Source organism: Micromys minutus (assembly GCF_963924665.1).
Source record: "Micromys minutus genome assembly, chromosome: 8".
NCBI lineage: Eukaryota > Metazoa > Chordata > Mammalia > Rodentia > Muridae > Micromys > Micromys minutus.
In genome coordinates, this window is record NC_137977.1 from 25,963,450 (window position 1) to 26,107,628 (window position 144,179).

The following is a 144,179-nucleotide window of genomic DNA, read 5'->3' on the forward strand; positions in this document are numbered from 1 at the left end:
AGATTATCACCCGTGTGGTATACAAGAGCCCACAGCTCTGTTCTCTGGCTTCATATTTCTGCCTTTCCCCCTGGCTCCTTGGGGGTTCCCCCGTTTCTATGTCATTTAATGGTTAGCCAAGGAGATCAGTAGCGAGAGAGAAGTCACTCTTCAATTTTCTTCCTTTTAAGATGCCCCACCCCCAGCTTTTTGGACCGTTTTTGAACTCTATTTTTGATATTTTAAAACCTAAATGATTAATTTTTTTTTTCAGTGCTGAGGAAGCAGCTCAGTTGGTAAAGTTCTGCCAGACATGTGTATGTGTGAGTTTGGATCTTCAGAACCCAAGAAAGAGCTGGATGAGGTCGAGCATCTGTAACCCCAGTGCTGGGCGTGGTGGTGGGCGGAGACATGAGGTTATCCAGATCTCATTGGTCAGCCAGTCTATCCAATCAGTGAATGACCGGTTCAGTGTGTGCCCTCAGCTCAAAAGATGTGGAGGGCTGCGAAATGGTTCAGTATGCAAAGGTGCTTGCTGCCAAGTCTATCAGATTGAGATCGATCCCTGGGACTCCGACAACTTATTTCTTGACCCCGCCCCCACACACATACACACACACACTTAAATAAATAAATGATGTAAAAATTTAAAGATAGAAATTGATAGAAGACATTCAGTATCAACCTTTGGCCCCCACAGGCATGTGCACACATGAAAATACATATATACACATAAATTAACAATAATACAAATAAAGGGTTTTTTTTTTTGTTTTTTTATGGGTATAGTGGAACTTTATTGACAGTATTCAAGAGAGTAGGGATCTAGGCCCCTTCTATTATTATGAGGGTCTAGGATGGAAATTGCCAGGGAGATGCTCATGTTGGGGCGAGTTGGGACAGGGACTCCTCAGCAACTGAGGGCCTCTCTCTTGCTCTCAGTGTCCTTGCTGGGGGGTGGGTGGACCAGGGTTTCTTAGAAGCCATGTAGGCCATGAGGTCCACCACCCTGTTGCTGTAGCTGTATTCATTGTCATACCAGGAAATGAGCTTCACAAAGTTGTCACTGAGAGCAATGCCAGCTCTAGCATCAAAGGTAGAAGAGTGGGAGTTGCTGTTGAAGTCACAGGAGACAACCTGGTGCTTGGTGTAGCCCAGGATGCCCTTTAGTGGGCCCTTGGCTGCCTACTTCACCACCTTCTTGATGTCATCATACTTTGCAGGCTTCTACAGGTGACATGTCAGATCCACAACAGATACGTTGGGGGTAGGAACACGGAAGGCCATGCCAGTGAGCTTTCTGTTCAGTTCTGATAGTGAAGGATGCATTTGTGACAATCTTCAGTGAGTTGTCACATTTCTCATGGTTCATACCCATCACAAACATGGGGGCATTTGCTGAAAGGGTGGAAATGATGACCCTTTTGGCCCCACCCTTCAAGTGTGCATGGGCCTTCTCCATGGTGGTGAAGACACCAGTAGACTCCATGACATACTCAGCACCAGCATTACCCCATTTGATGTTAGCGGGATCTCGCTCCTAGAAGATGGTGATGGGCTTCCCATTGATGACCAGCTTCCCATTCTCAGCCTTGACTGTGCCATTGAATTTGCCATGGGTGGAGTCATACTGGAACATGTAGACCATGTAGTTGAGGTCAATGAAGGGGTCGTTGATGGCATCAATCTCCACTTGGCCAAAGCCAGAGCAGAAGGTAGCCTTGGTAACCAGGCACCCAGTACGGCCAAATCCGTTCACACCGACCTTCACCATCTTGTATACGGGACGAGGCTGGCACTGCATGGGAAGATGCGGCTGTCTCTGGAACAGGAGGAGCAGAGCCCAAATAAAGTTTTATAAGATTCCATTTCCTCCACCTGACTTGTTCATAGATGGGCCTGTACTTGGTTTAGGATGGATAGTGTATGTCATCCAGGTCTGTCTACCTTCTCCTTAGGTTCTTTAGGGTCCGTCACTTCTACATGCTTTAGTTTCTGGTGAGGGATCTGGGCAGTTTATGCTCACAGTTTTAGAATTCTTCCATGATTTTCACTTCTGTCAGTGTTTTTCCTGCAGATTCTATTGTTTTCAGCCTTTTCCCTGGCACCGCCAGCTGCTAAGGCCCCATCTCTCTTCCCGAAGCCATGTCTGAGGATTGGCCATTGCTGGCTGGCCAGGAAGACAGCAACTCAAAGTCTTATTCCTCACTCTGTTTTTATTTTTAGATTAATTTTTTTCTCATGTTTCTGCTTGACTTTAGGTTCAGAGTCTTCGTCCACTTCATTGCTGTTACTATGTTTTATTTGTTAGTTTTTCTGTGTTTTATTGTTATGTCTTTCATGACCACTTGAGTCATCTGCCATTTCTAGAAACCCTGCCCCCTAGGCTCACAATCCTACTGTTTCTGTTTTTCCTTTGAAGCTTGGTTTAGTTCCTTTCTGAGTTAAATCTGTCTTGTGCTTATGATAGCCTTTGCGGTCTTCAAAATTGTATCTTTCTTGAAACATGTATTTGATGCCTGTAAAGGTGGTTATGTTGCGTGTGGGGTGATGGCTCATGCCTGTGACCTTTGGACTTGGGTGGCCGAGGGAGAAGAGTCAGGAGTTCACAGGCAGTGTAGGCTGCACAGTCAGTTTGGGGTCAGCTTGGAATATAGTATGACACTCTATTTCAAAGGAATAAAAAGAAGGACGGAAGGGATGGGGAGGGAGAAAGAGAGGAGAAACAGCACTCTGGACAAGACTTGTGTGTATCTAGCTATTTTGACTCCTGAAGCTCTTGGGCATTTCGTGCCCATTTGTCTCAATTATTTATCTCTCCTAAGTAGTTTTTGGATTGTGAACTTCTGATTAGACAGGCAGTAAACAGCGAGCCTCGATTGGAGTCTGCAGGGAATTTTCTGTCTGCCTTTGCTTGGTGTTCTATGAATACCACAAACAAACTTCTATGTTCATCTCTAAGGCTAAGAGTCCATGTATCCCAAGTCTTCTTAAGGACAGGCTGGTGATGACAACCCTTAGGAGAGCTTGCTTTTTCCTGATACAGTGATCTCTGGCCTGGTCAGTCATTTCTCTGGCCTTTACTATCACTGACTGCAGTGTAGCTCTTTAAGATTTTGTCATGTCATTTCCTGAGGCCAGGGTTCTCTTGTCATATAGGCATCGATCCAATTGATGAGGTCAGTGCCCTGACAACCTGGTCATGTCTTGACACTATAACACTGGTGTGGAGGCTTCAGTGTAGGACATTTTGGAGGGCACACATTGTCAATAGTCAGTAGTCAATTTGACAACAGTCAAACCATTGTCTCCATTCACCTCTTCAGACTCAGTCCCAGTTGCTCCCCTGGGCAGGATTCTTCTTCCCACCTGTGTTCCTGTAGCATCCAGCACGTGTTTCTTCCAGGGTTCCCATGCTGTGTTCCAGTGACATGGTTTATATCACGCCATTCAGTAATGTGAACACCTCCGTGGCGTTTTCCGCTCAATTCTTCAGGGTCTGTTAATATCCCTCCTCCCTTTCAGGGCTATTTTGTTGTTTCATAGTGAAGCAGGATGGTCTTCATTCTTTTACTAAAAGGAACAAGATAAATTCAGAGTGGTTCCAATAAAGAAGCTTAACGAAACCAGAGAATCAAAGCTCACTTACTTCCTCACAGGTTCCTCTGTCCTCCCTGGGGCTCCCATTGTGACACAGAGACCTTAAGGAGAGAGTTTTTCCATGTGTTTCAAGCTGTTGGGTTTTTCCTCCTTTGATCTACACAATTCTGTTTTCATACCTGGATGAAGATGTCCCCATGCAGCCGGTTCCTTTCAAAACCAAGCTGCCGTCATCTCTAAAGGGTTTCCCAGCGGCCCCTCTTGCCGGGAATGTGGGTTTCTGTGTGATTCTTCTCAAGCGCCTCCGTTTCTTTTCAGACTGATAGCGCTCGCCAAACTTGGACAAAAACACTGAATCCCACAGGGTTACAGCAGTAAAAAGCTAACTATGGCATGTTTTCTCTTACACATCTTCCCTGTTCCAACCCTCACCCACGGTGAGTGGTGCAAACCTTGTCTTGCTTTTGTGTGTAAGGAAATTTGTTATGAACAGGAAGCATTTTCCTGTAGGCCACCTGCTGCATATGAGGAACAAAAGCCTCAGCGGAAAAGCTAAATGTTTAACAAATGTAATATCAGCCTCCGAACTTTCAAGCCTGGAATGTATTTCACAGGCTCTCGGATTTGAACCCGGGCCAGATACATGCATCCAGATCCTGATTATTTGTGTTCTTTGGCAGAAAGTCGAGAGATGTGTTATAATTCAGCCGAGTGCACAGTTATTTGCAGATGTTGCTAGTGGAGTGCCCCCAAATTCCTTCTTTCTGTTACTGGTCTCCATCTCTCTGGACAGTCTGGTTCATTCCATGGGCCCCATCCGTGGTTTTTATGCTTGAGTCTTGCTGCTAATGTGTTCTCTCTGGCCATAGGGACTTGATCTGACTGCTACCTCTGTCTAGAATGTTCTTCTTGCTCATACCTCTTCATCTGGTTAATTCCTGCTCTGCCTTCAGTGTCAGCCTACTTCCTCGAGACATCTCTTGAGTAAGTTAAACCCCCCTTTTGTATGGCCTGAGGATGCTGGGTATATTTCTCTGTGTGAGTCTTTATATAAAGTACATCCTGAAGCAGAGTGTCTATGTGGGACACATGATACACAGATGTTCATTTTATTATAAGTTATATATTTACTTTAGCGTATACTTTTATTTTATGTTATAATTTTATAATACATAAAGTATATTTCAGTTGAAATAGAATTCATCATTTTGCCTTGTTCATTCCATTCTCTTACCCCTCCTTTGATCCCCCCTCCCACACACACACGTGCACTCACAGATATATAAATATACCTGTTGAATTAGTTTTGGTTGCTGGTGTGAATATGGCTTCAAGGCTGACCACTCTGCATCGGACAACCAATCAGGAGACTCATCCTGGGAGAGGCTAATTCATCTTCCTCCAGCAGTCATTAGTTGCCTACAGTTCTTTATTTAGGATAGGACCCTGTGGAAATTACCCCCATCCATGTTAGCATGTGCGTTGGTGTTGCTACAGTCTTGTTTTTGCAGTCATTTCTAGGAGATGCTGTTTGACAGCAGGCTTCCTGGTCCTCTAGTTCTTACAGCCGTTCTGTCCCCTCTTCCTCGATGTTCCCTGAACCTTCAATGCGGAGCTGCGATGCAGATGTATCTGTTGGGAATGGACTCCCTATGATCCGTTGAGATCTGTATTGTGTCCAGTTGTGGTTTTTGATAATGGTCTTCATTTGCTGTAAGGGGAAGCTTTTTTGCTGAGGTTCAGTACTTACACTTATCCCGTAAAGGTGGTTCATTGACAAGGAGAGCTTATGGGCTGTGGGTCTCTTAAGGAATGCTTTAACAATGCACACAGTCCCCTGGTTTTTAACAGTCCCTTGTGAGCACTGTAGACCATCTCACTATAGACCGGCAGTAGATATAACTCAGTCTATCTTAAATAATAAATCTACAATAAATAATTAAATAAATTGCCTGAGTTAGAAGTACCATCATCAGGTAATGGACTAATGTGGCGAACAAGCCTTCCAGGGGCCGCGTGGAAATGGCTGAGACTGGGGGAACGATGCACTCACCAATAAACTCTAGCCAAGAGCTTTATCCTGCACCACTGTCATATCCAGGCTTGATATATAATTAATTGTCGTTAAGAAGTAAGGTACTGCATGTCTGCATTCCCAGTGCTTGAGAAGTTAAAGGAGGAGGGAGGGTAAAGACTAGTCTGGACTACAATAACAAGAGCCTGTCTCAAAAAAAAAAAAAAAAAAAGTTGAAAGACTGCACAAGCAATCGAATGAGCAATGTAAGCAATGTCCTTCTTGGAATGATGTCAACTCAGTGACAGGTCAGGGAGTCAGAAGGGTGAGGCTGCTCTTGCAGATCATCGTATGGACAACACACAGAGGAGGCAGGGTGGAACCTAGAAAACTTAGAGCCTGCATCTTCAACACCCAAAGTCTGGGAGAGTCACAGGGCTGTAGGTATGTCTGGCCTTACCTGGTTGTGGACAGTTACTGCTATACACTCCAGATGGACCTACCCTGAGATGAAGATAAGTGTGTGACAGGTTAGAGAGTCCCCTGGTCCCCCAAAGATGGGAGAGCAATAGGTAGGATGGAAAGAAAGTTGATGTCATCGCAACAGAGTCCACCTTTGACCTTATGGGAAGTTCTGGAACCAAAATGATCTTTTAGGGTTATTGGTAAAAGTATGACCCTGGGGATAAATCTCATAAGGTCCATCCCTGGGCTTCCTTGTGTGTTGCTTCCAACAGCCAGAGGGTGGCTCCTGACAGAGATGGGAATGCATGTGCCTGTTGTTGTGAGCGTCTCGTGGAATGGCACATGTCCATCACGCTCTGTTGGTATGTCTTTAATGGGCTTAGACCCTCTTTACTGCTTTTAAAGTTTTTCCTTCACATTCTTAAATAAAAGCCAAGCCAAGCCAGAGTTGGTACACACTTCAGTAATGCCAACACTTGGGAAGCTGAAGCAAGAGTGTTGCTGTGAGTTCAAAGCCAGTCTGAGCTGTACATAGTGGAGATAAAAGGGCAACCTGGGCTACACAGCAAGACCCTGTCTTAAAAAAATTGTGTTTTAAATTATGTACTTATTTATTTATCTTATGCATGTTTCTGTTTTGCCCGAATGTGTTTGTATGAGGGTGTCAGATCCCCTGGAACTTGAGTTACAGACAATTATAAGCTACCACGTGGGTGCTGGGAATTGAACCTAGGTCCTCTGGAAGACCAGTCAGTGCTCTTAACCACTGAGTCATCTCTCCAACCCCTGTTGATTTATTTTATTATTATTATTTAAAAATTTATTTTATTTAATGTATGCAAGTACACTGTAGCTGTCTTCAGACACACCAGAAGAGGGTGTCAGACTCCATTACAGATAGTTGTGAGCCACCATGTGGTTGCTGGGAATTGAACTCAGGTCCTTTGGAAGTGCTCTTAACCACTGAACCATCTCTCCAACCCCTCCCCCAAATTTATTTTTTAAAAAGCAGATTTTATATTAAGTCAAAGCCATTTCCTTGCTAATTACCATTTAAAGTACCAGATGAGATAAACCACAAGGTGCCTGGACTATCTGAAGATAGCTGTATTTCCTTTTATAGTCTTTCTTGGCTAAGCAAACCTGATTTTATTTGTCTGCTTTTATGTTTTTCTTAAGCTTGAGATCAACTAAGATTCTCATGGTCTTTTTTTCCTCACATGGACTGCAGCCCAACATTTTCTTCTAAACATTTTTTTTCAAAGATTTATTTATTTATTTAGTGCACATGAGTATACTGTACCTGTTTTCAGACACACCAGAAGAAGGCACCAAGATCCCACTGCAGATGACTGTGAGCTACCACGTGGTTGCTGGGAATTGAACTCATGATCTCTGGAAGAACAGTCAGTGCTTTTAACTGCTGAGCCATCTCTCCAGCCCAGCCCAAATGTGGGACTCATGAAATTTGCCAACAAAATCTCTAAACAAAGAATGTGCATGGTCCCTTTTAGTCTCATTTTAGAATTGTGCGTGCATGTGCACACACACACACACACACACATACACACACACAAAATCTTCAAACATTCAAACACTCCTGGGGCATGGGAGCTGTGGATCTATGGGGAGCTGGCCTGGAACAAGAGTGGGGTCTAGCCCTGGTCAAACCTGGGATATTGGAAATGTCATCCTGAGGTCAGCAGGAGTAGGATTCCTCCCTACCTCCCTACCCATGGTCTGCATTTCCCAACCCTCACAGTCCTGTGCTCTCACCTTTGCCCCTCAGAGGAGATGATGTAGCCTGGTGTGGTGGTTTGAATACATTTGGCCCAAGGAGTTACACTATTAGAAGGTGGGCCTTGTTGGAGTGGGTGTGTCTTTATTGAAGTGGGTGTGGCTTTGCTGGAAGAAGTGTGTTACTCTGGGTGTGGGAGACCTTCCTCCTAACCATAAGGAAGCCAATCTTCTTTAGCAGCTTTCAGATGAACAAGTAGAACTCTCAGCTCCTCCTGCACCATGCCTGCCTGGATGCTGCCATACTCCTACCTTGATGGTTAAGGACCGAGCCTCTGAAGCTGTAGGTAAACCCCAATTAAGTGTTCTTTATAAGAGTTGCCTTGGTCATGGTGTCTGTTCAGAGCAGTAAAATGCTAACTAAGATACCTGGCAACTAGGCTGGACTCCCTCTCCTCATAATGTTATGTCTAGCAATATCTGAAATTCCTCTGTATGCATATGAGGCATTCTCAGTACCTTGGGCCCAACTAATGATGTCCACTTTCCAAAAACCCTTACTTGCTCCCCAAAGGTTTAAATAGCCTTTGTTCTCTTAATTAAATGAGCTATCTCACTGAAGCTTGTCTCCTGAGAGTCTGTTCTTGTTCTGATCACTGGTGGCCTGAGGTCTCTATTCGTCCCCCCCCATACTGCCTTGCTTCCCCATTCAGGATCAACTGGTTGTGACCACAGGCTGGTCATGTGTCTTCCGGCAGGGGAAGCTGAGCTTGAACAACAAATATTCAGTCAAGCATAGTGTATAACAATGGTTCTCAATCTTCTTAATGCTGTGACTTTTTAATATGGTTTCTCATGTTGTGGTGATACCCCCCCTACACACACACACACCATAAAATTATTTCATTGATACTTCATAACTGTAAGTTTGCTACTGTTAATGAACCGCTATGTAAAAATCTGATATGCGGGATGTCTGGTGTGCAACCCCCATGGAGGTCAAGGCCCACTGGAGTCTAAGCTATGCTTATGCATATGTTTGACCATTTATTGCCTTTCTGCTCCTAAGCCACACTTTTTCTTTCATTGCTTTGTGACACTGGAGCAGGGCTCTGCGGAATTTCTCCTCCACCAGTGCTGTAAGGTTTGCCAGTAGGGGGCGCTGGAGGGACACTGTAAGACACATTAAGAGAAGGGCTTTTCTTTTGGGTTCAGAGCGTCCCTTCTTGCTGGAAGGGGCAGTACCCATGGAGACCTGGTGATGCTAACCTATTATCCTGGTAAGTTATTATCCTGCGGACATTTGCATCTGCAGAGTTTCTCCAGCACTGCTGTCGGCCGTTTCCTAAAGCACTATCCAGTGGGCTAGAGACACATCTTCCAGTACCTAGGAGGAACAGGAAGGCTGTCTTTGCAATACATGCTGGAGGCCGTGCAACCTCAAAGGCATCTCCTGCAGGAGGACCTAATTGAGGACTGCCTCAGTGACCAAGGATTGCTGGTGCAGACAATGCCAGCCAATTGAGAACTGTTTAGAAGAGATACCTTCTTGGGATCAATGGTGCCTGGGTAGAGGGTATTAAAGGAGCTCGATGCAGCATTTCTTACCTGCTCCCAGAGTCTGTGCCACTGATTTCTCACCACCTCACCTCCAACCCCTAAGGGCAAGTAGTGTCAGGCAGTGTGTGACCCAGGGCACAAACGGCATCTGCACAGCCCTTATCTCTTGAGAGGACACCAGCTTCAAGCTCTTTCTTTGAGTTCTTTAGTAGTAGTTCTTTAATAGTAGCTGCTCCTTGCACCTGCCCGTCTGGTATTCCCTAGAGGTCTCTTCACCTCCCTTAGCCATCACAATCTCCCTGTTCCTATTATTGATACGGATAGCATCTCCTGCTTGCGCACTGACTCCTCTGAGGGTAGAGGGTAAATGATTAATAAGTTGATGAGTTAGTGTACCATTAAGGGTAGATGCTTTGGAGGATGGTACTGGGTGTCCTCTTACCTCTCTGGTTTGTGCCCAAGGTCCAGGTGTCATGCAAATTTTCAAACAATCCTAAACCTCATCTCTCTTTTCCATTCAGTGGAATGTCGAATGACAGTCTGGTAGCACCTCAAGTCCACTGTGTGTATCCTCTCTTCCCAGCCTTCCTGGAGCCCCAAAGCCTGGACCATTGTCCAGGTCTTAACGCAGGTGTTCTATTTTCAAAGCATCATAGGTTTTCCTATTAATTTTCACAGCAAATGTTAATCTGGATGCTTAACACAGTTGGTCATCCCAAGGCTCCCAAAATCCTGTCTTTCTACCTCACACAGAAGTTGGTCTACGCAAACATTCCTTTCACCTGCTTTAGAGAAGAAAGTGCTTTTGTTTTTATTTTTTCAGCCCCCTGTAAGGTTCATGGGTAAGAGCATCTTAGCATCTTACACCTATGTATTGCTGGTCTAGATTCTACGTGTTGTTTTTCCTGATAGGAAACCATGAGACATGAAAAATCACAGCGCAGTCTATTTCTGTATAAATTGCCTTTTTCCATTCACATCCTCCAACACTTGGACTAAGCAGATCAGTTTCTTAAACAGAACCAAGTTCCCAGCGGGAAGGACCCAACCCTTCATTAAGGCTGAAGGAAAGGCACAGCTAGGTCTGAGTGAGGTTTTGCCTGTTTATGTAATAAGACGGATATGAGTGTTTAGCTGCTGTGTGTGTAAATTTAGCCTGTGTGGCGTGATGGGGTAGGAGGTGGAAGCAAATTGGGAAATACCTCCTCCCCACATCACAAACATTTGTAACCCATCAGAAGACCCCCAAATTATGTGGTCATATCCTATAGTACGTGATTGGATGAGCTAAACTCCTTCACTGCTTTGGGCAGTGTGTGACCTCATTTCTTGTTTTAATAACTGTAGAACTAATAGTGATATGCCGTGGTCACTATGTCAGTCACAAAGTGGGACTGATATTTCAGGGAAACTCCAGCTGTTCTCTAGCACAGCTCCCCAAAGCATGAGGAAATGTTAGTAGGGTTTGTATGCCTGCCTGATGTCACACCCCCATGCCTTCAGCTCTGGCTGAAACAGAGTAAGTCTTATGTGCAATAGCAAAAGGAGGTTCCTCTTAGGGAGTAGAGGATGGGTTTGGGAGGAGGCTTGCGCTATTTTAATGATTGTGAAAGAATTTACCACTGGTGCTTTTGAAATGGAGAATACAAAGATTTCACGGCTCATTTGGCCTTTAGTCTCCCCACAGTGTCATAATTGCCCCTGACAACTTCGTGGGCTAGGGAGATAGCTCCGTGGTTAATGTGTTCACAGTGAATGTGTAGGGATGGAGTTTGAATCCCTAGACCATACATAGACCCCAGATGAATGGGATGGTTTGCTTGTACTAATTCTAGCATTAGAAGGTAGAGAGGCAGGGTCCCCAGATAAGCCTGCTGGCAAGACTAGCTGGATCAGTGAACTCTGGATTGATTGAGAAACCTTATCTCAATGACTAAGGTGGAACAGTGATGGAGGAGGATTTCTATCAACAACCTTGGACCCTTACATACATGCCCATACACATATGAAGGCATATCCTTCCAAGTATGCCCACATACATCCAAAACATGCATCCACACATGTACACTACTGATACACAAATGAAAATGGAAAAAGAAAAAAAAACTGTTAGTTTATGAAAACTTCAGTGAAAGACACCTTTTTTGCTATGGTATCTAATACAAAAGAATCTCCCTGTGCTTCGGACCTAGGTCTCCTCTCCCCAACCGTTCAACAAACAGGAAATTTACCATCTAAGCATCAAGCTTTCATTTCTATTTGGCTCTTTGTAGTCAACTGTACCCCTAAGAGGCAGAATCTCAGCTGTCCTGTCCCCTCAAACATGTGAAAGGCACAGAGTTACCTTCTAAAAGTTGGCTCATGAAGAGTGGGAATTCTAAACTCCGCATCCAGGTTACATTGTAGCAGAAAGGGTGTTTGCCTCATGACTACGCCATGTTGGTAAGGTAAGCGGTGAGGAGGTCATCTCCAGAAATGGATACTCAAAAGCCCAGGTTGATAGCCTTTTCCTGGCTCAGCCTAGTCACAAATTTCATAGAAATGAGAACGAAGTGGGACTCCTCTGGGGACCAAAAAAGATTAGAGAGATAAAGACTGTGGGAGCCATCGAGGGGATAATCTTAAGATCCAAACTGTGAGAATTCTCAAGGAGAAGTAAGAGGCCTTGAGTCTCTGGGACTCTCACAGCAGAAATGTGCAGGCCTGTCTTGGAGGCTGCCATGATGCTTGAACATCTTACAGTCTTGCTCACTTTGCATCATTCAGGGCTTGGAGAACACATGGAGCTTTAGAACAGATGGTTCTTGTACCACAGGAAGTCCCCTTGTTCTATTTACTCGAGAATGAGCCACATCTTTGTAAACACCACAGTCATAGAGCAGGATCATAATTGGGCCTCTTCATCTTTGGAAAGGAGAATGACTGCTTTAGGCTAGCATTTTTTTTTTTTTTTTTTTTTTTCAAACTGTGGTTGTGACCCATTGAAGTTGTATTTTGGAACTGAGCTTTGCTTGAGCAGCACCTTTGAGTTCGCAGAAAGAATGCAATGTAGCCCATACATTTTGTAAAATTGTGTTTCAGCTGTGTGTATGTGTAAAGGCTTTCATAGTCTGAGTTCTGGCAGGGGGTGGGAGAGCTTCAAAAACTCTAAAGTTCTTTTTCTTCTTTACCTTTTTCTCCTTCCTTTTCCTCCTCTTCCTTCTCCTCTTCCTCATTTCCCTTCTTCTTCCTACTACTGCTATTAGTGAGCGCATTTGCCATGATACACAAGGACAGCCCTGTGAAGTAGATTCTCTCCTTCCATCTTTACGTGGGCTCTAGGGATCAAACTTGGGTTGTTAGGCAAGCACCATTAACTGTGGAGTCCTCTTGCTAGCACTTAATCCAATGTTAGAAGGAAGGTCTGATTGTAACTACAGAGTGAGTGTGGGATGGTTTATATATACTTGTCCTAGGGCATGGCACCATTAAGAGGTGTGGACTTGTAGGAGTAGGTGTGGGCCCCTCCTAGCTGCCTGGAAGCTGGTCTTCTAGCAGCCTTCAGATGAAGCTGTAGATCTCAGCTGCTTTTGCACCATACCTGCCTGGATGCTGCCATGTTCCCACCTTGATGATACTGGACTGAACCATTTAACTTGTAAGCCAGACCGAGTTAAATGTTGTCCTTATAAGCCTTGCCTTGGTCATGGTGTCTGTTCATAGCAGTAAAACCCTAAACTAAGACAGAGTGCATGTTGCATCTTTTTTTTTTTTTTTTCTTTTGTGGTCTTGGAGGTTGAACCCAGGGCCTCAAGTTTGCTGGAGAAGTTCTCTCACTCAGGTCTACACCAACCCTGTCCATTTAGTGGTCCATGATTGTATGTGTGCATGAATGATGAAAGACAGGTAGACAGACAGATACACACACACGCAGATAATTTGAAGAACATTAACATATATGCTAGGGAATAGAGTACTTGATCCTAAGTCTCACATCAGAGGTCTTAAAGGTATGTAGTTTTTTGACATTGGACCTAAAATTATGAATAAATCCTTAAATTTTTCTGTTCATAATATCTTTGCCTAAGCAGAAGCATGTTACTATAACAAGAGCAGTATGATCTCACATACTGTGTACAAGGGAGAAAAAGCCAAAGTCATGAGGAGTACCTGCAAGTTTTCAGATTATTTTCCTTCCAGAGACTTAGAAAATCCCTCCTATTACCTTGTTTCCAAACAATGTAAAACTTTTTGTGCCTTAGCTTTTCACATTAGCCTTTAGCACCTCCTATCTAATAGCAAGACAGCAGAAGAACACAAAGCAGCTGACTCCTCTGGACACCCGATGCCATCTCAGGATGCCATCACCCCCAGGGATGCCCCTTGTCCTTCCACAGAGAGATGCTTAGAAACCTGGAGACAAGTCACCCATTAATACAATGTTTATTAGTATCGATAGGGTGCAGAGTGTAATACAGTGTAGGTGCAGAGTGAACGTCAGGCATCATTCCATCAGAACCTGATTTGCAGCCAGGGACCGTGATTGCTTTAGGCAGTATTTTCTGCAGAGCTGAGGGCTTGGGCTTGCCTTCGATGTAAAGCAGGGGTCACATCTTCAATGTACCTGATGTACCAGTTACACTTTGCTATGGACACAGCTGGCCCTCAGGGGAAACACCCAACTCCATCTCTGGCATGTCACTAACTGTCAGAAGCCCATATTCTCCTCACAGTTCATCCGGAGAGCTGGACACAATGTTGCAGTCAGCTTGGAATTGATTGCATGGGGGAGACATGCAGACGGCCTTGGGACTTAGTTATGAAAGAGAGTACACAACCAAATGTTCCCAACAGCCCAGGGACAGGCTCTCTGCTCCCTTTCTGCAAGATCTGACAGCTTTTTGTTTTCTTTTCCTGATTAGAAACTTGTTCATTCCTCAGAGAGTACTAACATTGACAGTCCTGGGCTCACTTTGCAAAGCTTGTCTCTGTCCCTTTGTTGGGGGTAGGGTGGGTGTTGTCTACTCTAGGGGGATTCACATACTGTTCATTCAGTAGGGACCTATGACGTCCATGTTTTGACTTGACTGAAAGAAATGAATCCACAGCGTCTCCCTTTACAAATATATGCCCAGGGAGAAGACACCTGGAAGGCATTGTCCCTAGGGGCCATATGCAGTGCCTGACACACGTTGGGTCTGCAGTATATGTTGAGCAAATGCCCGGATCATAACTAGGTTGATGGTTGAGGCTACAGTGTACATTATCAGTGCTTTCTCGTCTCTTAGGGCTCAGACGCCATCTCATCCCTGTGCAGTGGTCTTTAAGATGTACTGGTCAATGTAACTCTTGTGTTTGGTTTGTTTGATAAAAACTACTCACTATCTAAATATCATAGATTTCATCTCTGTATACTTTTCTGGGCCAAATCTTCATACAAAGAGATGAGAAACCATACTATATTATTCCCAGTGTGCCTAAGATGTTCTGAAACAAAACAGAATCACATTATTTAAGTTATAGACTTTAAGAAGTCATGAATCATCTTGTGAAAAAGCAAAACATTATTATACTTTTAAATTTATTTTTTAAATACAGGGCCTTTCTATATACCCTTGGCTGCCCAGGAACTCACTGTGTAGACCAGGTTGGCCTCCATCTTACAGAGATTCACCTGCCTCTGCCTCTTGAGTTCTGGGACTAAAGGTATACATCATCACATCTGGAATTATGTTATTATTAACCATGTTGGGAAATAACTCAGTTTAGTTCCTCCATTAGCACCCAGAACTCTCGTGCTAAAATATGACAGTGTTGTTATAAATTGTTTTCAGCAAATAGTTACTTTAGATCCCTGCCAAACAAATGAACACCATCTTTAGTTTTAAGCCACAGCCACCATACCATTGGTGTATATTTTTAAAAAGTGTGTATGCATGCACGGCTGAGTGTGGGTTTGTACAAGTGCATGCAGTACCCCTGGAGGCTGGAAGAGGGCATCGTGTCTCTGGAGTTGGAGTTAGAACTGGGTCTGAGCATCATGATGTGTGTGCTGGGAACTGAGCTCCTGTCATTTTCAAGACTCCCAGCCCTAGATTCCCATCCTTAAAGCACAGTAGAAGACAAAGAGGAAAGGTCTCACGAATGAATGTAGTGTGTTAGAGAACTAAGTAGCTTTCACACCCTATGCTATTACTATTCTCTGTGGCTGGTTGTGAATCTATTTAATGCCTCCAAGCTATATAAAATGTGATGGAAACACAAGCCTCACAGTGTATTGAATTGGCGTATGAAAGGCCTTCTCATGGTGTTTGTGTTCTATGTCAGAGATGAATAGTGTTTCTAATTTGCTGGTCACTTGGGCCAAGTTTACTTTAAGGAGGAAGGCAGTTTGGAGATTAACGGTCTCTTGGGAAAAGCTATTGGTGAGGCTTAACACTTTTTGAAGTATGGTTTCAATGACTTCTAAGTGGGCATTTTATAGGCACTGGGCCAAGGTGCCTTGAAACCATGCTTAACCACTATAGACATATACAATATTACTGCTTGAATATTCAGAGAAACCCAGGCAGTGGAGGCAGAAGAGGGTGAAGTATGAGCAACCTTCATTTGAATAGCATTCTCTGGGGCTGCTCTTGAAAGCATGGTGGGGAAGCCAGTAACATCTATGGGACCTGGGAGCCTTTCAAAACACAGAACTACCCCACACCAGCCCCACCAAATCAGGTTTTATATTCATATAAAACCGTCAGAGAATATGAATAGATGTGCAATTTAGGGCCGTTGTACTGGAACCCCACGGCCCTGGTTTTGTGGTAGCCAATCACACGGTGACAGGGTCTCTTTTTCTCCCCTCCTCCTCCTCCTGTCTAACATATTCCCTTTTAGATGCTAACATCCACAGCTAAAGACATCCTTCCTGTCTCCTGTGCTCCTACACCCACTCTTCAGACCCCAGATATCTGCGCTGGCCATTACTAAGAAACCATTTCCGGGGCTCTTTCCCTGACTGTGGATGTTTCCTTGGTAACTTGTAATAACTGCTGGGCTGTGGGTTCACCCCGACTCCCTGTGGCTCTGCTCTGAGATTCTGTGCTTCTCTCCATGGAAACAGCACACCCCCTTTTGGTTTTATGTCCTGTTTGTACATGAGTGCAGGTTGAGATGGGGTGGGGTGGGGTGGGGTGATTTTTGCCTCTATCATGAAATTCCTTCAGCCTCACTATCAGTTTCTTTACTGATATTTGTGAGGTGCTGGCAGGGAGAAGGGTAGTCATGCTAAGTGCCTGGGGTACTCAAAACCAGGGATTACTCAGAAGGGGAAAGAGCATGCAGCTACTAAAACAACCCACTTCTTAGACACTTGCGAATGCTACACATGGTCCCCATCTTCGCTTCATGAGGTCCAGCTTGTAGCAGGTGCCCTGAAGTATCTGGATATCGAAACCCAGACTGAGACTGGCCAGCCAGTTGTCCCTTAGAAGCAATTTGGTCCCTGTGTTCCAAACTGTGCTGGGGTGGTGGGGAAGGGCTCAGCAGAAAAAAAAACAGACTGGCTATTTAGAAGCACTGTTTACGGGTTCAGGCTCTGTGGGCTGAGGGTTAGCGCAGCCAATGGTCAAGGAAACATTTTAGGGTCAACCAAAATAGGGAACACCCAGAACAGACTCCTCTAGTCAGAAGATACTGGGAGGGGGAGAAACAAGATGGCTTTCTGGCCATAGTGAGTCCGAGGACCGCGCTTACAGCTCCCGTTCTTCTTGAGGCCCACGAACCAGTTCTTCTCCGCATGCTTCTTGGATGTGTAAGTGTTATAATGGTTTTCTTCCAGCCTTTCCAGGAACAGGCATTCTTCATTTGGTGTCTGCTAAAAGGGTAGAAACGGGGGGCGGGGGGAGGGCACAATTAGTGAGTGCTGTTCACCAACTGTATGAAAGCCTGAAATTTCTTTCATACTGGTGATTTTTCACTAAAGGGCTGGGATTTTTGTATCTTATGAACACGTATACTTATGTAAAATTCACCCTGAGCATAAAAACATACACAGGAACTTCATTTCATTTCTGTTGTAGTTTTGAGACATGCCTTAAAGTCCTGATTCTCTTCCATGTGCCTGGCACAGGCATGTGCCCATCATGCCTGGCGACTTAGAAAAAGAGAAAATACCTTTAATTATTTTAGTTGTTTTTACAACTATTTCTGAAGAGAACTATACTGTTTTTTTATTGCATATTGTATATATGTATGTCTGTGTGCCTTCATATTTTTGTACGTGTGTGCATTCGTATATGTGTGTGTTCATGTACATGCATGTACATGAGTGTGCATGCACACAAGCACACTCACATATCCACTCATCCGTGGAGGTCAGAAGACAGTTGGTGTACGTCAGTTCTACAGGTGGGACCTGGGAATATAACTCAAGTTGTCAGACTTAACGGGGTCTTTCTTCACCCACCGAGCCATGTAGCCCGTTCATGCACTGTACTCTGAAGAATTCACAAGGAACCCAAGGGATGACGGCTCAGCAGGTAAAAGCACCTGCCACAAAACCTAACAGTCAGAGTTTGATTCCGAGGACCCACATGGTGGAACTTCCACAAATTGTACCTTGTGCCATGGTACATATCTCCCTTCCCTGCCTCCTGCTCCACTACACAATCAATCAATCAATCAATCAATGTTTTAAAAACCACAACTTATTTAAAAAGGAAAAACCCCAAAGCTCAGTACCTACATACTAAGTACCCGTGGGTATTTGTTGGTTGCCTGCTTGGTACAGAGACAGAAATAAAATGGAGGACTTTGTACATGCCAGGCAAGTGCTCTCCCACAGAACTCTGTTCCCAGCTCTTGACAACTGTTAACAACAGTTCATGAGTACCGCCCCCTATTTCTTCAAACATATAGAATGTATAAGGACCTATGGATATACATTTGTAATTTATAAAGGTCATATTCTACTTGTCTGCCGTGTTTTAATTGTTACTGTTTTGTTTTTTTCCCAGGGTTTCTCTGAAACTCGTTTTGTAGACCAGGATGGACTCACAGAAATTCATCTGCCTCTGTCTCCTGAGTGCTGCAATTAAAGACATGTACCCACATGCCCAAGCCTTAGCTACTGTTTTAGTACTGGGCAGTAAACTTATGAAAATTTGTTCAATATCCCTACCAAGAAAAAGTGAAGTTAAAATATTAATCAGGAGTGGTGGTGTACACCTTTAATTCCACTATTCAGGAGGCAGAGGCAGGGGAATCTCTGTGAGTTTGAGGCCAGCCTGGTCTACAGATTGAGTTCCAAGACAACCAGGGCTGATTAAGTTCCAGGACAGCCAGGGCTGTTACACAGAGAAACCCTGTCTCTAAGAAAAACAAACAAATCAAAAATTTAATCTGTTACATCTTTCTGAATATGGCTCAAAGATAAGTATCACATCTGAAACCCCTCTCTCCGTCTCTCTACCCTGCTCTCCTTCTTCCCCCATCCCTTCTACAGTACTGTGAATTGAACTTAAATCTCCCTACATACTGGGCAAGTATTCTACACTAGGCTATATTCCAACCGTACAGCATGCACTATCAGTGATCCAACAATTTCTCTTCTAGGACTTTATCATTAGGGGGAAGTTGGATGAATGTAAAGGCCTATTTTTGAGGGTGGGTTTTGGAGTACTGGCCATTGTGTCTACAAATACCTAGGGCAAGGTGACCAGTATAGAGGATACAGTTCCCTCCTCACAGTAGAATTCCATGCAGCCATAGGCTGATTGACATAGCCCAAGCATATTAATAATATGGTTAGTTGAAAAATGTCTATCTGCAGATAGTTTACCTACAGTATATAGGTGGGACCCAATGTTTCAGTTATTTTACTGCACCAGATTTTGATGCACACTTCAATTTGGATTTAAGTTAACAATGTTGGACACTGTCCTTTGCATGACCTTCCATATCTGACAGTGCCTTCTTCAAGTCACATGATCCTTGTGGACTCTTTACCCACAGTTTATTTGTGATTCCCTTTCTCATGGCCTATGATCAGATCATTCATTGTTCTTTATGTGTGGGCATGTTTGTTTTATTAGGGTATAAGGCCTACCAAGCAGAGAGGTGGAACTTCATTAGCCTTTATGGTCTTGTATCTTCCTTTATACACAGAGCTATTCAGATGCCTCCTCATTACCTAGGAGTAAGTTAACGGAATTCTTTCTTTTTTCCTGCTTGGGTAGGAGCCAGATTCCTGCTAAGCAAACAGCTTACCACTAAGCTACATCAGCCCGAGTTAGCTTTTATTAGCAAGGAGCTATGCAACAGGAAGTGTTCAGCTTCTTATTCATTTATGGTCTAGGGAAATGACACCTGGGTGAGACATTGTGGACCCTTCTGGAACAAAATAGGAGACAAATATAGTATTTAATTGAATGACTTGGCCTCTGGAGGAACTTGGTCCAGACACTAGTACTGGGGCACATGGTTGAGACAGAAGGAAGGAGGAGGCAGTTTTAGACTGTGTGGGTTGTCATGACCCTGTAAGAGGATCACCCTGTGATGGCCCTAGGTGGGTGTCAAGCCTGTGTTCAGGGAAGAAGATGGGGATGCTCACGTTCTGCACCTCCTGTTCTCTGTCACATCCGTGCAGACAACAGGCAGAGTGACTGAGTCATGGCTGAGCTGGCAGCCATGTCAGAGGTGCTAACTACATCCTCCAGCCAGGCCCTGTGGCTTCTTGCTCTACACTTGGCACAGTGCTGCGGACGTGCTCCTCAGTTCCTGACTCAGGCCTCTTGCTGTGATTGTTCCTATTTTTATATTTTAGCACACTTTCCCCCAATTACTTAGGTGACATGCACTCATTGTAGAAAATTTGGAAAATGCAGGAAGCCATTAGTGTATGATAAACCCAACTACTTACCACCCCTGTAGATAACTATATTACTGTTCTGTTATACAGTGTTTCAAACTAGACGCTTTCAAAATAAAAATAACCCTCTATACAGACCACAAATCTGAATTAGAAGGGACGCATGCCTAAAATTTGTTCAGAGTATTCAGTAGAGCCTTTAGCTATGTTAGAATGTTTCTTTTTCAATTTGGTATATGTGAAGCCTCTTAGGTATGATATGCTAAGATCATATTTAGGTGACTTAACAATGGCCACACAGTTGATGTAGGAGAAGAGGGTCTCCCCACCTCCGGAGTCTACAAGACACTGATTTTAGGTAATTCTCCCTCAACATTTGTATTTAAGTGTAAAATATTAGAATCAATGTCAAAATTAATTTCAATTATAAAAAGCCTAAAGCTGTGCCATAATCTCTAAGACATAGTGAGTATGTGGGGCACACAAGCTGCTTGTTTGTCTTAGAGGTGTTGCCAGTGCAGTGTCTTCCAAGTGCCAGAAGCTAGCGAGCAAGTCCCGTGCACTGTCTCCTTGGACATTCTATGTGAGGTTGGTACTGTCGGTATAGACAGGGTTCACAGTGGACAAACAACTTGTCAGAGTAGGAAAGGTATGGGCTTCATTTGTGAGTGGAAGAGGGAATGGTTGACCAGTTGACTGATTTGATGACTGGCTGGAAGAACTGATTTAAAGTCTATTTCCTGTGCAGCAGCTGTCATTGCCCAACTCCAACCACCTGGCATCATCTTCTCCTGTGACAGGATTCCATCTCCTGCCCTCTAGTGGGTTATGGGAGAACTGCACTGTGTCTGCACTGGAAGGCTTCTTGTGTGGATGCTGGTTTGGCAGTTTGACATCTTTGAAGGCCAGACTAAATCTGCCCTAGAGACTGCCTTTTGTAGGCAGCATTTTCTGGAAAGGGAAGGATTGGGTCACAAATTACAGGCAGTATTCTTATAAGTGTTCGGATACAGAGAAGGGAACACTGAATCCCAATGCTTTGAAAGTTGGTTTGACCTCTTTGCATAATTCTTGGAGCAGAGATACCCAAAGTGGTCAGTCAGATGACCTCTATTTCTGTCATTTCCCCACTGAGGGAAGGCTTACTCGGTCAGACTATCATCAAACTCTGACTCCAAGAAGGAAGGAACAGATAGAGAGCCTTAGCTACCAAAATACAATTAGATGCTATTTTCCCACGTGGCTCATTCATCCTTATGGTCTGTTCAGCACCTATTGATGAGTGTCAGATCGAATTCCTAAAATTTGTCTAACATTTTAGGTGATCCTGGAATGGAAGACATTATCTTCAAATTTTAACACAATTGAATTTTTGTTTGTAACTTTAATTTTTATTGTTTTTTAAAAAGGTATTATGTGGCTTGGGAGATAATACACACAGTAAACCTAGTCTCAGTGTCTGGTACCTAAATTAAAAAAAGGAGTCAGGCACAGTGGTGTGTTTGTCCCAGCACTGGTAAGAAGACAGGTGCACCCTGGGGTTTTCTGACAAGCTAGCCTAGTCTACCTGGCAAGTTCTAGGCTAGTGAGGGACCCTGGCTTTCTTTTTCTTTCTTTAAAGGTAGACATCATCTGAGGACTGATACCCAAGGTTGTTCTCTGGCCCTTGGGTGCACATGTGCAAATAGTTGTAACCCCCACCTCCCAGGCAAAACATTAAGAGACACATAGAGCCCTCACTTGACTCAAGAGACAATGGATAAGGTAGGATTGGGCATTCTGAAATAAGCTCCTGAAAAGTTACTAAATTACCAGTATCCTTCCTTTCCCTGTGATAGTCCTGAGTATTTTGAGAGGATACCACAAGAAACTCTTTTATGTCTGTGCCTAAAAATAAGGCAAGGTAGAGGGGTAGGAATCATACTGGAAAAAACAACAAACAAAGACTAATTGATGGTTTCTCATTTGCACCACTCTGTGTAACAAGGCTTCTGGAAACCTCAAGCCTTGGCTGAGTCTGGAGGCGTCAGCCTCATACTTACTGAGCCGTATAAAAGCCCGTCGGTGTCCATGGCCAAGAACTGGCCGCTCTCCGTACCCTGAATATACACTTCGCCCGCGCTTTCCGCACTGAGCTGCAGTTGAACTAGAATGAAAACAACACAAGCAAAAGTCAACAAACACAACACTCTTGCCAATAGCCCTCCAGCCAGAACGGCCGGCCATGGAAAATTCTGCTTCTCCGCTTTGTAGAGCTCTGAGGATGAGCCCTCAGTGAGTCAAGACAGTAGTTTCCTCTCCTTTCTGCTCCAGGGAGGGCTGTCCAAGGGGATTACATTCCCGAGAAAAAGACAGACAAGGGCTGGCTTGCCACCCATCTACCCTGTGTGTACCTGCTCAGTGCCTCTGTGTTCAGCCTCTGTCACCGAGGGAAATAATTACAGGGAGAACTGATACTGGTCTCCCTGGTTCTGCTGCCCCAGAGTTCTTGGAGTACAGAAGTTCTTGTACAACTGTTCCCCTGCTGGGTAGAACCAGACCTCGAGGCAGAGAGGGACAGGATGGGAGATTGGTTTAAACCTGGAGACAGTTCATTTCCTAGAGAGGAGAGTTCCTGGGAGTCAGGATTCACTGCCTCCTATGAAAGGACTCGCCCACTCTGAAGTTCAGTGAACCCCTCAACCTCCAGGCCATCCCAAATGAAGCCTGGAAGAGAGGAAGTGCTCAGGAGAGGGTGCTGGGAATCAAATCCAGATCCTCTGGGAGAGCAGCCAGTGCTCTTGACAGCTGAGCCATCTCTCCAGCCTCTAGCTTGTTCTTTTTGCTACTTGGCTCATGCTCCATTCTGTATCTGTAGCCTAACAGTTGGCTACATCCCGATGGGTGAGCTGGTGTTTCCCCTTCCCCATTGCTCTCCTCATCCTCCAATTCACGTACAAGTGACAAATAATTATGTCACCCCTAAAGGATACACCTCTCTGTCCTCGGAAGTCTGCTTTAGAGACTTAAGACTTCATCTAACTTCCTGTGGTGAATAGAGTTTACTGAAATTATAGGAAGGAAGCTGGGAGCTGCTGGCTTCCATTCCTACTGGTCTCTCTAGCTTTGGTCATCCCTGAGAATACGGTCATGAGACCAAAGGGCAAAGTCACCCAGGAGCTGCTCTCTCCAGCCTCAAATCACTCAGTTGCTCTCTCTGCTCTACCTATGGAACTTAAGAAAGTTTTTTTCTATGAAACTTTTAAGTGCACACACACACACACACACACACACACACACACACGCACGCACGCGCGCGCATATGTGAATGTGAGGATAAGAACAATCATGAATGTTACCCCTCAGGATCTGTCCACCTTGTTTTTTGAGATAGAGTCATTTGGTCTGGAATTCTGATTAGGTTGGGCTGTAGCCAGTGAGCCCAGGGGCCTGCCCGCTGCTGTCTTCCCCAGTAGGATTACAAGCGTATACCACGGCACTCAGCTTTTCCACATGTGTTCTGGCAGCTGATCTTGTATCCTCATCCTGGTGTGGCAAGTATTTTTCTGACTGAGTTGTCTCCCCATCCCTCACCAAACTCTTTTTTATCCAAGGATTCTTGCACATCCTATGCCTCTGTCTGGCACCTTCTTCCTCCAGATGTTTACGAGGCTGGCTCTCCTCCTCCTTCAGGCCTCTGCCTAAATATCTTCCCAGAGAAGCCAGTCAGGTGGCTGTGACTCTCTGCCAGTGGGTCCTGTGGTCCCATGCTTCCTAGTGCATACCCAGCATGCAGTTGTTTCATTATCTCAAGCTTTATCCAGGAAGCAGAAAGCAAGGAAGGAAAGGAATCTCGTCTGCTTTTCTTGACTCCTTGGATACCTGTGAGTTTACTGTCACACTGTACAACACATGGTGTCTAGCTGTTCTCTGTTGAGTGAATGTCATCAGGCTAATGTTGACAGAGACAATTCTTCTGCCAAGCCATCCTCAACAAGCTGTGGTCTTTGAATTGCATTTCCAACACATTCTCTGGGATCAAGATGAGAGGCCCCCAACTAGCCCAGAATAAGAAAATCTATAAGTATAATGAATTAATTAGTGGAGCCCAAGACTTGGACAGGGGATGAGGTGGAAGTAGAAGAGAGTAAGAGCCTTGGAAATTCCTTTCTTTGAAAATCAAAAAATAGTAGAGATGTTTGTACAACTTTGTGAAGAAAAATTGTAAAGGACCAATAAGATGGCTCAGTGGAGTAAAAGCCACTGTTATACAAACCTAGTGACCTGGATCCTATAGTACATTAGGGTTTTTGTTGTTGTTTGTGATAGGGTTTTATGTAGCTCAGACGGGCCCCAAGTTTGCTACATAGACAAGGATAACCTTAAGCTGTCAATTCTCGCCTCTATTGCCCAAGTACCAGGCTTGCGTCTCCCTGCTCAGTGAGGAAGGTTTTGTTTGCTTGTTTGAACAGCCCTTAATTTCCTAGTTCTGTCTCTTGCTACAGGGCTAGGTGAGAATAAGTTCTTTCCCTCTGTGAAATCTCGGGGCCTTAGGAAGGTCTCACAGAGAGGTAAACAAGAGCTGGGGGCCTGCCTAGCACATGACCTCAGCCCTCAGCCAGGGATGGTCTGCTGCTGAGAGCCGGCTCAAGAGTTTCCTCTGGAAATAGGATTTCTCCAGGATGTCCAAGTTTCTTAGCTCATTTTCACTGGGTTTCTTTCTGGCTGAGTGTCTGCACATATATTTCTGTGAGCAGGGCCGGCAGGAAAGCATAACACCCAGTCTACAGTGCTCACATTGGTGACTGGGTATTCAAACCTTTGGTGGGGACTCCATTCTAGTTCTGTAGACCTACTCCCCCCCCCCCCAGCTGCTGGCTGCTGAGGACCATCAAGGGAAGAGGAAGTATGGCCTCAGAAAGATGCAGGGTCTGGCCACACAGCACGTTCCTTCCTCCTGTAGGGGCAGAGTAGGGGTAAGGATCAAAAGCCTTCCCATACCCTCACATGAACACAGGCGTGTTCACTAAAGTTTGTGCACAGTGCCAGATATGGTTCCTGCTTCCAGGACTTACACAGGACTAGGGAGACAGAGACATAAACCTGTGACTTGGCGGCTTAATAACAAAAGCAGATAAAAGGACAACTAATGTTACCCCTCCTGTCCCACGCTGTTACGCTGTCCCTGTTTCTGTCATCTCTCCCATTTTTGTTGATGTAGAGAAAAGCTGGCGATGACATACAGTGAAGAGAGGGAAATAAGAAATCCCTCATGAAAATTTCCTAAGAAGTATGAGCTAGTGAGCTCATGGACCAATGTGTGCAAAGTGGAAAGCTCACTAGATACCAGACAGGTGTGTCTAGCACACTTGGGAAAGGCTGAAAAGGTGGACAGAGAACTGGGGACCCATAGCAGGTGTGTGTGTGTGTGTGTGTGTGTGTGTGTGTATGTGTGTGTGTGTGTGTGTATGTGTATATGTGTGAGTGAGTGTGTGTGTGTATGTGTGTATGTATGTGTGTATGTGTGTGTGTATGTGTGTATGTGTGTGTGTATGTGTGTATGTGTGTGTATGTGTGTATGTGTGTGTATCTGATTCATCCACATGTTCTCTCTAGTTCTAGAGAGTCAGTTCTGCAGGGCATCTCTGGGTCCTGGATTAATGGATGGTCTTTGGTATGTATCTAGAGTATGTTTTTGTGTTATAATACATACACATGAGATATTATGAAGTTTTTTAAAATCAAAGATTCACCATCTCCCACAATTCTTCCTGCCTTTCAGGGGTAGAAATGTTTTAAAGGTCTGTTCCTAGTGAATAACAGACCCTTAGACTCTTTTCCTTCCTTCCTTCCTTGCTCTTTTTAACCCCCCCCTAAAAGATTTATTTTAGATGAGTACACCATTGCTGTCTTCAGACACATCAGAAGGGGGCATAGTTGTGAGCCACCATGTGGTTTCTGGGATTTGAACTCAGGACCTCTGGAAGAGCAGTCAGTGCTTTTAACCACTGAGACATCTCTTTAGTCCTCCTTGTCTGTGTGCAGGTGTGTGTGTGTGTGTGTGTGTGTGTGTGTGTGTGTGTGTATGAAGTGTGTGTGGAAGGAGCCATGCATGCCGTGATGCAGGTATGGAAGTCAGAAGACAACTTTGTGGAGTTAGTTCTTTCTAAAACCTTTACATGGATTATATTAAAAACAAAACAAAACAAACCACATTTAGGTTTTAGATTTGCAAGCAAGAGCTTTATCTACCAAGCTACCTTGCTGGCCCCAAGACTCCATTCTTGCTCCTGGTGATCTCTGAAGTGACCTGAGATCCACCTCAGGCTTGAGTACAGGGAATCCATAAGATGGGAATGTCCTTAGGGCCCAGAAGTACCAGGGGTGGGGTGCGGGATGGGATGGAGGGTCACAGGAGCCCTACTTTCTCTATGTTCAACACCCGCCACCAGGTGAATGGTGTCCTCACTGGGAGAGAGCCTGCTTGCTGTCTGTGCACAGGAAGGACAGCAGCCCTGAGCATTTCAAATTGCTTATTATTGAAGAAAGAAAAAGTCTGCAGCTAGCTGAGTACTTCCTCTATCTCAGTTCTGAGATGGAGACAGCAAATTTTGATTTAGCAGAACAGGAAACAGCTTTCTAAAGACAAACTAGTGGTCGATAGAAAATTCTTTTAGAAATTCAGAGCCTTATAAAAATTGACTTGAAGAGGGCTGGAAAAGGCTTATGTGGTAGATTTTTTTTTTAACTGACAGTATGTTGCTCTGTAGCCCAGGATAACCTGGCAGTTGTAGTGATTCTCCTGCCTCAGACTCCCAAGTGCTGTTATGGCAAACATGAAGTGCCCTCTCCAAGTGTTTGGTGGATCTGTGGCCCTAAGTTTCCTGAAGAGAAGTCAGGCTTGTACCTTTAGGTGTTTTGTTCTATGTATGGTTTTGGGTTTTGGTGCTGGGCACTGAACCTAGGACCTTGTTTGTGCTAAGCATAGATGCTGAAGGGTGTTGGTTTTAGAATAAAAAATAAATATCAGCCCGAAATGCTTCTAAGCTCCATGTTCAGGGTTCCTCACCCTGTGGTCTCTGGGTACTTACAGCTCCTTCCTGAAGAGGGGCTTAGTGCTATCCAGAGACTCCACCAGCCTCTACCTGGGTACTAGAGCTTTATGCCTAAGGAATAGCCGGTGTCAGTTTTCCTATCTGTGACCATAAGCTTCCACGTAGTCGTAACCAAAGCGTGTTCACAGAGAGGCACATGATCCCTTACTTTCTAAGAGCAGAAAGAAGGGAAAAGAATCCAAGGTAGCTAGTGCCAAGATCTGTGAGCTCTGGGGCCACACCCCATGTTCACTCCTGTCCTGCGCTAGGGACCTTTACTGCTAAGGTGACAGCTGGTATCTTGGGCTGGGAAGTCAGAGAGGAGGGCCTGGCTCCTGTGTGGCATGGCCTGCCTTTTATGCCTGCTGCCCAGGGAGAGGCCACAGAGATTACGAGCCCAGTTTATTCTGGGTTGGAGACTTCCCGTCCTTGGCTGTGTTTACTCAGAGTGAGGTCAGCCTCATTCAGAACTCAGCCAGGTTGTTTTATGTCAGTGGAGTTTATAATTAAAGTGTAACCACAAACCAGGCTTTGCAAAACATTAAAGACAGAGAAGAGGAAAAATGGACTTGGAGGGAGGGGGGAAATTCCAGTGGTTTTCAGTGTGTGTGTGTGTGTGTGTGTGTGTGTGTGTGTGTAGTGTACATATGGAAAAGAGTTTTTGCTAACATTTGTGAAGGTGTCTTTTATATCTGGAAAAAAGTCAAGGAATTTTTTTTATTTAGTCCAGAGATTGACACATTAGTGTGTGTTCATATGCATAATAGATTTTCTAGAAGAATTCTCCTATAATCAAATAAGGGGTCTCGGGTTAGACTCAGGGACATGGGAGGCTGATGTACCACATATGGTGGGCTGGGCGTATCGTGTTGGGGGGACATTCCTTCCTGTAGGCCTACCCCTCTCTGGCTACAGCGTCAGGGCTCAGACCTCCCCAATGTGGTTATTTGGAAAACTGTTCTGACTTGCAGCCTAAGCTGGTGGGGAATAGAATGCCTTTACCATTAAATGTGGATTCCCACCAGACCAGACAATGGAAGTATACAGGGAGGGGTTTCACTAGTGTGTGGCCTGCTTGGATCCAGGGCAATGCAGCAAGATCCTTTGGACCAGCATACTCCCCTGGTGCCTTTAGGATGTGGCTAGGTTTATAAATATTTGATTGGCACACACTCTGCTGAAGAACATTTCCATCTGTGTGGCGAGTGGTGCTGAGGACCCCCCTCTCCTGCTCCCAGTCTCCTTCCTCCATGCTGGGGGAGGACTGGGGGGGTGGGGCTCAGGGATGTTCAAGGGCATGCCATCCCTGTCTCTCCAACTGCTGTTGCAGTTGTTGATCTCATGGAAGAGTAAGTCCTGGCATCCCTTCTCCAGAGGAAAACCACTGGCAGGAAGAACAGACGAACACACATCTCTTTACACTGGTGGCCCCTGTGCCAGGGAAGTTGACTGGGAAGGGCCTGATGGGCTACGGCTTGCGCAGGCTGTGGCTCTGGGCCAGGTTGCAGGAGGCCCAATTGAGACAGTACTAGAGAAGCTGGGTGTAAAGTCACTGGGTGTCCTGTGATCCATTTTAACATTTATTTTAATGGCCAGCTATCCATCCTAGGGAGGAAGACAATGAGAACCATGGAGAATGTCACCGTTTTGAATATTTAGGTGCCTGACAGTGTGCTGGATGCCCTCAGAGACACCACATCTCACATCTCTACTTTCCAGTGACACAGATAACTGTTAGCATGCTTGTTTTCAAAACAAAGAAACTGAGGCACAGAGAGAAAAAGTAACTGCCACAAGGTGGCACAGATCTGGTAAATACGTTAAGAAGGCATCAACCTGCCCTTGCCTATCTGTACCATGTGATAGGATAAGCTCACCCATGTAATTAGTTTGTGGGGTGAAAATGTTAGTATCAGGGTTGTGGGATCCTCGGGGAAAGCAGGGTAGTATTAAGACAGAGAGATAAGCTCTACACACTGTTCCTTTGAGGGGCTGGTCACATCCTGTTAGCTTTTGGGTTTTCAGCACGATGGTGCCTAGTGACCTCGGAGAGCTGTTGTTAGCCGAGGATGACCTGTTCTGGGCCTAGCATGTGTCAGTGCTTGACTGGCATCTCTTGAGATATTGTTGGATTTCAATTTCTCTGCCAACTGTACAAGTCGGTGGCTCATCAAATTAAATGCTTACTGGGCATTGAACCAAGGGACAGTCAATGCACTGGACACAAAAGCTGCAATGTGGAGCATTAAGGGCCAGAGTCCTTGTACTCAGGGGGCCCTGCAGGAGAGAAGTCCAGTAAGTAAGCCGACAAGTGAAAGCAGAAGGGTAGCTGCAATGAGAGGGTGCCAGGCTGCACATCCATCACACACCCATGTTCAAAATGGACACTTAGCTACTTGTCTCTCAGGACCAGCATTCTTCTGTCAAAAGCAGCCTTTCCACAAACTGCATCTCCACAGGCCCCAGACCCCACTTATCGTGGATGCTACAGCAGTGTACCCGTGTTATATTGTGTGTGGATAATTATGTCCCAAGTCTTGGTGAAGCCACAAGCTCAGACCTCCCCCCTCTCTACAGAAGACATTTCACTTCAATCTATTTTAGGATAGTCAATGTACAGCACCCTCCGGAGGCTGATGCCACGGATAAGGTTCCTGGGAGCTGTCCCTCCCAAGGGTATGGCAGACAAATTTGGATCATCTCTTCACCTTGCTCACAGCAGGTCAACTCATTGAGGACAAATAGACGCTGTGAGAGGAATTGGTTGTTTTTGTCTTGCAGGGTTCCAAAGCAAGTTGTATTTTGTGGGGTTTATAATTTGCCTAAGTATCTGACTGGCTTTTAGGGGTGCTCGTCCTTCAGGAAGCTTTAGAGTGTGACTCTGCCTGTTTCCACAGCTTTCCGTTCTGCTGAGACCAACGGTTAAAGAACGGAGCTCCCATTTGGCAGATTGGATGGGTGGGTCATGGCTTTCCAGGGGCTTTCATGTTGGTTCTTGGAGGCCTTAGGGTTCAAACAGCAGTGCCAATGCTAGGCAGAAGAGGGCGACAGATCCACACTCAGGGAGAGCACCCACGCCTGTGATGCCCTCTGTGGCATGCTGATTGGTACTGTGAGGGGCACAGAGTGGGGGTAATACTTCAGTTCCACAGGGGGAGAAATTAAGTCTCAATGAGATTAAAAGACTGCCCCAAATTAGGCATTTGGGGACACTGGGGATTAGATGGCTCATTGGCTGGACAACGTGAAGATTCTCTCCCAGAGTACTTCATGCCAAACAGAGAGAACATTAACTGTCTGGTTAGAAAGTGGCAGGGTAGGGCATGAGCGTCAGCATTCCAGGGCCCTGACTGCGGTGAGTGGGCAGATTGTCCACTGTGTTTTCAGCCAGTACAGGGCAGATTGCTGCCTACTTACTGCAGGATTGACTTCTGTCCCCTTGGCCCTTGCTCATTGTTTAAGAGTCAGCAAACAATAAGCCCATATAAGCCTTTCAAATGTTGGCCGAGAAGTTGTGAGTTAAAGCCTCAACCCAGACTCCAACCCTTTGTTTCACATTGTGTATCTGTGTGATACAGGGGGTCTGTAGGCTATGGATTGTAACAGCAACGTGCTGAACTGCCACCCTGGGCCGGGCAGGCACTGTACCCAAAACAGTTACTATATCATTTCATTTAACTTTCTAAAGAAACCAGTGATCAGTATTCTAACCTTTTTTTTTTTTTTTTTAACTTGAAAATGTGGGCCTCAGGTCACACGACAAATACCCCTGAGCAATGCTGGGTTCCCAAGACTCTTGACAGCTTAAGCCCTGTAGCCAAATCCCACTACAAGCTGTCCCAATGTTATGCACCCAGAGACATCCTATGCTGCTAATGATAGAATGATCATAGTGAAAGCATATGATATTTGCCCAGAAACCCCGTGATTGTAGGCTCTTGTTCCACCAACTAGGCAAACCTTAAGAAGCATGTCACTGTGATCAACCATTGGTTCAGAAAAATCGATGAGACTAAGTATAAACATTTAAAGTCGGAGGAATTAAAGCTTGATCCCCTGAGCTGTGTTATTGTATTGTGTTCTGGAGGAGTAGGGGACAAAGCTGTCACCCATCCCAGTTCCTTGTGCATCTGAGACTGCATGGAGGGTTTCCCTGAAGCCATTGCACTGAGTCTGCGGAGTGTGTCCTTACACCAGGCGTAATTAAACATCAAACACACAAGCTATCCTATCAGCAGTCTGCATCCTGGTTTCAAGCCCGTCCCATAGAACTTTGCTTCCACCTGTGTTCTCCTGCGTCTCCTGATTTCACTCCTTGGTTTCCTCTCTTGGCTTGCACAGCATGTCTGGCTCTTGAGATTGCTGTTCCTTTAAGCAGGGATCAATTCTGACTTTTGGCTTCCCTACAGCATCTAATACCCTAGTGGTACTTAGGGAATCTCTGACTCTTAGTAGAAAGCAGACACCTACTATCATATGTACACACACACACACACACACACATACACACACACACACATACACACACACACACACCAGCACTAGAAGTACTGTCTAGATAGATCTTTCCCCTAAGTCATACCCCCCATTTATCAATGTGGTCTGAAAGCCAGGCTGCTGGGAAAGCCCAGAATTGTCAGCCTCTGGCTCTGTGGCTCCTATCTCTGGCTCCATTAGTGTCTGGAGAATGACTTTACCCCTTCTGCACACCACAGCCACATCTGCACAATGTGCTACAGGAAATCTGCATAGTTTATAATGTGTTAGTCTGTGGTTGGAGACTAGGATTCTTAAATCAAACCCAGTGGAAACATCACCTGGAGACTCTCTTGACTTAAAAATGAACCCATATCTTTGTTCAGGATTTCCCATCTCTGCTTATCAGCTTCTTCCCATTGTGAGGTGTCTAGGCCCTTGTCTGGCTGGGGTGGGGGATGATCTTATATTAGTTTCTAGACCTGGTGGTGGGGTGCAATGATTAAACTCTGGCAAAAGTTCTATCAGGTCAACAGAGAATCCTTCCAAAAGCTTGCAGTAAGATGCAATTAGCTAAGTGATAGCCCATAGTTCCTCGCCTTCCAAAGCCAGCCCCTTGGTATATGTGTGCTGCCTTACTTCAGAGTGCATTCTGCCAACACAGCCTTGGAAAATGGGTACCAGTACCCAGTTCCTGCCCTCCTCCCATGCTGGACTAGGGAAGACAGAAAGGCATGTGTGTAACTCAGACGAATGCTTACTGTGCTGGTCGCTCCTGTCCCTTGTCCCATCCACTGTGCCATCTGGAAGGATCCTCAGGAAGTGGCCCCCGTTGCTGCAGTAGAGCAGTTTGGGCATTTTGTAGTTTCCCATAGGCAGATTGAACCTCTCGGTCAGGGCTGCGAAGGTTGTGATCTCCCCTTCAGCCATGGCTCAGCGGTAACTGGTGGGGGTACGCTCAGGACTGAAAGAAATTAAACACACCTGTAGTCGTTCTTCCAGTGAAGGGGTGATGGGCATATTCAAGAAGGGAAGGCCACAGACTGCTCAGGTGATACCCAAAGTGGATAGGCCTGTGGGGTGGCAGATGGCAGAAGAGGGGATAGATAGTTCCAAGCCTGGGAGAGGTTTTCCAGCCAAATCTCTCTCAAAGAACTTCAAATTTAATCCTTTGGTCAAGAGGAAAAACGTCTTAGTCCCTCCTTCTGGTCTACAAATACCTTCAAATTAAAAACTTAGGTTGCACTGAAATAACACCTGGGATCTGGCTAAAACCCACAGAAGTCATGAGGCCGAGGCTGAAGCTGAGTTTTTGCTTTCCACCCCACACTGTTTTCACTAGGTACTGCCGAGCCGGAGCAGGGCAGAGGGTATCAATGGCCTGGCATTTGGGCACCTGTGAACCAAGAGAACTGCAGGGCCAACAAAGGGTTAATATGTATCCAGACCTTTTGAGTTTGTGGGAGGAAGGGAAAGGAGTCAGAGAGAAAGGCTTGGGGCATTTTAAAAAGCAAGCATTGCCCCCAGGACACTTTCTGAGACAGAACATCTTGAAGGCTGTGCCTGGCCACTGCTTTGTCATAGTCTTCCACAGACCCTCTTATCACGTGGAGAACTCAGATCTGTCCATGGGCCCAGACTATTTTCACCTTAATTGTTTTCTAGTATAAGCTGCACACAGACATAACTAACATAATATACACTATACTATAATATACAGATATACACTAATATAATATTGCAGTCTAATATAAGACATCTTATAGACCTCTAAATTTTGTATTTATATGTATCTACTATATATACATTCATATTGGTATAAAATATATCAATTATTGACACAGGGGATTTGAAAACAAAATAAATCTAGATAACTTATCTTTGTGACCAGAATCAGAGCTTGAATTGGGAGTGTCTGCCTTTTCTCTGCTTTTGGTACATTCTCTGACTCTGCATTCCCACAGGCCACTTAATTGACTTCAGCTTCAGTTACTGTTTGGGGTGCCCTTGAAAAGATACCCCCACCCCAATTTAAATATACATATACTTTCAAAGAGAGATGATCACAAATGGCTCCTCAACAAAATGGTGCATTGTTCCTGCCATATAATACTGTAAGAGGCAGAAAATGTTACTTACATCAGCTGCAGAGGAAGGATTTGCTTTGCATGGCGCATTGTGTTTTCCTTCCAAATTCTCAATATATTTCAAACATTGCCCATTCTCCTCAAGCTTCTGGTCTCTTTGCCTACCTCCCCTTCCTCTCTCAACTGTTTAGCCCACTCCCATTCCTTGCTCTGCTTCTTTCTGAATCACTTTATTTCCTCCCCCCTTGAGAAGTGCTGGGGATAGAGTCTCCAGCACACAACTTATTTATTTATTTTTTTTTGAGACAGGGTTTCTCTGTGTAGCCTTGGCTGCAACTCACTTTGTAGACCAGGGTGGCCTTGAACTCATAGAGATCTGCCTACCTCCTCAGTGCTAGGGTTAAAACCTTGTGCCACCACTGCCCAACTCTGCATATTAATTTAACATGCACTATACCACTGAGCTATATTCCAGCTCCCTGGCTCCCCTATGATAGAAAGCGACATAGCTCTTTCAGATGGGACTAACTTCCCATGCCTCTGCATTAGCTTGCAGATTCCCCTTCCTTACAATGTCACTAAGAGATCATACAACTTTTTCCATTTATTTCTATCCCCAATACTTCTTAAGTTGTGTATTTCGTTTGCCTGTAGAGGAAACAATAGCCACACTGGTATTACTCTTAGTAGAGTAGAACTTTCATGTTGTTTTAGAGTCTCCTCCAATGGTGGTTTCTGACTGTATGTCCTATACTTCCTAAGTTGTATACATAATTTGATATACAGGAAACAGTAACCACACTCTAATGGCTACTTCTGGTATTGTCAATCTCAGGAGACTAGAAGCTTCCTGTTGCCTCAGGCTCTCCTCCAAGGGAAGTTTCTACTTGCATTTCCTCTGATGTGGGCCAACTACATGCCAAGGATAGCCTTCCTTCAGTCCCAGCCACAGTGGCTGTTAGGTTCTTTTCATGGTGCTGGGCATGGATTTGGCTCTCCCTGCCTGTATCCTTGCCTCGATCAGTTGGGGTGAAGATGAACAGTTAGATACACCAGAAGGCTGGATGGGTTGGAGGTACCAACTCTGGCTAAGGATTATATTAATGTTCTCATTTTACATGTGTGTATAAGCCACACAGTCTGAATGTTATCCCCTCAGAACCTTCAACAATGGAGTGACACTGACCAGCACCCAGTAGGTCTTTCTGGTCCTTCTGGAAGGCAGTGAGAACTACAGTATCTACAGTTCTTTATTCTCCGTGGGCTCCTCCTGCAAGCAGGGCAGTCACGGGATGGCTACACAGTTCTGATGCTTTCCTCTACTAACCCTGTAGTTCACACTTGCACACGAATGCTGAAAGCCCCACATCACTTCCTTAGAATAAGCCTGGTATCACTATGGAGCTGTCGCAGGAGGCTTTATGAATCATCTAACACCAGAGGGTGGGGCGTGAAAAACCCCTCATTCTTAATTTCATTTAAAGTTTATCTATGTTTTGAGAATTGGACAGTCAAGAATGCTTTGCATAACCCATTGTTTGCTACAGGATGTGAATAAAAGAAATATATGGTGTGGCAAAACCCATAAGGCAGCAAGGTGAACAGGTCCCTGGGAATTTACACAAGTTGCTTCCATAAATGAATACACCAACTAAGTGAAATCAGGTGTTAAGTAGGACCTGGATTTGCAAGCCCTGCTTTTCATTACTATTGTCTGGTTTAGTGGCTATCCAGAGAGGGGATTTTCTGCGTGGAAGATGGGGAAGATCAAGTCCAGTGAACACCCTCTCATCCTTTTACACCAAGCTGGCTCCTGGATTTGGGACTCTGCTGAGATTTTAGGAGCACATGATGATTTTCTTGGTTTGCCAGTGACAGAAAAGTGAGAGGAACACTAAACCAATTGGAATGTCCATGTTCAAGCTGACAGAGTCAGTCAGCCGCGGCCATTGGATCAGACACATCAAACGGGGAAGTTATACCCTTGCCTGGGAACTCACATCATTTCTTCACGTGGGACACTACGTATCTACTGCACAGCCCTGGGAATGCACAAATGGGCCGTGAGGACATGGCTGTGCCACACACTCAGGAGATGTTTTTCCTGATAATCTCCTTCTCCCTACTGCACAGAATTCTCTAAAGGGTTAAACAAATGCAACATTCAAAAAGCATTCAGAAAAGTATAAAAATGAGACTCAACCTGTTTGATATAAGAGCACGTGGTTTTATCAAACTGGTTGAAGCTGGGTATGATCTGGATCAGCTTTATTTAAGATAGTTTTTTAAATTATCTTTTACATGTGGCATAGGTTAACTGAGCTTTTCCTCTTATTAAATCATAAAGGTGATAACAGAGAATATGGAGACAAAAATGAACTGTTGTGTAAGGGATAATTCAAGTCATTGTTTCAGATTCAGATATGGGCATATAGATAGTTATGAAAGTGATTCTTGGGAATTGGAGAAAGGTTTACAGTTCTGAGAACCAAAGACAGATAAACATTGAAACCTATCGGTATGTTTTAACCCATGTTGCTGTTTACGAAACAGAGACTATCCTTGTAGAAAGGCATTTTGCAAACTGTATAAGGCCACTAAAAATAGCAGGTTTCTATTAAGGTAGTCCTCAACCCTAGCATGTATAAAACATGACTTCAGTTTTATATACTGTTCATGTTTCTATAAATGAAACCACCCATAATCCTCAATCCTACCTCTAGAGATGTTAGCTCACTTTAGATTTTATTAAATCAGATGTGTATGTTAAATGTTAAAAATAAATAAAATGCATTTCAGCTAATAGCTAGTAGGGATGAGAGGAATGAAGCAGAGTAAGTAAAACTGCATTTATACAAATTATCCAAAAAATGTTAAAATAGTGTTCAAAAGTAGGTGAATAAAATCAATCCAAACATACTTAGAGCCACAATAAATATAAATGGACTAAATTATTTAGCTTAGGAGCTCTTTAAAACCCACATAGGCATAAATATTTTGATTATAAGAGACACATTTAAAATATAAGCATACAGAATGGTTAAAGCAAAGGGTAAAAAAATAAACCAGCTTTAGTGGCATGCACACTACAGACAAGTCAGCAAGTGTCAGTCTTATAGAAACCGACAAGTGCAATGAAGAGGGAGCTTATATATGGGAGAAAATCTTAATGGGTTGACAGATAGTTAATATCTAGAATATATAAAAAGCTCAAAAAAGTTAAACAAGAGAAAAATGACCCACTCAAAATATGGGCTAAGGAGCTAGACAGAGTTCTGAAAAGTAGAAATACAGACTGAGCAATCACTTTTAAGAACTGGTTAGCACATTGTGGGTATATTGTTATTCAATAAATCCTGACACTAGGGATGACACATCCACACACAAGAACTGATCACCATTCATAGCTGTTAGGGAGATGAAAGGGAAAACTACTTTGAGATCCATCTCACCCCAGGCAGAAAGGCTGTCATCAAGAACACAAATGGGAACTCTTAGTGACAGTTGATTCTATTGGAAATGCAGCCGATGACAGCGTAAGTAAACTGAAGCAGGACTGTGGAGATCTGTGTGGAGGCTTCTCAAAAAGGTGAAAATACAACTCCCATGTGACCCGACTGCACTGTTCCCGAGCATAGAACCAGAGTGCTCTGTGTCCCGGCTGCACTGTTCCTGAGCAGAGTCACTTACTCAGCCATGTTCACCACTGCTGTATTCACAATAGTCATGAGATGAAGCCAGCCAAGATGTTAATCAGCCAATGAATGGGTATAGAAAATGAACATACATCAGAGGGGATTTTGTGCACCCACAAAGAAAGGAGAAATGAAATTTACAGGAAAAGGGGTGGAACTTGAAAATATCACATGAAGTGTGGTCACTGGGGTTCAACAACATTGTGTTCTCTCTGACATGGAGATCCTATCTTCTATATTTGGTATTATGTATGTTTATGTGAGCACAAGTGTGTGTAGAGGCAAAACAACTAGAAAGAGGGTCATAAAAGGGGACAAACAGGTTTAGGGGAGAGGGAACATATGTAATGTAAGAGTGGAAGAATGGGTGCTGGGGGCGGGAGGGTTAAACAGGTATAAGGGGGAAGGGGATAGAGAGGAAGAGGTTCAGGTAAGGTCAGCCCAACGTAAATACATAGGACAGAGCCATGAGAAGCAGATGGGGGAGGACTCTGTCAGTGAAGTACGTGGTACTCAGCGATGAGGCTGTAAGTTATGTTCCCCAGCATCTATGAAAACATCATGTGATGTAAATCTGTGATTCTGGGGCTGGTGAGGCAGAGACAGGGGCTCAGTGTCCAGCCAGCCATTGAGTGAGCGGCAGGTTCAGTGAGAGCTGCTGTCTCAGAAAACAGAGAGAAGATGGCTGAGGGATGCTGACGTCTAGCCTGTGCACACCCACGCACACACGAATGTGTACCCGAGCCCTGCCCCCACTCTCTCCCTTTCCCTCAAATATGTATTTTACATTTTAAACATGATAGACAAATAATACTAAAAGGTTAAAAGTTGCCCTGGCTACATTGATATGAGATAAAATAATTCCAAAGTAAAAAGAATGGTTAGTAGCGTAAAGAAACCATCTCATGGTGATAAATGGAAAAATTCAACAGATAGATTTGACATTTCCAAGTTCATGCATGTCTGATGACACAGCTTCAGTATGTTCAAGGGTAAAATTGAAAAACAAAAACAAAAACAAAAAAACAAAAACCCAAGAAGTTGATCACCTTGCAGTGATGGTGGGAATCTTTGGCCCACCTTTGCCTTTGCCTTGGGCAGTAGCACCAACAGATAAACCTACGAACCGGGATGCAGATGATGGAATAGCATCACTGTTTAACTGAGTAGCTGTCTGGGAGGATCTTCACTTACCAACGAAGTGAACAAAACACCGTTACTCTCAGGGATCCGTGGGATCTTATTTTCCAAGATGGCAAAAGCAAGACTCAACCCCGATAGAAGCATTTGTTTTCCCAGGCTGTTGTCTGAATAGAAACCACTCACACCCATCAGATGGTGGCAAGGCCCTCTCAACTTTTAAAGTCCCCAAGCAGCTTCCTCTTTTCTCCCCTGCCCATCGCAGACCCCACACAGCTCCCACCTGGAGAGCTGTGGCTTGTGCAGCAATCTGGTCTCTGACAATACTCACTTCACTCCTGCTTTTTCAAGACCTTCCTACCTCGGAAGTCTGAGGATTGCTCCCTCATGAAGATTGCTCCCTCGGGCTTGGCAGACTTCTGCTGCCTTTAGGAATAAGTGCAGATTCCTGCCTCTGGGGCTTTCATGATTGGGTCTCTGCCTAACTCCTAACTCCGTTGCCTTGCCTTGCTGGCCTTTTAAGACCTCCCCCATCCCCTTTATATTCTTCCAGGCCTTATCCCTAACCAGACAATGGCAAGTTCTTTCTCTCCACAGTAGCCCAGCCCACCGTCATATCCACCCTTCAAAAATTCAGCTCTCACAATTCCCCCTCCAGAAAGCTCTGTGTAAACACACTCCCCAACCCTGACCTCCCAACACCCATCTATACAGCACACACCGTACACATACCTTCAGCAGCAGTGAGTGTCACCGGCCTTTGGTGTTCCACGGTCACACCCTTTCAGTGCATTCCTGCCTCTGTGGTAAGCACCCAAACCTTGCTACAGCCTGCTGGAAGCCCAGGCCTTGGTCCGCTGGCCTCCCAGCCCCCACCGCCTCAATGCCTATCCAGTATCCTCTGCAAACCAGCCTTCTAATTCCTAGAGATTCCTGCACTTCCTCCCACTCTGGGCCACTTGTCCATTCCCTTCTCTCTGGAATCCTTTCCCTCTGCCCCACCTACCTGGTTTAACTGTTCATTTGTCTTCAGATCACAGTTCAACCAGGAGTTTTTTCTGAAAGCCTTTCCTGACTTCTCAGAATTGAGCCGGGCTCCTCCTGCCCTCACAGGACCACCTCCCATTCTTTCGGAAACCCTGCATCAGTTTCTAATAACTTCATGCCCCTGATTGTTTAGTTGCTATTTCTTTTCGTGACTGGTCTGCCAGCTCCATGGAGGCAGAAACTGGTCTGTCTTGTTCACCTTGGCATCCCAGAGGCTGGCAAGATGCCTGGCACCTAACGGGCCCTTGACAAATATTTGTAGATTGAGTGAGTGAATGGAGTTTAACCAGCGCTTGACTGCCTGCTTTCTTAGTCTCTGGAGCTCAGAGATGGAAGCCACTTGGCAGATATCTTTGTCTGTTTGTCCCAATGGAAACATGTTATCAGGAGGCCTAATTGGCAGGTGCTGTCCTGAAGTTATTGACAGAGAGGCTGAGCCAAGAGTCTTCCATGATTTTAACTGCAATCACATTAGACAGGAAACCCCTTCCATAGAAGCAGACCCCGGAGTCTGTGCCCACCTGTAATTATTATTTCATTGCCCCTTCAGAACAAATACTGTTAGAATGACTGAGTCCAGAAGAACAAGGGTCAAAACTCTTATCTAGAGGTCAGCCCTCCTTATCTGACCAAGAAAATGTGTTACAGTGCCCGGAAGGAAGAATTCAGGTCTCCTGATTTCTGCCACACAGAGTCCTGAGGCAGGCATACCGTCTGCGAAGGAAAGTTGGCTGTGGGCAGGGAGACAGCGTGTTCCCAGCTCTCTTTGTTTCTCCTCCTGTGTCCTAGGTGCTCTGGGTGGATCTGAGTGTGACCTGGCTGGCTGGCCTGGGCTGGCATATCAGCCATAGTCCCCAAGCCAGGTCTCTTCCATGAACTAAAATCCTTTTATATTTTTTTTTCTATCACTAAAAATACACTGTGTACTCAACTTTGGGGTAAACTTTGACCAGAGTAAAGGAGTTAAACCTGTCAAGTTCCTGAAAGATCATAGCCCAGGCAGAAATCATTGAACGGTCATTAGTAGCTAGAAGTCAGCTTCCGGGAGTACACAACAGAAAGGGTTGCAGAAACAGGAGTGGAGCAAAGGCAGTATCAGTGGGCATGCTAACATGGGGAAGGGGGACATGACATGGGGTCCCACCCTAGACAAAGTCAACTAATGACTGCTGTGAGGAGAGATGCCCTCTCCTAGGGATGAGCCCCTTTACTGGCTGTCCATTGTGGAGTGGCCTCATTTATACAAGCAACAAAACCAGACTCAACAAATCATATTTGTGCAGAAATATACATTCATGTGTATGTAACCATAATAAAGAAAAAAAGGCTGTCCACTTGAGTGGTGGGAAGAAAGAAGGGGTTGAGGGAAGGAACCTGGGATGGGCTGGAGGGAGAAGAAGGGTGGAAAGGTGGGAAAGTGATGAATTCTATTTCAATTAAAAAATATATTTTAAAATATTCTGTTCTTTCTTCTCTTTCTACCCACCACCTTCCTGGTTTACCACTGTACCATTCGACTTGAGCTCAGATCTTATCGGGCATTCATTAGCAGACTATTCTTTCTTGCAGATGCTTATTTCCCCCATAGTGACGGCCACTGCTTCGAGTCACTGTGGGTCTTAACCTACACTGCATCCAAAGTGCTTAGCCTGACCCTAGAGAATGTGGGAGCATTTGGTTGTTGCTAACTTGACTGTCACTGTACACACCCTCGTGCTGTTGATGTAGAATGAGAGTCTCAAGGTGCTCAACATCTAAAGATGCTTAAGCAGTACTTGGGAAGATTCTTTCTGCTAAGTTGGAATGTCCCATTGTCATTTACATGCATTGGCGGAACTGTCTTCTCAGTTGCTTAGAGTAGTGGTTCTCAACCTTCCCAATGCTGCGACCCTTTAATACAGTTCCTCATGCTGTAGTGACCCCAACCATCAAAGTATTTTTTTTAAGATTTATTTTATTTTATATGAGTATACTATAGATATCTTCAGACACACCAGAAGAGGGCACTGGATCCCATCACAGATGGTTGTGAGCCACCATGTGGTTGCTGGGTATTGAACTCAGGACCTCTGGAAGAGCAGTCAGTGCTCTTAACTGCTGAGTCATCTCTCCAGCCCATAAAAGTATTTTTATTGCTACTTCATAACTGTGATTTTGTTACTGTTATGAATCATAACGTAAATGTCTGATAAGCAGGCTATCTGATATACAACCCTTGGAAAGAGCTGTCTGATCCTAAAGGGGTCGTGACCCAGGTTGAGAAACATTGGGTTAGGGGCTGTCATGCACCATTGGTAGTTCTCTGTGATTGTGTGGGTTTGAAGGTTGTGTTGTCCGTGATGACAGGGAGCCTAAGTAATCTTTTTTTTTTTTTTTTTTGACCACAGAGGCTGTTACATTTATTGTGCAGACAGTGATAATCCACCAGAGAAGTATTGCCACAAGCAAGCCATCAAAGTACAATCACAGACCGAGGTTCTACACAAGAAACAGAGAATAAAGTCAGAGCATGCACAAAGGAACGGGAAGAAAGTCGGCTGCAGTTAAGTTTCTCCTGCAAACATACTTAACTTGCAGAAATGGTAAAGAAGTCAGATGTCCAGTCTTACTTAGCTGTGACCAACAACAGTAAAAAACAGTCTTATAAAATTTATCTTCCAAAAAAATAACTATATATATATATGTATATATATATATATATATATATATATTTTATGATGTTCTTACTGTTCTATTGGACACAAGCCTTTTTTTTTCTTTTTTCTTTTTTCAGTATGAAAAATGAAGTATACTGGGATGTAAGAGGTAGTAGTGTGTTTTGATTGTACAACATACAGGAAATAAAGAATAACTTCATCAGAGATGGAAATCGCTCGGTGTGCCGAGTCTGGCCAACTCGAGAAACTGGTTCAGTTTCTGAAAGGCCCATTCAAAGGTATGGAATGGGAATCTGATTTTTACAAGCCACTGTTCGTTTGCTTGTTTACCGCACAGGTAACAGTCAGGTGGAGTTTTATTCTCTCTATAGCTCCTTTGGTGAATCACAACAGTGAGCAATCTGCCAGTTTCAGAGCAGTACGTGGGCTTGGAAATGACCTCCCTGAAAACAGCTGGAAGAGACAGTTGTTTGATTGTTTCATTTGGCTTTAGAATTAAAAGTCATACTGACACAAGCCACTATGAGAGACCACCTCCTGGCCCAGTGGATAACACCATAGAAAAGTCAGCACACTTACTAGGAAAGAAAGGCATCTTCCTCTCTGTTCTTTTCATCGCTGGGGTCTGAACCACTCTCCCCTGCGTACTAGGCAAGTTCTCCACCACTGGCCTCCATTCCACCCTCCTTTCCGGTTCTTTAGGAGCCCTCTGATCCCAAGGAGCTCACAAGTTACTGGACATATACTGTTCCTGGGCTTCCAGAATCAAATATTTGGGGTTCATCAAAATGACAAACTTCAAGTGTGTCAGTAACTTGTATTGGTCACATGCTGTGGAGAGAATGCTGTAGATGTCCTGGGAATTTAGAGAAAGAAAGGAAAAGAGAGCCCCCAAGCCCCTAGTTCCCAACCCGAAATTTGTAAGTACTTTTATAACTCAGTGGCCAAGCTCTCTACAGCCTTTTTCAAGTCCTTGTTTACCCATTTATTGTTAACTTCCATCTGATTGTTTGATCAGGGGACTGTGTCAGATCCCATTGGAGTTGTTCTGTGATGTATGACAGATGAGCTACCCCTACTCTATTAAAAACAGTCTTGCAAGACAGGGTTTCTCTGTGAAGCTCTCTTTAACCTGGAACTTGCTATGTACGCCAGGTTGGCCTTGGGCTCACAGAAATCTGTTTGCCTTTTCCACTTGAATACTGGAATAACTTAGCCTCAGGCTTTGCCCTTATATATCTCCATAGAGACAAAGAGACAGATGCACTCCTTTCCCATGAGGGTCATCTCCAACCTGCTTTATTTCTCCCTCCATTTGAGGCATTTTATCCTCTGAAGTCTGGTTTATTCACCCTCCAACCTCCTCCTCTCCATAAGACCATCATCCAACCGGAGGTCAGGCATTCTTTTAAGTGCCCGTAGAGAACTGATCCACACAGAGAGGAAAAGCAGAGGCTGCCTGGCACAGCAGTGTGCTCTGCTGGCCCTAGTACTGTCTGAATTTTAATGGGACACTCTGGTCCAGAGTGTCCTGTGGACCTGTGCACATCTTAAACAGAAAGATCCTTCCTGTAGACTGATGCATTAAAGCCAGGGCTTAGAGCCAAATGTTAAGTGATTCTGCAGGGGTTCCTGCAGCCCTCAATCTTCTTCCTTCAACCTCCTCTTACTGATGTGTCTCCAAAAAATCTTTTTAATCTCTTGTGCAACTTTACAGTCTCTAGTGCGGGCCCAGCAAGGACATTCCTTTCCTCAAGTCAGCTGACTTCCCTGCCCTTTGGAAGATGGTGCTTGTGAAGTCTTTTCTCCTGTCTGCTTCCCTACCTCCGCCCCACTGCTCCTGACCTGGAAATCTTCACATCTTCAAACTCAGTCAGAAGAATGTGCTTGTTATCTATTTAGAGCAGCCAAAGCCTTGCCCTACCAAAGCATTACCTAATAGCCTACCCTGGCTACAACCATAAACAGTAAAAGTTCTTAAACACGAACAGGGTGCCAGGCATGGTCCTAAACATGCTGAATACATTAATTTTCAAAGAAACTCTGTTAGAGAAGCATTGTCCCACCCCCTTCTTAACAAAGGTGGTAAATGAGTAGAGTTATATTATCAATTCTGAAATGTATCCCGTCCCATTGTAGTACTGAAAGCTTAAGATCTGAACATAAGGTTTCCTGCTTCCAGAGTCTGTTACTGTAATCATGGATTGACTGTGATCAGGAGAAAAAGTGCTCTTTGTACTGGGTAACCCTTCACCTACTCTGCCCCCTGTATCCTACCGGCCTTTGTGACTTGTGTAGCTCAGAGAAGGGATGCTTCCCATGTGCTGCAATGGCCACCTTCAGCTTATTCCTCGTATGCCTCAAGGTGACCCAGGGTCATAGGATATCATTGTCACCCTCATCAGCTGATAAAGAGGTGGGACAGGACCAGAACCCACTTCGGAAAGAGCGGACTTTAGAGGTTTGGAAATGTTCCCACAAAGGGAGCGTTCTCACACCTTGAAACTTGAATGTTGGTTTCTGTGGTGTCATTAACCCCTTTTATGAATGTCAAGTTCCTTGGCCTTTCTGTTCCTCTGTTGGGTTGCCTGGGACTGGGCATATGGCACAGTGGTAAAGGTCATGTTTTAGCAGGTATCCCAAGGTTCCCTCTACAGCAGATCACACTGAAGAAAACCAGGAGTGCCAGTTTTTTGACAGTGTCATAAGGAAACAGAACAAGGCCTGGGCAGGAGTCTGTCACATGACAAGTGTCAGTAGATGCTATTATTACATTGCTCATTGCCACTGTATTTTGGTGGGTTGATTCTTAATTAAACTAGTGGAGTTTCATGGAGCACTTTGATCAAATGAGCTTCTCTCAGAGGCTCATTTTGGGGACTGCTTTCTACTCTTTCTGTGAGCTGTATAATTAGCCCATTTTTTTTTTTTTTTCTCAGCCCTAGACAACTGTGCCATAGAGGGACTGCATGTTTCAGCAAAGTTAACCTGTGTCTTAGCCAAGACATAAAGCCCTCGCCCCCTCAACATTTGTTTATATCACTTTGCTGTTGGGCAGCCTACGTTTCAATAGCCCTGGTTCACTTAAAACAGTATGAAAACGAAGGACAAAACTCATGGTTTGGCTTGACAGATGCTATTCAAGTGTCTCCGGAAGAGTAGGTGGCAGGGCCAGGGGGTGGCTGATGCTTAAGATACTTGGGTACCAAGGAAGGAATGAAAACCCATGGCGCTTGCTTGTCAGTCTTTCTAGACCTTTAAAGAAAGCAATGGAGGCCTCTGCTGAACCCTGAGACTTCCAGGCTGGGAACCAGTGGGAGAGCCAGGCCCAGGGTTTGCAAAGGGACCCTGTAGATATCACAGGCAAAAGGACAGGAACAAAAGAACTAGGAGCTTGGGCACAAGGGTTCCAGACTGGTTTTGTAGGAGCTGCAGTGGAACAGGGGCATACTTGCTCTCTTTGGGATTCTTCTTTTTAAGGACTTTGGTTATTTTTAGATTTCCTTGTATTTACTAATTCTCTCTCTCTGATCTCATATGAATAGTCCCCAAAAGGCTGTTTTCTATTTGCGCTACATTTCAGTGCTCCCTGTGGCTCTGAAGATCCTGTGGCATAGCTTTCCATATACAGGTCCCCACACAGTGGAGCACCCAACTGCATATTATAGAAGGGATGTGGAGCAGGAAAACATTATCACCGCAGGTATGAAGGGATGGCTAGCCTTGGATAAGGGATGAAATCACTTGGAAGTGAGCTGAAATCTCATGCCCAAGAGCTAACCTAAGAGATAAATCTGCCCTTGTATCATTTATCTCCAGGAAGGTACATGTTATGGTCAAGATGCCATTTCTCAGAAAATGCTTAGGGCAGTTAGGTACTGCTAGCTGTGACCGCCCACCCCTCTGTCAGAGAAGGTCACTCTGTGAAGGTTACTCAAGCTTGGCTGGTAGCTCAAAGCACACTGTGCTCACAGCCCTTCAGTTCTCATGGCCTCCTCCTCTGTGTGTGTTTTCTATCTGACCTTCCAAAGTCATTTATCTTCTTCAGCATGCACTACCCTTCTCATGTTTTAGGGATCAAAGAATCCCTATGTCGGGTGCGGCCGTTTGAAAAAAAATGGAGACAGTTAAGTATTGACCTTTGAAAACTATTGGGCAACAAGAAGAAAGGAGAGGCTTCAAAGGGTCTCCTGTCTTCTCTCTGCTGCCATATTTATGTGTATAATTACCCTGGACAGTCAAAGATCTACATTCCCGGATCCTCCTTGGTCTTGTCAAGTTCCAGAGGCTCTTCTAGAGTTCTATAAATCTGCCTTTTGATAGGCTCATAGAGTAGGGTGGAGAGAAGGCATTTCCCAGCATTTTCATCCAATTGCACTAAGCCCCATGGTGGTGTGATATTCCCATAGATCTGGTCTTACAGGAAGTACATACATAGATGAGTGTTGCTGCTTAACGAGCCCTTCCCCAGGGTAGTCCTTAGACTATAGGGTTCCACAGTGTGGAGGATTTGAGAAAACCCTCATTAACACATAGCATTTTGAGGCAGGACTCCTGTCTTCTCAGCATCAAATTTTGTTGTATTACCTTCGTCTGAAGAAGTTTCCCTCACTGCCCTGCTTCATCTCAGTCCTAAATATGTCATGGTAACCTATGATTATTACTGCCATCTGTCTCACTGCTGTACATGCACACCTGTCCATGTGTATAGTCACACACACACACACACACACACACACACACATACACACACACACACACACACACACACACACACACACACACCATACACACACGTCTTTAGGTTTCATGCCCTGTTTGTTTTCTTCACATATTTTCACTGTTCTTACTTAAACTGTCTTTTCATCTTCTTCCTCGTAAGTATTGCTATTATTTCTAATATAAATATTTTCTCCATTACACTAAAGTTTTTAAGTAAAACATTGCATGATTGCTAACTAAGCCTACAACAATGGCTTCATTCATGCTACCCCAGTTCCAGTCTGACAACCCTGCGGTATACCAATCAGACTCTGACCCCAGTGAAGGCCTACCAAATATACACCTCATTCCCAGCCCCTTTGCCAGTTCCTGCACTGGTCTACTACATCTTCAGTTCTGTTTCTTCTTCTTTTCTTTCATTTTCTTTTCTTTCTTTGTTTTTGTTTTTGAGGTAGGGTCTAACTGTGTAGCCTTGGCTGTACCAGAACTCACTATATAGATCAGGCTGGCCTTGAACTCACAAAGTTCCACCTGCCTCTGCTTCTTAAGTAATGGGATTAAAGGTATGTGCCTTCACACCCATCTGAGCCCACTTTCCTTATATAATTTGTTATGTTATTTAATGCATAGTATCAGAGAGAGCTCTAAAAATCGGTCTCAGCCTGATCAGTCCCTGGCTTAAAATTTCCTATAATTTTGCATTTCTATAAAGCAAGATCCAAATCCTGGTATGGCCCTTATGATGCTATGTGGCCCAGCACACCCCCACACTACTTTGTTCCCCCATCCCAGCCTCCTTCTCACCTACTCTTGGATCCTAAGTTCATTGTGGTCATCATACAGCCTTCCAACAAACTGTTCCCTCTTCAGCAGTGCCCTTCCCCAACAGTAGCTATTGGCTGGCTTCCACTTGCCCTTTGGGTGGTAGCTGAGGGGCCACCTCCTTAGAGATGTTCCTTGACCTCCTCATCCAGGTTTATTGTCTGTCTTCCCCTATGTTCTCTTTCTCTCTCTCAAAAATGTATTTATCAATTTTTGAAAGCTTTCTGCATATGAATATTTTGCCTATATGTGGGTATGTGCACCATGATCATGCCTAGTATTCACAGAAGTTAGATGATGGTGTGGGGTCTCCTGGAACTTGAGTTATGGATAATTAGTTGTAAGCCACCGTGTAGGTACTGGGAATCAAATGTGGTACCCCTGCAAGGGTAGCAAGCACTCTAAACCACTGAGCCATCTCTCCAGGTTCTGTGTAGCCTCCTGTTCTTTTCTTCCTTACCACAGCTTGTAATTAATTATTTATCCCTCACTGTGAGCTCCTTTTTGGTGTGTCTCTTTTCTTAGACAGTGAACTCCTAGGGATAGAGCCCATTTTTTCTTCACCTTCTTAGCCCTCAAGGGTTGGCCCCAATGCTTGCTGTGTTATGAGGAAGAGAGAGGGAGAGGGAATGAGCAGGTAAATGAAAATTCAGGCTGCAAATTCTTGACCCAAGGACTCTGCCACACTGAGAGACTTTCACGTACCTCCCTAAGCTCTTTCGTAATGAAGCTTGCACTTTTTAAACAGGTGGCTTTTCCCTAGACTATTTTTATGGGGGAAAAAAAGAGGCAAATATAGAGATAATTACTGATTCTCACTCATCAAGTCCCTGTTCCCTATCACCAACATCCTCTTCAGAGTCTGCTGCAGAATTTCTGGGAACCACAGGAAATAAGTCAACTGACCACTTGAAATGCTCCTACAAAAATAGACCGGATTTGGCCTTCTTCCTGTGAAAGGATGCCTTCCCGCAAGGCAAACATTACAAAGAAATGTTATCTGCTTCAAGGAGCTTCTCTCTTCAGTCATTCTCTCAGCAGAATCTATCTGACCAGACTCAGATTTCCGTTCTGAAATTACCTCCCATGCTGGCTGGGTCATTACTTTAGTCAGTTGCTCATTTATTATTTTGATGCTGTTGTTTGTGCATTAAAAACACAGGAGGAAATCAAGCTGCTAGAATGATCCTCCAGGAGAGGAGGCTCTTCCCTCCCCAGAACTCATGTCTTCTCCCGTTTCCTTCACCACAGGTGTGAGGCTTCCTTTTTCAGTTCCCATACACGGTGCTTACTTCCAACTTGTCAAGTTGAACTTAACTCTCTTTATTGAAGGAAATGGACTCTGTATAGTAATTGCAAAAACTTCCCGTAAGTCCAAGTCAGCCATAAATTCCTTGAAGGCAGAGTGCCCCTGACTCATCCATCTTGTTTTTGGTTGTGTCCTGCCTGTGGGGTACTTAGGTTGCCAACAGAATGGCAGTGCTTCCAGGGAGCTGGGAGCATAAAGATCTCAAACAAGGATGTTTTCAAAACGTATGGAGACTTGGCAGGGGTTTTCATTTGCTATCACAGCATCTCTAAGACACATGTCTTCTCCTGAACCACAGGGGCACCGTGCCCCATACCTGAGGAACAGGTCTAATTTTTAGATTTGTCATATCAATTCAACAAATAATCAGGAGGTGGACAATTCACACAGGTAGGCAAAAATAGGAAAATTAGAATATATACATAATTATGATGAAACTAGTTTAAGGTATATGATTATTTCTGCCAGAATTAATTCCTATTACATTTTCTTTTCTTTTTGACAGTCTTATGTAGTTCAAGCTGACCTCAAACTTTCTGTGTACTAGAGGCTTGCCTTGATCTTCTGATCCTCCTTCCTCTATCTCCTGGGTGCTGCCGAGTTTATAAATTGTGTGCCACGATGCGGGGCTCTTTCGTTAATTTTTATATTAAAAATGTAAACATTTTTATAAAATGAGATTATATGAACGTACACTTATATAAACATATTGTAATGGTTAATATCGATTGTCAACAGGATCTAGAAATGTTTGAAGAGATAGGTCTCTGGGCATATTCTGAGGGATTTTCTCCACTTGGTTGAATGAATTGGGAAGACCCAACCTACAGCATCATGCAGGTTGGTGTTCTAGACTGTATAAAAAGGGAAAAAGTGAGCTAAGAGCTAGTGTCCATCACTGCCTGCTTCCCGAGTGAGGACACAGCAACCTCATGTTCCTGCCACCATGCATTCCCTCAGACTTTACATCAAAATAAACCCCTCCTCCCTTAGGCTGTTTTGTCAGCATTTTTTTTTTTTTTTTACCACAGTAGCATAAAAATTAACAAGTACAGAAGTTGATATAGGAAGTGGGGTTGTCTCTGTGATAAATCTGAGCATGTGGTTTGTAAGCCTTTGGAACTGGCTAGTGGGAAGAATGTGGAAGAGTTCAAAACCTGGGGCTAGGAATGCTAGCACGCTATATACAGAGCTTAGTGGCTCTTTCTAGTACATGTTTGGAAGAGCAGAAGGCTTATCTTCTGATTTCTATTTGATTATAGGCACCAAGAAATCAGGAAGGTGCACTATAACTCCAAATTTTGGGACCTGGCTTCCCATCTATTTCACTGGTAACTCTAAGCAAGTCCCCCAGATTTCCTGAATCTCAACATTCTATCTCATAGACTGATGATGGTAATAATTGTGTGTGAGGTGGCCAGGTGGGAGTAATTGATGTAACTCGCTAAACACACTCCACATGTACAAAGGTCTTGATGGAGATGATGAGCTACTACCAGCCTCTGGCCAATCCCACTGCCAGCATTGCCTTTCTAGTCTAGCTGCCACTGGTCCCTCTTGCTATATATAGGCTGAGTTCAGTGTTAACTTAGTGAATGAGTGGAATCTGCCCCTTCCCTCCCACTTGCACTACAAGAGAGACCAGCAGATTCCGTCTTCCTGCATGCCATAATCTGACATGTGGCATTTTTCTTTGTTCAGCATCTTTGGCACCTGCCTTTGGAGTTCCTGGGAGATAGGAGCTTCCTCCTCAGCTGCCTCTTCCATTATCAGCACGGGACCCATCATGCTGCTCACATCCTGAGCTTTCTTCTGTGTGTGGCCCATCCATCTCTCTGGGAAGTACGACTAAGTTCCTTTTCTTAGTTCTAATGCACTGGGCCAAGTAAGCCTGGCAGTCCCATGTCTTGCAGGTTACCCCAGGGGACTCTGATGAATACCTTGCTGTGTGTGAACCGTGGGCCTCAGTAACTCTCTTTTTGTAAAGTGGTGCCACCTAAGGGGAGCAAACTTGATTATTTTTCTTCCTTTAGCAAAGCTGCTGAAATGTCTTGAAATCTACTGTGTGTGTGTGTGTGTGTGTGTGTGTGTAAGTAGTAGCTAAGGGACACTGCCCATTTCAATGTTTATTTTTTTTCTCTTTCTTTCCATTACCCTTATTTTCTTTACTGAATAATTGTTTTTGCTACTGGGGTGGGGGTGGTGGGTGGAGGAGGAAGCAAAACAGAGCAGGGGCAAGAGGAGGGCAGGCTCCTTGCTCTTGCTCTGTTGTGTAGAAGGAGGCTGGGGCCATGCATAAGTACCTGGACATGGTCTGATGTTTGTGGGTTTTCTCCAAGGCTTTGCTTTGGCATGGCCTACTACAAAGGCACAGACTGTTCTGAGAATTAACTCAGGCCTACCCAAGCACAGAAGCAGGCAAATCCATCCTAGATGAAATGGCAACACTGAAACAAGACAATATGCTGTGTTTTGGTTTCTTTCTTGCCCTGATTTTATTTGGAGAGGTTGCTTCCATGGGTTCAGGAATCTGAATATTATGCCTTCACATAACATGCATTGATGAGCACCTAGCTGTGCCAGGCATGGGGAAAGTAGCAGAGAGGAAGGCATCCACAGTGAGGGACACCTGAAGTTCACTCCAATGGGTTCTCTGAACTAGACTTTAGAGCAGTGACGTAGAAAACCTTCTGGGAGCCATGACAAGCAATCTACAGAGCCTGAGAGATGGCAAGGTGTCCCAGAGAAAGGATTATTCCTATCAGAAGGCAGTAGAGAAAGGCATATGCAAAAGTGCTGAGTCCAGAAAGGAAATACTTCAGTTGAGGAAAGAATCCATCAAGGAGTAGGAGGGAAGGTTGTGGTTAGAGCAGCTGGCAAATTACTTGGAGCTTTGTGGGCCTTTTTGGCAGGACTATGGGGAAAGACCAGACGAGGTAGGCGGGGCAGTGACATCATCAGATTGGCAATTTTTAAAAGGTCACTCTGGCTGCTGAATGACGTGGTGGACAGGTAGAGCAGGGGTGTGCATGCAGAAGCCCACATAGCAGGTCAGGGAGCCTCCCAGGTATAGGTGTGTTTGCCAAGGGCAAAGTCGGTCTTCATAGCTGCCTGACCAGAATACTTTGGGGACACCAGTCCAGGCACCTTCTCTGAGAAGGTGGCAGCATGTCTTGGGAATGTGGGGCTCAGATGTGAAGCAGCTGACTGAGATGAGACATAATTATAGCTCAGGCGATGACACCTAGCAGAGGAGCCAGCACACCGTCTTGTGCCAGGCTGGGCACTGGGACCATTGTCCACTCCTCTTTTGCCCATTTTCCACCTATGGGAGCCTAGACAGATGTCCTGTGCTTCAGCAGATGAGTGTGACATCCAGACCTGCCTTCCAGCCACATGGCTCTGACTATTCTGACAACTGCTGTCATTGCTAGGAGGGGGTAAGGCCAGGGAAGGCAAGCAGTGCTCCAAATCCCTAGCCACTTCTGATTCCTCTGGCACTTGGCAGATGCCAGAGAAGATGGCTGAGACCACCTGCCTGACCTATTTTATTTACTCTCCAAACAGCCATGGAGAATCTGTCCTGTTCAGGCTCCATTCTCGGTTGGTGAGCACATCTGCAGAGTTTATATTCTAGCTGTTTCCTGGTCTTTGTATTGAGAGAAAACAGATGGCCCAGGAGTTCCCTGGCACCATATTCATCAGTGGCTTCCAACAAGAGTGAACTTCTAGTTCCAAAATATGCCAGTGTTGTGTTCACCTTTGATCTTGCTTTCCTGTTGGCCTAGGCCTCTCTGTACCAGTCCTGTCTCCACTCCTACCTGCCCTGGAAAAACAGGACACTTGCCCTCAAACCCAGAGCAAGCCTCATGCTGTCTGTCTGTTTGTCTGTCTGTCTGTCTGTCTGTTTGCATTAGGGATAGAACCCCCATGTGTCTTGCTCAGCTTTTAATTCCCAGTTTCTCACATAGGTCTGGTATATAATGCATGTGTAATAACTTTGTTGGGTCATATAAAAAGACCAACTCAAAGTGGATGAACATCTTATGTATAAAGCCAAAACTATAAAGCACTAAAAGAAAATACATAAGAAAAAACTTCACAATGGCCTGGGATGGGGGATGGGGTAGAAACATGGTTCATCTGTTAAAAGCATTGGTTACTCTTGCAGAGTACCAGGAATCAGTTCCCAGCACCCACACAGTAGCTTACAACCATCTATAACTTCAGTCCTAGACAATTCAACATCCTCTTCTGGCCTACATGGGTACCAGGCATTTATATGATAGGCAGGCATACATGCAGGCAGATACACATATTAAAAATAAAGAAATCATTGGGCCTGAAGAGATATCAAGCAATTCTACTATTGAATATATTGAAATCACTGTATTAAATAGACATCTTTATCCCCCACATCTATTGCAACCAAGATATTTTTATCCTTGCATTTACTGCAGCTAAGGATAGGAATCAGCCTGGATGTCTGTCAACAGTGGAATACCTTTAGCCTTCATCAGAAGAAGAACATATTATCATTTGTACCAGGATGGATGGATCCAGAGGTATTATCTAAGCATATCAGCCAGCTACAGACAGACAGGTGGCACAGATATTGCTTATGTGTTAAATCTAAAACAAGTCCAATTCATAGCAACAGAAAGGAGAGAATATCGAACCCATAGTTGTGGCTAGTCCGAATGAATTAGCCGTGGAGCTCTGCAGTATGGTGTCAATAGTTAGTAATAGAGAGTACATGGGCTAAGGGTATAGTTCAGTGATCCTGGATTCAGTTCTCAGCATCATATAAAGCCTGTGTCCTGGCACACACAACTGTAAGTCTAGCCCTTGGGAGGTGGAAGCTGGAGGATCTTGAGTTCAAAGTCATCCTCAGCCACATGAGACTCTAACAAAGAAACTTTAGTAAGTAAGGAAGATAGAAGTGCATCCTAATCACATCCCTTCCCATAGACCGTGTCCAGTTGCTGTCCACTCATCTGGACAGGGTGGTAGTCATGGTGAGTTCTGCTGAGACTTAGTGGACTTCCAAACTTGTTTACTAAGTGCACACGTCTCCCTTAAGGACAAGATTAAATCAGGCAATAACGATTTCAGATATTAAGAACTGTGATTTCAAAAGGCAATACCACTTAGTATGACCGGAAGGAAAGACTACAAATTACATACATACATTTGCCCCATACATGCATACTATAGAATACATACACCTCTCAAAATATGATCATAGCCAGCACTGAGTGGTAAGATTATAGCTAAGGTGCCTTAAACAGTTTATTTAATATCAATGGTTTTATTTTTTTGTGTTGTATTGTTATTATTATACAATTTACAAGGAATTTTTTTTAGAACCATAGAAATTTTAATTCTGGATATGCCCCTTGCTCATCCAGAAGTTAATGCTTTGAGTTTGTGCTGAAAATTCCTCACTCAAGTCTCCCTCTAGGAAAACAGGGATCCCCCCTCAAATGGAACTTGAACTTTCTCTGTAGCTGATCCTGAGGTTCAAAGGAGAGAAGTGATTAGGCAGGGTCACCTTGCCATGCACTTAGCACAGGGGAAGAGGGTCACCTGACTTCATCTAACCCTCACTTCCTCATGCCTCTGCCAACATACAGCTGTGGTCAGCCACATCTGTGTTATACCCTGGTTCCACAACGCCCACCACAGAACCGGAGCCACCCCGTTAGCCTTTGAGCATCAGTCTTTGACCTGCAAACTAGCAAGTGTACTGAGAAGGGGACAGTAGACAAGTTTGTCAGCCTGTGTCAGCACAGCTTTGCAAGGCTGGCTGCTCTCATGTACTTTGACTTCTCCTCATCTTTACCACCCACCACAGGAGGAACATTGCTCCGAGTTACCTGGCTCACCCGAAGTCATACTACGAGAACCGTGCCCTCCAGAATGGCTCAGGAGCACATAAATAACAAAAAAGGCTTTGAATATAATTTCTCCTTACCTGCTTCATGTGGCAGGCTTTCTGAAGAGGTAGGAGAGCCTTCATAGATTAGAAGATGTCTCTGGCCAGGAATCCCCTAGGAGCCTGGCTGTGTCTGGTGCCTTCTTCCCTCAGGAAGCCTGGGCTCTCTTTAAGCTGGGCCTCCTGGCTTCTCTGACTCAGATGGTCTTAGGTCATCCTGAGCCAGCCTTCTCCTCCCTACCTTCCCCACTTCTACCTGCTTCTCTGGACATTTGTCATCTTTTTTGACTGAACAGCATCTTTAGCCCCACCTGCCTTCATGGTTACCTCCCTACACACACCTCTGTCTCTGTCTCTCTGTCTCTGTCTGTCTTGTCTGTCTGTTTGTCTGTCTGTCTTACACACACACACACACACACACACACACACACACACACAATGGTTTTGTCTGGGTGAAAGATGCCTACATTGTAACTCGGGCTACTATGCTCTCCAGTGACTTAGAATGACCTCAAACTTCTCTCTTTAGCTTGTTTTGTTTGCCTACAATTCTGAAAGCCAGTTCTTTGCCCCCCTTGTCTACTGTGGCATCCAGTCCTGTGGCTGCTGGTCCCCAAACCTCCCTGGACCACCAGATTACATGTTTTATTAATTGATTGGGACAGTTTACTATAATTGCCCACTTATCTTCCCTAGACTGGTAGCTATGAAGCTGCTGGTGGGTTCTCTAGCAGAAAACCAGAATTCCTGGCACATAGTAGGCACTCAGCAGATGCCACTTGGACTTGAAAGTAACACGGCCTTAGTATACACAGGGGGCTCAGAAACAAGCCAACATTTCAGGTGGAGAGCCGGCCAAGCCACCAGCCCCCACACACCCTGGCACCAGGCCAGCCTGACTCTGGGGCATCCAGATTGCCTTCAAGGTTCAGCAGGCAGGCAGGTCTTCCCGCAGTGTCCCGGGTGGGAGGGTGTGTGCCAGCCACATCTTGAAGGGGGTGAGTAACTACCCAGGCAGTACTTAGCTTTAAATCATGGCTTACACTGTGGTCATCTCCTGAAGCTCCCTGCTTAAAATGGAAAGTGGCATAACTCATGGCGAAGGGCAGACAATAAAAAAGTCCTTTAGGTAGGGCCAGACACAATGGTGTGAGTACTCCTGGTGACAGATGAGTAGTACATCGGCTCTGAGACAGTCCAGTCACAGAAGGGTTTGAGTTATGCTCCCAGATTAGCTCATCACTCAGCACCTTGCTCTCTGGGGTGCCAGGAGACATCTCGTTCCTCAGCTATGGCAGGCTCAGTGGGAGCAATGTTCCTGAATCAAGATCAGAAGGTGGGGAGACTAGAGCTGGGACTGAATCTCAGCTTTTGAAGTCCCTAACCCAGTGATCCTGAGTAACTTACCAGCCCCAACCCCACCCCACCCTGTACCCTCAGGCTCCTCATCTGTGAAATGGGTAAAAGAACCTTACCTCCTCCAGGGTTAGTGGGATAACTTAATAATAAAAATGGTAGAAAATGTCTACTGCAGTGTCTGGCATGTGGTTGACATTACATTGGTGGTGGCCACCATTGTTGGCCGTGTCTTCTTGCCATCCTTGTCCTATATCCTTCTCTGCTTCTCTGTCTCCACGCTCTCCTCCGCTTCTCCATCTACATACATGTTTTCCCTCCTCCGTTCATGCTATGTGGCCTCTACCTCTGCCTTTCTGAGCTCAGGCCACAGACAGCCCAGCCTCCCTCCACAGCCATCCCTCCTCGCTTTCAGGTCTCTTGCATAGCAAGACCCCACTACCTGATATCTGACTTCTCAACATTTCTTCCCATTTCCAGAATCCATGACCTAGCACATCATGTACTAAATGGCACGAGAATGGATAAATCTGGTTTTCATTGGGGCTCATGGACAGAGTGGACATAAGGGCAGAAGGCATTGGGGTTCAGCCTCCGATTCCAGGGCCCTAGCAGAATGCTGATACATGCAGGTAGAAATCGAAGTGGGACAATGTCTACTTCTGTAAGAGCTGGGCATGGGGTGGCCTTGTAACAGTAAGGATAAAATAAAATAACAACAGAAAAGCAATTTACAAACCTAATACTTTTATTAGGAAGGAACTTATTTTTCTAACAATAGAATCATCAGTGGGTTCCTTAATTAGATTAATATTTTTCTCAAGAAAAGTGTCATTTGCCCAGAGCAGATGACACACATTTAAGACACATGTGTGTTGAGACTTTTTGCATGGGATAGCCCTAGACACTGATCCAGGAGCACTGCTATCTTAAAGTCTTCTAAGGGTTCGGAGAACTCCCCTTTGACCACCAATGACTACAGTGAACTGACACTCATTCAGGACAGAGCCTCCTCATTTGTGGCTCACTTTCTCGGCACACCGAATGTGGAGTTCTCTCTGTGCTGAGCACATTTCTGTACAGCATGGAAGACAGTGTAAAAATAAATTAAGGAAGTGGTTCTAAACCCCCCACATTTTAGAATTTTCACCACCATGAGAGAGTAACGTGTATATATAATTCTCATAAAGAAAATATGGCACATCACTAAAGATCTAGATGTTTCATTTGTGTATTGAGACAGGATCTTCCTGTGTGTCCTACAGTGGCCTGGAACTCTCAACCCCGCTCCAGCTCCTCAGTGCTCGTATTAGAAGCACCTGCTACCACACTTCTGGCATCTAGATTTTATTTTGTTGTCTGTTTGCTGAGGGTCTCATAACCCAGGCTGGCCTCAAACTTACTGTGTAATTGAGGCTGACCTCCAACTCCTGGTTCTTCTGCCTTTACCTCCTAAGTGCCAAGATTACAGACATGTTCCACCATACCTAGTTTGATGCAGTCCTGGGGATTGAACCCAGAGATTCATGCATGCTAGGCAAATGCTTTAAGGACTGAGCTATCTCATGCTCTCTAGTTTCAATAGGAGTTCCCACAGAATGGTTATTTGAGGAGTAAGGTAGCTAGTATGTTTACATAATTAGTGTTTCAAGATGCTAAGAGTGGCAGGTATATTGGGCAAAGGTCACTAGGTAGTAAGAAAAAGCACCTGGGAAATGGAAAGGAAACTGTCCATTTGGAGGCATTTATGAATCCATGGGGATATGGTAAGTGGGAATGTGCAGAGGGGGTGTGGAGATCATATATAGTCAGACTTTACATTCCATTGCCTGTTTGGCACTTAAGCTTGGAAATGCACTAATTATTTTTATGTTAGGGAACTGTTGGCTCCCCAAACTCTTCTTTGCCCAATATTTCAAATTTTAGTAAATGTTCTCAGTGCCTCAGCCTAAGACACAAAGAGCATTTCACCTCTTCTCATCTAACTCACCAGCACGTTCTGTCTCCAAAGTGCATCATCATTCTGACTTCTTTTATTTTCTCCACGACTGCCACCATATCTGAGGCCATGTGCTTTCAATCACTATGCTCCTGGATCAATTTTCTTGAGATAGTTTTAGGTCCCCTTGCTTGCTCAAAAATGCTCCCATTGAAGCTGAGGGAGTAGCTAAGTGATGGGATGTGTGCTTTGTGAGCTGAGCATCTTATGGGCTCCCCCTGACTCCATCACTCTACTTTCTCTTCTTTGCTCTTCTTTCTCAGTGGTGCTCCAACCATACTGCAGCTTTCCCCAACTTCCCAGCATCCGACAGTTGCTGTTCCCTTTGCTCCAACACTAGTCCTTGAACCCCAGACATGCTTTGTCTCTTGGCTCTTTGTCAACCCACTCATTGCTCAGCTGTCAATTCTGATGCTACTACTACTGAAGAGTCCTCCTTGACTCTCAAGTTCCCAAGATTCCCTACAGGTGACTCATGAGTATATTCAATTTCAGAAGCCCTGGTCCGGCAGAAAGCAGAAGTCCTGAGGAATAAATGCTATGAAGTTGGCAGGCTGTGCTTTCTCTGTCTGTAGGACTGAGGAATGTGGTTCCAAGGCCACAGAGCAGTCAGGAGGCAGCCAGCATCTTCACCATGACACTCTTGATGAAACAACTGTCAGTCAGCAGAGCCTTTTGTGGGTCCATCCTTCCCTGGATTGTTGCTAACTTGGGTACGACTGCCTCCTTGTGTCACATCGCCTGGCTCACTCACATTTACCTCAATAACTTTTCTGGATCTACTTGGAACATTGGCCCATTTAGATGGATTCTTAATATAGCTATCACCAGCCAATCAGACTTCAGGAACCATGTTCTTCCTTGGCTTCTTTAGCCTCTTTCCTACTTGAATAACTCAATATTTCTGTTTTCCACTAAGCACAAACTCTAGGCATAGGGACTCCCCATTTTCCTGCCTTCTCTTGTTTTCGCTTCCTGTCTTGAGGAAGTTTCTCTGTCTAGCCAACAGGTAGGCACTACTCTGGCAAAGTCTTCCCAGGTATTTTGTACAATCCTCTTCATGCCTTCTAATGGCCTTGTCCTTTTTATTGTCTCCACATGGAGCTGTTTATAGCAAAGCTCTGTCTTCAGACCCCTTCAGACTGTTTTCACTTTTTTTTTTTTTTGAATGTTCGTACGCCACTTGATTCTCTCTTTCTCTCACATTTAACCCAAAACTCTTACACAGCCAATGAATTATAATGGTGAAGAGAACCTACAACTGCTTGTTTGTGACAGCCCAGGCTGGCTTCAAACTTTCAACCCTTTTTCACCTCCCAAGTGCTAAGATTACAGGTATGTTCAACACACCTGGTATCCTATAGCTGTTCGTATCTAAACTCTTTCATAGTCAATGTGTGACCATTTTATAATTTGACTTGGACCCCTTTTAAAAGGGAAGTTTCAAGGTCACAACAAAACTGAGCAGAGAGTACAAGTTTCATCCCCCTCCCCCAAAGCCTCTGTCATAGTGACCACTTTCTACTCATTTGTTAATCTATGAACCTACAGTGACAGCACATTGCTACCCCAGGTCCAGAGTTTACAGTGGGTTTTCTCTTGGGGTTATACCTTCTAAAGGTTATAGCAAACATAATGACAGCTGTGTCCCCTCATAGTATCACACAACTGGTCTCCCCCAAAGAAAATGTCCTTGTCCACAGATTTGTCTAACTGTAGGCAGCCATGGACATCTTTGTGTCTCCGTGTTTGAAATTTCTCAGATAATCCTATGGTAGGAATTGGACAGCCTGCAGTCTTTCCAGCTGGCATCTCTCCACTGTTTGTATTTAAAATGCCTTCACACTTTCTTGTAACTTTATAGCTCATGACTTTTTTAGTGCTAAGTAATATTCCACCATGTGGACCTTTAGTATCCATTTCAACTCTGTTTCCAGGACTGGGTAGCAGGGTAATCGGAAGCACAAGCTAAAAGACTCCACACTAATAGCCATTATGAATATTTATTGAATGCTTTATACCGAGCACGCTCTGGAGTGCCCTTCCGCACACCGTTTTTTTAAGCCCATAATGCAGGTGCTATCTGCAGTCTTCCTTTACAGATGAGGACTGAAGCCCAGGGGGTTAAATTATTGCTCAAGGCCACATGTCTAGGAAGGGGTCTTCATGGGACCTCAACCCAGAGACTTTGACCTTAGGTCTTAAGACAGATAGATGTACATTTTTACAACAGGGGCATGATCCAAGAAATGTGTCACAAGGCTGCTCTGTCATACAAGCAACATAAACAATACTTGGACAAGCTAAGACAGTTACAACATCCCTAGACTTTGTCATCTTCTGGGGACCACCCTGGACAGCAGCCCATGCTCATCCCTGTGGAGCTCCTGACTGTGTTTGACATGTCCCACCCAAGAAGGTAAATAGTGTCCTCCTGTCACCAAATGTTGCCTCTTACTAATGTCAATATTTTGACGTATGGCTATTGGAATTATAAGGTGCCTTTCTTTCCTGATGAGAAATTCAGAACACCATGATGCTCAGAAATAACCAGTGCTTCTCTGGTGAGCTGCAGAACTGGAGCTGTCAGCCTGGACTGTGAATGTTCAGTCCTACTGAGAGACAGCAGTAATCAACTACCAATCACTCGCCCAGTGGATCATCCTATCCATGGGAATAAGGATCCTCTTAAAGCAGATGTGCCCCTCAGGCCTCACAGTGCTCCCCCACATGAGCCAGCATATGCAACCCTCGAAGCCTGAGTCTGTATCTGGATGGCAGCCATGTGGTCACTGCCTTTACTATTGCCCTGGCATAGCAAGTGTGCCCCCCGACGTCCACGCCAACTCTAGAGGCGGGTTCAGCCTGACTACATCTGCTCACTCACTGTCCCCTCCACTTCCTTATGCCCTGAATTTCCAGACAGAGTCAAAAATGGGTTCACATCAAACTTGTTTTTCTTCAGTGTAATTTTCCATTTATAGCTGGTCTTCTCTTGAAAGGCTCTGCCTTCCCATTGCTTCCACCTCCCCACTCCTCACCCCCCTTGGGGTATTTGGGATAAACTCTGGCTTTTTTTTTTTTTTTTTTTTTTTTTTTTTTTTTTTTTTAATCTTGTGGTCAGCTGGCTAACCAGTCATTCATTCAGAATGTCTCCAGAAAAACCAGTGGTTACCTTTACAGACATTTACACTAATTTCCATGGCTTCTGAGACCTCTTGGCCTTCTGCCCACAGATTCATGTGAACTGTTGAACAGAAGCATTAGACTAGCCTGCTAGGTCTTTCCTGTAGGCTCAGCCTAGTGAATGGGTAACACCAAGGGGGTAGTAAGGCTTACTCATTCTGCACACTATACCTACAGAGGAAGAAGTCGGCTCAAGGAAGCGAAGACTACTGTTAGCCAAACCCATTGGAGGTTTGATGGCTGACTTTGCTGCCTTATGTTTCAGCCACATCTACCTTCTTCTGACCTTTTAGCTACTGCTGTAGTTTGAATGTGAAATGTCTCCTTTAGGTGTGTATATCTAAACATTTGGTCCACAGGGGGTCACTCTGTTTTGAAAGGTTCTGAATCTTTTGGCGAAGCCTTGCAAGAGGAAATGAATCCTTTGAGGGTGGGCCTTGTGGCTTGTTAGTGATGTTCCACCTCCAGCCAGCTCTTTGCTTCCTGACAGCTGGAAGAAGGTCATCTGCCTCACACTCTGGTCACAGTGATGGACTGTATTCCTTTTTAATCCCCAGGGCAAAGTCAACCCCTCCTCCCTTAAGTGGCTTCTTGTCAGGTATTTGGTCACAGTAATAAGTTACTATACAGCTCTACTCTGTGGCTCGCTGCCACCTTTCCATTCTTCCAGTACCTGGGATGCTCTTTCAGCCAGCTCACCTAAGGCTCCCCTACCCCAGCCAAATTCGGCATCTAAGCTGCGCAGCACCACCCACCTCTCCTCCACGGTGCTGCATGGGCTTCAGATTCTCCTTTTATTTGACCAATTTTTCAATTAAAATCTGGCTACCTCTTCAGACAGTAACTCTATGGAAGTGCTTCCTGGCACGGCAGCCTCTCCTTGCATCTATCCATGCTGTACTAAAATGCCTCATTCTTGGTCTGTGTGCTTCCAGGCCTTTTCCTAACACAGTGCTCAGCTCAATAAATATTTGGTGAGTTGGACTGCATGAGCTGGGATTGATTGAACAATGTGGCTTCAGAAAAGGCACCGGAAATATTGGAACTTTTGATGAAACAACCCTACAAAACAGAGCCCTCTTCCAGATGTCTTGAAAGTGGAATGGTTTTAGAAAGAATGGTAGCTTTCTTCAAAAACCAAGTTTAGGACTGTGAAGAGAGAGAGCTCGCTGAGCCGTGGGCAGGAGACTAGGACACAGTTTTTTCCAAGAAGCTTCAGGATTGTGGTTGTAAATCTATGAGCATCTCTGACCCTCCAAGGTCCAGCTGGATGCTAGAGTAAGTCCAGGCAGAAGTAGCTGATGAGCACTTCTGTACACTGTATTCAAATCTGGCTCCTCAAAGCCCTCAGTATTACATGGGTCACTGTGCATATCTCTCTTTTGCATGATACTTTCTAACTCACCTGCCAGTCCTGTTATCTCCCACTCTACTGTCATCTAGACCATGTATACTGAGGCCTGGCCAGGACAGCCTGGGTCCATCCCTCTGTCGGGCAGATGGGCCTCTGCATGAGAAAGAAAGGAGAAGGAGACTCCATTTTTGCCTGGAGGAAGGGCAGGAGGAGCAGGGCAAGGTGACTAGGCAGAAGCAGAGGGTTACAGGCCTGTGGCTCACCAGCAGGGTTTATGGAGTTACTGCCAGGTAACCACAGCCTCCTGCGTCCAAACAGGTCCCGGCCTCAGCTCTGCTCTTGAAGTGCCAGGGAAAACAGTTATTTGGAAAAATAGCTTTTTTTCATTTTGGCTCCTCTCTTCCATCACAGCCGACCATGAGCCTGGTCCTTGGGGGACTAAATAGCCTCTTTTATGGATGCTATAAAGAAGACGCTTTGGAACTGCAAGAATTAACTTAGCTAAGTTGAACAGTCACAGGATAGGACCGATTAACATCCAGGCTCCAGTAAGCAGTTAGGATGTGCACAGATTTTCAAGTACTTCACAATAAAGCTCCTGCCCAATTAACATACACAGTATAGAAAGTGATGCAGTTCACAGCTTACTGGTGGCAAAGATGGGCTCTGAGCACATTTCCTATCACACAGTAGGTACTCAAAAATTAATTACCAGATGAATACAGGAAGGTTGAGGAGGCCAACTTTGCAAAGTGGTCCGAAAACCTAGTCCCAGGCACACATGATATGTAATGAGGAACACTGTTCCCTTCTGTTTTCATTTCTAGGTCTACATCCTATATATACAAAGCTGTGGATTTCCTTCCTGGCCATTAATAAATGTAAATGGAATTCTGATGGCTCAACTTAGATCTAAGAAGGATACTTAAAAAAAAAAAAAAGTACAGTCTGAGTCACCAAAGACTCAGCCCCGGAGAAGAGGCAGAGTCTTTCCCAAACCAAAAATATAGCACACAAAGAGAACACCTTGGGGTCATAATGGCTTCAGCATAAGAAAATCAAAGGTTCACTGATGTTAGTGTTGGTTGGAGAGCTGGAGCTGCCTCCCAAAAGATGAAACTCAGGATCCTCCTGCCCTTGGTTGGGTTGGACTGGGGTTGGTGCAATGGGGCCTAGGACCAGAAGAGGGCGCTCTCAGACAAGCGTGCTGCCTCCTGCTGTGCGAGACAGGGGTCCTTTGTGCCTGGTATTTGTTCTTTCTCTGAAGGCCTTTGTGTTCTCTTAGGGAGCGAAGAGGGCTTCCCCACTCTGTGCCAAAGATAATCTTGTGAAAACACAATTAAAATGATGACTTCTTGTCTTAAATACCAAATCCTGTGGATATAGTCATGTTCACAAAATATTTTAATAGAGTTGAACCCTGAAATCTGTGAACAACTAACATGCCACACTCTTAACAGTCTAAAAATGCCACAAGGAGGCAGTACCCCCTTCACATATTGCCTGGGTGTAGAAGATAGTCTGACTGAGAAGGTAGACTGTCATCTTCTGTCCTTGAGAGGCATTTCCATCTGGGACATATCACATCAGGTTAATCAGAGTTGCTTTTGCATAAATATATTGCCTACAGCCTAGATCTTGATTAAAAAGAAAACAGTGCAGTCATCAAGTTGGAATACTTTTAAATCCCTGTTTACAGCCAACATATACATGCTTCTGTGTTTTTTCTTCCCTGCACATCTCAGCCCCTGTCCTTCACAGGAGAGGAGACCAACTCTAGGAGCCCTTTTGGGAACCAGCACACTTACATGCAGAAAAATTTCTCCTACAAAACAATTCTCACAGGCGCTCTAAGATACAGTGTGAAACCCACCGCAAAGCTGTGTGCAGGAATAAAAAAAAATACGGAAACCTCGAGGCATCAGCATTGGGATGAGAAACCAAATTATTTAGCCAAGCACATGATAGACACCTGTGAAAGAAATCATCATGGAGGGAATGCTGAAGAAACGAATTCCTCAAGGAAGCAGAATGAACAGGGGAGAACTCAGCTTTAATCTGGTTACTCTCCACATCTGGACCCTCTCCAAATCACCTCCAACCACTAGAAGTTCACTGAGACTTCCTGGTATTCTGATTCTCCCCACATGATCCTCACATGCTCCTATGGAAGGTCCCTGCCACCCAGTGAATCCCCGAGAGTGTCTTGCACTTGCCTCCCTTCAGCTTTTTCTCCCAGCTTCCCAAAAGAAAACAGCATCATGGGCCCAGGATGTTGAATGCGCTACCCCAGAGGATTCTCCCTTTCTCTGGTCTCCCCAATATCTTAGGCTTCTGGCTCTTTCTCTGAAAGCCCAGGTCTAGCACCTGTTTCTTTAGCCATTTCTTGAAGTATGGCATCCTCAAGCACCTGCCTAGGGTGTCTTTACCAATATATATGTTTTCTCTGAGTGTCCTTGCCAACTCCAGAGACAATTGTGCACCCTAGATTCCATCTTGCTCCTCGCCCTAATCCCCCAGAGTCACAGCTCCCAACACCTCTAAGGAGCATCCTCAGGCAGTGTGCAGTCTTAAGATAATCCTGTGGCCACTAAGGACCTATTCCTGAAGAGGAAGCCCCACCCAGCCTGAAAACACCCACCATCCTTCCCTACCCCCTTCTTGTCTCACCCTCTTGATTGATGGCAGTGTAGGGCTTGCAAAGTCGCCCACAGTGCAGATGTGGCCACATTTCCTGTCTCTGACTATTCATAGGCATTTTGTCAGAATCCCACCTGTCAAAATTTCCCTCTCTGCCATCATTGTTGTAAGTCAGGCCAACGAATTCTCAATGTACCAGCAGAAGTTGCTTCTATGCCTTTTCTTTCTCTTGTTCTTTACTTTGTCCACGGTCTTGCCAGCCTTTTCTGTATAAACCACAGATCTGTTCATACCTTACCCTTGATCAAATTTCCACTTTGAGTTTTTATTGCCTGGAGGCTAAGCCCGAATTTTACAGCTCGACTGGGATGAGCAATCTTTATTTATTCAAGCAACAGACTAGGTACTGGAGATGAGTCAGGCCTTAGAGATAGATGCCCTATGTGATTAGCTTTGGTTTTTACACTGGAGGGTGGGGAGGGGGAGATGCCGCAGCAGGGCCACACACACACACACACACACACACACACACACACACTTTATCATCATCATCATCATCATTGTTGTCATCATCAAAGGACAAAAAAAGAAAAACAGCAGATTGCACTTGGAAGATATTCTCTTTACTGTCAAGGGACCAAATAGGAATTAAAAAGTAAGAAGGACGGGCAGGATTCCTTGAAGAGTGATGTGCATGCCTTACACGCCTAGACCAGAAGGAAGAGAAGGAGCAGGGCCATGTTCCTGCTATCCGCATGTAATATCAGTATGCACTGGTTACTGAGGGGTGGAAGACCTTTTGTTTTGTTTTTGTTCTTTACTGTGCTCCTCAGGGGGGACTCTCCTGGACATTTGTGTTGCCGATGCCTGGCACAGAGTAAGTTAAAAACCTGTGAGGTGAGAAACTGGATGGATATGCGGATGGGGGGGTGGACACATGTCTGCCTGAAAAGAAGAATGTGGGCTGAGCTCAGTATGGGTCTCTTAGGGAAGTTACAAAACCAACAGTACTGAAGCCTCGAGGCACAAAGTATTATACTAACTTGTGTGTGTGGAAGATGGCTGAAATAAGCTCTCAGGCTCTCTACCACTTTGGTTAACTATGTGTGTGTGTCTGTGTGAAATGAATATGCATTTTACAAATGGAAGTATTTTTGTATTTGTCTTCAAGGAACAACCCTTTTTAGAGCCCTATGGGTAGCTTTTATTCCTCTTAGCTGAACAGGGCAGCTTAGCACTCCGCCTCTTCAGTTAAATCATATGCTGGCCCAGTCTTTTACCCAGGTCATGGGATGCCTTACCAAGGCTTCTGTTTCTTATGTCCATGAAGTCTGCGTGGCTACATCTGCTTGCAGTGGACTCTCTGGAGGACTTAGAGTACATGGGGTGAGCTGGCCTAGCATTTGCAACAAGGTAAGGTCGTATAAGCCTGTAAGCATGTGTCTTTAAGCACAGCCCCTCCAAGTGGCTTTCTGAAAGATTGGCCACCAGAGGCAACAGAGACACATCAAGCTGGTTTTGATAATCAGAGAGGAGAGCCTTTTCATTTTTCTTTCTTTTTCCGGGGGTCTAGGAGAGTTATAGTCTCCATTGACTCCAGCTGTCCCTGGAAGTGACTGAGGTTATTTTTATTAATTAGACATGTCATTTCTTCAGCATGGTATACAAGGGACTTGATGCTGAGCTGACTGGTGGAATTCAGATCCCTGGGCTCCCTGTAACATGGCTGTTGATTCTTGTACTCAGAATCACTTTGCCTATTATACATCTTCTTAGGCCACATATTGTCCCTCAGACTTCTCCAGCTTCACCCCCTCCCCCGCCCTCAGAAGTGATAGGAAAGAGGAGTCAGGGTCCCTTTGCCTCACCAAAAGAGAACTTGTCTTCCAGACCTCAGCCTGTCTTGGTCTGCCCATTTCTTTGCCTTTATGACTCAAACTAGGGCTGTTGGTCTCTCTTGGCTGTGTTGGGACTAAGGGCGGCTCCTTGGCTGACCAACTCTTTCTGGCTGTGGGCCTTTGCCTCCCCACCCAGGAGGTCTGCCCCTGACCCCACTGTAGGGTCACTCCATGGTGGCCTCTGGCTCATATCATGTGGGAACAGTGTTAGAGTACACCCACTCACCAGCTAATATGCCCATTCACCCTAGCACTCCCTGGGACCCACAGTTTGGGACAGCTTTGTATTTATCATGATGCTTGTATAGCTCAAGATGGCCCCTGCCATATTTCTTCTACAATCTCATCTTTGGTTCTAAACTTCAGAAGCAGATAGACATTGCCCTTCCCACTGCACCCGTACTGGCAGGAACTTCAACTTGTGTCTGTCAGGCCTCATTCTTACCCTTGTCATGTGATAAGAGAATGGAAGCCATCTCTCAATCACCTGAGCTGAGAGCAATGCCCACAGGTCTAAGTGGTTGAGTCAACCATCTTCTTTGTTCTGCATCTCTTGGTTTTTCTCTGGATACCAATGACAGGCTTGCCATCTAAGCCTTTGAGAGGGTTGGGATGCTGTTTATAAGCAGTGAGATGGGGAGGTATGATGAAGGTGCATTGGTTCATCTTGGTAAAACATGCCTCTTAGAGCATTGGAGCTATAGCTAATGGAGGACCTGACACCCTGCAGGGATAGAGCTTGTGAAACCTCGTCAGGACCTGTCTCACAAACATAATTCAGATTTTCTCATCTCCACATGCAAAGATGCTCACATCTTTAGCCAACAAGGAATGCAGTCTAAAGCCCTGCACCACATCACACCTACTGACAGGACTTTGAAGGAAAAGAAGAATAGCAACAAGTGTTGACCAGAATGTGGAGGAAATGGGGCTCTCGAACAGTGCTGCTCAGAGCACAAGATTGTGTGGCCACTTTGGAAACGGCTGGCAGTTCTTTAAATGGTGAAGCACCGGTTAGCATAAGACCCAACAGTCCCACACTAAGTATATACCTAAGAGAAAGGAAGGCATATGCTCACATAGATGAGTCTTCTAATGCTGGTAGAATTACTCATCAGAGCCCAGAAGTACCTTCATGTGATGGATTAGTCAGCCATCAAACAGAGCTAAGTTCTGCTACATGCTATGGCATGATGTACTGGGCTGTGAGGGACACTAGTCACATCTTGGAGAATTCCACATATATGAAATGTCCGGAATAAACAAATCCATGGAAACAGAAAGTAGACTGGTTATTTCCAGTAATGAAAAAACAGGAAATAGCTGTAAATAGTTAAGCCCCCAACCGGGTAGTGACAATGCTTGTGCAATTCTATAGATGTCTTAGAAGCCACCGAGTTTCGTACCTTATAATGGTGAACTGTAATGTGTGAATTCTATCTCTAGAAAACTGGTTTTGAAATACTTTCTGTTATTTGAGTACTTTGGGGCTGAGAATGCAGATGGACTGGCACAGTGCATTCCCCCCCCCTCAAAGGTTGTTTCTAATATGATTCCAATAGTCCGATATTCGGTGGGTAACAGTATAATCACTTAAAAATTGACATTTTTCTACTAGAAGTTAAGCTTCAAGAAATGGGAGAATTTTTATTTTATTTATTTATTTTTTGTTATGTTTACTATGCTTAACATAAGACTCAGTTCACAGTGGGATCTCTGCAAATGCTCATCAAATGAAAGGGGCCTTCAAGGAGCTCCAGTTTTAAATGGACACATAGTCTCACTAGTGGCTGGGAATTCTTTACATTTCTTCCTTGTTTTCAAAATCGGTGCTGGGGGTTCTGGGAGTCCATCCCAGAGTCATGTGTACATTAGACAAACTCCGTAATCCCTGAGCCACACCTCAGTCCTCAGCAGGGGCATTCAGAGGCCTCTTGGACCTGTAGGGACTGTGACTGTGGTGGGAATCTCTGGGCCTTGGGAACTCACAACCAAGGAGATGTTGTGCACTTGAGCAGAGTGTGCACTTGAATGCCGCAAGTGAATAGTGTCAGTCAGGATCGAAAACGTTGATATGGCAAGTGTTTCAAGGTTCTTTCTGGTGGGATCATGTCAGGGAGCTGAGCTGAGCTAAGTGTGGTGAGGATGGATTCTGATGGGTGAGGCTTATCGAGGAGAAGGTCAGTGGGAGAGGGGACAGGCTTTTCCAATAGGCGTGGCCAGTTAAGAAGGGTTCCCAAGCCATCAGGAGAGAGAGAAGTGCCAACTCCCATTCATCTTGAGGAAGGCTTTGAGAGAGGTGTGGTGGGAAAGGGTGACTCAGTGGCCGGGAAGGCAGGGAATAAGAGTGTCTGAAAGAGATGGGGAAGCCTTGAGTGGGTATAACTACCTTTAGCACTACGGAAAACTGGGGAAGGTGAGCCAAAGGTCAAAACAGAAAGTGATGGGATACAGGAGTTGGGAGCCAAGAGATGCTTGTCTGTGTGTGATCCAGAGGCCATGGGGAAGGTGAAGGGGCCACAAAGCAAGCACGAAGACATGGCCAGTTGCCTTTCTCCCACACAGACATCTCTTCATATCTCATCCCACATTTCATCTTAAGAGACAGGAATTCTAGGAAACATTTTCAAGAGATGGAGACGTGAATGGGCCAGGAAGTGATTAAGACATGAATAAGGCTTTGGAAGAAGGCAGGGAGATGCTGAAGGGTTAAGATGAGAGAGGTGGGAGGAGGCAAGGAAGATGTAGGAAGGATGAGGTTCAAGGTCAAGGATGATGCTATAAAATCTGGCACAAATCACCCATGGAGGCTTGGGAAATGTAGAGATGGGTCAGAAAAAGAAAGACCCATCCCAAGCAGGGTTATGAGCCAGGAAGTGAAAAGCCAGGGCTCTGAGCCCTTGTTGCAGAAGTTGCCTGACTCCATAGCCCAAGGGCAGATGTGTTGATCCTGAGATTAAAAATGAGCCTAGGCACAAGTGAGCCTGGATGGGAAGGTGTGACACAACAAGGTTTCCTTTTTCCTACAGTTTGGTGGCTCCTTTGTGGTTTCTGTTTGCCAAGGCCAGAAGGAGGAACAGTGTGGCTTAATAGTTAGGGCAGGGAGTTTGAGCATAGGATAGATCAGGCTGTATGGCTCCCCAGCTGTGTCACCTGCTAGGGGTGCAGACTCCATGGGGAGACACTGAGGAGCTACTGTTAAGATGCAGGAAAGTAGATGCTGGGCTCCTGACCTGCTGGGTGTCTAACCTTTTGTAACCTCAGATGCACAGATTGTAAGTAGGTTGGCATCTCTGGATTCAGGATGTGGGACACCTTGCCTCAGTGGTGCACAAAACAATTTACAGCGTACAGTACTTTAGATCTGGTCGTATGTGGTACTTTAGGTCTCGTGGTATGTGGAAACAGGCACCCAGGAATCAGGAGTTGTGGAGCTGGGTAGCTGTTTGCTGCATGGTGCTGTAGAGGTGCCAATATCTATCTGTTCTCTGGGATGGCTTAAGCCCTTTCTTTTCCTGGTGGGTAGGAGTCAAGGACCTAGGGTCTTGAGTTCATTTCAACTTTCTGTGAGAACTGGGCTAAGTGATGTCATCTCTCTGACCCCCATTTTTTCCTCTTCTACTTTAAGCTTTCCCCCTCAAAGTCTTGTCCATCATCATCATTAAAGCCTTATGTCTTCAGTAGCTGTTTCAGGGTCTCTCTATACCTGCAGACATCCAGGGTCCTTCCTATCCATAGTACTCTGGGCACAGGGATTCTGGCAGAGGCTTGTCCCCAGGCACATACAAGCTTCTCTTCGGTGGTCCTGGGGAAGGTCCATGGGCAGACAAGCATTGCCTGTTCTTCTCTTGATCACTAGTCTGTCTGTTTCATGGCACTGAGGATGGAGCCACTGACCTCTAGCCAGACTGGCTGTCTGCAAACCCTTTGCTTTGGGGATGAGCACCCCTCCTGCAATTTCTTTTCTAATTGTCCTGTTTCACATTATGGAAACCAAGGTCAGGAAAGTCAAACCTGAATTAACAACTTTGTCAGTGGAGAGCCACGCCGCACAGAATGTAATTAAAGTCTGATTTTCTTGAATGAAGCTCAGCTGGAACCTCAACCCCATGGTCCTGATATGAGGACTGGCTTTCTAGTGACAGTTGCAGGTGACCATGGAAACGGGATATAACTGATGTCAGAGAGGGTAGGAATATCAGAGAAGCTACATCTTCTCAGTACCTGTTTCTGATCCTTAGAGAATCTCGTGATGCCTTGTTCACATTATAGCTTTCATGGGGCCCCCAGCAGCAACACACCAGTGAGTCAGAAAAGCATGGTGTGCTGCATTAGACTGGCCAGCATCGATTGCTCACTTATCGGTCAGTCTGTCTGTCTTTGTATCCTCTGGTGCATCTTCCCCCAAAAACATGGCAGCTAAGCTGAGCTATGGCATACAGTACAGCATATAAAGATTGGTAAGCTAAGCTCAAGTTAAGGAAAGAAACAGAGCAAATCTATATTCTCTTGCTAAACAGAGCCACTAACTGGGTAACTTGTAAAGGATGAAGATTTATTTAACTCATGGTTCTGGAGGACAGGAAGTCTAAGGCCAAGGGGTCACATTAGTGAGGACTGTCTTCTCTCCTCAGAATTACTGGCAGCACAAGGCATCAGATGGCAAGAGAGACACATAACCCTGAGCCAGTGAGTTGGTTCAGACCATCAAAGGTTCTTGCTACCCAGCCTATGACCTGACTCAGTACCCGGGACCTGCATGGTACAAGGAAGAATTAACTATTGCAAGTTACCCTCTGAGCTCTACGCATGTGCCATGGCTTGTGTTAGTATGTGTGTGTGGACATAGACACACAGATAAATGCATAAGTAAATGTAAAAACTGCAAAAGAAAAGAAAAACCCCTACTCTGAAGGTAAGGGATATAGCTCAGTTGATAGGGTGTGTTTCTGTCATGTGCAAGGTTCTGGGTTCAACTCTCCACACTGCCTAACCCAGATGAGGTGGAATAGGCCCGTCATCCCAGTCAGGGGGATCAAAACTTCAAAGTCATGTTCCTTGGCTACATAGTAAAGTTAAGAGCAATTTGCTTTAGAGACTATCTCAAAAACAAACAAACAAGCAAACAAAAATTTAAAGAACTACCTTAGAGATAACAGAGTCACCCATTACTGCGTGAGGCTGTTCAAAGCCCTCACGACCCAGCCACCACTCCTAGGGCCTTCCTGGTCTCAGCTCTGAATATCTTACAACAAGGATGTACTTCAGCCCTCAGACTGCTGCTGCTGTCAAGCCCTTAGTCCCTCACAGACAGAGGAGCAAAGAAGACGGAGAACAGAACGGTCTGTCTTATCTACCAACAGATATGGCACACTTGAGGAACCCTGAGGAGCTCAGGGTCTGGGCTTTCGCCTCATTCATGACCCAGAAAGAAATGGAGGGAGTGCTCTGGCTGGCCTGTTGTGGCTGTCTACTGAAAGTTCTCCCATTCTCTCCCTTTCCTAACTTTTCCAACCCAACTGCCCCTCTGGCCCTGCTCCCACTGACTTGGGATGCCGCAGAGGGCTACCCACCCACTTGTGCTCACAAAAGCAGGCCTGTCTGGATCTGAGTAGGGTAACACATGGGGACAGGCTGGGGAGCCACATCACTCTCCTCTGAGGAAGCTGGCAGGGCTAGTCAGGAGGGAGGAAGAGCCTCTCAGCCCAGACAGAGGCAACTACTTGAAAGCCTGGGTTCAAGCAGGGCTGTATAGTGGGTTTGTATAACTGACCTAAAGAGTCTGAACTAACTAAGCTGCCATCTAAGCTTTTGTGGTAAACCAGTTCAAAATGTTTGCTTTTCCATTGGCAACTGATGCCCTTATGTCCTAGATAAGAGGTTCTCAGCTTCTGGGTCTTGAGCCTTTTGGGGGTTGAATGAGCCTTTCATGGGGATTACCCAAGACCTTCAGAAAACCATGTATATCTACATTATGAGTCATAACAGTAGCAAAATTATGGTTACGAAGTAGCAGTGAAATTAATTTCATGGCTGGGGGTCACCACAACATGAGGAACTGTATTAAAGGATGCAAGCATTTGGAAGGCTGGTATCTTAGGGTTTTACTGCTGTGAACAGACACCATGACCAAGGCAACGCTTATAAGTGCAACACTTAATTGGGGGTGGCTTATAGGTTCAGAGGTTCAGACCATTGTTATCAAGGCAGGAGCATGGCAGCATGCAGGCAGGCATGGTGCAGGAGGAGCTGAGAGTTCTACATCTTCCTCCGACGGCTGCTAGAAGACTGGCCCCCACATGGTTAGGAGAAGGGTCTCACTGCCCACACCTAAAATGACACACTTCTTCCAGCAAGGTCACACCTCCTAATAGTGCCACTCCCTGGGCCAGGCATATTCAAGCCATCACAATTGGGACAATTGTCCTGAATTAGTACAAGAGAAGATGTGGACACTAACTATGGCATTTGTCAAGTCTTGGTGACTGTGACTTCACAGCATGATGTCAGAGAGATTGCTCTTGCTGCTCAGCTTTCTGTCATGTCAGGGAGTCCCCCCATGGAGGCTATTATGAACAAGAAATCTGGCCAGACAGGACAAGAGAATAAAGTCAGAATAAAGTCAGAATCACGGTTAGAGAAACAGGCTTCCTGGATTTAATCCATAAAGTCAGGTGACTCTTCTGACCTTCAGTCACCGCACCTGCAACCGCAGCTCCTACCCTTTATGTTTGTTACCCAGCTGTGAGAGAAGCACTCGTGTCGGCCCCTGGTCCATAAGTAAGATATACGTTGCAGAATCTCGTCTTACAGCCGCTATTTTGGCTGTAATGATGATTTGGGATGGATAAGATAGTCTCCCTGTCTTTGAGAGTGAACGAGACGTTAAATCACAAACACCATATCAGGCTCTGCTGAGAGACCTGTACCAGGAGCTGAGAATACCGGGTAGGGAGCTTTGGTGGAGAAAGGTGTCTCAGCCAGAAGGACAAGCAGGATTTGCATGTGTGGGAACAGAATCAAGGAACCACTTGAACAAAGGCTCATGGGAAAGCAGAGGGCATCTCCCTAGCCTGAGGCTGTAGAACAGAGGGTTTAACGGGGATGCCCAGGGTTAGTGTAAGTCTGACACTAGATCATAGAGGACCTCAAATGATGTCGTTCCAATGAGTTTAGACTCTCTCCTGCCTACTTTGGTTTATGGCTTATCTTTTCCCTCTTGTAGGGCTAGGGTTAGTAGTAATCTAAGAAAAGAAACTCATTACATACTGTTTATTTTGTGTTAGTGCATGTGCACGTGCGAGCAGATGTATGTATGTGTGTGTTTGTGCACTCACACACGTGCATTTTTGCATAAACACATGTAATTAGTGTGAGAGGAGGCTATTCTCCACTATCTCTGGCTGCCTCACCTCAAAGATGAAGGTCTGCCAGTGAATACTGCACTCACCAAGATCCACTTGTCTCTGCCCTCACTGACCCCATGGCTAGGCTTATAGAAGCACGCGACCATGCCTGGCTTTTTAATGTGGGTTTGGGGGCTCAAATTCAAGTTCTCCCGTTTGCGCAGCAGGCACCGTAACCACCAAGCCATCTCCTAGTCCCAAGCAAAGCAATTCTTATTATTTTATTACTGATCATTCGGCAGTGTGGTTTCTTAACACACAGCAGGTATGCAGCCAACACCAGCCAAGCGCATACGGTCAGCTGTGCTACCTGTGACCTTGCTATGGAACAGACACGCTGCACCTACTAAGACTCTGGGATCATTCCCATGGCTAGCCGGAAATGGGAAAGCTTGGCGGGGCCATCAGCAGTGTTTTATTACACATGGTGCCTGCAGCGACAGTTTAAAGAAATTCACAGTTCCACCATGACATTTCCAAGAGCGTGATTGAGAAAAAAAAAGTTTTCTACATTCAACTGACAAACTCAAGTCCCACCTGTTTATTTAATTATCGGTCACTCTCTGTCCTCCATACAGGGCCGGCCAGTGGTTAGATTAAAGGGGTACTTTGTTTTACTCCTTTTGCTGTTGGTAAGAGAAGTGTCCGTCCCTGCCATGCCTCCAGCACACCCCACTGAGTACCTACTATGTGCCTGTCAACATCAGTTTGTCCGCAGAGGAGACACAGTGCCTCAGTAAGGTTAGCTCTGTGGTCTGCATAGCAGAGTTAGTTATTTCTGGATTGTTCTATAAAACTGAAGGCAATTTAGGATGAATCTAGACAGTCCTGTGTGTTTTTTTTTTCCACTCTATTTGTTTAGAGTTGAGGAGAGACAGTTATAAAACACAGCTGGCTTCATGAGAGAATACATTCTTTATGCAGCTGTGAACAACAGAATTATTTAAATTTAGCTCTAATCCAACTAACCTAGTTCTTGGTAAGGAGGAAAAAAAGAAACACTATCTTTAACATGTTAGGTTTTTGGCATCTCTCCCAACACCAAATGAGGAAAAGGAGCAATAAAGATAGCAGATATTTTGACTGCTCTTAAGATTCATTCTCTTTGGTTTCCACGGTGGCAGGGGAGGGGGGGAGGTAAGAGATTGTTTTCCAGATCTGAGGAAAAAGTTCTCCTAACTGTCACATAGTACTGTACCCAGTGTCATTTTCATTGATGCACAGGGACCAGAAGTTCCTAGGAAGGGTCTTCTGTGGTCACGCAGCTGTTGAAGGGTCAGACTTGAGGATTCACACTTTAGTCACAGTTAGGATTTTTCCGAATTTACCCCATTGTGGCAGAATTACACCAAGAACATACTCGAAAGGAAAGCAATGAGCAGCACTGAGGAAATAAAAGGATTTCAAACACACCTCGACAATGGCAAGAAAGATGAGCCGGCCCACCACAAAAGACCAGAGGAACACACTCCCCTTTGTACTTGACTGGATTTCCTTTTTAATGGTCACATGACTGCTACCGTCTGAACATGTGTTTGTCCCCAGTTCCCATGCTGAACCCCCGTCTCCAGGATAGTATCAGGAGGTGATGGCCTTTGGGAAGGAGTAGAGCCCGCATGCAGGGGATTGCTGGGCCATCTCTCCTCTACTTCACAGGGAAAGAAGTCAGCCCACATCCGACACTAGGTCTGATGGCTCCTGGGTCTTGTACTTCCCACCATTCAGAACTATGAAAAATAAACTGCCTTCCCTTAGAACCACCCAGCGTATAGTATCTGGTGTAGAACCCAACCACAATGGTAGCAATGCATACATGTTTTTGAAGGATCACGTTCAAAGCAGAAACTTTGACCATGGCAAAATGAATATCTGATAGTTGGAGAGTCACTAAAAATTATAGACGAATATGCTGCCATAGCTCAAAGTTCTGTTTCAGGAGGATATTAAATAGGATGGAGATTACATATGCTTTATTGAGGGAAAAGCCTATAAATACAGTTAGATACATGTTTGTTACTCCTGTGTACTAGGTAGGCAGGTAAATAAAAACACAGATATGCAAGGACAAAGCTGCCAAGGGATAAATCATCATTACTAATATTTTTTAACAATAACAAGTATATTTTTACTTTCCCTAAAGTTTCTTAAGCTTTATTTTACACTTTCAATGATAAAATCAGCTCCTCTAATTATCCCAAAATAATTTTGAGTTGCATAATCTCATTGATTCAAGAAGATAGTTCAGTACGAAAAAACTTTGAGAGTATCCCCTGTGAAGACACTATATTTGAAACTGTAAAACTAAAAGTGAGAAAGATGACAAATCCACTCACACTGCACCGCTAGTAAAATGCTCTGCCCTGTGTCTCTTAGACTTTTAAAAGAACTTATGTTCTTTTTATCATGTGCACGTGTTTGTGTATGGGGGGGTGCACCATGTGTGAAAGTCAGATACAACTTTTAGGGGTCATTTCTCTCCTTTGACCATCTGGGTCTGGGGATCAAACTCAGGTTATCATGTTTGGCAGCAGGTGCTTTTAACCCAAAAACCGCCTTGCTAGCCTCCCTCAAGACTTTTCTGTGCAGATGTTAAAACATCTGGTATAGAAGCTATGATGATACAAGCCCTTTGCAAGTTCAGCCTGCAACCCAGCAAAAGAAAGATACACACACACACACACACACACACACACACACAATGTACACACATTGAACAAGCATACACAAAAACCCATAACTGCTTTAAGAATGGCACATTAGAGCCATGCCCAGTGATATGTAATTGAAGCAGAAGGATCACAAGTTCAAGACCTATCTGGGCACTTTAGTTAGCCCCTCATCTCAAAATAAAAAGTAAAAAGAGCACTAGGTATGTACATCAGTGGTAAATCAATTGCCTAACAAGCAAAAGATTCTAGGTTTAAGCCACACTAATACACGTGCACACTTGAGTGTGAACATGCGAACACACACCACACACACACCCACCCACACACACACACACACACACACACATACACACACACTTGCCACATTTTGTTTCACAGCCTTTCCAAACAGGTAAAAGACAGAGGCAGTACCATGATGAAAAGAAAATAATATTTACACACCTTCCAGTGTTGGACAAAAAGCATGCCTTGCTTAGAAAGCTAGTGGAGACAGCAGTTGTAAGCAACAATAGGTTATCCGGAGTACATAGATTCCAAGTAGTGCCTGTGACAAGGGGCCGGGTAGTCCTGTCTTATGATTGTAGGATACAGTTCTGACAGCTTTTGGAGGGAAAATGTCCAGTGATTGGCAAATTAGAGCGAACAGCCTGTTTCTAGAATGGCCCTTCTGGCCTGTCTCTCGTACATCTCTTCAGTGTCCCCTTTACTTTGTTGAGTCTGTTCTCCGGCCAGAAGCCAAATGACAGCTCAGCTACCACCCTTGCTACCCACTCCCTCCAACTGCCCGTTGCCTCTCCATAGCAATCGGAATAAAGCCTCAGGTCCGCACGGCTCACGGCTCCAAGGCCCTGTATCACTTGCTCACTGCACATCTCTACCCAGATCACTTCCCCTTCATCCCTGGGCTTCCTGCCATGTTTTAGAACACGGCAGGCTCCTCCCACATCAGGAAGGCAAGAATCTCTGTCTGCCTGTTCTTAGCCTCTGCTTCTATCACCTCCCAGAGATTTGCTTCTCTGTCCTGCGTATCACAGTCTCTCCAGCCAAGTCTTCCTTCTTGCTTTTCAAACATCACAGACTAGTCAGTCTCTGCTAATGTGTCTGGTGCTAATGAGTGTGCATACGCTTTCTTTGACCCTACCCTTGCCTCCGATGCATTAGAATGTAAATTCCTTGAGGGTAGGGACCTTGTAACCTGTGCAGGTTCACTTAGGAAGTACATGCTAAACCAGGTTAAAGGAGAGGATTCAGCTGGCAGGGAGAAGGATCGTGAGAAGAGGGTTGTCTTTCCGGGCAGCCCTTTGCAGTGGATGGAGGCAGTGTGTCTTGCTCAGTCCTAGCATTACAGTGCAGGTTAAGAATACTCCCCCCTCCCCCGCCTCTGGGTGGAGCAAGCAGAGAGAGGATGGGGAGAGAGAATGAGCAACGTAAACTGGCCAGCAGGATGTGAGACTGGCCAGGAAGAGAAGGATCTGGAGACAGGAAAACCACTGTCAGGGCCACCTCCTCTGACAAATGGACAGCTCCTTGTTCTTTACCAGAGCCTCTCTCTCCAGCTGCAGTGTATCAGATGTTTTCTGAAATACCTCCCTCCCGTCTCTCTCTGTGTCTGTTCTGTATTCTTGTGTACAGTTTGAGTGTGTTCAGGTAGGGGCATCCATATGTGTGTGTGTGCGTGTGTGTGTGTGTGTGTGTGTGTGTGTGTGTGTCTGTGTGTGTGTTCACACAAGAGGAGGCCAGGCACTGACACTGGTTTCCTCCGTCACCCTCCACCTGATGTGTTTCTTTGAGACAAAGTCTCTCACTCACCTTGGAGCTCACTGGCTGGACAAGCTAGTGAATGCTGGGAATCCTCCTGCCTCCACCCACATCCCCACACCCCATCCCGTTTCCTTCATCATGTCAGGATTACAAATGTGTTCTGTGGTACTCAGCTTTATAGTCGATGCAGGGGATGCAAATAAAGGCAGGCACCTTATTGTCAGAGCATCTCCGCAGCCATAAGGCCTTTTCAATAAGCCAAACGAACAAGACAGCCTCTCTGTGAAGCCAGGCAGAACTCCCAGCCTCTGTCTCAGCCTCAAAAGTGCTAGGATACACATGAAAAGACACCATGTCACCAATTCAAGATAGATGTCCCTTTTACAGCCAAGACATGCTAAAGGATTTTCAAGACAGTTCCTAGAACAGAGGTCCCCACAGCCCTCATTTGACTGTTAAACAGTGTCAAGGAGAGATGTGATGAGGCCCTCCTTGGCCTGACCTCCCCCAGGGCCCATCCAACATGGGATCCAAACCTCCCACCCAGCACAGTAGGCGCGGGCCAGCTACCCCCAAGGTGAAGCCGCCCTCCAAAGGCTTGGCTCAGTCTAGGACTGCGTAAGGCAGGGAGGGTCAGGTCAATGGGTCACCAGAAACAACTGGAGTATTGCCTTAGAAACGCCCTCACTGCTTGCTTGCACTGCAGGCCTCTGGCTCCACCCTGATCCAGCTGTGTCTTAAACCCTCCGGCCTTAGTGGGAGGTGGGGGAGTATCAGGAAGGGCTAAAGAGGGACTGGAGAGGTTCCAGCTTCCCTTTGGGAGAGTATCAGTCTTCAGTGAGCGGCTGCCTAAAGACCCCGGAGAGCAGATGGGTTTGAATCCATTTACTTCTTGGGCCTCAGGGGTAAAAGATGAGCTGAGTGGAGTGTGGGTGCAGCCGACATCTCCTCCTCCAGACCACAGTCTGGACCCCTTCCCAGACTCCAAGTCTCTATGCTGCTTCGGAAGCCAAGTGATGTGCTCATGGTCACCTGGTGCAAGGCAAGCGATTCTCAGATCATCAAGACATTGATCCCCACTGGCTGTTTCCATAGCGACAACTCTGAGCTACCACAAAGGGCAGGACGGGGAATTAAAGGCATCAGTGGAGACAGCAACACATGGATCACCTCTAGTCTGACTATAGCCCTCTGCCTGTCAAGCAGAAAGAATAAATAGTTCCTTAGCTAAAGTCAGCAGGAGGGAGGGCAAGGCAGACAACAGCTCTGCAATCAGCCACCATCGGCAGCCCCTGCCAGGCTCATCACCCTTTTTTAAGTGATCTGAACCCAACACCAGCTTCAGGGGGCACTGAGCAGAATTTTGGGGGAGGCCCTGTGCTGATGAACCATGGTTCCTAGGGTAGGAAGCCCAACGCCCTTATGTGCGTAAGGCAAAGGAACAAAGGCCTACATGTGCTTAGTCACTGGTGGAGACATCTACAGCTCAGTGTGGCAAACAGGTAACCCGTGTCTACTCCAGGCTTTAGTCTTAAGCACTTCAGAAAGCTCTTAGCTGGCTGACTCCAGGTCTCTGACCTGAAGAAAAATTCAGATTTATAATCTTCTCTTTGGGGATGGGGTCTCGGGGCAGGACTACCAGAATCATCAGGGCAGAGGGAAACCTTCATGGTCCTGAACTTTGTTTATTTATTTAAAAAATAATCATATGTAAATTTCCAGAAACCTTGAGTCTGTCAGTAATGATACTAGTTCTAATTTCATGGAGGAAATATTAGCTGCTCTTTATGCATTGTGAACTAAAATGTGAAGGGTGTTATCTCAAATGTCTAACCCTCTGAGATGGGGACAGCCAACACTGGGGCATCACTGGCAGTGCCTGCAGGCACTATGAATTTTACCTGTGTTAACTCACAAATGCCATAAGATTCTGGGGACAGCATACCATGACAGGGACTGCCAGCGATGGCTGGAATGGAGACATCTGAGAAGCCCTTGTAGAAAAGGATGGTGTCTGGGACCCTGAGAAGCAGGAGGCACATCCCTCCAGGGGACCCACCATCTGAAATAAGAGGCTGCCTGCGGTAGTCAGGATGGAGACATCTCAGTAGCCCGAGGCAGCTCTTTGTAAAACACAGTTGTTCCCACTTCTCCTAACCTTAGCCCTGGACAATGGCTGTATAGATTTCATTCGTGCGTGACTGCTTTTCAGTTGGCCTTGGTGTGCGTTATTATTCTACTATATCTGACTTTCCTATTTCTTTCTCCTTCTGCTCTGGTGGATTCTGTGAAACTAGATGTTCCTTGATGTAATGATTTCTAACAATTGGAAACGGAGGCACAGAGGCACAGCACAGCACAGTCCTAATGGCCCAGGCACATGCTGTGTGCTCTCATCTTGGAAACAATGTAATAATGGCACAATGGTAGTTCCTGATTAATGCTTGACTTGCAAAGAAAGTTTGAAGAAGTTATTAGAAAATAAATTAGAGCCAACATTGGGACCCTAAGAAAGGAAAAAAAAATAATAAAGTTATGGAATAAGTTTTGCATAACATTTGGGAGTGGTTCCTGGATAAGAAAGTATAGAGTGAATAAAATTATACATTTGTAAAACTAAGGCAAAATACTGGGATTCTTGGGAGAGTCATTGTGTGTAATGTGCAGGAACAGAAAGCCAGAGGAACTACTGAGTTAAGGGTTAACTTGATTCTCTCTGGCCACTGCCTGGCTGATTTGCCCATGTCATTTGTCATTAGAACTTCACAGGAACATGCAAGTAGCTGACCTCAGAGCTCTGAGCTCTGAAGTATAAAAAGTTAAAAGTTAAAGTTTAAATAATGATAAGTTTGCAATTATTATTATTTTGGCCACAGGCCTGGAAATAGGGGAAGCTTGAAACTCGGGGGAACAATTGTAATTTTTAATTCTTTGTGGTATGTGCATATTCATTTGAATTTGATATGGCACTGATTATACAGTCTTTTTTGTTTTTTCTACCTGCTTTTGGAGTATCAATAAAAGACTGGGGCAAGAGAAAGGCAAGCTAGCAATCGAGTGAGTGAGCAACTGAGTGTGAGAGCATGTATGATGTGTGTGTCATGTATGAGCATGTGTGCATGTGTGTGTGTGTGTGAGAGAGAGAGAGAGAGAGAGAGAGAGAGAGAGAGAGAGAGAGAGAGAGAGAGAGAGAGAGAGAAGCACAGAGAGAGTGTGGGGGGAATAGAGAGGGAGTAGAAAGTAACTTTAAGCCTTGAAAAATTGCCTGTCAGCTTGTACCCAAAAGTAGTCTGTATTTATTTATTATGTGCCTTCCAGGCATCCCTGCTTCCAGTTGAGAACTCTGGCATTGTGTCGAGGCTGGACCCCAACAATAGGAGATAGATGTTGTCACAATGTTTACTTACTAGAGCCTTAAACATTCTTTAACTTGCCTGGGATCACTCAGCTATGGAGTGCTAGATCCTGGATTTAAACCCAGACCATCCTACCCCATAGCCTCTATCCTTGACCACTAGGCTACACACATGAGCACCACAGGCTAGAGGAAGATGGATAAAAATGGGAGTTGTTAGAAAACTTCCTGACCTACTAAGAACCTGAAGGCTTTGCTTCCCCACAACTAGCCAGGGAAAAGGAGAACAGATTTCATGCATGGAAATTTCACTGTTGGGAAGAGACCTTTGAAAGATGCCATTTTGACACTTAACCTGCACCAATCATTTAGAAATGTCACTCTACCAGACATAATAATTGAACCGAAGGAGGAATTCTGTGCCATGTGGCTTACTCCAAAAGTCAGGTCACTCAGCCTGCGATTCTGAGATAGGGATGTACTCTCTCCTCAGGTCAAGGCTCTGGAGCGTTGGTCCCCACCTCTCACCCTTGCTGGGTATTCTTGACAGGGATTCTGAGGAGGCAGGAGGAAAGCAGCATCCTCTAGAAGCACTTCCTTTAATTCTCCAGAGGGTACTTTGTACCAGTTGGGTGATGACTGTTATCCCCATCAATGAGGAAATCCCTGTGGCTTTTCTGGGAGTTTGACATCGATCACTTGCGTGAGGTGCCCCTCATCTGTGAGATCATTCATTTCTGTGTGAATTACACACCTGGTACAGGCTTCCATCTGCCTAAAGCAGAGGTTCTCAACCTTCTCACCACTGTGACCATGTGGTGATTCCCCACCCATAAAATTACTTTTGTTGCTAGTTCATAACTGTAATTTTCTTACTGTTATGAATCAAAGTGTAAACATTTGGTATTTCTGATGGTTTTAGGCAACCCCCGTGAAAGGGTCTCGACCCACAGGTTGAGAACCGTTGCCCTAAAGTGCATCTGTAGAAGTGACATCAAGCCAGCTAAACCAGAGCAACTGAGGACTGAGAGGTTCTGAACTCAGGTTTCATAGCTTTACTCTCGGATGCACAAGAGCTGTGGGGATAGAAGAGGGTGGGCTGGACGGACAGCTCATTGCTGCCCCAGGGCCTTGGCTCTCTTACTCCCAAGATGAAGTGGTTTGCTCATGTGCTGGTGCTCTGTGGCTGCTGCTGAGCTGCTGCTCTGTGACTAGTCTCTGTTCTGGGGAGGGAGGTGGAGAAGATAGACAAGGACTGGTCCCTGCCCTGTGAGGCTTATGTTCTAATAGGATAGGCAATGACAGTGGCTTTAAGTTGGCACAGTGGCTACTGACTGGGGTAAGGGCCCGTAGGTTCCAACAGGCTAAGACTAGAGTAGCAGGAAGCCTCTTTGAGGTAAGGCCTGAGGCTGAGAATAAACAAAACAAGACACTCTGCTATGTGAGGAACTCAGAATAGCATTCCACACTGATGGCACAGTTGCAAAGCCTCAGAGGCTGGAACAAGCCAGCAAAAGAAAGGAAGGGAAGCCATCCGGCTCAAGTGGTGGTCACAAGTGTTAGGCTGCTCTCTCTCTCTCCCCTCTCCTCTCAAGTTTCTCCACGAATTCATCCTTGCTTAGCTATCTCTGGTGCCTCTGTTTAAATCCAAAGGAAGCAGGGATTCCTTCTGTGGCAGAGAAGGAAGCAAAGGGCATTCAGTTTTCTCCAGCAGGACGTTTGCGACAGGTGACTTATTTCCTTGACAATTGTTATCGATAGGCTTTCCAGGGGAAGGGAATGCAGTGTCAGGTAGGAGACGCAGTCAGACACTTAGTGGGGCTGCAAATCCAAGCCAGACTCCCACCTCTAGGACTAGCTCACTTTTCTTTTTCTTTCTCCCTTCCTCCCTTCCTTAACAACCTCCATCTATGTAGTCCATACTGTCCTTAAACTCTGATCCTCCTGCCTCAGCCCCCCGCCCCTGAGATTACAGGTGTGATCTATCACACTTGCTCTCAGCTCCTCACATGACATCATTTGGTGGCCTTTGCACACCCCCCCCACTTCGGTCTCTTTTCATACCTGTCTCTAGCAGCTTTCTCTTCTGTTTACTGCCACACTCCTCTGTTCCCTCCTTTCCCCAACTTTGTCCACCATCCCTAGACCTTGCTGAACAATTAGATCCCCAAATGTGTACCAGCTGTTGCTACTGCAGGCAGAGCACAAAAGGAAAGAAGAGGCTGTGTTGTTCCCGGGCACCTTTGTACCCTTCCAGTAAGGTCCAATCACCTGAAGTGTGTATGACACTGCTTGGCTGCCTAGCTTACAGCTGGGATCCAGTGATCACAAAGAACTGTTTGCTGTGGTTCGAATGTGAAATGTCTCCCGTAAGGCTCACATTTGAGCATTTGGTCCTCAGCTTGGAGTTCTGGTTGGAAGGCTGTGGAACCTTTAAGAGGTGGAGCCTTGATAGAGGAAGTGGGTCATCAGAGGTGCGCCTTGAGGTTTTACAGACCGGCCCTACTTCTTGTCTCTCTTGGCTTCTTGTCTGCAGGATTAGGTATCCTGCCTTTGTGCCAGCTATGCCTTCCCTGCCTTGAAGGGCTATATTCTTTCTTAAACTGTAAACCAGAAGAAATCCTCCAGGCTGTACTTTGCTTTTTACTAGGTATTTGGTCAAGGCAAGAAAAGCAATGACATACTGTGTCTATTTGGACCCTTTGGCATCCTCTGCAGAGGGAGCATCTGGGCTGGAACTCTATTCTCTTCCCTTAGGATCTTGCAACATTGTAAAGCCGAGGAAGTGGCTAGAAGCTCCTGGACTGCCTGCTGCTGCCGGAACCCCATGTCTCTAGCCATTTGGGAGTTTCCTTATATAGCCATACCTTCTAACCCAGCCGTTCTCAACTGGTGGGTCACAAACCATTTGGGGGGAGTCTCATATCAGAAATCCTACTTATCAGATTTTGTTACAGTTAATAACAGTAGTAAAATTAGGAGGTAGCAACAAAATAATTTTATAGTTGGGGGCCACCACAACATGAGGAACTGGATTAAAGGGTGGCAGCATTAGGAAGGCTGAGAACCTCTCCTGTGCATTCTGTGGCTTAACAGCTTAAATGCCTGTGATGGCTATTCTTCATTAGCAACTTGGCACATGTGGGAAGAGGGGACTTGAAATGAAGAATTTTTGTCATCCCATTGGCCTATGGGCACGTCCATAGAGTAGAAATATTTTCTTGACTGCCAAGTGATGGAGGAGGTCCCACCCCCCACCCCCCACCCCCCGCTGTGGGCAGTGTCACCCTGTAACAGGTGGTCCTGAGCTGGATAAGGAATCTAGCTGAGCAGAAGCAGGGAGCAGGCTGGTTAGCAGCACTCTGCCATGACTTCTGCTTTACTTTCTGCCTCCATGGACCTGTCTTGGAAGCTAGAGAAGGACACCTCACCTAAAAGTTCCTGCTTTGGCCTCCCTTGAGAATAGGCAGTCATCTGCAATCCCAAATTGTTTTTAGCTTTTATCCAGCCACAGAGGAGCCAGCGAGAGCAAGAGCTTCCTTATAGCCACACTCCCTGTCTCCCAGTCACACTGGCCTTGCTTTGGCTCCTTGGTAGCGGCACTTCCTCATACCATGTGACCTTCTGGAGTCCTCTGCCCCCCTCCACCTCCACTTGACAGCATTTCAGACCTCAGCCCAGGCAAGCATCACTCCCAGGCACCTCTGCCCTGTGCTTGGTATGTCACCCAGAAGAGACTGCTATACCTTCCTTCATCTATGGCCTCTTTTGCTCAGGGAACTCCAGGTCCCAGCTCTGCAGCAGCTGTGTTTGGCATGCTTCCTGGTCACAGGAAGCTCCCAGGAGTGAGCTGCAGGAACTTAACCTGGTCCTTACTTGCTTTCATAAATGGTCCCACAGTTCCCATTCTAATTCTTTCTCCTGCTTCTTCTTCTCTTTCCTCCTTACTCCTTCTCTCTGTCCTCTTCTCCCAAGCACTGGACCTTTTGGGTGCTCTCAGGAGCACTTATGACAACAGGCTCTCTGAGTTGAAATTGTAAAACGTTGCTCCCATCTGACTTTCAGCTAGATCATCCCAAGGTCAGGACCTAGAGGAAGCACGGAGAACTTGGTTTCCTACTACATGACTTGCCTGGGACTGTTGGGTGGGGAAACATCAGAAAGGTATTGTCAGGTTGGCTCCATCTGAGAGCTGTGCAGAAGGTTCTGCTCTAGGCTCCTCTCTTTCACGGCTGTCTCTCCTCACATCCTTCTGCCTCTGTGTATCTGTATGCAAAGTTTCCTTCTTTATAAGGACATGAGTCATTCTAACAACCACATCTTAAAACTTGGATGTCTTTGAAAAGACATAACACTACTTCTAGATTAGATCCTGTTCTGGGGTTCTAGAGATTGGGGTAATTTCAGCATGTGAATCTAACCTATTACTCCTGCTTCCACACCCCTGTTCCCCCATCCAGGCTTATTGAACGCAACAAGGGTAGAGAGATGTGGGGACATGCTACCTCTGGAGAAATGCTGTGTGAGCCCAGGAAAGCTGAGCAAGACCAGGGTATGGACTAGAGATGGACACCCCACCTATGAATGAGAAAGAAGAACTGAACCTGCTCTCATGGAACAGTTTTTCAGTTATGCATTTAGGCTCTGCTAGTCTGCTAGTGATGAGTTCAAATCCCAGCTCCACTGCCTTCAGGTGGTAGACCCATTTCTTGCATTAGTGAGATGTATGTAGGAATAGCATCTACCTTGTGGCATTGCTGTGAAGGATTCGTGAGTGAAGAGCATCATGGGAGATGGACACAATAGTGTTATAATAGGTAAGGTTGAAGGTCTGTCAGGCAAGTCAATATGACTGAGTAGGAGACTGCTGCTACTCAGGCCACATGACTCTGTGTCCCCCTTATAATAATAAAAAGGAAGGACCCACGGTGGGAAACATCTAAGCTTTTCCAAGTGTGTCTCATGGATGAAATATATCAGGGACACCTGTACATCACCAAGGAAATGCAGAATCCTGGGTCCCATTGTGAACCCATTGAATATCACTTCCATGCCTAAGACTCACCCCACTCCCTTTTATGAGGCTAAGGATTAAACCTAGGACCTTGGGGATGCTAGATAGGCTCTCTCAACCGTCTTTGCACTTTTCTTTCTGGTTTTCATTTTCAGATAGTCTCCTTAAATGCCTGGGCAAGCCTCCGGAGCAGTTGGGTTTACAGGCCTGCACCACTGAGCCCAACAGGAATCAGACTCTTTATGGACATTAAAGGTTTAAAAGCCCTGGACCAAAGCACAGTTCCTAGAGGGGCAGGGTTGAGTCATACCCCCAAGTAACCCTCCACACCAACACAGCCGCCTGCAAGTTAGGCATGTCCTTTTACCTCGGCTGACATCAACCTTCCTCTAACCAGGTTAGAGTGGTCATGCAGACACCCAATCTCTGTAGGCTGCACTGGATATATTCAAAACGTTCAGTCTTTGCCTTTACCACAAACTTCCCTGGTTATAACAATTTGTTTTGGATTATCTATTCTTCCTATCTCTACAACCAAGGTGACCCAGTGTTACCCTCAGACTGAGCTCAGGCAACTCTGAACTTAGGTCCCAACCATTCAGAGAGTCCTGGTTCAGCATTCTTCCCATGCCTGAGTATGTTCTTGCCCCATTTCCTGTATCCTCCAGCCCCACCCACTGCCTGGTTCAGGAAAACTGAAGGCCACAGTACCTGTGTAACCCATCTTGTTTCCAAAGATCCTGCCACTCAAGGCTGTCAGGGGTGCCCAACCTTTTGACATTAAGACAGATATTCTCATATACAAAGTTCAGTCAAAAACTGTGAATTAAGTTACAAAAAAGAAAAGAAAAATCTTAAAAACAAACAAGAAAACCCTCCTTATAGTGTTTTAAGTAAGTTTGTAATTTTATGTTGGGATGCATTCATGGTTATCCTGGAGTACTTGTGGCCCACCAGCTGCAGTCTGGGTATGCCTGCGCGTAAGTCTTCAAGATTGAGTCTCTCTACTCATGACCCCAGCTAGGACCCTGCCATATCTAAACAGTGGTTACAAACTAGCTTATTTTCTGGGGTCTTCAGATGCCACCTGTTGCTGAATTCCTATCACCAAATTCCACCTGTCTCTTAGGATGCCTCCTAAGAAGCACAGACCATCTGGACAGCCTGACTTGACTGCCCCTTGGTATTTGTAGGACGGCAAGTCAAGGCCTCTCCACAGAGGACGAGTCCTGCATCTGTACCAGCCCCTGATTCACTGGGTGTTGGCAGATTTAAAGCTGATCCAAGTGCCTGGATCCAGAAAGGACCAGAACACTGGAGACTAGGACAATAACTGTTCTGTCTCCAGATCTTCACTAATGCAAACAAAGCCCCAAGCCAAAGCAAAAGTGACAGAGGGTGGTGTTTGGGGCATTGCAGCCTCCTCAGCTCTCAGTTACACCCACTGAAAGCCAGCTGGGAGACTAAGGCGGCAGCTCATTTGATTGCCTTTAATAGGTTAGCACTTTATCACCCTTTTGACAAATGAGGAACCTGAGGGGCCAGTCACAACACTAATTAGTAAGAGCATCCGGATGTGGGCCTTGGCCACCTCACTGCAGAATCTGTGCATTTTGCCATGTCACGGTTGCCACGTCACTTTGCTTTTTCTGGGTGCATGTATGTGTGTATGTTGGGTACATGCTTATATGTGTGCACATGTATGTACAGCTACATTGGTATATACATATCTATATATATGAAAGTCAGAGGTTTATTTTAGGTGTCTTAAGTTGCTCTCCTCGCCACTGTGACTGTGTGTGTATATGTGTGTGCTATGTACATGTTTATATGCATGCACATGTATGTGAAAGTACATTGGTATATACATATTTATGTATATGGAGGTCAGAGATTTACTTTAGGTATCTTAAGTTGCTCTTCACTGTGTCTTATTGTGTGTGTATTATATATGTGTGTGTGTATTTATGCATATATGTATTCAATCATGTGTGAGTGAAGGCATCTTGGCCATTGCCTTCCACTTAGTTTGAGATTAGGGTCTCTCTTTTGTTGTTCCTTAGTATGTTTGCAAACTCTCTGACCTACAACCTTCTACTATTTGTGGTTCCCATCTCACATAGGAGCCCTGAGATTACAGATACATGCTGTCATGCCTTTGCATGGATGCTGGGGGTCCAGACTCAGGTCCCCGTGTGTGTGGTAATGGCTATTCCCACTGAGCCATTTTCCTAGTTCCTACAATGCTTTTCATGACTTAAAAAATGACTGCTATCCCGTCCTCTGCTTAGTTGCCTGTCCCTACAGTCCACTGTCCTAGAGCATCCTAGAGCTGGTTCCTGTCCCCTCCCTTGGGCTCCTTTGTAAACCTTTCATCCCAAGCCTATGCTGTCACCTCTATACTCAGTAGCTCTTTTCCGTTCTCTGTCTGATTGGGCTGAAGCCAGTTACCTTTGGTATGGGACACCGTATTGGTGGCTGAAGGAAAACTGTGAAAAGGATTCTCCCACTTGCCATCTGTGCCCAGTGAATAGATGTTACTTTTACTTAAAGCAGGGTATTTCCTAGCATGGATCCTGTCTTAGCAGCTTAAAAAGGACTGCTGCGTCAGCCAGGCAAGGCCTCCGTAATGGGTGACAGTAGTGTGCTCTCTGCGCTCCTGGCAGCTGGTACACAGGACGGCTGGGCCTTGATTAACTCACTCAGAGTCCACAGAATGCATGTCTGCAAAATTTCTGGCTTCAGCATCTCTTCCTGGATTGGACATCCCTTTGCTAGTTAGATCAGTGTCCACCTGCCATCACGCCTGAAAAGGGCATCTGCATGGTTGGTGCCTCACCTGTGACTCACACCGTGCCCTTCTTTCTCAAACCCTCTTAAGAGCCAGGCATGGACATGCAAACACAACATTGCTTTCCTGCTTAACTTTTCATGTGCCTTTTGCTTTAAATGAAGCGTTTCATTAGCCAATCCATGTACTTTGAAAGACAGTGACCACAGGAGAAAGTGTCCCCACATCCTCAGCCAGCTGTCCTCAAACTCTTCAGTTTGCCTTCCAAGATACAATTTTAAGAGGGGACTTTCCCGGGAAGCCCTGGGTGAGCAACACAAAGGAGACAAAGGCAGAGGGAGTTGGTGGCTGTGAATCAGAGTCTCCACCAAGCCACACTTACTTACACAGACAGCAGGCAACCGTTCCTAGATCCCACTAGCCACTAGTCCCAAAGGAAGGTGATTTGTTCTCAGTTGTGTGTGTGTGTGTGTGTGTGTGTGTGTGTGTGTGCTCTCGAGCGCTTCTAGATGTACACATGCACATGTGCATGCAGAGGCCAGAGGATGACCTTAGGTGTCACCCTTGGGAGCTGTCCACCTTAGGCTTTGCTTGCTTGTTTTTTGGTTCCTGCTTTTATTATGATGTTTGGGTCTGTCACGAACCAGGAGCTCAGTGAGTGTAGACTGGAGACTGGCTGGCTGGTGAGCCCTAGCGATCTACCCGTTTCTATCTCCCTTGTACTGTGCTTTCCAACATTCTGCCCGGAACCCAGCTCAAAAACCAACCAACAACAAGAACAGCAAAAAGAGTGGCTTATGAAGATCCACCTCAGGCCTTCGAGCCTGCATGACAAGCATTCTGCCAGCCGAACTATCTTTTTTAACATTTTGCCAGGTGCCAAGACATGGCAGCAGTTGAGGGTGAGAGGAACAGGGCAGCCTCTCTTGGGATACCTGTCTGTCCCCCTTCCCTCATCCCCAAGGAGAGGGGTATCGAATCGGCTGGTCCCCAAAGCAGACAGGAAGGAAGGGGCTCAATGGTGGATGCTAAGTAGGATAAAGAAAGCATGAAGGCTTAAGCACAGGCACAGAGAGCTCTTGGGACTCAGGTGGGAGGCGAGGTTTCTGCAAAGTGACTCTTGATTAAATGCCTGGAATTCCCACATGGGCACCCAGAGGTCTGAGAGTCTCAAGGCCTCCGGTCCAGGAGCCTTGCACACTGTTGGTATGTTCAGGAGGGTAAGAGACCTGTCCTGAGTGTGAAAGAGGATCGGAAGGTAATGGGTAGCCCAGAAGACAGGGCGGGAGCATCGAGTCCACCCTATCAAATCCTTCAGCTTTACGTGTGAAACAGCTGAGAAAAACCTAAGCTCTTCACAGGTTCTCCCGAGGCTGCTGAGTTTCTAGGCTGTTGGGTAGAGTGATCGTGACACAGCAAGATATTGCCAGCCAGACCCACTGTGGCCACAGCTTTGAGCCTCCGCAGATCTCAAAGGCTTCTGTCAATCAGATGGTCCCCACCCCCTCCGGACTTCTTAGGCTGGCGCTAGTAGGCAGATGATGATAGGGCAGCCTGGTGTAGGATTACTTGTGCAGTCTCTAACCTGCAAGTGTTCAACGCGTCTGTGCTCTCTCTCAGCAGGCCCTTCCTCCAGGGCAACGGCACCACAGTTCAAAGAGGTCGGTCCCATCCAATACACTGGCAGGCACACTGACTCCCTGATAACTGCTTAAAACACTTCTCTACCCTCACAGGTCCCCCTCTCTTTCCTCTCTACTAGCTTTATACAAACAGCCAAACCCAGCTCTGGACATAAAACACCCCCTAATTCTTACCTGAAGGGCTGGCGCGGGCTTTCTTCACTTGCTCACAAGGGGGACGAAATTCCACTTAGTGGCCCTTGCTCCGTCACGGGGTTCCTAGGCTGAAGCTGCCTCTCCAGCCGGCTCGCTGAACCTCAGGATTACTGCAGCTCTGTGTGGGGAGAGGGACGGGCTGTGGCATGCACATCAGGTTGCTGGCCCGCCTCCAGACACCATGCCAGTCCCAGAGGGCTGTGTGGGAAGCAGGGAGGCGGGTGGGGGAGCAGAGAGCGCTGGCCTCCAGGTCTGCCTTTGGCCCTTGCTCATCAGCAGAGGGGACCCCGCCTGCAGACCACCCCACAGCCCCACCCCACCATGTCAGTGCACAGAAAACTCTTAAGTGTCCCTAGCTCTTGACAGTCTGCTGCAGACCTGGGACTGCAGAGAAGGCAGACAGGGGCAGCCACTACCTTGGGTGTTATTTTAGCATGGTTTGTCTTGGGGCAGAAGCCTGAGCCCAGTGGACTACTGTCTGAGCAGAGTCCTGTTTATTTTGAGGCCTCTGTCACCAGGGAAACAACTGCTTGTGTTGAAAGACACTCCTCTAACATCAGGCTGCTGGTGAAAGGGAGCCCTTCTCTGTTCTGTCATCTGTCCCTATACAGGGTGTAGGTGTCTGTGTGTGGCAGTGTCTGTCTATGTGTCTACACCAATCCCAGAGCCAAGACCTACTAAGCGCATTCGACAGAGCTAGGCAAGGTAGTGACCAGCAGGTTAGAGATAGGCAGGGGCAGCAGAGCGTGTACGTCCGTTCTCAGCATTCTGTACCTCAGCCCACCGATCCCGGCTAGACTGGGGGAGTCCTCAGGCGAGCCCGGGGTCTCCTCAGGGGACCGTGCATCATTGTACCACAGAGAGGGAAGGAAGGTTGCCAGTCTGTCCAGATGAGTCTGGCTTGAAGGTAAGGAATGAGGCAGACTCAGATATGGATCAAGCAACTGAAACCGTGATTAATTGTTTCCAACCACTGGTGAAGACAGCCTCACTTCCACAGGCATTTCAGCCTCGGAGGCATGAGTGAGTGAGCATTCACACGCGTGTGAGCCCCAGCCTGCCTGATAGTTCAGATGGGGAGAGGCACGTGGACCTAGAAATGTACTCGGAGCTCTCTCCTCAGCCAACGAAGTCGCCTGAGGCAGTAAGTCGAGTGGGGGCCGGATGGAGGCCAGGTCTGGATTTGAAAGGCCTCTTGTGTTTTTAACACTTACTTGGGCTCTATCTAGCTTGAGGCACTATTTTGAAGGCTCTCAAGTCTAGAGGTCCTACTTGATGAGGTCAACAGGAGCAGCCTTGGAGGGTTGTGTGTATCCCTGGCTCTGGTCTAGCTCTCTCCACTTCTTAGTCCCTGCCATGTAAACAGCCACCTTTCTGGCTTCCTGTTGTGCCTTTCCCCTACCTCTTTTTTTTTTTTTTAATTTTTTTAATTTTAAAAAACAAAGATAAATGTACAGATTTTAAGCATTTTTGCATAAAAGTATACGAATACATTTTTGTCAGTACTTGGTTTTTTAAAGGGTTTGATAGTGTGCATGAAGATCTTACTAGTTACAATGAGCATAAAGTACATGTAAGAGAAGATGTAACCTGGAATTAGTCAAAGTTTTCTTGGTGTGTAAAGATTAAGCATAATGGTTTTTCATTTTCTTTTTCTTTTTTCTTGAACTTCATATAGTCTGTGAGTTGCCTCTAATAGACTGAAATGTCTCTGAAACCGTGAGCCACAGAGAACCTTTTCTCCCTCCCAATTTGTTTCTATCAGGTATTTTGTTACAGGAACAGAAAAGTAACAGCGAGATCTGTTGGCTGAGAGAAAGAGAACACCTAGGACCACTCCTGGGCCTTCAGTAAGGAGTCCTGAGGAGCTCAGCTCTTAGAGCTGCATCCAAAAACTCTGGTATCACATGGTTCTGACCCAGATCTCTCACAGGGGGCTGGTTCTGAGGGAATCCCTACCGAGGGACTCCATCACATCAGTGCCAGTCTCTGAGGAAAGAACAGAAGTACAGGCTGGCCAGGTTCCCAACTAGGAAGGAACCAGCTTCTGCCCTCACCGTACGCATCACACACCGAACAAGACCACAGGCGCCACGTGGAGCTACCCTCAAGCACAGTGCTACGTGTATGTCCCTATCAATGTCCTCATTCATGAGAGTGGGTGATATGCCATCAAAATCCAAAGTTTTGTGTGTGAAAATATACCCTTGATATTCAGATGAGCGCAGGTGTTTCTTGTTCAGTATCTTTGAGCAGTGTCTTTAAGGAAATGACAATGTGCTCCTTTTGGATGTGGCAGCTTTCCTTCATTGAAGCCACCGGGAGTTCAAATCAGAAGGCATTTGTGGTGGTTTGAATGAGATGTCCCCTGTAGTCCCTGGCATTTGGATACTTGGTCCACAGTTGCTGGCACTGTTTGGATAGACTTAGGAGGTGTGGCCTTGCTGGAGGAAGGATGTCTATGAGATAAGAGCGGGCTTTCAGGTTTCAAACACCTCTCACAATTCCCAGCTGTCTTGCTCTGTGCTTCCTGCATGGGTTTTAGATGTGAGCTCTCTGCCTGCTTCTCTAGCTGCGGCCATGCTTTCCTGCCATGGTGGGGACGGACTCGTCCCTCTGCAAGCCTGACACTCTGCCTTCTATAGGTTGTCTTCATCATGGTGCCTTATCACAGCAATAGAAAAACAATACAGTGGCAGCCAGGCATTGTGTGTTTGAAAAGGAACAGGTCAGCTCGCTGGGGATCTGACCTGAGACCTGTCCAGCTATGGAAACAAAATTACCTAGTTAGGAAATCGTTGTGATCTTTTGATGATGTGCTTAAAGACCCTTTCTGAACAAAAGACTCAGACCCAAAGTATCCTCCAGAGTCACACCCACATCCAAAGTCACTGTGTGACTAAACCTCCCCCTCCCTGTTTCAGCCTAATACTCATTAACCTGAGGACACTGTGTCCTTGGCCACTCCTGTGTAACCCAGCTCTTCCAGGCTCCAGATTCTGTCTTCCAGAGTAAGATTTTCAAATTACTACATCCCTGCGAACTTGGGAGCAGGACAGCAAGCTAATGGACCTAAGCATGTGCTAGCATACCCAACTCTCGGGCACAAGGATAAACACCTTCATCTCATTTCCCCAATGTACCCACTAGTGAGGACTATCACACACCTCTGTACCCCACCCCTACCGCTTAGATAAATACAACCCCTAATTACTGACCTGTGTTAATTTCTGTACTATAGTATATAGTGTATAGTGTATACTATATAATATATAGTATGTAGTATATAGTATAGAAGTGTTTGGCATTATTATGGTCCAGATCCTGTGAAACGAATTCTTTAATGTATATTTATGGTATGGTTCTCATAATGTTGGCATTTAATTTCTTTTTTACTTTAACAGTAAAAAACAGTTCTTAGTTTGTTTGTTTATTTCAACACGTTTAAGGGGTCTATTCCTATCTTTGAAATAACATGTGCAGAGTTTTAAAAACCCTGAGCGATGACAGTGAGAGGCTCTGGGCCCCACTATTGTTTGGAGTGGGAAGAGACGGTGAGACTATGTAGTAGGAAAGTCTGGCCCCAGAATAGACCCGAGTCCTGAATCCAGGAAATAGTCTGTGGGGGAAAAAAGCTGCCATAGCCACTTATTAAGCACCCACAATACTCTAGGTCCTCTACCGTGTGTGTGTGTGTGTGTGTGTGTGTGTGTGTGTGTGTTTGTCAGAAATCATATCTGGATTCTAAGAACTCTGGAAGTTCTTAGGCCACTTTAAATGCCTCTTTTGTCACAATAAGACCTTTTACAGAAACCACATAGCACTGCAGAGGCATGACCCGGGGAAGACAGAAAACAATAGCTCTTTGAGGACAGACCAAATCCTGGTATGGTTATCCACAGAGATGTGGGCTTGCCCAGAGCTGTCCAAGGCTAAAGTGCCAGCTGGGGCAGGTAGCAGAGGTGCCTTACTCCTTCCCAGTCAGCCAGACTTGAGGCCCAAACCTCCTAGGATAGCCCATAGGATGGATAGTCCTTAGGAAGGTCCATAAAGGGACCGGACAGCATTTCTCTTTTCTTTGTTTCCTGATTTCATGTTCAGTGAGCTCTTATGGCTGACATAGACCCCCCACCCCCGACTCTAACTTAGTTGACATAAGAGAAGTGCCCATGCATGTTTGGCAAGGTCTTGAACACTGGGAGTAAGTTCAGTTTCTTCCTCTCAGGCAGAATGGCCACCCTGGTGTTGACTGATGTTTGCTTCAGTCTTCCTTCCTCATTCATCCTGCTTGAATAAGAGACACAGCTCTGCTGAGACTCTTCCTAATCTCACTTGACCCTTTGACCTTGTTCAGGCCTGACAAATCCTGGTCAGCTGACGAGCAAAAGCAGATGCTGAGTGTCACTCTCTGGCAGAGCATTTCCTCCTGTTTATGCCCAGTCAGCCGCTAAACAAGGGCATCCTAGCCACCTGGGGGCCGGCTGCCAATTGGACTGGGAAGCGCCTCAGACAGTCTCAAGAAATTGCTATTAGTTATCCAAGGTGACCTCACAGCCAAACACAGCAGAGCTGGAGGACAGACATTGGATACAATGGCTCACGGGACAGGGTGCCTAGCCCTGCCTCATCATCACCCAAGAACATTAGGGAATTTTCCAGCTGCTGCAGGAGGAACACTTGGAAAGAGTCCCTGCCACAAGTGGACTGCTCCAACTCTGATACAGATCCCCCAGGGCCTCTGAGTTTCTCTTTTCTTGTTTTGGAGACAAGGTCCCTTGTATCCCAGACTGGCCTCAAACTCCCCTGTAAGCTAAGGATGGTCTTGAACTCCTGACCCTCTTGCCTAGACCTTGCAAATGCCAGGATTACAAATGCACAAGAAGCTACCACATCCAGTTTATATGGAGCTGGGGAATCCAACCTGGGGCTTTTAACTGTCTTGAGACAAGATCCCAATCATTTATTTGCCTGGGCTGGTTTTAAACTCCCAATATAGTTCAAATTGTCTCTCTGTTTCAGCCCCTTCCTGCCCCCCAGTAGCTGAGATTACAGGTCTGTGCTGCCAGATCTGGCCTTCGTGATCACACTGATGTGCAGAAGCTGTTGTGATAAGAACATACAGTACCAAGAAATATAAAAGGATCCTCACTAACTCCATTCCCCTGAAGATGGCCAGATGTGTGGAATTAGGCTCTCCCAGGGAGAAGATGACAGCCTACTGTGCTTTTACAGAGCTGCTTTTTGTTTTGATTTGATTTGATTTTTTTTTTTTAATTTTATTTTGTTTTTTCTTACTAATAGACCTCTAGAGAGGGGCCCAGAGCCCAGGGTTTTAAAAACTCTGCACATATTATTTCAAAGTTAGGAATAGACCCCTTAAACGTGTTGAAATAAACAAACAAACTCAGGACTGTTACAGTAAAAAAAGATATTAAATGCCAACATTATGAGAACCATACCATAAATGTATATTAAAGAACTGAAGATTCATTCACCAGGATTTGGGCCATAATAATGCCAAACACCTCTATACTATATACAATATCCCATACCCCATATACCATAGTACAGAAATTAGCACAGGTCAGTAATTAGGGGTTGTATTTATCTAAGTGGTGGGGGTGGGGTGTAGAGAGGTGTGTGATGATAATCTGCCTTTGGTGCTCAGGGCCTCGTAATCTGGTCCACAGCAGGCTATGAAACCTAGACAGTCTATGCCCCTTGAAAATTCGACAAAATGTATGTCCCCATTTTCCAGAAAAGTAAGCATTTTTGCTTATATGTACATTTTTACACTTGATTTCAGAAAGCAACAAGATGCCTGCCCTCAGCCCAGTTTAGCTGCAAGCAAAGAACCCCTGGTTTGGTAACTGCCTTTATATTTGGTAAAATGAGCAAATTTGGACCCCCAGTCTCTGATTTAAATAAATCAGAGTCTTAAATGTAATGAAAGAGAGAGACAGAGACAGAGAGACAGAGACAGAGAGACACCTTAAGGACATCCCAGGTAAACATTACCACAAAACATTAGTGAGATGAACTGACAGAGGGTAGACGTTTACAGAGGATGGTCTTTTCTTTCCAGGTGGAAAGAAAACCATGCAATGCAAGCAGCACAGGCTATAAAGGGATCTGTGCAGGAGAGGAGGCAGCCCCTGGACCCATCTCTCTCCCATCTATGGCCTTCTCATCTTTCTGTGGCCATGTTCTGGGGGAGAGATTTGAGCTGACCAGGCCACAGCAGACCACACCTTTACCAATCCTTGTCATGGCTAAGATCCTACTAGATTTCAGTGCTGGCTAGTTTTTTGTCAATTTGACACAAGTTAGAGTTCTCTGGGAAGAAGAACCTCAGCTGAGAGAATGTGTCCATTCAGTCTGCAAAGACATCTCTTGGGCATTTCGGTTTGTTAGTGACTGATGTGGGGGGAGCTACCTCTGAGCAGGTTGACATGAGAAACCAGGCTGGGCAAGCCACAGAGAGAAAACCAAGAAGCAGTGTCCCTCTGTGACTTCTGCCCCGGGTCTCCTCAGTGATGGAACTCTAAGCTGAAAGAAACCTTTTCCTCCCCAAGTTGCTTTTGGACATGGTGTCTTTGCATAGAAACAGAAACCCTAAAACTAAGACGATTTTGTTCAGCTAATAACTCACATGACCTGGGTCACAGGTGTCCAACAGAGGTCTCGGTGCATTCACAAACCTATGCAGCCACAAGCACAGTCACTTCAGGAGAAGCTCTGTGCCCCTTAGTTGTCAGCTGCCTTTTCCTCTCTCCTGCCAGGCTCCGACAGCCACAGCTCTCCTTCCTCTCTTTGAGGATTCACTGTCTTAGCTATTTTGTCTCAATATAATAATTCAACGTCTGCTATTTCCCCTTAGCATAATATCTGCAAGTTTTAATCATATTGTGGCATACATACCTCAGAATCTATCTCTAAATCTTAACTGATGAATTTTCCATTGTGTGGATACACCACACTTAACTCCATCCACCAGCTGATAAATAGGTAGGGATATATATAAACCACACTGTGTGGATGTTTCCTATAGAGATATGCAGTGTTTTTAAATACTTGTGTATTTTATGTGTATGTGTGTGCCTCAGTGTGTGTGAATGTACCACATGCATGCAGGTACCCTTGGACGCTAGAAGAGTACATCTGGTGGCTTTGAGCTGTATTTACAGGTGGTTGTTAGCCACCTGATGTAGGCACTGGGAACTGAACCCTGATCCTCTGGAGAGGGGTCAAATCAAATAAGACTTCCTGTAGAGAGGCACTGAGATGTCAGGTGACAGAGAGGTGTCTAAAACATTTAAAGGGTCCTATGTAGTCCCCCAGCCTCTTGGGGTCTCTTGGGCTTTCAAAATAGGCACCAGGAGATGCCACAGACAGACACCTATATGTTAACTGGAACAGGAAAGGAAATGGCAGGTGTGTCTGGGGTATACCCCGAAGTCACCACTTACTGTTGTATGACTGAGGGCATATATTCCACCTGACATGGAATAGTAGCAGAGCATGCCTGATGAGTGGATATAAAGACTTCCTGGGTTTGTGCTATCAGGTCTCCACATGCATTCTGAGCTCCACCAATACTTGCTGGATTTGTATTACCTTTTAAGTCAGACTTGAGGCCCATGAGTAGGCTAATTTTCTATTGGCCAATTAATCGCACTCACTTAATTGAACAGCAGTTATGTGTCAGATATTACAGAGAGGGCTGAGAATGAACACAATCTTTCCCCCAAAGGATGCAAAAATTTAGGTGGGAAAGAAACTAAGAATTATGCAGTTTTTTTTTTTTTTTTTTTTGAGACAGGGTCTTTCTGTGTAGTGCTGGCTGCCCAGGAACTAGCTACGTAGACTACATTGGGCTTAATCTCACAGAGATCCGCCTTTGCAGGGCTGGGATGGAAGGCATGTGGCCCCACAGGACCACAAGGGGAAGGGACTTTGAGGCTGGCAATTAAAAGGCAAGATGAGTTCAATCAATAGAGTTGGGATTTGGGACAAGGGGTGTGGAGGGATAAGCATGTGAGACCAGAAGTGATCACCTAGAGGAGTCAGGGACTGGGGCTGGTCTAGACCTGAGCCGGAGTCAGCTTTCTGGTGTTAGCATCTTCCTCATGATCAGGAGTCTCTGGATATGACAAACCATGGCATCTTTTAGTGACCTGTCCTACCAATAATTATTCTTCCTCTGAAACCTGTTATCGATAACAGTGATGAGTGAAAGAGGAAGGGATCAAAGTCACCATCACAAAAAGAGCAACTGTTGGCCCTGAGTCTGGTAACCAGCCCCATTCTTTTGGAATGAAACTTGGATTTGGGAAGCCAGCCCCATTGCTCTCAACCCAAGTGGTATTGGAGAAGATGGCTGTCCTCCTCCCGCATGGATGCAGTCTCTTCCACGTTGGTTCTATGAGAAACAAACCTAAGATCAGATAGCTAGTGCAGGATGTCATCAGAATGCCAGCTGAGCTGCTGGAAGCCACACTGCCACCATCATGGCAAGTCCTTCTGGGAACAGAACATTACAGGAAGCCAAAGGAAGAAGATGGAGAGAGAAGGGTTCCGGTTGTCACTACCTGCTGTCAGAGAGTCTCATCACTGCAAAGAGACACCATGACCTAGGCAAGTTGGCACGTATAAAGAAAACATTTCATTGGGGCTGGCTTATAGTATCAGAGGTTTCAGGGCATTATTATCAAGGCAGGAAGCATGGCAGCATGTAGGCAGACACGGTGCTGAAGGAGCCAAGAGCTCTCTATGTCTTGATCTGAAGGCAGCAGAAGGGGGCTGTGAGCCTAAGCATAGGAGATTTCAGTCCTTCCCCACAGTGACATACTTCCTCCAACAAGTGCCACTCCCCAGGGGCCAAGCATTCAAACATGAGGGCCGTAGCTATTCAAACCACCACACCTACCCACCTAGAGCCACCATACAAAAGTCTCTGCCTTCAAGATGAGGGGGAGATAACATCCTTTTGCCTAAGTCTCTGCAATCTTGGTTTATGATCATTGGGAAAAAAATCCTGATTGGTGTAAATGCATGACCCCGTCGGGGTTTTACTTTCATCCTATTAGCTTGGATGTGTGTAAGCCATTTCTCAGTGTCCGCAGTAACAGAATCCATGTGGTGGAGAGAGTGGGCCCTGTGCACATCCCCACATGATCAGGGGTACAGAAGGTTAGACCAAGATACAAACTGTACTTCTCTTCCCCTACCCTGCTTACCCCGCAACCCTCTCCCAAACTCTGTATTCCTTTCTTTTCTTACAGGAAGGAGTTACTGAGTCCATTGTCTGTCTTGCAGGACTCTGAAACATCAGAGAAGAGCACGAAGCAGAAGATGTGCAGATCTTGGGTTTTTTTGTTGTTTGTTTTCTTTTTTTCCTTTTTTGCCCATTAAGGGAGAATCAGCTGGGTTTCTTTTATTTCCTGTTCTGTGCTGTGCTTTTTAGAAAGCATTAACTTTATGGTGATGGGATTTGGCCAGCCTACAATTTCCTGTAACCTCTTCTTGGATCTAATCACAGATAATTCACTGGGTAGGAATTATTTCCTGCTTCCCGGCTAGGAACTGGTCCCACATCGTTCTTTCTGGGGGCGAATTTATGTGTCTGAATGAGAGGCAGGAATCTTTGCAGACACCAGCCTGTCTTCCACCCAGGTCCAGGTCTGGGAGTGGGGTAGCAAGGAAGGGACAAGTGGGAAGTGTGGGAAGCCAGCACTCACCTCTGTCTGCTCTGGGAGGCTTCCTGTCTGGGTGGTGGCAGCCACTGCAATCACACTGGGCTACTGGAATGGACGCTCAAAAAGGCTGCTGAGAAAGGGAGTTTCCATTCACCATTAAAAGGGAGTGTCCACTAGAAAAGGCGTCAGGCAATGCCCTTACCCCCTAGAGGCTATTGAGCCACGTTCCTTTATTCTTTTCTCTCTGGTATGACCCACCCCCAAGGGAAAGGTTGAGTAAACCACACACACACACACACACACACACACACACACACGCACGCACACACACACACACACACACACACACACACACACACACACACGCCACTGGCCACTTAGCAGGTGGCTTCCTGGTCTTGGGACCCTGGGAGAAGGCAGCAGAAAGGGGTTATAAGTTCCCCCTCGCACCCCTGCAAGGCTAGCTGGCACCAAAGGACAAGGACAAGAGCCCGTGCTTATTTCCCCTCTCGTGTGATTTATTTTTGGATTAGACTCGCAGGCTATTTGGGGGCTGGACAACTGCCAGGTGAAAGGACAAATATGTTGGCCAAGCTGTGTCTGTGCCCTACTCTGAACCCATCCTTGTCCCTTCCTCCATATGAAGCACAGAGAGGGGTAAGGGTCTTACTCTGAGTGACTGTTTGCATCCCAACTGGTTGATCTCTTCCCCGCGAAGCTTTCATGTACTAAACAAAAACTGTCTTTCCTTCCATGAGGCAGGTGGGTGCTGAGGCTGGTGTTCCTGTCAAACAAGGAGACCCTCTATTCAACACAGAGGCAGACCCTAAAACTAGAAACCATTGTCTAAACCATGTGGGGGAGCTGGGCTTGGATACCACGTGCCCAGTTTCCCTTGGTCGGCTGGCAGTTCCTGCTTCCTAGGTTTGTGGAACATGACATCGAAGTGAGTCAGTTTCTCACGTCCAGTTTCTCTTCACTGACCATGAGTGGACAGTTGAAAACAATAGGCTTGCCCTGCTGGCATGCAACGTAACCTCATCATCCTCATTGTCCGGGCTCTTACTCCTGGGCTCCTGCTGAAAGCCATCTCTTGCGTGTCCCAGCTTCAATTCTCGGGCAGCCAACCCTGGCCTCTGTGTGACAGCCAGGGAAGCTGAGATCTGGAAAGTCCAAACCATACCTTCAGGAAGGTTGAGGAACGTACGGGCTCCAGACTGTCTGCCTCCAGAGCTGGTGTTCTTGGTCATTTAGCTCTGCTGCCTTCTCATCGAGAACTAGTTAAGAGTCTGCTGCCCTTTCAGAATAAAAAAAGAAAAAAGGGGGGGAGGGTGGGTCCAGAAAAAATGCCTCAGGGATCAATTGTACGTGTGTGTGTGTGTGTGTGTGTGTGTGTGTGTGTGTGTGTGTGTGTGTGTGTGTTTGTGTGTCTGTGTGTGTGTGTAAACTGTCCCAGGTTGAGTCTAGGTACAGGATGGAATCTCTGGTGTCCCTTGTTCTTGGAGACATTTCTATGAGTAGTTCACTATGCAAACACTAGAGAAAGTTGGCCTGAATTGCCCAGACTGGGTTCCCAACCCTTCTGAACCCAAGTGCCCCAAGGTAGCAGCCAACTGCTTGTCCAACGCTGCCCTCTGCAGGCGTCTGTGCCCCATTATACAAGGGATACTGAATGAGTTTTAAAGTCTTTTTCCAGGTGCTCCAAACCCTGGTTTAGCCAGGAACATGTCTGTGCTTGTATAAAAGTTGAGAATGCCCATCATTTGTCCAGATCGGAGTAAGGTATTTTTGTCCAAACTGTAAATAAAAAAATCTTCAAGTTTCCAAATGTTCCAGAAGCTTCCTTTGATAATCAAAACCAACTTGATAAATTAAGCATTTCCTCATTGAACATTTTCCCTCCAGAAATTGACTATTGAGTGCTAGATTTGTAGAAACAATTCAATAAAATTAGAAAATTTATACTCCTTCCCCTCTCCTCTCTCTCTGTGTGTGTGTGTGTGCTCCAATTTTATAAGCTTGTCAGGTGTCTTTCCTTTTGTGTGTGTGTGTGTGTGTGTGTGTGTGTGTGTGTGTGTGTGACTGGATTCTTGCTGAACCTTGAGCCTGTGGAGTCAGTTAGGCTGTCTGGCCAGCAAAGCTCCAGTACCCTCCTGTCTCTACCTCTCAGTGTAGGATGACAAGCAGAAAACAAGCATGGTCCAGAGTGCCAAGCTTTTACTACAGTGCCTAGTATGATAATTCAGATCCTCCAGCAAGTGCCTTGTACCCTGAGCCATCTCTCCCAAGTTCTAGAAGAACAGAAATATTCTTGAAGAATGCTGTCCCAATGTAAGTTTAAAATTCCAGTATTTTTGACTTGCTGGAAGTTATAAACTTCAAGCCATATAAACTTAACAATTTGAAATATTGTGTGTGTAAAAAAACTTGAGAGGTTTAACTTTTCTTGTGACTCTTAGATTTTTGTTTGGTGCTGTACTGGGAATTAAACCTGGAGTTTTATCTGCCCTGGGCAAGCATTCCACCACTGAACTCTAGCCCCAGCTATTGATTTTTTAACTTTTATTTTTGAGTCTATGTCTTGCTTTGCTGCCCAGACTAGACTTGAACTTGCTCTGTTGCCTACTTAGACCTCAAGCTTGTGCAGTTTAGAACCCTCTTAGTCATTAACTGTTTTGAGAATTCTGCACATGAATGTAAGGTATTTTTGATCAGAGTCACCCCCATTATTGTTTTTGTTCCTTTTCTCCTCTTGCTGAACCCCCCTTTCCCAGTTAGATCACTTTCTATTTCCAGGGGGCATAATGTGTTCACAACTAAGTGTGGTTATGAACACACACAGACATGGTGAAGGATTATAAGAGCATGAACAACTTAGCATTAGCCACACCACTAAAGAAACTATCTCCTTTCTTCCAGTAGCCATTAAGTACTCATAGTTCCTCGGGGAAAGGTGGGGATTCACGGGCTCCTCCCCATGCATGTCAGGATGGTGTCAGGCCCAGTCTTGTGCATGTCCAATACGGTAACCACAGCTGCTGCTGGTCCATGAGTATGATGTACGTACGAGTCAGAGTGGAAAGAATTCATCCTACAGTGCTCCTCCCTGGCTTCTGGCTCTGACATTCTTGCTGCCTCCTCTTCTGCCACATTGTCTGAGCCTTGAAGGGGTTGGTATAGATGGCCCTTAACATATCAGTTTTAATGTGCCGGTGGCATTTTTAGAGTTGTTTCAGAAACACAGCAGATTCATTCAGATTGCTGCTCATCCGGGCTGTCTATTGCTGCCTGATAGCAGGTCATGGTGCATTTCCTAAGCATCTATGTTTGTCATTCTGTCAGCCTTCAGATATCAAATGCAAACGTCAAGTAAATGGTTACATCCTTTGTCATGGTTTTGTAAAGGGTACTGAGACTTTGGAGAAATTCTCACCAAATTTCTTATCACATCTACCTCTAGAGGGCATGAGAATCAAGCAAATCCAGCTAGGTCACTGGTGGTGGTTTTCCCTGGGTTAGAGTCTCAAATTACACCATCTCCATCACTGGTAAAATTCAAGCACTGTCCTTGAACTACAGCCTTCAACTTCAAGGACAATATTCCACCACTTGTTGTTAAATAGAAGGTTCTTCAAATTCATCTGCAACCAAATTTTATAAGCTCTTCTTGGGGTCTGCCTTCCCTGCCTTAGCCCCTTTCTTGGACACCAGCCTATCTCCTTACCCAGGAACACACTACCCCATGACTCCTGGATGGCCCCAGTTCTAACTCAGGAAAGGCTAGGGTATGCTATGGTTATAAATACTCTCCTGGTGACTTGAAGTAGCAAGCTGGGACATCTTGATGGTTGTTAACTTGGGAGATGTGGAAGTACACACCTCTAGGTGTGCCTGTCAGTGTGTTCCAGAGAGGACTCCCTCAGTGGGGGTAACACAGTCTCCCTGGCAGCCCAGATGTGAAGAGGCAGAAGGCAGAATCAAAGTCGGGTGCAACCTCTACTGATTCCTGAGAAAGTGCCTCTGGGAATGCTGTGCAGTCCTCCGCTGACAGTCTCCAGCTTCTCTAGCCTTCTAGTACAGATTTAACATCAGCAACTCTCCAGGGACTGTCCGAGCCTTCAGTGTTGGATTGTGACTGCTGAGTCAGCTTCATGGGTGCAGCTATGGGGTCCCTGCCTCTCTATCACTGCAGCATGCAGGTGGCCATTTTACCCAGGCCTATTGTATAAACCAAATCTAATAAACTCCCATTTTATTACACATGCTCGCACACACACACATATGCATCCGTTCTAATGGTTGTGTTCCCGTTTTTCTCTAGATAACAGCCTTTGCCTGATACATTCACCAATATCTATTTGCAGTTGGCTTGGGAAGACCACCTCCACACCATCCGCACTCATGTATGTGGACTGAAGCAGCTCCAAGACTACGCTATTGGGAAGAGAGGAGAGATGCTTGCCAGTACATTGTAAGTTACTTCTCATGTTTCAGCAAAGAAAGTCACATATGTGGCTATACTGTACAGAAAACGAGGTAAGAGATTTCAGTGCTGTTGTTTTCTTGCAAGGTGACAATGCCATAAACATTTGAGGAACTTGAATTCTGTCACTGTTGAGTCCACAAAGTAAAGCAAGCATGTTCAACTAATACACCCCCCCACTTGTTAAAACCTAGTTCATGTGGTCTTTGACAATATCATCTTTATATATTTGAAGCTGTATTATATGGTGCATGCAAATTTTATAACCAGTGGGAATTAAAATCTTTTATCATCGGGTATTCTTCATTATCAACATATTGCTTTTACCCTAAAAGTCTACTTTCTCCAACAGTACTGCAAGTCTTATTAACTTTATTATAATTTTTATTAGCATTTATATTACCACTCTATACCTTTATTTTAATACAAAGTTTCAGATTTTTTTTATGAACAGTGCATAGAGTTTTAGCCAGATCTATAATTGACTTTTAATTAAAGCAATTTGTTCATTTATAGTTAATGTAATAGCCAACCTTCCTAGACATAAACCTAACATACTCCCCTTGGTACTGGGAATTATACCCAGAGCTTCACATAGCTGAGCAAGTGCTCTGCCACTAAGCTACAATCTGAGCTGATTTAATTTACTTTGTGACAAAGTTTTTCTAACGCGTCCAAACTGGGGTCAAACTTAAGATCCCCCTGCCTCAGTCTCTGGAGTAGCATATTCCAGATTACAAGTATAAGCTACCACTCCTGTCTTTAAATTCCCATCTTATTAATATTTCACTTAATTATCTTTCTTCTTTGCTTATGACAGGGTTTTGGTGTATAAGGCAACCCTCCTGCCTCTGATCTCCCAGTTTTAATGATATTTTTCTGTTTCTTAGACCCCAGCAGGCATTGTTGTGTTGTTTCTCTGCATTTCGTTTCTTTAATCTGTCATCTTCAACCATTTTGCTTATTTATAAAGAACACCCTTGATTTTTGTGCTAGTAAAAGTTCCCGAAACTATATTAACTTCTTTTTAATTATTAGAGCCTACAATCTCACTGGGGGTAGAATTCTCGATGACAGCTAGTTTCTTTTGTCACCTGAGTTGTTTATATTTCATTAATTTCTACTTTCTTGGTTTCTGTGTGTTAAAGCAAGGGTATCGATCTGTAACTCCTTCCCCCCATTTCTGCTTTGTTTTATCTACTTGACTGTGATGTACTTAAATGTGGCTTTAAAAAAACCAAATGTGTCCTGACTCTGGCACCCTGGGCTTCCAGAATGTGTCACATGATGCCTTTGGTCATGATTGGCAGCATTTCTGCCATTTTCTCTCCTACTGTTGCTGCTTCCTTGTTCTCTCTCACTTCCCTTAAAAAAAAAAAAAAAAAAAAAAAACTCAGTTTTCATCTTTCACACGTCTCACCTTCACTATAGTTTTACGTCATCTTATTACTCCGAGTTTTCTCTGGACGTTTTCTTTTGAAAACCTTCCTAGTTTACCAAGTCTCTCTTCAGCTGGGTCTCATCTGTTAATGACCTGGGTTCAGTGTCTTTGTTTTGTTGTTGTCTGTTTTTGAGCCTGAGTTTCTTTATGTAGCCCTGACTAGCATAAAACCTGCTGACCTTGAAATCACAGAGTGACCTTGAAATCACAGAGACCCATCTTCCTCTGACATCATAAAGTTTTGCAGGTATATTTTTCAGTCCTAAATTTCCATTTGGTTAGTCTAGCACATTATCTTTTTATAAGTTTTCAGTTCTCAATATTTCTTATCATGTATTTTATCTCACCTAGTTAACATAATATGAAGTTCTTCACATTTATTTATTCTGTCTATGTATCTGTGTGTGCACATGCATGCCAGTAAGCATGTATAGAAGGAGTCAGAGGATAGCTCGAGGAAGTCATTTGAGTCCTTCCACCATGTGGGTTCCAGGAATCAAACTCAAGTCATCAGGACATGGTGGTAAGCATCTTTGCTCACTGAACGATCTCACTCACCCATTCATAGATATGGTGTAGGCATCCTTACTCACTGAACGATCTCACTCACCCATTCATAGATATGGTGTAGGCATCCTTACTCACTGAACCATCTCACTCTCCCATTCATAGATATGGTGTAGGCATCCTTACTCACTGAACGATCTCACTCACCCATTCATAGATATGGTGTAAGCATCCTTGCTCACTGAACCATCTCACTTTTCCATTCAGTTATTTTTAAAGTCTTCTCTGCTAACTCCAAAATACTGTAGTTCTCTGAGACTTTTTCTATTAAAGTTGTTTCTGCTGAACTGTGCTGTTTTATTTCCATGTGTCCTTGGTTATTTTTATGTATGCCGAAATTGTATGTGAAAATTGTTAGTAGAAGTAATGAGAGGATGTTATAGGATGTGATTATATTCTCCAGGGAGTATTTATGTTGCTTCTGCAAGGCACCTGGGAGCCCTAGCAGTCTGGGATCACCTCATTCTAATTTGACGAATTAAGTTAATTGGATGTTGGCTGAGGCTCTGCAAAGCCCATCTGCTTCCAATCCATCTAGCCCTAAGCTACAGTGCTTTGGCGGTCCTGGCCCAAGACTGGGGGTTACAGGCACCCCCTTGTTTGGTGGACACTGTATTCCTGCATTTCTCCGTGGAGGCGAGCTGTTGAGCTGCCGCCTGTCTTCCCGATTCCTATTTGTTTTTTCCAGAAGGGGCAGTGGATGTCCCATCGGCTAAGCTTGCTTCCCCGGATGCCAGAACCCCCCAGATCCCACTCTGATGGTTCTTTGTCACCTCTCTGCTTTCGGGAGATTTCGTTTTCAGTTTTTCTGCTTTTCTCTTTGCTGCCAGTGAGCAGGAACACCGGTCTGAAGTCTTGAGTCCTCTGTAGTCAGATCCTAGGGGATGCTGCCGGGGTTAGGTGCGGACCTGGTGGGCATGAGGGCCTTGTATTGCCAGCCCGGAAGTACAAGAAACAGAAAAGGACACACGGGCTTTTAAAAGGCAACATTACAAAATCAATCCTGATAAAAAGGAACAAAAACAAAAAAGCCCCCCTGAGGACAGGTAAGATGGCCCACACACACCTGTCAAGCCAGCACTTAGCAGACAGAAGGAGAAGTGTACAAGGCCAACCTGGGTTACTCAATGAGACCTTAATTGAACAGCAACAAAATATCACCCAGACAAAAGAAACCAGAAAAACACTTGGGTCGGTACCTACCCCAAGATGCCAACTTAAAATATAAGAACCAGCTGGGATAGGTGGTACAGACCTTAATTGAACAGCAACAAAATATCACCCAGACAAAAGAAACCAGAAAAACACTTGGGTCGGTACCTACCCCAAGATGCCAACTTAAAATATAAGAACCAGCTGGGATAGGTGGTACATGCCTTTGTTCCCAGTACCCCAGAGGCAGAGACAGGCAGATAGATCTACGGTCTATCTGGTCTACAAAGGAAGCTTCAGAACAGCTGGGGCTACCCTGAAAAACCTTGTCTCAAAAAATAAAACAAACAAATAAAAAAATGAAGAATCAAATAAATAAATTAAATATATCAACTATAAGTTGCAGGGAGAAATGAGAGCAAGTGAGTCTTTTTTTTTTTTTTAAATTAAATTCTAACCTCCCAGTAGTTGGGGGTTCCTTGAGTAAACACCAGCTTCCCCACCCCCATGAAAAGCATAGTTTTCTAGTTAATTTATGCCTTTACTGAAATCTCTTTAAAATGCCAGAGGGCCAGGGGGTGGATTCCATTCATAACACCAGCAGCATTTCTGAAAAATCCTCTTCTCTTGTCTCTCTCCCAAGCCCTCCTAATGATAGCCTAGTGTCTATTCCGCCTCCTGAATCTGTCTCTGAAATTCCCACCCATTAATTCAGCACCCCCTGGCTCTGTCTCCCTTATCCTCCCTCTGCCCTTCTGACCCGGACCTCTTTCTTCAGAAGAGAGCCTCTTTTTTAGGTGGCCCACCCTCAAGCCATCCCACCCACAGAATGGCATCTTTCAAAGATTCCTTCCCAAGTTTCCATATTCTGTAAGGACAAAAGTACCAGAATTTAGCTGGAGGAGACTAAGCTCTCCCTCGTAGGAAGTGGGTTGGGGACACTGTTGTAAATACTCTAGAATGCCTGCTCTTTCCTGTCCCACGGCTGTGGCATCTGGGGTGGTACCGTGATTGATATAATTTCAGAGAAGGAAGAATTCATTTCTAGGAAGTCTTGGCACCGAGGCTGCTATTTGTCCTCCACTTTTTATCCATCGGTCAGTGTCCCCTACCGAATCATCACACTGTCCCCTAGCCAGGCAAAACGGGGAGGGAAGGGTGACTCCAAGAAAAACCAAACTCAGATTTCCCCTGACATATCTAATAATAGAAAGTTGGCAAAGCGTATCACAGCATACAAAGTATTTGATAAAAATAACGTCTGTTCGGCTTGGGAGCCAAGCTGGAGGAGCATGAAAATGTAATTTATTTCTTCCTTGTGTGTTCTCATCCTAGAAGACCCATCCTGTCTTTCTTCTTAATTATAGATGTTTCAAATGTTGTCTTCTGTGGCCGCAATGGTTTCTTCTCCCAAGAATGGATGGAGGAGGTTTCCAGGCAAGAGAGGCATAGACTGGGGTCTGTTCTTCACTCTGCCCCCACCTGCATCCCCCCTACAGTGCAATGGCAGGACCTCCCATGCCAGCGAATGAGCCAGTGGGGATCTAGGAGATCATATTTTCAACAGAAACAGGATGTGGTACTATCTCATGGGGTGGGGGCCATTAGCCAATGACAGGGTGTTACCCCCCTGGGTCTACCTTGAAGTTAGAAAATCAGGTTGTAGAGCCTGTAGCCCTTCAGAGGGATCCTGGCTCCCTAAAGCAATAGTTCTTTAACCTGTGGGCTGTGACCCCTTTAGGCTTTGCATGTCAGATTTTTGCATTATGATTCATAACAGCAGCAAAATTACAGTTATAAAGTAGCAACAAAATAATCTTATGCTTGGGGGGTCACCATGAGATGGGGAACTGTACTAAAGGGTTGCAGCCTTAGGAAGGTTGAGAACCACTGCATTTAAGGCCCATGTTGGGGGGAGGGGGACTTTAGTTTGCCCACTAGACTGAAGCTGAAGGATCTGCGAGGTCCCACATGACTCAATTTGGAGTCTGTTGGTTGATGGGTGAGTTTAGTTATGGTGAAACATATGTGACAAAGCTTACGGTTTAACTATTTTTAAGCATATGTTCACATGATTGTGCAACCATCACTGTATTCTCCACAGATCTCTCCCCATTGGGCTGAGGCGCCCTTCCTATAGACAGCCCTTCTGGCCTCTTAGCCACAGGCAGCCTCATTCCCCTTTGATCCCTCTGGGTGGTCAGCAAAGTGGAATGGGGCAGTATTTATACTGCTATGTCTGGCTTATTTCTCTTAATGTGATGTCCTCAAAGGCTGAATAGATTTCATCTACCTGTTGACTGTAATGAATAAATTATGAATAAGTGATAATAATTAGTAATAAATAGTAACGAACAATAAATTGTAACAAATGCACGTTCCCACCCCTTCCCCTCAGGTCTCTACCAGTCGTTATCTGGGAAATCTTAGACAAACTTCTTAAACTTGGGGTCTCTTCAACCTGGACTCTAGCCGGGCAGTTGCTGCATGTCTCCCTGAGGGACCTGGGAAAAGAAATAATGCATGCCCTGTACCAAGAACGGTACACAGCTCACAGGGAACATCTTGTAAAGATTCGCTCTCATTACTGCTTTTTCTTAAGTTGACCACAGAATCCACCTTGATTTTCTAAATCACATTTGTTTATTTTTGTTAGGGGCGGGCAGCATCGACATGCCATAGCCCATATGTGGAGGCCAGGGGACAATTAGTGGGGGGGGGGGGGTCAGTTCTGTCCTTCCAGGGACTAAACTCAGGTTGCCAAGCTCCAGAGCAAGTGCCTTTACGCACGGAAGCATCTTGCCAACCCTGTCTTGATTTTAATACCTGTAAAATGTGAATGATGAAACATAGTAAGTCTTAAAGACTTCATTGGGCAAGAATTCCACAGCTGTAGTATCATTAATATACCATTTATTTCACCCAATGCATGTCAAATGGGCACCTCTTCTGCACATGGACCAGAACCCTATCAGTGTTGAGCAGCTCCAGTTTTCTGGCTCTTTTCTGTTTCTGTTTGTTTGTTTGTTTTGTTTTGTTTTGTCGGGCTATTTTATGTGTTTTCATTTTAAATGTTATTCCCTTTTTCCCCTCTCCCATCCCCTTCACATCTCCCTTCTTCTATGAAGATGCTCCCACTCCCACACACCCACTCCTACCTCAATGCCCTGGGCATTCCCCTATAGGGAAATGAGCTTTCACAGAGCTTCCAGGGACTAAACCATCAACCAGTGAGTACACATGGAGGGAACCCATGGCTCCAGCCACACATGTAGCAGAGGATGGCCTTATCTGCCATCAATGAGAGGGGAAGTCCTTGGTCCTGTGAAGGCTCATTTTCTGGTTCTTTGGTCAAGCAGATACAGATTCAAGGTTGGCTTACCTTATTAAGGCAGGCACATTAAAGAGCAGGTTGTTTTCATGGAGACCACAAGGGGGCACCCTCAACTCGTCCACGAGTCTCAGTGCGTCACACCACACAAGGGCTCTGAACGGAAAAGCTGAGCGATTATAGTGAGGGGAGTGTGAGGAGAGAGCCACTTTTCTTCTGTAGCTCCCCTGGGTGATCGACTTTGAGGGGTTACATTTACCTCACCCTTGCAGTACAGAGTCAAGGTCCAAGTGTGGTCCCAAGAGCAGCAGTATTAGCATCCAGCCGCCACCAACAGCTTAAAGAATCCAGTTCTCAGACCTCTTCGCATTCAGGGATCCATTGCTCTGGGTCCAGTGATCTCGGGTTCTGTTGTTTATTGTTTGGATTGTGTTACTGTTTAGGAGACAGGGTCTCCGAACGTACATAGCATAATGTTCTTGAACGTATCCTTCAGATTCAGTGTTCTAACAGTTGGTTTTATAGGTGTGTTCCACCCTCACCCCACCTTGGACACATACCATTTTTATATATTTGAGACAGGGTGTCATTCTGTAGCTCAGGCTTGCCTGGAACTGGCAGTGATACCCCTACCTCTGCTTCTCACGTACTGGGATCATAAGCTTGTGTCTCCAATTTCAGCTAAAATAATTTATTTTTTATTTTAAAATAATAAGATTTTGCTACATAATCCAGGCTGGCCTTGAATTCACAATCCTCCTGCCTCAGGCTCTGGAGTGTTGGAATTACAGTTGTGAGCCCATGCATTTGATCTATGTTTCCACAGCTGTTCCCCATCCCCCAGGAGGGTAAAAAGTAGGCTCAAGGTCTAGAACCACTGCTCCCTAGTCAAGGACACTTTCCCGCAACTTTCCCGGTGACAAAACCACGGTGGCATCTGATCTGTTCACACTTCTGCCAGGCGGTGAAATAGGAGAGAGAGCCCTCATCCTCCATGCTAACATAGAGTCGTTTACCAGAGGACAACCAAGGGTGCTAAGTCAGTCATTCCGTACCCACAAGTCTCAGGACTCTGTGCTGGACCAGGGGCTGAGGCAAAACACAAAGCACTTGGCTGTTCTTTCATGGGCTGCAGGTGCTGTTGGAAGCAGCTGTTTGTAAGACCAGAGGGGAAGCAGGGCTGTGAGCAGGTGTCACTGGGAGCCAGGGATAGGAAGGGTAGAGCCTGCTTGAGACTGCCAATGGAGAGGGGGAATGGGAACGGTGCTGAGGGTGCCTGGAAGTAAGAGATAAGCGTCTTGAGCATCTACACAGGCTGTAGGGAAGACCCTGCAGTGGGAGTGCTTGGTGTTGGTGGGATGAATGGACTCGCTGGAGGAGAAGGCACATTTCAGCTGATGGACTGAGCGTGGCACTCAAAGGCAAGGCTGTCTGGCAGGCTGCTCCGACTCTTGTTAGTTGTGGGATGAGCCATAGGCAAGTGTGACCACAGATCCTGCACTTGGATGGGCCATAATTTGCCTGTGGGCTTGTCTGCATGCCATCTAATCTTGTGCTTGTTGCTGTGGTTTAGATCAGGGCTCCTGGTGCAGACAGCTCATCTGGCAGCATGCTCCTTCCTAGGCAGCTGCAGCAATGTGGCACCTGGCAAGGAGGAGCCCATCTGGTTGGCAGGATGTTGCTGTAGAGGATGCATGGCCGCCACAGTGGCTACTGGGTGGCTCGGAGATACAGCTGCCGCCAAATGCCTTAGTTCTTCTTGATTAACTAAGAGCAGATCTGGGCTCGGGGCAGGGTGCAGGGGGAGGGTGGCCACTTGCACTTTTGGGATTCCTCCCTGTGCCGGGAAAGGAGAGAGTTCCATAATGTGATGAAGAGTGTACTCTCCATTGACATGGGCCTTTCTTAGTTGCTGGACCACCATGAGGTGTTTTGTTTTGGGAGGGTGTTTGTGTGTGTTTGAATGTGAGTGAGCACATGTGTGTATAGGAGCCAGGCTGGAGATTGATGTCGTGTCTTCCTCAATCACTCTCCGCTGTGTATACTGATCCTGGAGCTCATCTACTCTAGGTTATAATAAATTGATAGTGTATAGTCAGTGCTCTGTCCACTGAACCTTTTCCTCAGCTGTACACAAGAAGGATTCCTCCAGGGTTTCTGTGGTGTGTGTGTGAATGTCCAGGCAGTGATGAAAAGAATCCAAGAAGAGCTGTTGCTTCTCTTGCTCTTGCCTTCCTGTCCCTTCCCCCACACCCCCACCATGTGCTCATGGCCAGCCTCTTCTCCTCTATTCCTCTACTCCTCTTCTCTACTCCTCTTATCTCTCTGCCTCTTAACAACTCCCCACACCCTAAATAAACTCTATTCTATACTTAAAAAAAAAAAAAAAAATCCAAGGAGGCAACCAAAAGCAAAAGTTGAGCTGAATGTTTTTTTTTTTTTTTTCTTTTCCTCTCTCAATTAAATAAATTCTGCTGCTGTAGAGCCCAGTTATCTGTGTGCCAGATTTCCCTGGGAAATACAGCACACTCAAGGCAATGCATTCTGGGTTGGTAAGCATGTGGTGCTACCCAAACTCTTGGCATCAGAGCGCCTCAATTTATTATGATTATGAGGGCATAACCTCATAATCTCATTGTGAACTGAAGATTATTAGTCAAAAATGTATTTTTACATTTAAGTTACCAAACACCCCTGGCTTGGCAACATGTTACCGGTAGTGGTAGTTATTTGCCTCAAGTGACCCCCCCACTCTCCTGAGAGTCATGGTTCACTTCTGCTGCCCACTGTGTTTTGCTACCTATCAATAATGTTTGCCAGGTCTATAGACTAATTTCACACAGTGTGGTCTTACTTGCCTGTATCCAGGCAACCATAGTAGTTGTTAAAGATGCAAAGTCCTTGATCCCACCCCCAGCCTATTAAACAAAGAGCTCTAGAGGCTAGGCAGCCTTTTACTTAATTACTTTATTACTCTTTTTTTTTTTTTTTTTTTTTTTTTGAGACAATGGTCTCTATCCCAGGGTAGCTCCTATCCTTCTGATCTAACCTAAGAAAGCTCCTAAGTGCTCCGAGCTTTCTCCACACTTCAGGGCAGCCAGAGAGCAAACAGCCATACACAGGCAGAACGCCTAGATATTCTTTTAATATTGCTTCATAACATTTCGAAAACTGCAACACCCAACAGAGATGTAGACATCCTGGAGAAAAGGAATAGAAACAACGTAGAAGGGTATGAAGGATGCGAAATCAGGATGTGTTCTACAGCAGAGCTCCACCAGCAGCCCCAGCAGCTTCATGCTAAACAGGTGATCTTCAGCAGAGGTGCATTCTGGGAATCACTACGCGTTTGACCCAGTCTCGCTGCGACCTGTGGAAAGCTGTGGCTTGAAGCTCAGATTTCTCCCTCGTAGACCCTCGATCTTTTTTCCAGACTCAACCACTCTTCAGGAGCCAAGCTAAGTGTCAGCCAGCTTAAGACAAAGAAGCAAAGAAAGTAGGAACGTGATGTTATTTGAGGCCATTGTGAGTCCGAGGCCAAGACATCGTGGTGGAAAAACACAGGATTCCTCACCTGGATGCTCCCCCGGCCTTGAGGCTGAACTGAGTGTGTGAAAAGACTAGCAAAGTTGTGCAGAGGCTGGTTGGAGTTAGTGACCTCTTCTAGCAGGAAAGCGGCTAAGCCTTTATCCATCCGCCTGCTTGGCTTCCCAGTCCACACTCAGTCTGGACCTGTGCCTATGGGTGTAGAAAGCTGCAATCCCTAATGACTCCAGGCTTGACACTGCCACACCACCCCCTGCGCTTCAGCCCACAGGTTCCAAGTGCTGAGGGAGCAGACGGCACAGTCCTTCTGTCTGTGAGGTAGTTCAGTATGGCTTTGCTTTTAGTCCTGTGGAACCTTCCGTGTGGAGAAAAGAGCAGTGCTGTTCTCTAGGGGCCCAGCCTGTGGGACAATGCCGGCTCTGTTCCCGCATTCCTGGCACCCAGGCAGTTAACCCAGAAACCTTCCCTGTACCCTTCAGGGCAGGCAAATTTTAAAGTACTCCCTTCAACTTTGGCCCAACATATTCCAGGCTAAGAGGACACAGCTGCTAACCCACTGCTTTTCCATGCCCCGTGACTGCGAGGTCCTCCTCTGCAGCTAATGATTCCTGGGACAATTTTGTAGAGCTTCAGAATTCCCCTAGGGACTCCCTGAGACAAGAGAAATCTGTGTTCACTTAACAAGACGGGCTATGGATGTGTACAGTGCCTTTCTCTTACCCCCCTGTGGCAGCCAGAGAGCAAACAGCCACAGAAGACCGGAACCTCCCCTATAAGCCCCCCCCCCCATAATTTTCACCTTGTTCAATAACATTTAAGAAAGACAAGATAGCTAACAGAAATGAAGACCGTCCTAGGAAAAGGAATAGAAACCAAAGAAGTGAAACTAACAGTGTAAGCAGAAGATTTGTGCATAAATTCCCTGCTATGCCTACCAAAGGCAGCACACGAATTTAGTTCTGAGATTTTTCTTTTTCAAGAAAAAGAGGCTCTCAGTATTAAAGACAACCTGGATGAAACTCAGCTCCTTTACCCTTTCATGAACTAATGAAAGCTCAGCTTATTGGGTTTCAGCCAAAGGCTGGGCACTGCCCTAGGCACAAGGAGATAGCTAGCCAAGAGGATGTCAGGAATCTGTTGTCTTCATGGAGCAGAATCTCCAACAGGGGGTTTGGGGGTGTGGGTGGGGCATGGGGAGGGTAGGTAAGGGTGTAGAGGTGAGGGTGAGGGTATAGGGTATGGGGGTGAGGGAGGACTGGAACAGAAACAATATACAAGCAATGAAATCCTTAAGGACTCTGTGTGGGAGATGAGACGGACTAAAAAGCAAGATGGAATGGCATCCACTGGCACAAAGCATGGCCCTGATCATTTTAAATAGAGTCACTGGGGCGTGTCCCCTCAGGGAGTGACAACTTTTGAACACCAAGCTGCAGGGGGAGGAAGTGAGCCACCGGATGTGTGGGGGAAAAGTGCTTTAGCGTGGGGACAAAGGCACACAGCATGCCAGGAACCTCCGAAGGGCCAGTGTGGCCTCAGCAGAGGGACCTGGACTGGGAGGAAGGGGTGAAGAAGCTTAGATGCCCCCTGGAGTTGTGGAGCATCCAACACAGGATTGAGTGAGGTCAGAGAACAGGGGTAACCGATGGCCCACAGAGAGCAATAGCATCACTGAACACGGGCACACTGGCTTGCATCTGTGGAGTCCCAGTGCTTGGGAGCTGAGGCAAGGAGGTGAGGGTTTCAAGGCCAGCTTTGGATACATAGGGAATTAGAAGAAAGGCTCAGGGGACTAGGACATGGGCAAGAGGGCTAGTGTGTTCAGGCTGCTGTAGTAACTAACAAACTGGGTGGCTGGCACAGCAGTGGATAGATGGCCAGATGGAAGTCTTCTTGTTTGTCTTCTCCCACTCTCAAGTTTGTTGTTTTTCTGGTAGTTCGGGGAGTGGGTGGAGACGCTGGGGCTGTGATCATGCTGCACAAGCATTCAATCGGTGAGACATACCCCAGCTCCCTTTTGTTTTCCCTTTACATCTATTGATGTATCTGTGCATGCACATGTGTACGGGCACTTATGAGGGCCAGAGAACAACTTGGTTCTCTCCTTCTACCAAACAGGGACCAGGAATACAACTCAGGTCATCCTGAGGGTTAATTTTTCTTTCTCGATTGTATCTTGTGTAGCATAGAGCTTTTAGTTTTGATGACTGACCATATAAATGTGAGAGTCTTCAGCATCTCCACATCATTTTAAGCCACAAGAATCTACAAGACTCTTCAACCCAGGTTCCCTTTAAAGAAGGAATTGAATTATCCAAGAACTGAGCCCAAGGTTGCTCATTATTCAGGGGGTCTAGATATGAGGAGATAGCAACAAAGAAGCCTGGGAGGGGTCTGTGATCTCTTCCTCTGTTCTGATTTGGGGTGCTCCTCTCTTTCCAGCACACCCACAGAAAACTCCCAGTCCCTGTTTGTATTTCAGGGAGTAAACTCTGAGCCTGTTTTAATTTTCCCCTTCAAGGCTATGCAAGCTCTAGGTCCTTGCTCCTTGTGGTGTGAAAGGCTGGCCCGTTGAGTCAGAGCCCTGGGAAGCAGATGCCAAGAAGGTGCCAGAGATTAATTGGCTGTAACTTCTGGGAAAGATGAAGAGGTCAAGAAGCAGAATCTAGTTAAGGAGAAGCTTCAGACATCATTGAAGGGAGAAGGAGAAGAAAAGAGGGCTGCAAGTAGTTTTAGACTGCAGTGCAGTTCTGAGAACCTACCGAAACCTTCAGGGGCTTGCCCTGGAAGCAGTCCATACTGGCTAGAAAATGACCTAGCCTTATAATTCCTGACCTTATCAGTCTTTGGTTGGGAGATGTTTGGGGAGTGAGTGGTCTTAGCATGAACACTTGAGGTTGAGTATGATGAAGATGCTGTAGTCAGACACTGTTGGCAAATTGCAGTTCTCATGGCAAGTTGTTTCGTAGAGGGACACTGAGTGTTGGATCCCCTTATCTTCAACAGCCCAACTTCATGCTGACAACTGGACTCCTTCATACACACTCAGCTCTTCTACAGCCTCACTGGACTCTGTTGCTGGGATGAACATTAGAAGGAAGTCACAACTGATTGCAAGCTGGGGAGACAGCTCAGCTAGTAAAGTGTCTGTCATGCTAACAGAGAGCCCCAGTTTGATACCTAGGACACACACACACACACACAGGGAGCAAGGACCAATTATATTCATTAGTGCAACAATAGGAACCTTACAATAACTTCCACCTTTAGTTATCACTTCTGCAAATCTTTGTGGTGCACCTGTGATGAAACACCACTGCCGGAAAGCATCCAAGCGAGGAACCAGTTTATTTCACTCCCATCTTCATAGAGCAGTTCCTCATGGGAGGAAGTCAGGACAGGAACTCAAACAGGGCAGGAACCTGGAGCCAGGAGCTGATGCAGAGGCCATGGAGAGGTGCTGCTTACTGGCTTGCTCCATGGGACTTGCTTAGCCTGCTTTTTTTTATAGAACCCAGGACCATCAAACTAGGAATGAAACCACTTACCATGGGCAGGGTCCTCTCCCATTGATCACTAATTAAGAAAATACCTTACAGCTGGATCTTATGGAGGCATTTTCTCAATAAGGGACCCTCTTCTCCGATGACTCTAGCTAGTGTCAAGTTGACATTAAAACTAGCCAGTATAGCCTTACAAGACAGAACATGTCACCCAGTAGCCTTGAGGAATAGCACCATGTCAGAGGCTCTGTGAGATTACTGGGGCTGTGGTAATGAAGTATCAGAGATGAGCTACTCAACAGAAACTAACTATCTCTTGTTCTTCAGGCCAGAAGCCCAAGAGCAAAGGCGTCAGCAGTGTTGGTTCCCGATGAGGACCTTGAAGGAAGACCTAGTGTAGCCTTTTTTCATGAGCTTGAAGAGGAAGCCTTCTTCCTGTCTTGTTGCATTGTCTTCTCTCTGATCATGTCTGTCCCCAGATCTCTTCTGTCAAGGATGTCAGTCACACTGGATTTGAGCCTTTCCCAATGACTTTACTTAAACATTGGCAGGTAAATGGGAGGACACAGTTTAGATCACAATACAAGCGTGGGTGTGGCTGTTGTTACCACCCAGTCAAGCATGTTGCTAGATCATCCATGGTTTGATGGCAACTGGGGACCATGTTGTTGGCACCTTCAATGGGTCCCCTTCTCTGTTACCCATCATGCATCTGGCTCATCTGGCTGAGGCATTTTGTCTATCTGGTTGTTCTGTGCCTCTTCCATGGAGGGTGCTTTCTGGTGGTCATCGGAATGTGATAGGGACATTTTTATTTTGTGCCTCCTCTCATCTGTCTGTCCACATGTCTGGACCCCACATCTTGCCTCTGACAATCCAGATTCCTATTCTAGTAAGCTACATGTGTTCCTCTACCCATACATGTCTCTGTTCTTACCCCTGAACACAAGATAGAGGAGCACATATATCACTGCCAGGTCTACCCACTGGGTGGATTTCTGTCTCCATCCACTGTGCTTCAAGACCACTCCTGGGTGTAGCAGCAATGGTATATGACTACTATGCATCCAGCCACCAAACCAGTCTATCGTGATCCACACTAGGGCTTTTCCTCCTTCAACCTGACCTAACCCCAGCATAATATAGGCCCCTGTTGGGGGAGGTATGCCAGGTATGCCTGAGGGTCTTGGCTGTCTGTTGATGAAAATTGATACCATAGCTGGGTGTTGGTGGTGCATGCCTTTAGTCCCAGTACTCAAGGAGGTAGAGGCAGGTGGATCTCTGAGTTTGAGGCTATCCTGGTATATAGGATAGCCAAGGCTACATATACAGCTCTCCCCTTCTACCACCACCCCCCATTCCCAAAGGTGATCCCATACAATATAGCACTCTAAGCTTGTCTAAATCACTGAGCTGGTAAATTTACAGGTCCCAGCTCAGAGCAGTTAGTTTTAGACTCATGGTCAATTTGTTCCCCATGGCCAAGTGAACTATGTTCACTAGGGTCCTGTGCCCATTGGGAGTGGCTTTTCTTACAGCATGTGCTTGTGTGCCACAGACAGCATAATCCTGTTCTGAAATCCCAGGGCTGCACTGTGATTCTTCCACTGGGACCTGCAGCAGTGTCTTTTACATTAGAGGAGACAATTCCGCCATGTTCATGACACGTGGTGGCCCCTGAATCTTTATAGCAGTCCTGTCCCTGTCTGTGAGGTTTCCTTGTCTCACCAAGCTTTCCCAGGCTTAGTCACTCCTGGTGCATTCTGTCAGAACAGCATGATGCCATCAACAAGATGGATCCCTTGTTGATTGTTCTGTGAAGAGCTCTTCAGGCTGTCTTAGCATGAGAACAGGCCACTTAAAATAGCCAAGTACCAAAAAACAAATCAGTGTTATCAGTTTTATGATAAAGTAAGATGGTGCAGATCCTTTTTCCTAACTAGAATAGAAAAGAGTGTATGAATCAAGCTAATGTCTATACACTTCCTGTTGGGGGTGGGGAGGCTTTATTAACCTGCTCTGGCTGAAGTGCCATATTCAGCGCTGCCATTGGGCTCAAGGCCACCCTTTGAAGGAACTTGCAATTGCAGTTATTCTCCAAGAGTGGTCCTTGACAGACTCAATGATGATGTCAGCTTTGTATCCCTTAGGGTTTTCTGGGGCAGGATATATAGTAGTAGCCCAGGCTAGCCCAGGGCCTTGAACTTGAGGTGTTCCTTTTGACTCACCCTCTTAAACGTTGTAATTGCAACAAACCACCATGCTCAGATAGTTTAGAGTTTTGCTGTTGGGCATTGACTTGTTGCTATTTTAGACAAGGATCTTGTATAGCCCAAGCCTAGTGTCAGATTTTATTCTATTCTAGCTGAAGAATTCATTGACTTTCTGATCTGCCAGCTTCCACCTTCTGAGTGATGACAGGCATTCACCCTCATACGTAGATGGTGCTGGAGATCAAACCTAGGGCTTTCTGCAGGCCAGGAAGGTACTCTACTGAGCTACAACCCTGGCCCCCCATTAGATTTTTAATTGTGATAATATCTTCATCCCATGTGTGTGTATAAAACTGTCTTAATCAAGAGGAGCTGATAGCTTTAATAGTCTCGTATCCTTCAGGTCAAGGATTCAGTGTAGGTACTACTATCCCAACTGCTAAGTTGATCAACTTAAAGACTAAGTTGATACATTCAAAGACTATGGAAATGCTTCCTGCATAGTTTCACGGAGACTATTAGCCATGATTCCTCTCTATAACCTGACCTTTTAGAGCATCCTCTTTAGTAGAGGACCAGCATATTACCTGGTGTGTGTGTCTGGGCATATGTATCACCTCAGATCTATCCAGAAGTATTTTGAACACAATTGTCTGGGTTCACTTCATGTGATTTTGTTTCCCCTTTCTCTACTATATTTCAAGATATTAGGCATTAAATTTTTTCATACAATACATTTGCTTATATTTCTTCATGCTCCAACTCCTCAGACAGATCTCTTCCATTACTACCCACCCTATTCATAATGCTTCTGCCTTATAAATTAACAAACAAACAAAGTCAATACAAAACAAAACCAAAAGAAACACACACACTACCACCACTGTCCCTGCCAAACAACAAGAAAATGAAGTCTGTTTTGTATTGGCTAACTATAACTGAGTTTGTGGCCTGCCCTGGCATGAAGAATTAGAAGGTGTGGCCTCTTTAGGAGGTGTGTAATTGGGATGGGCTTTGAGGTTTCAAAAGCTCAGGTCATTCCCAGTTACACCTCTCTCTTACCCCTGCCTCTTGCCTGCGGATGAGTATGTAAGATCTTAGCTGCCACTCCAGTACCAAACCAGCCTTTGAGCTGAAGGGCTCCCTGCCATGATGATTATTGACTCTAACCCTCTGGAACCGTGAGCCCAATAACATTTTCTTTAATAAGAAATGTTGCCATGGTCATGGTGTCTTAGCATAGCAGGAGAAATGTAACTAAGACATCTGGTACATGGCTGGGTTGCCCAGTGTCTCTTCACTGAAGAAAACTGATTTGCAAGCTTACTACCTCTGACTTTGTTCAGTATGAATTGTCAGTGTCTTTGGGTTTCCAAGAACTGTTGGGCTTTTTGTTGATTGCATGGGAACAAATTCCCTGTAACCTAGTATGCCTGAGAGACTAGCCCTGTCTCACAGTTTCCTTGGGTCAAGCTAGAGCTCTTTAGCTAGATGGTTCTGCTCAGGGACTCTTTGCAGGGTCAGATTGTCAGAAGGCTCACTTTATGGTTGCCAGTTATGCTGGCTGTCACCCTGGGTCACCCAGCTTGTCTCAGGCCTCCAGAAGGCCACCCAAGTCCATTTTTTTTTCACCCAGTGTTTCCAGTGAGCTTCTCTGGATTTCCTGGGCCAAGACAGAATGAGTCAGATTATTCTGACTAGGTCAAACCAAGGTTGAACCAGTGTAGTCATGAAAGTAGCATTTTCTCACCTCTGCAGTATCATAGTTACTAGGTGTCTAGCCCATGCTAATTCTTCTAAACCTTGCTGTACAGTAGACCTGGCACATCCAAGACTCTAGGGGGTGAAGGCAGCCAAAGAGACCAGGGTACCTGTTCCTTGTGGAGGTGATGTCTCTGCAGCATCACCCAGCATGGGGAAACACTAACTCTTCCTAGGAAGAAGTGAGTCTTTCTTCTCTGAGGTGCAGAAACACCTGTGGGGGATAGAATCATTTCCTCAGGAAAAGGTCAACATATCCATACATATGTTTGTGTCCATACTTCAGAGCCCAGGTTTCCCTGGATCCAGGCCGAGCATTTGAGAGTGCTTGGAACTAACTGTAAGGCTAACAGGTCTACCAGGTCCCTCAGCCATGTTAGGTCTTCCTCTAATGAAGGAAGGGCCCTGTGTGGGCCACTAGCCTTACAGTTGAAGGCTTAGTTTCTCCTCCCTCTGTAGGGCTTCAAAACAGTGTAGTAAGCTAAGAGTATGCCTCAGACAATAAAGGAGTTGAATTTGGGTCAAACCCAAATTTGTAAAAAGTTGGGTATGGTGGTGTGTATTTGTGATCCAAATGATGGCAAGACAGGAGGCAGAGGCAGGGGGATTCACTGGAGGCTTGCTGGCTAGCTAGCCTAACCTACCTGGTGAAGTTTCAAGCCAGTGAAAGATACTGCCAAACAAAAGATGTAAAGGGTCAAAGGACCAAACTTGAGGTTCTCTTCTTTCATAGATGTGCTACACATACACACACACACATGTGCGCACATACCCATGCATTCACATGCATGTGTGCACAAACATGCATAAGCACACACATACATACTTACTCATGCATGCACACACATACATACTTACTCATGCATGCACACACATACATACACACACATGTATGCACACATGAACACATGCATGCATGCACACACACACAAAAATTAGTGGGAGCTGCTCCATTTCAGCATCTTTTAGAAGGCTGGTTCATCACATCAGCAAGGCTGTTCTCTTTTGCTAGAATCATTCCCTAGGTGTTCACATCACCATGGAACTTCAGTAGTTGGTTACCTCCTTTTGCAAGAACTTTCCTCGTCTCCACAATCTACAGAGGGATCCTCTCTGAATCCCTGATGCTGGATGAGGCAGTTCCCAGGCCCCATCTCTCAGCCTATTTTCGCTGAGTATTCCCTAGCCAGTGAGTGTTCTCGGAGAGGAAATCAACAGAAAACGGAGGAGGCAGCAGCTGGAGTGAGACGTTCTCAGTTGTGCGGATCTGATGCCTGTTTAAGAGGTTGGAGAGGGAATTGCTTGGGAGGAGTGCCAGAATAGTTCTAAGAAAGTAGAGCCAGGCCACCAGAAGAGCTCTGAAGCACAGGAGATTCCTGCCCGAGGGACTTGCAGGCTCAGCTAATGACTGTGGCATCTCTAGACAAGCCAGGTCTGGGCACAGACTCTAGGAGGACCTCCAGTTGTCTGCTCACTCATAACCTCCCCAGCGTCTCAGTGGAGGACATCTGAGCACTGAGAACAAGCAACCTATGCCAACATGTGGCTGAGTTTGAAGACCCCTCTGCCCTAAAATCCCAGCCAAATACCACTGTGAGGCCACCCTTCTACTGTGCGCATCTGTCCCTGGTGCAGGTTTGGTGGTCTCTGCAATGGAAACCAGGGGTGGGGCATATCAACCTTTGAAGGATGAGGCAGAGGATGGACATAGGCAGCATCTTCTAAGGGTCCCAGCAGGATTTTTTGGTCCAGCGCAGAAAGCCTGGAACTCAGAAGCTCAGTCAACAGCCACACAGCTTTCTCAAGCATACACAGAGGCGACACTTTGCACTGAGAGGATTGGAGCCGTGTTCTCATTCAGCATTTATGGCTTTAGTCCCCACCATCGGAACCACCTCTTTGCCTAGAGCCCAATCTCCTACAGACCTTTTTGATTTGCCTTTTTTGTGTTTATGGGTGTCTACGTTTTATGCTGCACGCATATATGCAAGTGTACATATGTACGTGCAAGTGTGGAGACCAGGGGTTTCCTTCACCTCACACTGTCCATGGCTTCTTCAATCACTTTCTACCTTCTTAACGGAGTCAGAGTCTCTTAGTGAACTTGTAACTCACTGTTTCAGCTAGGCTGGCCGGCTGACAAACCCCAGGTCCTCCAGTTTCCACCTCTGCAGGGCTGGGCTTCCAGGTGAGACACCAGGTCAGGCTTTGTTTATGTAGGTCCTGGGAAATCAAACCTGGGCCCTCATGCTTAGGAAGCAAGCAATCTATCAACTGAGCCATCTTCCCAGACCTTCTGGAGCCTTTCCAACCCTAATCTCTTTCTTTCCTTCCTTTCCCCCACCTGCCAAGGATGGGCTGATTACATTAGAAATACTTCCAGGTGAATTCATTTTCAGAGTGAATTCATTTTCATTCAAGCTCAGGAGTAAACCTGGGGCACAGGAATGCAGGGGAGGTGAGGGCAAAGATATCCGGCAGAGGAGGACCCTTGATACAAGTGACTGGCTGAAATGATTGCTCCCAGGAAGGAGCAGGTGATGACACGTGTCTTTTTCCATGTGGTACCTGACTGTTGAGTGACAGGTCCTTAGACATTCCATGTGCCTGTGGGACTTCAAGTGTCGTAAGATGAACAAAGGAAATAGCTTCATGGAGACTATGGAAGACAGGACCCAAGTACCTTGGATCTGCACAAGTGCAGAGTTCAGGTGTCTGGTACCCATGTGCACCTGGAGGAGGCTCCCGAGTCTGTCAGTTACAGCATCTCCCTAGTGCGTGGGCACTCTGAGATTCCTGGTGAGTAAGGGAACTGCAGTAGTAACTGAGGCTGAGTCTCCTGGGATCCTGATTGAATGGGGCTTACAGTTGGATTTTGTTTGATTTCCCTTAGGGTAATGAAGTGACGGACAGGTCGGTTCACAGGCAGCTGCATTTGATGCCCCACTGCACCTGCTGTCCCATCACCCACAGCAGAAGTCCCACACTCTCTTCGGCTTTCCTTTGATCTTGGCATACCCGTCCTGACCAGCACACTTTACCACGTGAGATGTTCTGTCTGCCTGCTTGTCTGCCTGTCTGATCTAGGAGGCAGAGTCCCCAAAGACTTAGCAACCAGCTCCACATCTCTGCAGGCTGAGTGGCAAAGTCTGGGGTTCATACGGTCTGCACCCTGAAGAGGAGACTCCACTTTGGTGACTCATCTGCTCTGAGCTTACATGTCCTTCTTGTGAGGTTGGTGAAGAACCCACAGTCAATGGCCAACCCTCAGACTAAGTCTTTCAGTGTTAGCTTGTCCTGAAGCTTGAGGAGAGCCAGGGCTGTCTGCCTCTTGGTGGAAAAGAGCAGAGAAGCGACCTGCATCTGGGAGGAAAGCACACAGTTCTGCAACACTACAGCTGAGAGAACTTAATGGAAAAAATAAAAAAGAAAGAAAAAAGGAAGGGCATGATTGCTTCTGGGTATGGCGCAGAAAGGTTCTACACATGTGGGAGAACATAGCCAGAGGCAGGGTGGACATGACCCTGACCAGGCCTATGTGAGGATGGGATTGTGGGAGAAGGGAAACAGAGAGGGGAACCAGGTGCAGCAGCCAGGAGGCCCAAAGACAGTAGAGAAAAAGGACCAGGTAACCAAAATGGTTGGCTTATATAGGGAAGGACAGCTGCGGGAAGGAAACCCAGCCCCTGGGCTGGAGAGGTTCAGGGTAGGGGGTAGGATATGCCAGCCTGCAGGATCCTGTGACAGGTAAGGAAGGACTGAGGGATGCAGGGAGAACCCAGTGGCCAGGTCTGCTTTGATATGTTAGGTAGGCACCTCAGCCATTTTTCCTTGTTTGAAACCTAAGGAGGAAGGGTGTCCCTTCTCTAGTTTGGTTCTGGGATAGTTTTTACCCCTACAAGGTGACATCATGTCCCCTGTGTTGACTGTAAGACTGCACCTGTAAGACTGCAGTGCTTCTCATCCTGTGGGTCAGTTTCAGGGGGTTGTCAAATATGAGGTATTTACATTACAGTTTGTAACCGTGGCAAAATTGCAGTTCTAGAGTAGCAACAGAATAATTTTATGGTGGGGGCACAACTTGAGGGGCTGTAGTGAAGGGTCGCAGCATTGGGAAGGCTGAGAACCACTGGGCCACAGAGGCTGCCTACTTTTATTCCTTTCTTGGTCCCCGACACGAAGGTTTTTTTCCTGCTTCAGAGTCACAAAGATCTCTTCCTAAAATACCTATGGACAGTTGGAAAAGCCTTTCCCACCCCACATGAGGCTCAGAGGGATGGCAAAGTCTTCTTCTGGTCTGAGAGTGAATGTTATGTGTAGAAAATACCCACAGCAACTTTCTCACCATTCTTTTATTTATGACCCAAAGACTAATCTTCTATAGGGAAGACGGCCCCTACTGAGATTACCTAAACCTGCATCCTTTTTCAGCTGGGTATAATAACCTTGCCTCCTTGTTTATCTGTATTTAATAACTCCACCTCCTTGTTCAGCCATATGCAAAAACCCCACCTTCCCATTCAACTCTATAATAACATGCTGGGCTTCTGGGGATGCTGTGGTCTCTCCATCCGAGAGCCCAGACCACTGACCCCAGCTTTTCTGTTTCTTTGTATATGTGTCTGTCATTGTTTTTTATTCCTTTGATAACCTTAGTCAGGGTTCCAGGGCCCATGCATGTGCATGCATGTCTAGGACCCAGGACCATGTGCAAGGACGTGGTGGCTCAGTGTTACAGGCTTGGTGGACACAGTTTGAAAGCAGAAGGATGGGGTGTTATGTGAGTTGCATTCTTTACCCTAAGTAATCAGCATGCAAAGTTAAGTCAGATGCAACTAAGGATCTATTTGTTTTCTGAGTCAATCATTTGGGTATTTTTCTGTCCTTAGTCTGTGGCTCCTTGGATAAGACTGTCTCTTGATTGACTTTGATGTTTCTGTCAGTCCAGACCTTTGCTGATGTATGTGAATCCCCCTTTAGGGATTCACAATACCAGATGCAGCCCAGTGATGGCTAAAACCCACAACATAGCCAATCTAAGAACATAGATTTGAGCCAACCAAAGGAGATGACTTGAGTCTTTATTTTCACCCCGGCCTTTGTTAATGACATTTGTCCATCACACACACACACACACACCAAATGGAGTTAGGATGTGCTGGAAAGTGTGACGTCTCTATAGGAACTTAAAATCCAGAAACTCACCATCTGGATTTTATGTCTTCTTACACAATAAGGCAGCCACTCAAGACGGCATATTTTTGGGGACAGCTTGGCAGCATTCAGGAGCAGCTCACTTCCTCTCCATCCTTCCTGCTTCCAGATGGCAAGTCAGGCTCTGTAACCCACGTGGGATTGGACAGGAGCAAGGGAGCAGTCACCCAAGGTGACTCCTGACAGGCCAGGATCCTTCTACCATCTCTCCTGTCTTCCCTAAAGCTCAAGGAATTCTTTCCTTTTAAAACTTCCTGAAAGATATCCTGACATCTTGGCCTTCCTCCTCACCCACAGTTGTCCACCTTACATGTTACAGACATTTCTGAAGGCTGGTAGGGCTTTTCAAGGACGCAGACAAGGCTGTGCTAAGCTCAAGTGCTTAAAACCTGCAGCCACTACTGCCCAGCTGTTGGTAAGATTCCCACATGTGGGACTTGTGGCTTCTCTGCCTCTTATTTGTTCTTCTGTGCAAGGAAAGAGTGTTGGGTATTAGTAGATTTAAATACCAGGCCGAGTGGTGTATCTCAGTAGTGGTTGAGCATTTGACTGGTAAGTACCAGGCTTTGAGTTCAGTCCCAAGAATGGCAAATAAATATCCATCATGCTTTCCTAAGTTTTAGTGACTTTTCATTAGTTTTCAATTCTGGTGTACTGTCATAGTTTTTCAGTCTGCTTTGCTGATTATCTTATAAAATTAATTTCTTTGGCATTCTATAAATTATATTATTACTACAAAACGGAACTAGTGATTTAAACATTAAATAGAAAGGAAGTTGAAAATGTAACACATTACCAGTTTAGATTTTAAAACAAAACGAACAAATAAACAAAAAAACAAAACAAAACAAAACAAAAAAACCACCAGGTTGGGAGCCCGTTCACTCCGGGGCTACTTGGGCAGAATAGTGTGTATCTGCCATTCCAATGAAATTCCTCTGTAGAAGAAGATAGAGGCAGGATCTTGAGAGCCAACTGGCTTTTTGTACACATGGGCAAACACTAGAATATGTCTAAACTAAGGTGGAAGAGCAGGTCTCACATCCAAGGTTGTGGCTGGACCTCCATATGCACACCTTGGCATATGAGCATTTGGCACATGTCACGTATGTTTCAAACACATTTAAATACAAGATAAATGTCCACAAGCCATGTAGGTTCCCTGATACCTGTGGCCTATGTAAGACATGATGGGTGACTATGACTCAAGGGTTTCAGGAGAGGCTGTCAGTGCCCTTCAGACAACCCTATTAGGGGAGCTCTGAAGGGCTCCGATGGTCAGAACCTACCCCTCTGTGCTTTCGGGGTTTTCCAGAAATGACAGTTCCCTTCTTCCTGCTTTGAAGGCTATTAAACTATTAGCAAGCCAGAGAGTGTTGTTGAAAATATTTGATTGGGGCTTTCTACTCCACCTTAGATCATTCGGTTCCCAGATAAAAACCACAAGATCTTTATATTTATGATAAGCCTTTAAAGCCCTAGAGCCGGGGCAGAGATCTATCCTCTAAGCTACAAATATCTACGTTGTTGTCAATAACCCAGAGTTATAATTTCCTATGTCCCACCTGGGCCACTCTTACTCCAACTAACCAGTCCTCATGGCCAGGTTTTCAGGATTTACTTACTCTCTCCCTCTGTGGTTTCCTGCCTCAGACCCTAAGCCCAACAACCAAAACATCACCTATCTCTCTTCTGCCCAGTTATAGATTGTAGGTGTCTTTATTCATCAATCAGGGATAACTTGGGGGACAAGGTTACATAGCTGCACTTGGTGTCTGTGAGGATGTCCTTGTCCCCAAGGTAACCAGCCAGTATTTAGCATTATACTACATAGCAACAGACCAAATCTCAACAGTTTTAAATGAAGGAGCAAGGTTTGTATAACAAAGGCTGGTAAACATGGGAATTCACTTGTAGGCCTAGAACTTTGGGTACAGAATTCAGCATTGCAGAACATAGAAACAGACCAAACCTCAATGAGAGAATTACCTTAACCAGTCAGTAATGGATGCTGGCATATGAACTCCAGTCCCCCCCCCCTCCCCGCCCACCTGCATAGGAAGGGGCTTTCTGCTTCCTGGAGTTGTTCTGTGAGGAGTTAGGCTCCAGACACTTACTATAGTCAGTGCTTAACAGTACATTTATAATCAGCTGCTTTATCTTCTCTTGGGACCCCAGCCTTTTCTTGGTGTCCTCAAATGCTTCTGGGGAGTCTACACTAAGTCAGGGTGTTTGGTTTCAGACCCAGGACTAGGGACTGAGGTGCATATTTTACATAACAAAGCAGACCTGGCTTCTAGGTTCTCCCAGCATCCCTCAGTTCCTACCTGACATACCCTGCCCCCAACCCTAAACTTTCCAGCCCAGTTCTTGGCACTTGGAGCCAGTGAACTTGCCTGAGTGCAGCTTCCCAAAAAATATGCCTTTAATCTAATCTAATCTGGTTTAAATTAGCTCATTTCATTGGTGGCTGAGAAATAACATATCACGGGCTACAGACGTCTCCTGCAAAAACTCATACTAGGTCTGGGCTTGGTGGCATATGCCTTTAATCTTCGCACAGGGAAGGCAGAGGCAGGAGGATCTCTATGAATTCAAAGACCAGCCTGATCTGCAGAGTGAGCTCCAGGCCAGCCAGGATGACATAGTGAAGTTCTAACTCAATACTAACAGTAGAAATGAGATGAGTTGAAAGGGCAGGCATATCATGTTCTCTCTACTTTGGATATTCCAAGATGATTCTTTTCCAAGGGCTTCCCCTGCTCTCTGGGAGCATTACCAATGGAATCCATTGGTTGTCACAGAGTCTACTCTTGCTAGATTTCCGGATACAGAGAGCAGAAGAGGTCAAGTCCCAGAGAGCATAGAGCTCAGACACTAGTAAGAGGGTTAAGCCATTTATTAAATTATTGTAAAGTAATGTAGATGGAGGAAAGAACATTGTGTTTTGGGAAGAGAAATCAAGGAGGTGTGCCTATTAACCAGAGTCAGGATTATCAAATTTGGAGTTTTTTTCCACTTTGGGAGGCAAAACTCATAATCTTGTCAGGGCTACAAGTTACTTCTCACTCTAATCTGCCATAGTTAGGATCTGACCTTTGTTACACGCTTTCAAGAGCTCCATCTATCCAGACATGGCCAAGAAAAAAAAAAGAACTTGCTTGTATGTTGAGTTGGTATCTCTCTTAGGGAAAATATCTAGAACTATAACAACTTCTGTTCATGTCAGAAGTATGTTTTATGGCTACCTACCACTGTAAGGGAGGCCAGGAAAAGGTTCTAGAACCTTCCCCAGCTCTAACTTAATCAGAAAAATGTTAATAATAAGGAAGAGAGGATAGATACTGAATACATAAGTCTGTCATAGGATGGAGCTGAGGAAAGTACCTTTCTAGGCCTAGAGGATAACCTATGCCAGGAGCAGTCTGAAGAGAAAAATAAACACATAAAACTATAGGTGCGGTGGTGCACACCTGTAATTCCTGTTCTTGGGAAGCTAAGGGAGGGAGATTATGAGTTTAAGGCCAGACTGGGCTACATAGAGTTTGAGACCAGTAGAGGCTACATGGTAAACCCTATTCCCCCCCACCCCCAAAAAAAACCAAAACCACAAAACAAGAAAACCCAAGAAGAATGGAAGAGGAATTCAGTAAGAACAGCAATATAAGAAGGGTGGGAGAGACTGGTGAAGGTGTTGTGCGCAGCATCCCATAATAAGCAGCATTCGACTACTCTTCCCTTCCTGGCTGCCTACTGAGAGTACAGGAGAATTATAGTCAAATAATAATCCTCAGAAAGAGAATGTTATGTAGTACCTTCCTCATGACTCACCTCTTCCCACATATCTTCAGCTTTGAGCACGGAGTGCTTTTTCCACTGGAAATGTGAAATGGCAATCTTTTATCCTGCCAAGCTTCTGTCTGCTTTGTTCTGGACACTGGGAAAAAAAAACAAAAAAAGAAATCCTGCTTCCTGTTCTTTGTTTCCTGACTGTAGCTTTTGATAGTGCCCCTCCTTGGTCTCACAGTGTTGATTTCCAGCGCAGGCCTAGATCTGCTTTTCTCTCCCACAGATGCTAATTAATCACTCACAATTATCTAAGACAAAAAATGTCTCCTCTCTCCCAAGGGCAGTTTTCTTCTTGGATCACTTTTCTTTTGCCGTTTTCCTTAGGTTTGTTTCCCAGGATCTTCTCTGCAGAGACAGGAAGAAATAGCAGGTGTTGGGGGCCCGGCTCTCCTGGGGAACATACTGGAGCAGAATTGGTGTCAGACCAGGAATGATGTCATCAGGTCGCTGGCAATAAAATGAAGAAAAGGGAACTCTTAGAGAGTCTTCGTCTTGAGAGTGGGATGGAGATATGATTCTGTGGCCAGAAGGGGGAGTAAAGAAGTTTTCTGTGGTTACATAATTCTTCCAGCTGCAGCTTCTAGGCTGACTCAACTTTGGCTATTTTGTGACCCTATTAAGTGACTTAAAAAAATCTGTAAGAAGGTAATATAGTTATTGCTGTAATGGTCAATTTATGTGTTGATTCAAATAGGCTAAGAGATGCCTGCATTGCTGGTAAAATGTCATATATATATATGACATATATATATATATGCATAGAAAGATATTTCCAGAAGAAATTAGCTGTAAATGGGTATAAAGTTAAGGAAGCTCTTCCCTTCCATATATGGGTAGGTGTGTTAGTTGGGGCTCTTGAGAGGAACAGAGCTAATGTTAATAAACATATTGAAAGGGGGTTTGCATGAGATAGACTCATAGCGCAAAGCCACTGTCTTCACACTGGGTAGGCTGAGAAGCCAATGACTACCTAGTCCATGAGGCAGGACCCCTCAGCACTGAAGGCCTGGGGCATTTCTGGAGAGCTCCTGGCCTTCTGTTCCTGTTAGAGGGCCACAGACTAAAGCTTCCCCCTTGGACTTTATATCTGGAGCACCTCCAGAAGGTGCCACCCACTTCTCAGTTCAGTGGACACAATTGTGAAAATCCCAGGCTTGCATGCCCAGAGTTTAAGCGCATCTCTCTCAGGTGTGTCAGAGGCTCATCTCATGTGTGATTCGAAACCTCATGCTGACATTCAATGTTAAGCCACCACAGTGGGCATAGTTGAGCCGATAAATAGAACACAAAGAAGGAGGAAGTATGTATTGATTCTCTGCTGGATCTCAGCTTCCATATACTGCTGCCTTTATACCTTGGGCTGGGAGGTACACCATCACCCTATTCTTCAAACCTCTGAACTCAGACTGAATTACATCACTGACATTGCTGGTTCTGCAGCTTACAAACTGCATACTATAGGATTTATACCCACATGTTCCATTTTCTAATATTTCTTCCTATACATATATGTATCTACCCATCCATCCTATTGGTTCTGTTTCCCTAGAGCTAATGCATTATGTCATCTATTTATGCTGAGGAATAAATAAGATGACATATGTAAGCTTCTGGCTCACAATGCCGAAGAACATGTTCTTGATAAACGATCTTTATTTCTATTTCCAATGTGAATTTTAATTAAAATAATACATAATACTTTCCCTTTTAGCTATGAAAAATACTTAGAAGGCCACTTCTTCCTTTATGAAGAGGCTGCCTTGGCATGGATACATGGGATAATGGTTGGCATTGATATATTATCTATAGCTCTGTGGGCTCTCGATATAGATAATATATTCCTGTGAGGGAGGTCACTTCGGATAAATGATATTTCCAAGTGCACTCAATTTGAAAGTGGTCCCCACTTTCTATCTTACCTAGGAAGTGCCTGGGGATGAGGGACGACTGTGGAGCCTCTTGAGCTCTTCCTGGTTTAGATGAGGAAAGCCTGTGGGGGAGGGGGGATACAGAGAGAGGAGGCTTGTTTCTCTCTGTCACTACACAGAGAAGACACCTCTTTGAATTTTTCTGCTGGTCAATTAGAGCTATTTTGGCATTCACTGTGATTCAGAACTTGGTTCACTTTCTTACCAAACAGCTACCTTCCGGGAGGTAGCTCAGGTGAGACGTCTTAGGCACAGCGCAGTAAGAATATGTGAGACCTGCAAACTGCACTCAGATTTCTGCTAAGTGGGTTAGGACAGGGTAGACGGTGTGCAGAAATGAGTGACCCTAAAATGTCATTGGTGTCACACGGCCTGCTCAGTTCAGTGTCGCCTGTCACTGGTAGAGAGAAGGGCGACAAGCACAAGTTTATTCTGATTCATATAAAGTTCTGCCTGCGTTCTCATAGCGCAAACAGGCCCCATAGACAACAGGCCCTAGAAAATTTCCCTGTCACGATCAATAGCTGGGGTGATGGTAAATTTTGATGGTCAACTTGATTGAATTAAAAACCGCCTAAGTCTTTGGGAAACATACCTCTAGGTGTGTCCATGAAGATGTTTCTAGAAAAGACAGCAAGAAGGGAAAACCCACCCTGAAGTGGGTGGCGCTATTCAATAGGCTGGGGACCCGGACTCAATTAAGGGGGGACTGATAAAGGAGAAAACCATGTGAATAGCAGCATTTATTTCTGCTTCCTGGTCTACTGACATGTGAGCAAGCAGCCTTATATTCCTACTGTCATACTCTTGAGTGTTGATTCCACCATGCCTTCCCCCATGAAGTCAGTACCTCAAACCATGAACCCAGATGAATCCTTCCTCTTTTAACTCACTTCATATCAGACATCTAGTCATAGAAACAAGCAAAGTAACTAAAAATCTGGAATGTGACTCCTTTACCCAAGGCCTGTGTGTTAAGAATTGGCCAATAAGGTAATGGTGTTAAGAGGTAGGGCCTTGTAGGAGATACTCAGGTCATGATTATATGACAACAGGGATTTAAATCCTTATATTCTGTTTGTTTTTCTTCTTGGCCATTAGGTAAACTATTTGCTCTGCCATAGTTCCCCATGGTGCTATCTGGTACCCACAGAAGAAAGACCTAAAAAGCAACGAATCCAAAAATTTATGCACCAGAACACTCAAAACCCAAAGAGCCAGAATAAACCTTTTCTTTAATAAGTTTAGTGTCTCAGGAATTTTGTTATTGTGATACAAAGCTGACCATAACTATTAGTTTTACAATTTACCAGTTCAGCTCAGCTAAAATGGTGGGCGTCTGTAATCACAGATACTCTAGAGGCCGAGCAGGAGGAAACTGAGTTTGAGGATACCTTGGGTAACACTGTCTTAAAAAAGAAAAAGAACATTTTTTTTTCCCAATTCAAAGTGGCCTGCCTATAATCAGTGTATCTTGAGTCTTTGAAATTATCTGATTGAACCTCCAGACCAGTGACTAGTGATCTGGTGAAAAAGAGAGACAGAAAGGCATTAGAAAAGCTTACTGAGAGTAGTTTTCAGGAGAGGGCCAGGGAAGGATCTCTGCGGTGTAGCACTTGCCTAGTGTGTGCCGCATGGGGTTTGACCTTCAGCCCAGCAAAAGGACAGAGTAGTGTTTCTTCTTCTTACTTTGTTCAACATCAAACCTGTCTCATGCCTTCTATTGAATCTTAAAATAGATGCAGAAAGTGTGGGCAGACACACAGTCGACGTTAGTTTTCTTTGATAAATGATCAGAGTCATCTTTGTAAGAATAGACGGTTCAGGGAGGTGGTGAGAGAGCTCAGGGGACAAAATGCTTGCTATACAAGTGTGAGAACTGTAATTTGGACTCTTAGCACCGATATTTTAGAAATCCAGGTGATCAGGGTAGCTTGGCCCAGAATACCAGCACAGAGACAGAAATGGGATTGCTGGGGTAATCTAGCTCATTGGTCAATGCAAGCCCTAGGTTCAGTGAGAGAACCTGCCTTGTGGAGAGTGGCTGAGGAAGACACCTATGATGGTTAGAATCTCCTAAGAGGAGAGAATCCATTGAGGGGATTTCCTAGATCAAGTTAGCCGTGGGCATGTCTATTGTGGAAGGTCTTGATTGTTAATTGTTGTAGGAAGACCCAGCCCGTTGTCGGTGGCACCATTCCATAGGCTCCTGAAATATACAGGAAGGAGAAAGCTTTATGAAAGCAGCTGGGCAACATGGGTAATCTATTTCCTCTTTGCATTTTGTTTAGAGAAGCTTTATAGTTTATGAAATCCCACATGTCAATTGTTGGCCTTAATTCCTGGTCTCTCTGCTCTTGACTATATATCTATATCTATATTTATCTATATCTATATCTATATCTATATCTATATCTATATCTATATCTATCTGTCTGTCTGTCTGTCTGTCTGTCTGTCTGTCTATCTATCTATAGTGGGATATAATGTGACCTGCTCCAAGTTGCTGCATTGGCTTTCCTTCCATAGTGGACTATAATCTAGAGTTGTAGGCCACATGAACCTCCCCCATGTTTCTTTTGGTCAGGCAGTTTTATCATGGCAATAGAAATGAAATTAGAACACATTTGTATGCCAACATCTGTTTCCATACACACACATACGCCCACACCTGCATACATGTGAATACTTGTATTCACACACCTACATATACTTGCATACTTGTACACATATCAGTATATACACATGCACGTGTGCACATTCCAGTGTGTACATATATATGCACACATACCAAATGCACATGTAATAAATGATCATAGATTTAGAGTATGTGAATCTTTCCCTGGGGCTGATCAGAGCAGATGGTCACTCATGTAGCATTCATTCCAGTTTATAAGCTAGAAAGTTACCTAATTGAAGGATGCCTTCAGCCCACACCTGCCAGTTAGAACAAGAAGACACTGGACTTCTTACTGTTAAGCCTAAACTGTGTGAACAAAGCCAGCAGTGCTGTTACTGCAATGACGCCACCATTTTCTGCCTCCTAGTCACATACCTGACGTGGCTTTAGGCACATCGTATACACAATCACATCCCAATAAGGCCCCTTTGGCTTTAAGAACTGTGTTCTGCCTAAGTTCCCAGGCTGCTCCACGGCACAGCCAAAGCCTAGCCTACAACCTTAAGGTCAAACTCATAGCTAAATGGTAGTGAATAAAGGGGACTGACTCCCAAGGGAGCCCCCTGGGGCGGGTAGGAAGTTCAGCAGGTGGGTAAGTGTCTGTTTGCGTCTTTCTGTGTGAGGAGTTGAGGAACAAAGGAATGCAGTAGCCCATTAATCAGCCAAGTTTAGTTCCAGCTCTGGAAGTGATGGGCAGCACAGTGATGCTCCCTGTCCTGGTGGAGAGCATGCTGTCTGGAGTTGAGCTCTTTGAAAGTTAACCTGCCCCAGGAGGGTCATGGCTGCTACCCAGGACTTCTGGCTTATACTGATCACAGGAGAATGTTGGAAGCTTCTTCAGTAATTCAGGACGAAGCATGGCTGTGTCCAGAAGATAGAGCAGGGCTTCTGGGCTTCCTGGTTTGGAATCATCCAGTGCTGTTTAATGGCTTAGCCACACCTCAAAGTTGCCTACCTTTAATTGGGTAGTTTTAATAGTTTTCATTCCTCAAGAAGAGATTCTCTTCCCTTGATTTTCCTTTCTCTCCTCCTCCCCTCCCCTCCTCTGCCCTCCCCTCCCTTTCTCTTCTCCCCTCTCCTCTCCTTTCCTTCCCCTCTTTGGTATTGGACACTAGCCTCATGCCTTCTGGGCACACACTATCTCCAGCTATTCCCCAGCCTCAGGAAGGGATTCCATACACATTCTTTTCACTCTGTGATGATTGGTCAGTCTGAGATTCACTGATTGCATAAGCATGTTTTGAGTCCTTTCCCTGTGCTGGGTATATCCTGGCAACCCTATGGAAAAACTTATTATAGCTTAGTCAGGGATACAGGGCAAGATATGGGGTGGTAAGATGAATTTCTGTTTTCTTTGAGATGGTATGTTTCACTTAACATTCTACAGTGTTGCCTGGGCATGCTTCCAATCTAAGGCAAAGGAGCATTGTATAAGGAAAAACGGGGGAAAGATGAGTGAATGACAAAATGAAAAAATAAGAATAAAAAGGAAGGAAATGACTGCTCCTAGTATGATGAGGAGAAGGTTTATTATAGATAAAAGGTAGAGCATAGTCAGAGGCCAAGACATCTGGGAGAATCCAGAGTGAACATGACCCTGAACTGAACCATAGGAAGAGACATGGGAAAGGGGAGAATCAGAAAAGTAAAGGGCCAGGGAATCAAAATGGTCAGATTTTATAGGAAAAAGGCATCTAGGGGAAAGGAAACCCATCCCCTGGACTGGGGAAGTTTGGAACAGAGGACAGGGTATGCCAGCCATACCTTATAACAAGAAGGGATTGAGTAATATTGGGAGAACCTGACAGCCAGGTCCACTTTGATATTAGTTAGACAGACACCTCAGTTAGCCTTTTGTCCTGTGATTGAGACCTAACAACGAGGACACCAATTCAGTGATCTCATGGCTTACTAGCCCTTATGTTAAACCTCACTGAGCTTCTCCTTCCCTTTCGGTAGCATGGGGGTAATGGCATTGGCATTAAAGGGCATATAGTAGAGATTAGATGAGGTGACATAGGCAAAAGTCACGCATGCTGCCTGTTTCACCCGAGCTGCTCAGTCACTGCCTGGTAGAGTCAGGAGGAGGGTATCAGCAGCAACAACACAGTGCTCACTGCCTCTGAGAGATGAGGGAGGAATAGAAAGGTGGCTGCTAAGAGAAGATATCAGCTATTAAAGCTATTTCCTTTGTGTATCCTGAATGCAATCTCCAGGCCTCTTCAAAATATGTCAAGATTTGAACTTTCCTTAAATTCGTGTCTATAGGGTAAGTGAAGTTGGGGGGGGGTGTTTTAAACTGAGCCCCAAACTCTTCTTTTCTTTTCATCCTTTCTTTTCTCAAGGTCCAGAACAATAATCCTTGTTTAGAAAAAGATTTAACTAAAACTGAATTGAAATTCTGTTTCATGTTGAGATATTTCAGTGAGACAGTGAATAACCATTTATCCTACTGAAGCTTTTTTTTTTTTTTTTTCTTCCTAGAATTACTGGAACAAAGAAGTCATTATTCAAATATGCTCTTGATCTTCCATGGCATGGTCTTGAGCATCACAAAAGGATCATTCTCAGTGGCTTTATAAGAATGGAAACTATGGTATCATTATCATATAGAACACTCTATCAGAGATCTTTATTTGCAGAAACTCTGGGTTCACTGTAAAGTTGAACAGACCGGCTCACTTCAGCAACACAAAGGATTCACTACAAGGCTGTGTGTGGATTGCTTATGGGTCCCTAGGGAAAGCTGGGGTGGGGGGGTACAAAACAGAACAATAAACCCAGGTTTCAGAAAGCACAGGACAGATTGGAGAGCAGGAGTGAAAAGACTATCAAATTTAATCTCCCATAAGTAGGAGAATCTGATTGGCTAAACTAGAGGCAACAGAGCCCTTTGATTGACAGTCCTGCTAGCCTTCTGATAGTAGAGATGGATAGTTTACAAAGGCAATGGAGGTGTGGCCACCAGTAGGATGAGAGAGTGGGAAGAATTTACAGAGAGCTAAAGCTGGGGCCACTGAGGTCTGAATAAAAGTGGTTTGTCCCAGGAGCCAGTTAGTGGCAGAAATGAAATCTCTTTGTCTCTTCTTCATGGCTTTCCTTGCTGCAAATTGGATCCAGGGTTGTATATGTTAGGCAAACACTTACCACTGAACTATATCTCTAGCCCAGAAACAAAACCTTCTGATATAGCCAAATGGGAGGTTTAAAAACTATTTTTTGTTATCTGTGACAATTGTTAAAATAAGGGAGCTACTCCCCAAGAGTCATGGACTAACTAACAAAAGACCCAGCACCAGGTATGCAAAATCCTATTTCCAGAGGTTGGTCATGGGGGTCCTAGAAATACCCCCAAAAACAATATAGGTTATGTCTCTTGTCCTTGGTTGCTTCCCAGAAGATGAAGGTAAGTCCCTGTTGTTGAGATACTATGCACTTCAGGGCATAGCACTCAAGAGAAACCAAGCTATATGTGACTTAAAAGCTTTCTTTTTGAGGACTAGCTTTCATATCAACTGTAGGTACTGTACAAGCTGCCAAGGAAGGGAAGCAATCAATAGTCCTACCTAGCTATGGCACCTATGAACCACAACAATAACCAGCATGGCATGATAACCCTAAGGGTGCAATAGTAGCACACATATCCCGATGCTAACCAACAGCTCTATAATTGGACTTAAGGACTGCTTAATGGAGGAAGGGAGATTATACATGGCACTGAGAACTCAGCCACCTACTTAGGGCTAATGAGATCATTGTTACTGAAGGAGAAACTACAACTGCTACTTTACTAAACCAACATAATTCTCAACTGCATTCTAAATATTTAATTCTTATACTCACAGGTGAGTATGGGTCTCCCCCCTCATACAAAGAAACTTCTCTTGCAACAGATTAAGACCATTAGAGACCATTATAACTGGTGAAAATGCAGATAACAATTGATTAAGGAGTAACCAGTCCCAGTTGATCTTTCTACAACACAACATAATGCTAGGAAACATCATAGCAAAAAGGGGTCTTTGTAGTTTAGGTCATCAGGAAAGGAAGAGCCAAGAAAACAGGCTGAGCAAGTCATTAGGAGCAAGCAAGAAAGAAGCACTCCTCCGTGGTCTCTGCTCCAGTCCCTGCCTCACAGGACTCCTCTCAGAGGTGAGGATGGCCTAAGAGTTGGAAGATGAAATATACCCTTTCCTCCCCAAGTTGCTTTTGGTCATGACATCTTATTCCAGCAATAAAAACCAAAGACAGCTCGCAGTTATGATCAAGGGACTTTTCCTTCTCTGCTGACTCAAGGGAGGTGGATGTAGCTTACATTTTCTTTACATTGTCAGATTTCAGTGTTTTTTTTTTTTTTTTTTTGGAGTTAATATGGGCATTTTGCTAGTGTCCTTTTATTCAATCAACCAGAAAAGCATTTTGGGGAAAGGGCATTGTTTGTCCTGGTTGAATGACATTATAAAACAGTTGTCACAAAATTTCATAACTTAAAACAGCATCTTTTGTACTGTATTTCACAATTGGTGAGCCAAGAAGCCAAACAATGCTTAGCTAGGTGATTCTTACATTCTGTTACATGTAGCATTGACTGAGGTCACTAATCGGTGTTTGTGGGCTAATGGACTGGTCTTTATGGTTCAAAATGGTTCCTTTCTGCTCGTGTTATTTAAGCCACTGAGACACAGGGTTTCTGTTACTTAAAGGCAAAGGGATTGCACACAATTAAAATAAATTAAGTGTTTCCTCAAGCCTAGAGAGATGTGTTCCTGTTCCTTCAATGCAGGAGTCTGTAAACTTGCTGCTACGGGAACATGTAGTTACAGCTGCTCAGCCCAGCCAAAGGCTTGAAAAATCACCAGCCATGGAAAATACATTAATGAGTGAGCATGGCTGTGGTCCAGTAAAACCTATTTATGGTTACTGCAACTTAAACTTCGCATGATTTTCATGCATCATGAAATGTCATTTACTGTTTTGTTGTTTAGTCACTTAAAAATGTAAAAGCCATTCTTAGCTTATGGCATATCCAAATAAAGAAAACAGGCTGGGTGCTGGGGGTGGGGTACAGCTTAGTCAGCAAAGTGCTTGGACTTGAGTTTGGACCCGCAGGACCCATGTTAGAAACTCTGTGCTTATCACCCACTGGGTGGGTGGGGGGGGGGGGGAGACAGGGAGCGGTGTGTGTGCGGGGTGGGGGGGCAGTCAGATTTGAATTTCGTTTGTCAGCCAGCCTAGTTGAATTGACGGGCTTCAGCATCAGTGACAGACCCTGTCTCAAATGTTAAAGGTAAATAGTGATCAAAGAAAGACACCTGATATTGACCTCTGGCCCCCACACTCACATGCACATACTGACATGCATTCTTACATACATGTGTATACATATGCCAAAAAGTTCATACACACATACACACTACACATTACATTTACCACTACTGTTAACTCTCCGCTCTTCACCTCCAGAAGGGTGAGGAGAAAGAAGAGGAGGAGAGGGAGAGGCAACAAGCAATTGGATTTGGTCTCTGGGTTGCAGTTTGCTAACTGTACTGTGACAAAGCAAGCTTGCTTTATGCTCAGGACATTTGCCCATGTCTTAGTCGGGGTTTCTATTCCTGAACAAACACTGTGATCAAGAAGCAAGTTGGGGAGGAAAGGGTTTATTTGGCTTCCACATTGCTGTTCATCACCAAAGGAAGTCAGGACTGGAACTCAAGCAGGTTAGGACCTGATGGAGAGGCCATGGAGGGATGTTGCTTACTGGCTTGCTTCCCCTGGCTTGCTCAGCCTGCTTTCTTATAGAACTCAAGACTACCAGCCCAGGAATGGCACCACCCACAATGGGCTGGGCCCTCCCCCCTTGACCACTAGTTGAGAAAATGCCTTACAGCTGGATATCATGGAGGCATTTCCTCAAGAGAGGCTCCTTTTTCTGTGATAACTCCAGCTTGCTTCAAGTTGACACACAAAACAAGCCAGTACAGCCCATGATGGCCTTCTGGGATGCTGCTTCAAGACTTCATGGGCTTTAGATCAAGTGCTACCCTTCCCTGATCACTCTGTCACAGTGGTTCCCCAGCCTCTGAGACCTTTTACCCCCTTGTATTGTCATGCAGCACTTCTTCCTGATTGGCATTTCACTCACCCACTTGTTTATGTATGCATGGAGGCCTCTTCTCTGTCCTCATGGGGGTCTTAATCTGAATGGAGAGAGGAGTTTGCCTTCTTCACCATTACTTAGCACAATGCCTGGTGTGTAAGAAGCAATTAAAGATTTGCCGAATGTATAGTGATTAAAGCTCATTTCTCCAGAACTTGAGGAGCCCATAAAAGACTACTCAATTTATATTTATTAGACAAGAGAAAGATAATAATAATGGAGAAGGGA

The 144,179-nt window shown here is 45.3% G+C and overlaps 1 protein-coding gene across 3 annotated transcripts; it reads right to left on the reverse strand.

The window, feature by feature from the left end:
* Positions 1–13,782: 13,782 nt before the first annotated feature.
* On the reverse strand, positions 13,783–102,522 carry FGF1 (fibroblast growth factor 1). 3 transcript variants are annotated; one of them, XM_080919993.1, is made up of 5 exons: positions 102,169–102,522; positions 92,408–92,546; positions 32,506–32,708; positions 22,238–22,341; positions 13,783–17,201 (listed from the first exon to the last, which is right to left on the reverse strand). In XM_080919993.1, exons 3-5 carry the CDS (start codon positions 32,672–32,674, stop codon positions 17,007–17,009), a joined length of 468 nt encoding a protein of 155 aa, XP_080776119.1. In that variant the 5' UTR covers positions 32,675–32,708; positions 92,408–92,546; positions 102,169–102,522; the 3' UTR covers positions 13,783–17,006. The 3 variants fall into 3 exon arrangements, with proteins under 3 accessions (XP_080776119.1, XP_080776118.1, XP_080776120.1); XM_080919992.1 differs by lacking the exon at positions 102,169–102,522 and adding an exon at positions 93,203–93,323; XM_080919994.1 differs by lacking the exons at positions 92,408–92,546; positions 102,169–102,522 and adding an exon at positions 39,028–39,159.
* Between the last annotated feature and the right edge of the window lie 41,657 nt (positions 102,523–144,179).

Coding starts and splice junctions, on each gene's coding strand:
- FGF1 (XM_080919993.1), bottom strand. CDS start 32,674: ATGGCTGAAGGGGAGATCACAACCTTCGCAGCCCTGACCGAGAGGTTC. Junction 22,342..32,505: donor GGACAGGAGCGACCAGCACA/GTAAGCATTCGT, acceptor TTTTCATTCTAG/TTCAACTGCAGCTCAGTGCG. Junction 17,202..22,237: donor ACGGGCTTTTATACGGCTCA/GTAAGTATGAGG, acceptor CTACCCTTTTAG/CAGACACCAAATGAAGAATG.